The sequence below is a fragment of the Rhinolophus sinicus genome, chromosome 14 (assembly GCF_057876585.1).
Source record: "Rhinolophus sinicus isolate RSI-liver-muscle chromosome 14, RSI-T2T, whole genome shotgun sequence".
Taxonomy (NCBI): domain Eukaryota; kingdom Metazoa; phylum Chordata; class Mammalia; order Chiroptera; family Rhinolophidae; genus Rhinolophus; species Rhinolophus sinicus.
Window position 1 is genome coordinate 177,705,795 of NC_142514.1, and position 144,179 is coordinate 177,849,973.

The 144,179-nt window shown below is 42.5% G+C and overlaps 1 protein-coding gene, 1 long non-coding RNA gene and 1 pseudogene across 14 annotated transcripts; 1 reads left to right on the plus strand and 2 right to left on the minus strand.

Annotated features, from left to right (window-relative positions):
- The first annotated feature begins 5,623 nt into the window (after window positions 1–5,623).
- Window positions 5,624–50,122, plus strand: CTNND1 (catenin delta 1). 13 transcript variants are annotated; one of them, XM_019715390.3, is made up of 21 exons: window positions 5,624–5,855; window positions 7,664–7,724; window positions 26,049–26,162; window positions 27,363–27,652; window positions 29,657–29,728; window positions 30,438–30,590; window positions 32,087–32,622; window positions 36,201–36,664; window positions 37,769–37,952; window positions 38,770–38,887; window positions 39,363–39,516; window positions 39,927–39,944; window positions 40,383–40,451; window positions 41,246–41,373; window positions 41,468–41,618; window positions 42,743–42,935; window positions 43,283–43,397; window positions 43,780–43,867; window positions 46,221–46,283; window positions 47,100–47,203; window positions 47,619–47,962. In XM_019715390.3, exons 4-21 carry the CDS (start codon window positions 27,458–27,460, stop codon window positions 47,874–47,876), a joined length of 3,063 nt encoding a protein of 1,020 aa, XP_019570949.2. In that variant the 5' UTR covers window positions 5,624–5,855; window positions 7,664–7,724; window positions 26,049–26,162; window positions 27,363–27,457; the 3' UTR covers window positions 47,877–47,962. The 13 variants fall into 13 exon arrangements, with proteins under 13 accessions (XP_019570949.2, XP_074192519.2, XP_088645726.1 ...); XM_074336418.2 differs by lacking the exon at window positions 26,049–26,162; XM_088789600.1 differs by lacking the exon at window positions 7,664–7,724.
- LOC141572270 (uncharacterized) lies at window positions 27,890–35,025 on the minus strand. The gene is made up of 3 exons (XR_012497594.2): window positions 33,806–35,025; window positions 29,425–29,573; window positions 27,890–28,282 (listed from the first exon to the last, which is right to left on the minus strand). It is a non-coding gene; the product is annotated as an uncharacterized LOC141572270 (long non-coding RNA).
- Window positions 50,123–108,705: 58,583 nt separating the features above from the next.
- On the minus strand, window positions 108,706–109,571 carry LOC109436653 (large ribosomal subunit protein eL43 pseudogene; annotated as a pseudogene).
- Window positions 109,572–144,179: the final 34,608 nt, after the last annotated feature.

The window sequence follows — 144,179 nt, forward strand, 5'->3', positions numbered from 1 at the left end:
AAGCCACTGGTGACAAAGTGTGATGAAACTGAGCAGCCCCCCGCTGAGGTCAACTGGAGACTGAAAAGGAAGACGCCTAAAAGGGAACCCGGAAAGGGACAAGATGTGGAGGGGTGAGTAGTACAGTGCTCTCAAATATGTCTATTGATATCTAATACTTTTTCAAAAGGGTTTGAGGTAGTTGACTGAAATATGGGGGGGGGGGGGGGAGAAGTGTCGAGCATTTCCAAGTCAGGTAATATTTCCCCTGGTTTGAGGCCTCTGTTTTTAAGATGGAAAAATAAACAAGAATAAAAGACATTTTTGGTTGTAGTTGTCATAGTTTGAAGAGGAAACAGTTCGTGAAAGGACGTAAAACTTACTAGAAAGATTTTTGATACTGTTTGGGTCACACAAAAGCAAGCAAGCAAAAAAAAAAAAAAAAGACAGAAGGCAGAACAGTGTTTGTTTATGGCATCTGTTACTGTGGAATCAGGATGTGATTAAGTAAGTGGAGTACCAGTACAGTTATAGGTAATTCTGTGGAGTTCTAACAAAAATATAAATATTCTATCCTCTCATGAATATGTTGTTATAAGGATTAGATTAATTTTCAAGAAGTAGAGAGGACTCACTTCTTGTTTTCTTTTTTAATCCAATATCATTTTAGTTAAATCTTGTGTTAGTAGAATTTCAAAGGGAATGGTAAGTGGCCATTCTACCTAAGGCTTCAAAAACAATGACAAACTTTGGATGGTAATGTGTAGCCACCAGAGGGTAGAATGGAGTAAAAATATTTTGTTTTCCTCTGTATGGACAGCCAGTGTTTTTTTTTTTTTTGAGTTGATTTTTTAAAAAATTTCTTCTCACTCCATAACTATAACCAGTCACTCCTGATTTCCTTGTCTCCCCAGTCCCTGGAAACCACAGATCTGCTTTCTGTCTCTATGATTTGCTTGTTCTGGATATTTCATATAAGTGGAATCGTACAATATATTTTAAAAAATTTTCTTCTCCTAGGTGTTTATTGTTTTAGTCTATTTTGGAAGTAGATTCATCACAGCTCAGCACTCTGCCCTATATAATAATCTTAATATTTCTTTTTTAAACACAATTTTATTTTCCAGCTCTTCCTTAATCTTTCACCATTTAATGGTTTCTTGTTTCTCTTTGTTTGTAAGTGCTGATGACTGTGGATAGGGAAGTTAAACTTTGAGAGTGGTAAAACTAACAACTGAATGTAATATTCAATGCATAATAAACAAAACAAAACAAAAAAGGAAGGAAAAAAACCCAAACCAAAAGCAATGCTGTATCTCTAAACATATCCTCTATCCATTGACCTCTCTCCATTTTCACTGCTGCTACTGTAGTGAACTCCATGTCACTGTCACTTGACCTTCAAACTAATTTCCTTGCTTTCACTTTGTTCCCTCTTTAATCCATTTGTCACATTAGTAGCCAGATCTTTTCAAAATACGAGTTAGATCATGTCATTCTGCTGTTTAAAGCTCTCACAGGCTTTTCTCTACCTAATAAAAACTCCTTTCTCTAACCTATAGAACCCTTCATATTCTGATTCCTGTCTATCCCTCTCTCATTTCCAACAGCTCTGCTGGATTCAGTGTGTTTCAGCCCCACACCTGAGAGCTCTGACATTAGTAGTTACCATTGCTCACATCTTCTCATTGTTGCCCACTTCTTATCATTGAGATTTCAACTTAAATGTCACCTCTCCAGAGAGTTTGTTCCTATGTCCAATCTAGAACAAACCATGAGTCATTTTCATCAGTCGGTTTTAAATCTCTGTGTAGTCTTCCATCTGAAATCTTATTTATTAAACTTCTCTCTTCCCCTGCTAGAAAGTAACTTTTTGAGAGCAAGAAACTTGTCTGTCTCATAATTCTTGACATTTACTGGAAGAGTACCTGGCTCACAGTAGGTGCTCAAAATAACCCAAGTGGAACCAGTCTTTTTATTTTCTATTAACTGAGTGTAAACAGTTTTCCCCTAATGAATATTAATCCTTGTGATGCTTTATTTGGAGATAGCTGTTTCAGATAAATTTAATTTTTAACAACTTTTTACCACTGAGTGTTCTTTTTTTATTTGTATATGATTTTATTTTTAATGTTATGTACAAATTCATTAATGTTAAATGATTCATCCATGATCACATAACTAGTAAGCCAAGAGACTTCATTCACTCATTCATCTGTTGTTAAATATGAGAGATAAGGCTGAGCTGGGTGCACTTAAAATGCAGGAAGGCTTGGATGTACAGACATCAGGAGATGGCTTTGAACGACTCAGTCTGATCTTTCTGGGCAACAGTCGCTCATCCACAGAGGGGTACAAGTTGGTGGGGGAAAGCCCTGTAGGACCAAGGACAGGGTCACTCTTATTCTCTTTAGGTCCCTGACTGTGGCTTGACGGTGAAGAGCTTTTTTCTTGTGGAGGTGGGCAGGCTCTGGCCTTCCTCTTGAGCACAAGAGTGTCAGACAAGTTCTCTGCGTTCTGTCGGTTGCACCTGTCCTGGGACGCCTCCTCCCCCGGCGACTTCAACCTCACTGCCCCAAGAGGACAGGGAGTCTGGGTAACAGGCAGTGGAGTTCGAGGGTGGCGGCTGGATGCCACCACCCTGGCAGAGATGGGTGCAGCACTTGGAGGTTGTAAGCACTCCCGGTTCAATCTTCTGCCCTGAGGGGCCTTCACCAACTTCCCACCCTCTAGCTGAAGGGATTCTAGCTCAGATACTCGGAGCTGACGGGCAGCAGAAAGCACATCCTGGGCTTCTTCTCGAGATACTTCCATCTCTGAGGTATACAAGAAATCTACCAGCTCTGGGGATACACTATTATTAGAAAGACACTGTTCATGCCTTCATGGAGCTTATCTTCTGATGGAGGAGACAGGAACACACACACACACACACACACACACACACACACGGAAGGCAACATACTTGCAAGTTGTTAGTGGTGATGTGAGGGAAAGAAGACCAATCCATTTCTAGAAAATCATAGAATTTTTAGAATATGGCCCTGATCTAGGAACCAATCAATCAATGCACATTTCTTGTACTGATTGTTTTCCTTCTGCAATCATCTTTGGCTTTTGAATTTGCTATGGAGGAGCAGGAATAGATGGAAAGTAGAGGTAGAAGATGTGATAAGGTAATAGGGGAAGAGTCGTAGATAATGAAAGGCTGTTCATTTCTCTGTTGAATGTGTTCATTTCCCATTCTAGTTTATTTAAAGCCCATCAAACAAATGCTGTGATGCCTGTTTGGTCTTCTAGCACTTCTGAGAGAAGTCCTTTTTGGCCACTTTAGACCAATGGAGTCTGTGGGACTATAGACCAAATATGAGGGGGTGGACAATCACTAGATGAGCCTGATTAGAAAATCACATTCATGCTGAGGAGGAGTGGAATTGGAATTCCAGTTTGGATAATAAGGAAAGGTCAGATTATGGTTAATAAGTGTTACTTTAGTATACTGAATGAATAAATGTGGCTCCTCGAAAGCAGATGAGGAACTTGGCCTTTATCCTGATCACAGTGTAAAATGAAGGAAAGAGCATGGACTTTGGAGTCAGATTGCTGAGGGCTTTACTTCTTAGCCAGATTGCAGGCAAGTTTCTTAACCTTGCTGAGTGAGCCTTGATTTCCTCATCTGGAAAATGGTGGGCATAGTATTCTATGGGGGTGTTTTAGAAGTTACAGCTAATGAGTGCCAAGTGCCTCTCACGTGATAGATGCTCCATCATTGGTTGCTATTATTGGGCAATGAGGAGCCAATGAAACTTTTTTGGGCAGGTTAGATACTGATAATAATAACAGCTCATTCTTGTCCTGTGCCATACATTGTTTAAAGAACTTTATGTGTATTTTAATTCTCACAACAGTCCTGTGAGAGAGAGTTATTATCTCCATTTTATAGTTAAGGAAACTGAGGCACATAGAGATTATATAATTTGTCCAAGGTCACATAGCAAGTGTAGAGAGGAGGAAGGTTTGAAGCCAGGTAGTCTGCCTGCAGAACCTATACTCTTTTTTTTTTTTTTTTTTAAAGGTTTTATTGGGGAAGGGGAACAGGACTTTAAGGGGAACAGGACTTTTTATTGGGGAATAGTGTGTACTTCCAGGACTTTTTTTTTTTTCCAAGTCAAGTTGTTGTCCTTTCAATCCTAGTTGTGGAGGGCGCAGCTCAGTTCCAGGTCCAGTTGCCATTGCTAGTTGCAGGGGGCGCTGCCCACCATCCCTTGTGGGAGTCAAACCGTCAACTTTGTGGTTGAGAGGACACGCTCCAACCAACTGAGCCATCTCAGCTCAAGGTGCCGTGTTCAATCTTAGTTGCAGGGGGTGCTGCCCACCATCCCTTGTGGGACTCGAGGAGTTGAACCAGCAACCTTGTGGTTGAGGGCCCACTGGCCCATGTGGGAATCGAACCGGCAGCCTTCGGAGTTAGGAGCATGGAGCTCTAACCACCTCAGCCACCTGGCCGGCCCAGAACCTATACTCTTAACCACTATTCTAGATTATGAAAACTTTATGAAGATTCATTTATCAGCAGTCTACAGGATAGATTTTAGATTTTTCAGTAAGATAGGAAAAGGAAAATTTCAATTTATTACCATCTTTGTTTAGTAACTACTGAATGACCATAAAATACTAGTCTTTGTTAAGTCTGTAAAAAAAAAAAATCCAGTCTCTGATCTTCATGACCTAACAGTATAGAACATACTAAGATAACTCTTTACTCAGAAGAATACCTGTATAATCCTTAATTTAGGTCAAGTGTAAAAAGAGAATGTATAAACTAGATTATCTTAAACTTGAAGTTCACAAAGAAGGCGAATATTCTTGATGTGAGACTTGCTTTTCCTTACACATGCTGTTATCTCCTCTAAATGTATTGCTTGTTTATTGGATTCCATTTATTCTGCCCCTCAAACCGATATTATTTTAATTTGGGGGCAAAGGGGAAGACAGTGATTGTCCTTAACTGCGCAGTGGATTCAGCTTCCTTCTAGTTGAAAGTATAGACGCTAAGAACTGTTAACAAGTGCAGACCTTTATTTTTTCTAATTAGCTCTAATGCAATTAAACCAAAACAATGAAATTGAGAGTTTACCTCAGGTATACCCTACCATCCCAATCAACACGTAATAATCCTATTTTTTAGGATTTTTCTCTCCCTCCCTTCCTGTCTCCCTTTGGGAGAATGCTTTGGGGTAGAAAGCCACAAACCAAATAGCAGCAGGCATATAAAATCAGCTCTTTTCTCTTTCCCCACCCGGAAAGGAAGGGAGAGGGAGCCAGAACACCACCATCAAAGAGAACTGATTCTTAGGCAGGCCATTCTAAAAATCCCTTGTTCTTTTGCCCCCCACCCCCCCACCCCCCCAGCAGAGCTCTGCAGTAATTCTTCAGAGATTGTATGGTCTCTACTTTAAATATAAATATATATATAAAACTTCCCCCTGTCTGTCTCCTCCTCTCTCTCCTTCCCCCCCATTTCCTATAATAAAGTTTCCTATTGGATAAAATCAGCTCCCTGATTTATGCCTGGCTCCTATTGGAAGTTCTCAGGGGCTGACATCACTTAGGAAAGCGAGGGGGTAGGGCTGCTAGATCAGTTTGTCACCACCCAGGCTCCCTATCCTTTGGCTGGGTGCAACTTCCATTTTAGGTGTTGGAGCTGAGAGAAAAAAAAAAAAGAGGGAGAGAGAGAAAGAAGACCAGGAAAGATCCTGAAAGGAGGAAGAGGTCGTGAAAAATCAACTACCTTGCTGGATTTGTCTTTCTCAGCACATTGACGAAGCCTTGGGTTTCTTTCTTAAAGGACTGGTTTTTAGAAGTTCACATCTGAGGTGTGTGCCTTTTTAAAAAATGTGTCCAGACGGGTAAAGGAGGATAAGCCAAGTCGAATTTTTGTCTTACGGTAACCTGAGGAAATTTAAAGACGAGAGTCTGCTATGTTAATGGGTGACTTTTAAGCAATTATTAATTTATTTTCTACTTACTTTGGGGAATTGTATTATATTAAAAAAAGGTAAAATATTCAAGACCCAGAAACAAACTTCTAGGTCTCTCTAATAGAGGGCGATGAATAGATTCAGAAGGGTGAGAGCAATTCTGTGAATTTACAATTTGGTGTGTTCTTTGATTTTATATATTTTTCTGGATTAAGCTAACAAACTTCTGTTTTCAGAGCCTAAACCAAAGGTTGGTTTTTTTTGGCATGTTGCGTGTGGGTTGGGAAAGGAATTTGTCCGGGTCGGAAGCTAGTTATACATATGGCTCTTCATATGTTTCAAAACTTTTTTTTTCTTCTTTTATCATTAGATTTGTAGTGAAAAGTTGCAGGGAGTTTTGTAGCTTAAATGGTGGTGTTTTCCCCCCCTAGAGTTTGAACGGCCCAGATCGGTTTCAGCCCTGCTGTCCTGGGTGGATCCCTCTTTTACTTTTCCAGGTGTGGTGGGTGGGAGCCTCACCCTCCTGCTAGACGTTGCCTCCCTGCTTTGCCTTATAAGAGAAAACAGATGGATCCATGTTAAATGAATTGTTATCTCCTTTTCTTCTAAAAACTACCTTTGATGGCACGATGTGTTGTTGTATGTTCAATCTGCAAGTACGATAGTGTTTGGTTTATGTGCTTAAAGGCATAAGGAAATTCTAATCCTGCTTTTTATTTAGTTCACCAAAGTGGCAATACACCTGAAAATATTTTCAGCTTTGTGCTCTCTTAAAGGGCCATGGATTAAATAAGGTTAGGCTGAGAGAAAACACTTATATAAACTTTAGTGTTCAGAATGCATTTGAGAAAGCACAAGGGGAGTTCTTATTTTAAATCAAACAGTTCTTTCTTGGAGGTGAGTTTTTTGTTTGCTATAAAATAAAAAATCTGTTAAGAGCTGAAGGCCCATGACTGCTTCATATTTTATATTTAATCTTAAGATTTGTTTTTGCAAATGCATTCTTGCAAAAATACTGATTCTAGATAATTACATAGCCAACTCATCAGTAGCTGAAAACTGGGTGTTCTCTTCCTTCTCCCTTTGAAAATGCGAATCAGTCTGAAAATTATAGCTGGATTAGATACTGCCCTAATTGTAACAAGATGGGCCTTAATATGTAAACTGCTCATTAGCTTTAAACTGGTATGTACCTATAATCTCAGATTTTGTGCCCCTTCTAAACCCAGTTTTTAGACGAGAACACTTCCTTGAATTTCTTTTCTAGAACTGAGATTATTTCTTGAAAGATGATTTCATACTTGTAAGTTTGTGGCTTCACAGGAAACTAAACTAATGTAATCTATGCGAGGGCTACAGTAAGATTTTAATACCTGGATCTCATAATTATAGCAAGTGCAGTTAAAAAGGAAGAAAAAAAGCCAACGTGTACAGTCTGTTGGGCTATAGTTCTTATTTAAGATTTTCCAGTTTTTCTTTCAAATGTCTCTCTGCCTTGACTCCAGCCTAGAGAGGTTTCTTGGTGGATCTTTGAAGGGTTGGTCATGTTGCTGCCAGAGTGTCGGTTTCCTACTCAACCTTTAGGGGGAGGGATGAGGGAATCTGAAGAAGGAGTACAAAGGCAGTTTGAAAATAGGTTCTGGATGACTGAGTGGTTGGTGCTTTGGGTCCAGCTTTAAATATTGGGCTTTGTGTCGCCGCAGGGAGCATCCCAGCTAACTATCAGCCAGGACTGTTCCCCGAACTGAGGCGTTGTTTTGACTGGTATGTACCATAGAGCCTTTTGCATGATAAGATGGAAGATTGTCTTTTACCTCACCTCTACTAGTTCTTTCAGGAAATAGAGTAAGGCATGCATCCTTTTATTTTTTTGTTTTGCTCCTCCTTTTGGTTTTGGGGTAAAAAATGACTAGTAAGTATGAGTTGTGCAGATTTTTCTTTCCTTGTTTGACTCCTGTATACTGTTGGTTCCTTTGTTATATGACTAAGGTATGTACCGTCTGTGTTCCAGGTGGGGGTCTCTTGTGGGTGGTTAGAGTTCTAGTGCCTTTCTTAGGGTTCCCGTTACAGAGAGTCAGAAGGGCTGGAACATGTTTTTTCAGGTAGTATAAAAATTGGTACTATTGGAAATCTTAGAAAAAACACACCAAAAAGCTCCAAGTAATTGCAATTCACTTAGGTTTCTGAGGTAGCTGCTCCCTAGGGATGGCTGCAAATAAATTAAGCATAGATCACTATTCATTTGGAACAACAAAATGATTAGCTCTGTGTAATTTATTGCTTTCTATTTTGATACCTGATGGCCCCCAGTACTAACTGCCAGGACCTCCCCCCCTTGTTTTTTTACTGCTTAGCATTTTTTATGCTTAGCATTTTGCATAAACCATTTATTCAATTTCCCACAACAACTGTTGTTTTTTGTGTTTTTTTTAAAAAGGAATTTGAGCCTTATAGAAGCTGAGGTTTGCTGAAAGTCTCATTACCCATAAGGGGCCAAGGCTAGGCTTAAACCCTGGTCTGACTAACTACAAAGTCCACGGACTTAACCACTAATACACCGCCATTCTCCAGAGAGAATAGAAAAAATATCCAGAACTGAAATGAGCCCTTGCTAGAGGCCAGGGTGCTTTATCTTGCAGAGGGTCAGTCCTCACTTAGATTTCCAACCCCCTCATGTTGGAATAACCTATGTGAAAAATCCATTTTCCATAAAGCCATGGGGAGCTGGATATGCTAGAATGGATCTTATTTCAATCTTTAGAACAGAGATCTTTCCATATGCACAGCATTGCTGTCCTGATTTCTTAAACTTACTTGAAATGACTCAAACTTAATTTGATTATCAGTGAAATTTCTTCCAGAGAATTTTCAGGCATAATATTGCCAACTTGCAGGGTAGAGGGTTGTAGCAGGTAGATCAAATAATGTTTATCATACTGTATTAAAATAGTCTAGTTTTGTCTTTCCTTCTAGACTATGAGCTGCTTGAGTATAGGCACTAGCTTATCTCTGTGTTCTCTTAGCACCTATGGTAGTGTGTGGTGTATACCGAGGTGTTCAGTAAACCTTGTTAAATAAAAGGCACTTGATGGGAATGAGTGAGGCACCTTTGTGGGAAACGCTGAAGGGAAGTTGAGATAGGAAGCACTACCACATAGATGAATACAACTGCAATGTCATTTTGCAACTTTACTGTAGTCTGTAGTTTCAAACTTTCACACATCTCCCACCTTTCATTTTTAAGTAAAGTTTCTTGAAATAATGAAGATTTAAATTAAAAAAATTTTTTTTAATCCTGTTTCCTTTCTGGGCAAGCAGTCCAAAGAATAGTATAAAAAAGTAAGGGTCCTTGTCAGTTCATTTCATTACATCGGCAGCTGTTAAAAGCACTGAAACCTTAGTTTAGCCATTTCTAGGGGAGAGGGACTGGTTACCCGGAACATATTAGGGCAGCGGCAGGCAAGTACTGCTTTCAGCCATGTTGGAAGTGATTGATTTTTATACTTGTTAATACAAACATAAAAAGCTTGGGATGATAATTTGAACATCAGTGTTTCAACAAAAGTGTGTCTGGATTATCACTGTATTTTTTGCCACTGCTACTGCCATGAAACTTCAGGAGATTTTGTTCACAAAGTGTATTGGGAAGTTTATGAGTTTAAGAACCCAAATTAATTTTCATGGGTAATTCAGAATAATAGTAACAAGAAACTTGCCTAAAGGAATGTATCGTAGGTAATCAGTATGTTATTTCATGTTCTCTTTCCTCTTAAAAGGGGCTAAATGCCATGAGAAGCTGAAATAGGGATTGCGCTGCCTAAATGCAGCTGCCTCCAAGGTTTCCTATGGAGAGCATTGACAGGGAGCCTGGCAGGGAGATTGTAAGGAGAGAAAAACAACTGTTCTGGTTAGAACAAGGGGGAAAGAAGGGTATGGATTGATTTGTATTTAATGATATTGTATAATGTATCTTTAGAAGTAATTTGTCCCTCTAATTCTGCTTGGAATTGCTGATTATTAAATATTAAGCATTCAGAACATGGCCCACACTTACAATTCTGGTTCAGGGACAGTGTTCCCCAATTTTAGGGCCACTTTCTCTCCAGTGGGTCCTTCAGTCTGACTGGAATGGTGTGGGCAATTTAGATCAGGCGTGTAGTGGAGACCTTATCAGGATCCAGAGTTTTGTTTTTTTGAAGCCGCCTTTGCTCACCAGCAGGTCATTTGGTCATCACTTTCACAAAACATGTCCCATTATATAATGATAAATGCAACTCTTTACTGTTTTATTTTGAAAAAATTTCAGACTTTCAGGAAAGTTGTAATAGCACAATAACCCCTGTGTACCCTTCATTCACGTAGGTACCAGTCGTTAGCATTTTGCCATAAATGCTTTCTTACTCTATATTTTTTGATCAATATGCTGACCAAGTGGACTTTCCAGTCTGAGAGTTCCACAAACATGGAGAGGCAAGGCAGTGGAGCACAGTGGTTAAGAGCATGGGTGCTGCAGCCAGACTGCCTGGGTTCACGTCTCGCTCTGCCACTCACTAGCTGTGTGACCTTGGGCAAATTGTTTCATTGTTCTATGCTTTGGTCTCCTTGTCTGTAAAACGAGGACAATAATATTAACCACCTCAGGATTATTGTGATGATTAAGTGATTTAATATACGTAAAATTCATATGACAGTAACCAGCTCATAAGTGTTTGCTGTAAGAATGAATGCTTTAAATGAATTCAAACATCATTTGCCTGTTGGACTAAATGCCCTTTAAGGTCTCTTAACACCTGAAACTCGAATGGTAGATATCGACACTTCTATTACAGAATAAATGGGCTTCCGGGATGGATAAGCTAACTTTATTTTTTAATGGGAAAAAAGTGTCTTTGGTAATACAGGCAAGTTTGGGGAGTTGTGTGGGCATGGTTGTCCAAAATAAGGGTGCTTTGGGAATGGACAACTTTGAATAAAGTATGAGTGTGAGTGTGGGAAAATAAACAGGTGCAAAGCTTGACTGTCTTGCAGTAATTTCTTCGGAGACTTGGATACTGTAGGGAGAAAAAGAGCAATACAAGTTTCTCCCACCTTTTTGTATTTAAGAGACAGACAGTACTCCAGCATCCCAGGGTAAACTTTAATTTTGGCAGAGAATGGATTGAAAACGCATTGTTTCGGTTTATTATTCTTGACTTTGAACTAGGTTTTTTTTACCTTGGAGTCACACTTGTCCAAGATTTTTAGGATAATATTCCATTTTGAGTGATTGTACAGGAAGCAATTACATAGAAATGAAGGCAGGCTTTTACTATCTATCCCTTTTCTTGAAATAAATCTCCCTCTTTTATGTCCAGGAAACATCATTCTCTATTTCAATCCTTATTTATGGACATTTGCAAAACTGAGACATGTAGAAATTGTGAGTTTCATGTAGAAAATGCTTCCTGTGAGAAATATGCTTCCAAGAAAGAGGTCTGCTCTTATATATGGGAAAGCCAAACTGTGGCCTGTGGGAAATATGTGTTAGATGGAAACTTCTAGGTTTCTTCCAGCCTAGTTTTCCTTCGTTTTAAATAACCCGTGAAACTAATGTTCTGAACAGTATTTAAACTAATTTCTATTGGCACTCCATAACTTCCCTTTCATAACTCCCCCACCAACTCATTTTTTTTAACTCACATTTCCCTCTACTGATTTTCCTATGCTTTCTCCTTTTCAGTTGCTTTCCTGTTCTCTGGTGTTTCCCTTTGCCTCTCCCATCTTTTTTCACCCTTCGGTTGGTGGTCTTTATGGTGTCACTTTGCCTCACTAACACTTAATATGGAATAAGCTTGATTCCTATTATAAAATAAACCATACTCGTGTGCTAAAGATTAGGATTAACTGTTCTGATCCAAGAAAATTGATCTCTTAATAATTTGGATTAGTTTATCTTTTTTGATTTTCAGATCTCATCCACATTTACTAATTAATGACTCATTTTGGTTCATTTGACAGAGCAAGAGAAATTTACTTTTCCCAGAGTAAACATCAGTTTTGTGTGTGCTTCCCAAGTTCTGTATTGGAATGCAGTAGCGTATTGAGAGTTCTCTTTGTGAAGTGAAAAGGTGTTTGTTATAGGGAGCTTATATTTTAAGAAACCAAAATATATTCTGATGGTTGTGGATATAAGACATTGTTATAGAAACTAGGTCAACTTTTCAATACCTTTATCAAAGCACCTACAGTTCATTGCAAGTGAAATAAATCTCATTGAAATAAAGTAGCTGGTGTATATTCAGCACACTTTTAAAATAGAGTAGTCTATTTTAAAGGAGACGTTGGTGCCAATCTGATTGCTTTCCACTGTTTCTTTGTTGGAATGGGAGTTCGGTAGCCTCTCTGCTGTTCTGCTCTCCATTGACTACTTTGTTAAACCAGGGCAGAGTTGGCTATTTGAATGTCTACCCTCCTGAAGGTCAGCCAAATCTCAGGTCAGGCTGCAGGAGACCCCAACTGATGGGCCTAAGATGGCAATTAGGAAAAAAGTATAGAAGGAAAAATCAAACAAAGTTGATTTATTTTTGTAAAATTTAACTTTTTTGTTTTCATTGAAAAAGTAAAACATCTTCATTCATTGAAAAGAAATTTGAGTCTGCTGTATGCCACGCATTGGAGTAAACAGTATACCAAATAGACCTCACAGAGCTTACATTCTAGTTGAAAGAGACAGATAATAAATAAGTAAATACATAGTATGTCAGAATGTGGTAACACTATTGAGAGAAAAATAAAGCACAGTATGTAGAGTGGTGATTAAGAGGTGCGAGGGTGGCAGTGAGGTTTTTTTTTTAACAGAAGGGTCAGGGAAGGCCTCACTTATGTATAAGGTATGTTTGAGAGAGACCTAAAAGAAGTTAGGGTGGAGTCATGTAGCTTGAGTAAAAAGTGCAAAGGCCCCTGGGCCTGGTTGTTACTAGTGAGCAAGGCTGGGAGTGGAGGGGCCGTGAGAAGTAGACCTGTTCCGGGAGGACCAACGGGTGGCTACTGGGAGAATGGGGAGGGTGGTACAGGGCCTCATCTTGGACTAGACAGCACAGAGAAAAGTTGTCTCCTCCCTTCCCACCCCAGAGACAAGAGCTGTTACCTTTTTGTATGTTCTTTGTAAGGGGTTGAGGCGACACCTGACCTAGCCTCCCTCTTTCTCCCTTTGCAGAAGTTCATGTGAGTATAGTCAGAAGATTTGCAGAGGAGCAGATTTTGCATAGGTCAATGACCCTTGCTTTGGAGAATGATAACAGAACGACAAGTTTACTTAGAATAAACTTTTATGTAATTGGGAAATGAGATAAAAAAAACTTCTTCCCTAGAGAAATGTATTTCTCCACCTTCTTATCTACTAAATCAGTTTTCTGTGAACAGAAGTGACAACCTAGATCTGGTACAGTTCCCTTTTGAGTACAGTTACTGGTTTAGTTGATGTGCTTTTGGCCAAATATTACGCCTGCCCCACTTATTTGCTGCTTTGCCCTTTACTCATTCAACCAAAAATCTCTTGCTTCCCCAAAGCCCTAATCATTGGGATCTCGTGGCTTTCAGAAACCGCTTTATAGGGCACCATACCCCTATTTCTGCCTTGCACAGTGGGGGAGATGAGCATCCCTGATGACTACCTGTAGGTCTGTGTTCCCTCTCCATGTGTATGTTTGAGCAGGAAGGGTTATTAAAGCATCCTGATCGATTTCGGGAGGATTGAGGAAGAAGCACCAACTATTCAGTGATTGACGTTCTGTGGCAATCCCATATGGGAAAGTAAAAGGATTTTTGATTACGAGTACTTGTGTCTTGAAGCAGCCATTCTTACTTTCCCTCTCGAGTTACGAGTTATGGTTCAGGAGTGGCCGGTTTGCTCAACTGGTTAGAGCGCTCTGCTCTTAACAACAGGATCGCCAGTTCGATCCCCACATGGGCCACTGTGAGCTGTGCCCTCCAAAGCTAGATTGGGGCAACTGCTTGACTTGGAGCTGACGGGCCCTGGAAAAGCACACTTAAATAAAAAAAAAAAAAAAAAGGGTTCTGGTTTAGCTAGTCTGTCCCTTAGTGAGGGAGTCTCTCTATCGCCATCTTTCTTAGTTTAGCCCTGGAATTCGACGTGGTGACCCTCTGTTCTTCCCTTTAATTATACCTGTGTAGTTGTCATCCTGTTACTTAATATCGTCTGTGGAAGATGACCTCAATCACGAAACTTTTTTTTCCCCTTCCATCCCCTTTTCCTTTGGTCAAGTAACTTTATCATCTTGCATAGGAAATACTCGAGACAATCACAGAGTCCCCCAAAGTTTGAAGTTGTTTTAAATAACTGCTTGACATATATTCAACATTTATAGATGTTTGTAGTTGTCTTGAAAGTGTGTCTTTCAATGCCATTCTTCATTCTTTTTTCCTAAGTCTTTAGTGACACATGCTTTCTTGTGGAAATATTCCTCTTTATGATTCTTCTAAAAACATTTTGCTACTCACTTGCTCTTATTCAGACCAGTTAAAGTGACTTGCTTGGATAAGTGTCAGAGGTAACACTTGAATCCAGAGTTTCTGGTTCTTTCTATTATATTATCAACTGGGCTAGAATTATCTAGGATTTTGAATGCTAGATTTAGGACTTTGGACTTCTTTGGGGATGGAATATGGAACCAGTCTTTGAAAATGTGGCACAGCTCTTTAGTCCTTGGAGGAAAGTTAAACTGAAAGAAGTGAGGACGTTCTTTTTAGGTTCTGAGTCTAGAATACAGGGTTTAGGATTGTTTCTTTCCATCTATCCTTATATTTAAATCTATGTTTTCAAAAAGCTTCTAATTCAAAGTGAATGATGATCTGAGCTGTCTGGTGCACGAACAGTAACGCAATCCCCAATAATGTGTTTTATAATCAGTGCCCTTTTTGCAAGAGGAATATGGTGGTAAGCGGGTTGTCAGGGAGAGGCCAACACAGGTTCCCAACAGCCGACTATCAGAGTCACTATGAGGATGTTCTAAAATATGAATTCCCAGGCATTCTCTCCAGAAATTGAGGTAGCGGGTGGTGGGGAGGTAGATTTGGGAGACTGTATTTTAAAAAAAAAATCTTCCCAGGTGATTCTAATCCTTCAGGTTTGAGGACCCAAATCCCAAACATTTGAGTTAAGCTACATAGCTATATAATTGCTCAGGTGGGTGGTCATTTAATTAGTATGAGAAGCAGAGAAAAATAGTTCATGGCAGTAGACATGGTGAGCAGGTGGTTAATTTCAAATTTTCTACCACTGTATCCTGTATTGTTTGGGAATTACAGACATCCACCTGATTTCGGGGCTATGCCAGCTCTTTAGCATGGTATGGAGGACTTGCCTCTTAGGGGGAAGGGAAACTTTTAGATCGTATCTCCATTTCCCCTCCGCATTTTGAAATTGTGGAACAAATTCAGGAGAGGATGTTAGCATTGAAACTTAACTGGACAATTTGTTTAAAACTCAACGGGAAGGGCCAATGTTACTTCCTGTCTGAAAAGGAAGTGCTGGCTTCCTTCCCTTCCTCCTTGGCTAACTCTGGTCAACTTAAAATGTGAGTGGGGGAAGGCTGACCATGTTAATACTTTTAACTGGCCACCCATACCTTGAGAAATTGGGTTACCATCAGTGTTCAAGCGCAGAAGCATAACGTTCCTTCCCTTCTTTCCTTGAAACATGAAGAAGGGTGTCATGTGGACTCCTGTCTTCTTGCTGGTATGTGGGAGCCCTGTAGGTATGGCGGTTGCAGTCCAAGAAGCCTTCCAATCTCCCAGATCTTATTTTGCATTCAACCTTATACCTCCCCTCTATTTTCTGACATTTGAAAATAGTTCAAGGAGTTGTAGCGAAGAAACTGAAATCCATTTGACACTGAGAGTTAGGTTGTGGAAAGGAGAACATAATTGGGCAAAGGAGAGTGGATGACAAAGGTTTCTTATTTTTAAATTGAGCCAAGAAAGCATTCCTTGTAAATGGGGCCAGTTGGCAATCTTCCTGCTATTTTAGTCCAGGCTTCTCCTTCCTACTGGCCCGTCAATTGTATTAAGTGTTTGATGTGAGTTTGAACTGTGGTCTCTGGAGTTGGGGGGAGGGATAGTGGTGGAAACAGCTGGTGCCTTCATCAAGCTATCTCAATTATGCTGCTTTTCAGAGTATGGGGGGTGGCTGGTGGCAGAGGAATTGGATGTGTTAGCAGAGTCCCAGCAAACTCTCATGTAGTGGGGATTGGATTCTCTGGCACTTTTAATACTATGCAGGATGTTGGCTAGTTGGAATGTAGCTAAACCTTTCCCAATCACATTCTTTTCTCTGCTTCCCCCCCCAGCCCACCCCCACCCCAGTGCTTTCAGCTTTCGGCCTGATTTGGTGAGAAAGGGCTATGTGGAAAGTTAGCAAAACAGATTCATGCTTTTTCAACCATTGAGTATTCAGCTTAAGTCTTTGGGCCCCTCCCTTGACTTTCTCCTTACCCATTCGTTATTCCTTGGGTTAAGTTTTCTAAATATGTCTGCAAACAGCTAGAGATACAGTTAGAACCAGAACCTCTGGTGAAGTCATACTGAATTGTAATCGGTCAGCTATGCTGTTCTCCTTTCCTCCTTTGCTGACTGTATTTCTGAGTCAGCACTCCATTTCTGTCTCACCTGCTCCATTTGAGGCGCAGAACCTGTCAAGCATTGTTTTGTAGCAGCAGCAGCAGCACTGATACAGGTGTGTCCAGTTCTCTGTCTTCTGGGGTGTGTTTTTCACCCCTCTCTCATAAAAGTATCTCAGAAAGCTCTCCTACTAGACTCTACTATTTTTATCTGCTTTTCTGTGTCCACCTCATCCTATATGGTGCTTAATTGACTGATTTATTTGGCCGAGGCTGTGAATGAGGGAGAATCTGATAACAATACTAACAGTTGTAACTCATTTTTCAGTTCTTGAGAGAAAAAGGGAGTTATAGTCTGATTGAATGCGAGGTAACAGATCTCAAACTGTTGATTTCGTGTGCTTCAGTGATAGCTTGCAGGGGCTAGGCCCTGCTATTGAAGCTCTGTTCTAAAACAGAGTTGCCGAACGATCTTTCTCTGTCCAGCCCTAGACTGGCTAACTATTGCATATATTCCTGCCCCACCTCCTTCCACCTGGTTCCGTGAGATACAGACATGGACTAATTTCTTCTAAGTGGTGCTGTTTTAGACTTAGTTCCTTTTGCATCAGGTACTGTCTAAATCAGAGTTAACCCAGAGTACTTCTAATAGATCCAAGGAGGGAAGGAGTCTAGGAGAGAGAAAGGAAGGAGAAAAGATGACAAAGGGTAGCATACATATTGCTAGGTGGGTGTTCCTCTGATTAGAGAATTCGGTGCTGAGTTGTGCTCTGCTTTGTGCGAGTGGAATTGAGCCCTTTGGACCCAGGGTGTTACTTCTTTGGATTTCAAGGGTATCTGGCTAACTGTCTGCATCTTTGTTTCTGAGGTTTAGGGCTAACGTCCAGTGGGCTTGTACAAGATAATAGAAAAATGTATCAGTGATCCCATTCTTGGAAGCAGCTGAGGACCCTTATTTTGAAGGGGGGCTTTTTTGACGAGGTTCCAAGTCTACAGCCCCTCGTCCACTCCGGGGATAGTGTTGAGCAGAAAAAGCCGAGTGAGGTTGCTGTCTTGAGCTCTTTGTTGCCAGGGCTACTGTGCAATTCCTAGTGGTCCTCCTCTCCTTCCCTGGGGAGCAGGGAACTTTGCTCCCAGCACCTGCTGCCGCCTGTGTCCTGCCTCTTCGTAGGGTGGAGCCTGCTGCCTTTGTTTGTTCTCTGCGGGGCCTCTTAGGAATCAACTTTATGCTTGTGGGGAAAAGTGTTGGAAAGACTTTGAAAAGAGTGGAAATGGGTGATGGAGAAGGTGACAGAGGATATGTCCTAAAGTAGTCCTCCAGGTGGGAATATTCCAGTGACCGAATCCAGGCGGGAGATCAGATTGCCGTGATGAAGCTTTCTTTGGGACGTATTACATGTGGCTGAGCTGAGTGTAATAGCAGCAGTAGCTTTAAAATCCTCTGTGCAGTGCCTCCAAAGTGAAGAAATTTGCCAAGTAGGAATCTTAAAATTCCCCTCACCCACTCTGAATCCTTAGATCCACACACAGTATCTTTCTGCTGATTCTTAAAGGCCTGAGCTTTGTCCTGTGTAGTGTTGGCTTGGGGCAGGGAGGAGGGTTGTTTTCCCGAACATGATAAGGAACTGAGCAGGGCAAAGTGGGAGCTCTGGCTGGTGATTGGTAGACAGGATGCCCTGGAATGCGGTTGGCCTGCAGCCCAGAATCCAGCACTTTGTATTTGTTTGTTTCTGGGAGACTGTGGTCTGGTGCTACTGTGACAGGAAGTGAGAAAGCTGGGAGTGGGGGAACGGAGAGGGGCGATGTCTTTGTGGTTCTCCTGTGAAATCTCTTTGTCCCTGGAGAGCAGCTCTGCTGCGGGGCTCTGCTGAGAAGAGAGCAGCCTTTGTGTGTCTAATGGGTCTCTGAGCATCTAGCTACTCCGAGGGATTAGGGAGTGTGAATTCTGACCGTGGCCTTTTGCATCTCAGCACTTGAGTTATATAAATGTCCGTGGTCTCTTAGCATTGGGGATCTCACGGAGTTTTGTGTGTGCTACTATTATTTATAGATCTCTTGGATTTAATTAAGAAAGGAATTCTAGAAGGAGAGAGATGTTTATACAATGTTTTTTTAATTGTATATATTGCAGATATTTTGTTGGGTCTGAAAGTGACAGAAACAGGCAATGCTGGGGCTTACCTTTCAGGTCTCATCGTTCTAATTGGCACCCCATTACATCCAGAGCTGAAGAAACCTATGCATTCTTTGATTTCAGTATTGAGAGGTACTGACAAGTCTCTGTTTGCACATAACTAGGGAATGGTTGGTAGTTTTCTGGGATTCTTCCCCCCTCTGTCTAGACTGAAATAGCACCATAGCACTTCTCTCTTCCCCTCTTCCTTCCCTTTTTCCCTGTTTTGTCTTTTCCTTGCCCTCCATTCCAGCTGTGAAACAGGCATCTCTTCTCTCACTTTGTGGATTGGATGGCTGAGTCCTCAAACTTCTTGCCAAGCTGGCTCGTCCCTGAGCACCCACACACAAACGGCCTTTGATTGCCGGAGGACAGCTGCCCTAGAGGCAGACTGCTAACATACCACTAGAACAATTCCTCCCCTCTGTTCTGGTGCTGGCGAGCACGACCTTTCCTGCTTCTAGTTCCTTCTGTTTCCAACCCCAGCTCTGATTTCTGCATTTGTTTTAATGAGATGTCACATTAAATGTAAGAGCAGGGATATTAGTGATTAGATTTTTCTTTCTTGAGGTGAGGGTGATGAGAGAATGTGGCATGTGGGCAGATTTCTAGAATGGGCCTTCCAGTGGAAAGGTAGACGATTGTGTACAAAGTAGTACAACTTTGGTCCCTCGCAGATTTCCTCCTGAATTCTTGTTCCTTGTAACGTGGGAAATCTGAGGGAGACTGCAAGCTATTCCCCAGAACTAAGGTCCTGTTCTTTAAAGTGAAGGTAAGACCAAAGGTCTAGTAGCCTTCACCCACCCACCTCCCTTCCCCCTTCCCCAAAAGTTTACTTGTGGTTAACTTCTCAATTGGAGTTAGAAGGATTTTAACCACAAGAAGCGGAGAAAGATCATACTCCTTTCATGCCATCAAGGAAAAAGAACATGGACTTGGAGTAGAACAGATGTGTTTCCTACGCTTACCAGCTAAGATGGCCTCAGGCAGGACACTGAATACTTCTGATATGTAGTTTAAAAGGGGGCCAACATTACCTCAGGTCGCCGAGATTAGGTGTGATAATTTGTAGGGGGAGATTAATAATTAGCAACTCACAACTTTTCTTCCCCTGTAAGGTCAGATTTTCTTCTCTCTTAGGGAGAAACATTACCTTCAGCTCTCTGTCCTGTAGCTGAGATAGGACATTGACAATTCCTTTGGTTTCCGCATAGATTGACACCTTCTCTCTGTTGCTTGTCTCAGAAGGGAGCTGTACTCTAAATCTGATAGAAGGGGGTGGGGTGCCTTGTTGCTCTTTTCAGGGCTTTGAAGAAGCAGGACTGTGTAAATATGACTCAATTACATGCTTTCAGCTTTTCCGAGTCATCTTCAAATGATGGGCAAAGAAATGGTGGGAATGCCATAGATGGAAAGTAAGGAGGGTTGGTGAAAAACTGCCTCCTTAAAAAAGGAATGTGAGTTCAGTTGGGTGATCTCTAGTAAACCCTAAGGTCAAGCTTTTTTTCCATGCGTTTTTTTTTTCTCGCCTAGGGTAGGGAAGGGTAGAAGATGGCCCAGTTAATGTTAGGATTTCTCTTTTCTGTCACAAGAATTAAACAGTACCTTTTCATTTCGGTTAGACTTTTTCTCATTTCCCGTTGTGTACCTACCTGACTTCCCTCTCTTTTTCTACCTCCTCTTGTAGGAAGGAGCAAGGGAATTGGCCTCTCCCCTTCCTCCAGTCTGATACCGCCCTGTTTTTTGCCCCTCCCTCTTATCTTTGTTTCCTTATCGGCCTCTCCCTAAAGCTCTGCTTTCTCCTTATAAGGCTAGGTGAGGTGCCTTTGGCAGGGTTGCTACAGGGATCCAGGTAAGTCACTTAGTGTGTCTCAGACTCTCAGGACAGAGAGAAAATTCTGTGTTATCTGTCCCAGTAGAGGGCCTTGGAGAAGCACGTGGGTGATGGGGGAGGAGGAGGAGGCGGCCTGGCCTGAGAGATCAGAGGACTTGTTAGACCAGTCCTGCGTGTGTGTCATACATGCTCCAGAGAGAAGCAGGTTTTGTTTCTTTCCATACCCGTTCAGTCCTGGGCCCCCTCACTCGCGGGGAGCCACACCCTTCCTTTGCTTCAAAGCCAGTCCAGCATTTAGCCATTTTTAGTATGTTATGGTTTGGGGGTTTTCAGAATACTTAGTAGGGGAAAAGAGATCAAGAAGAATGTTCCATCTGGTTTCTGAATTTAGGGCTAAGATGGCGGAAGTGATTTTCTTTTTCTTATGAAGTCGAAACTTTAAATCCTGACAGGTAACTTTGATTTAGGATTATAAGATGAAGTAAGTTTAGGGTGTCTTGTTGACCTATAGAGGTTGCCAGCTCAACTTCCATGTAACAAGTATTTTCTTAAACTTTGATATACTTTCCTCCTTTTCTCTGAAACTCCCATCAGAATGTATCGCTCTTTCCTAAGAGGAGGGTGATGTGCCAGATTCCCTTAACTCATCAGCGAGGTTCATGATGGACACAGTGAGATCCATTCCTTCCTCGTGGAAGTGAGATTTCTTCAGTCAGACTCTGGGTGCTGTGAAGTGGAGACGTGGGCCTAGTGTAAAGCAGATCCACAGGGAAGTACAGAAACTGCTAACCACCGAAACAAGGCCGTAAGTCTGAGAAGTGCTCAGTTGAGATTGTGAAGTGAGTGAGCAGAGTCCTCTTTGGTCCTAAAGCAAATCATGCCCAGTTTCTTAGCGTTAGTGCAGCAGGAGTGAGTCTTCCTGTTGAAGGGAGAAGGCCTGAATTGCTCTGACTGAGCTTCGGATGGTGGAACATCAAGTGGTGGGTGGGGTTTGGACTCTGGTACTCGCACTCTTTGTGATAAGAAGCCATGGAAAAACTGTTAACAAAATATATTCTTTTGATTTAAAAGTAAAATGGCAATTTGCTCTGTGGTTGAACACGAATAATTGCTTTGAATTTTGAGGCAAATGTCAGTTAAGGCAAATAGATACCTTTTAGGTATCTAGAGGACCCACCTTTCTTGGCTTGAATGTTATGTAATACAGTTCTATAGCATTACAGGTGCTATATTTTATTGGTTGGTAATCTTTAGTACGAAGGTGCTCAGTGTGCTTTAAAAAAAGCCATTTAAAAATCCCTAGGATGACACAGAAGAAGAGACTTGCTTATTGCATTTAGGGGAAGGGCATAGCTTTGTAACATTGATTTTGGTTTCATAATGAATAGATAGGAAAAAAGGAGGAAAGCTGATTTTTAGGCTGGCTACAGAAGATAAAATTTCTATCCTAAGAACCCAAAGACTATTTTGTGGGGTTTAGAGTTCTCAGGACAAATAATTTTTCCTCTTTCCACAGAGGCTTGCTGCCTAATTCTGGTTATGTCTTTGGATACACACATCTGAATTGCATGGAGGTAGGAGAGAGGTTCAGAGTCACTCAGCCTAAAGTTTCACGTATATTCGCCCATTAAAGCTGAACTCTGAAAAGTAACAGAAGTTGAAGCTTCCAGGGATTATAATTTCTCCAAGATCACAGCTAGTTTCTGGCAGTCAGGACTTGAACCCCGGGTCTTTTGACCCCTAGTCTGCACTTTTATTTTGTTTTTCCCATTGAGACTAAAGAATTCCTGTAGTTTACAGGGCTGCTGTATGTAAATTGGAGAGGGGAGCATGTGGAGACATGTGGTTTCTTGAAAAGCCCTACCAACAACGCCAAGACTCCAGTCCCTTGTGTTGCTATTTCTAGTAGTACTCATATTAGTGACAATATTAATAGCTTTCTGTGTGTCAAGATATTTTTCTAAGCACTTTATGTGGATTGTCTCATTCAATCCTCGCAACCATCCTATGTATTTTATTTCTCCCATTTTACAAAAAAAGGAACCTGAAGTTTAGACAGATTGTGGTACTTTGCCCAAAGTCATATAGCTAAGAAGCGATGGAGTTGGGATTTGAACCCATCAGTCTGATTCCAAAGTCTGTATTCTTAACTGTTAAGAATTGTAATTCCAAATTACATTTCTACAGTCAGTTTACACAATTTACAGTAGAACAATCATTCCAGGGACTGCTGTTGGCAAGAATTTTTTTTTTTTTTTTTTTTTGCCCTGCTGTCTGGTTTGCATTGTCCAGCTGTTTGTCCCTTCTTGGTGTTTGAATCAATTTAACTTCTTTTGGTTTGGAATATTTACAAAAGAGACTGCATCTGTACTGTTGTCATTGCTTGGATAGGGAGCTTCCTGTAGACTGAGCGGTCTGTCTATCAGACCTATGGCTCATTAAGAGTAAAACCAGTTGTTCTCAGAAAACCTAGCCTTAAGGTAATAGCTTAAGGTCCTTAAGGTCCTTAAGGTCCACTTTATGTGCTCCCACCCCCCATTCCACCCTTTCACTTTGGGAATTCCTTGGTCCTTTTTTAGTAAGAGCAAGTGTAATTCATTTAAAAATATTAAGTGGCAAACCTGGAAAGGTGTTGTGTTGGCCTGGACTCATAAGACCTTCCTGACTCTAACTGCCAAAGTCAGTTAATGGTTTGCAGATTGTGGTCTATAGCGTGTGTGTATGTGTACACGTACATGCATATACATAGAGATGTAAGTATGCGCATGTATATACACACACATATATACAGTGGGTGCCAAAATATGTATACACATTTTAAGAAAGGAAAACTATTAAGATTGTTATACTCAATATATACTAATAACAAAAGATTAAGCAAGTCACGTTTGACATCTGCGGTTACAAGAGGTGCTGAGAGTGGTTCCCATCGGCGTCCACTTCTGATTACAGAGAACTTCTGCTTGCACAACGCTGACCAAAGTGTCCACTTGTATACATTTTTTGGCAACCCCGGTATATTTATGATGTGTGTGCATGGAGAAGAAGCTTTCCCTAAGTCTCTTAAGTTATGAGGCAGTTTACTGTAGTTTGCCTAACTGCTTCATTCTCTTCCCCCACATATGCTTTTTCCTCCTATTTATGTCCATTTTCCCACATATATCTTATATGTAGACATATGGATAATCCTTTAACTTAAAGATAAGTGGAAACATTTTCTTTCCCTTTTTCGTGTGATATTTGGGGAAGAAAGCTCTCAAGGGTTGTAGGGGAGAGGGGCTGGACCACACATCTTACACTGCACTTGTATTTTTTGGACTTGACAGCATGTAATAGAAAGAGAACACCGACTTTGGAATGGCACAGATCTGAGATTAAATTAAAAATTTGCTATTAACTGAGACCTTGGGTAATTTCTTCACCTAGGGCCTGTTTTCAGGTTTGCAATTAAACTTCCTTCCTTAGGGTTGTTGTAACGAGTGCTAGGATAATAAATGTTCTTTTCACCTTTGCTTTCTCCTTGGTAATAAACTGCAAAGGCCTCAAATAAGGAATCAAGAACTTACTATGGAAGATGTGTAATGCTGTGATGACTGCCAGGCACTAGAGAAGCACCTGTGTCCCAGAAACACTGGTCTAGGTGGGACCTCTTAGTAAATAGAGTTGGAGTAGGGAAACCAGCTCATCTGCTTTGTAGGACCCAGTTATGCTCTTGATCCGGTTAATTTCATCTACTACACAAAATAGTTTTGGGCTGAGGCGTTACCATTAAGTAATGTAATTGGAGGAGAGAAACTAACTCTTGAAACAACTTAATACCTCACATTTGTATAACGTACATTATCTCACCTGATCCTTACAGCAGCTGTGAGTTAGATGGGGCTGGTGGTATTGGCGTCTTCCGGATGAGAACATGGCAGGTACTTACTGCTGTTGTTGGCTAGTGCAGAGCCAGGACTGGGCCTGTCTTCTGAGTGTAGCCTGTTCTTCACAGCCTCTGCTTCTGTCTTCTTTCAGACAGAAAATCTCCCGGTGCTTTTAAGGCCTAGGCATCTGCTCTCTTTCTATGTAACTGTGGTGTCCTCCAAATTAGAGCCAGGTGGTCAGCTTTAAAGCCATGAAGATATAGAAGACACTGCTTCCTGACCTCAAGCCCTGGATAATTTCCCTGCTACCCTTCCTAAACCCTTATTGAATTAAAGTTGTGAGGGCAAAAAGTGGCCGCTGATGGATGGGTGACAGTTTCTCTGTGCAGCGGGGAGTGTTGTCACTGTATGCCCCGTAGTAGTGGTAGTTTGAGCTTTTATTAGCAAAGAAAATTACAGGGCGGAGGCTGCCAGAGTGGTAACTGCAGTCCAGGCCCTGTTGAAACCCAGAACTGGAAGAATCCCTCCTGAACTCCGAGTCCTCTTGTGTGGAAGGTTCAGAGGTCACTGTACAGAGCGGAAGAGGGCAAGTGCTTAAAATGAAGAAATGGAGATGAAAAGGGAGCAGCATTTTTTTTTTATAAGGGTACTTGTTAAAGACCTTTGAATTGCCTCTTGGAATGTAGGGTGGGAATATGAGAAAGTCACAGTGGGCTTTGGACTGAAAGGAAGAATGGGAGTTGATAAGTGATTGTGGGAGCCCAGAGCTGGGGGTAGGAGGAATTTAGAGAAGTGCTACCGTATTCTTGGATTTAGGGACTGGATCCACTGGAAGGAGTCTTAGTAATGGAGACTTAATTAAAGAGTTTATTGGGCACCTGTTTATCAGTCCCTCTGGGTCCTCTTTGCTTGCTGAATGCTGCGTATGCAGGTAGACCTCGTGTAATGGCACTGCACAGATGTTGCGTTTTTTTCACAAATTGAAGGCAAGACCCTCGGCCAGCATAACGATTACTACTTGCTTTATTGCAGTGATCTGGAATGAACCGCAATATCTCCGAGGTATGCCTGTATCTGAGGCAAACAGGCCCAGGTGTCTGCTTGGTGGGGCTATGGGAGCGTGGGAAAGGGAACTGAAGCAAAAGGCTCAGCCTAGGCTAGTCACCACATGTCTTACCCACTACACTGTTGCGCTGGTTTCTCAATGCTGCTGTGGGCATGCTGGGACTGGGCCGGGAGGTTTCTGCCTCAGGGGTGGGGAGGAGGGGGAGGGCATTCCAACAGCATCCCCCCCCCCCAATTTGGTTGCTGGGAACAGGGAGTAAGTCACTTTTTATCCATATTATAACCTCATGGTTCTGTATATAAGTGCAAGTAGAGGAGCCTCTGATATGACGGTAGGTCCAGGTATCTGAAAAGAGAAGAAAGTCCAAACGGCATTTATCACATTAAGCAATTCCAAGTCATATTTTAAATTACTCCCTTCCATTCCCAGATTGTCTTTCTCCCGATACCTGCCATTGCTCTTCTTATTTTTTAATGTATTGGGTATATTTTATTTTCCTCTCATTTCCATTTTTCCTCCAAATATTTCTGCAGCTCTCTCCTTCCTGCTTCCTCCTTGCTGTGGTGGCTGGGATGCTTCTCCCATGATTTTTTGAATCTAGACTGAGCTGTTCTCTGTTAAACCAATCAGTTACGACCTCTTAACAGGTGTGTATGGAAATATGTTTATTAAGAATGAGAACATTTAACTGTCTTTTTTCTTGACGGGTTGCTGAAAGGGTGGGGAATAGGGGAGAGGATTGATTCTAAAACCTGCCTTTCAGCACGGTATGCTTTGGACTGGCCATCACGTCTGCCATAGCCAAGTTGTAAGAGAGAAACCCCGTTAAGTCCAACAATGCCTTTCCATTTACTAGCCAACTTGCAGTTTACATAATAGGGTATGGTGAACTCTTCATTTCTATTTAACTCACTTATTGTATAAATAGTACACATAAGCCCTCTAGATATTTTGATATTTACCCTGTGTTAGAATAAGTAAAGAGGTAAAAATATAGTCTGCTTAGAGCTTTTGCAGGATAACAGAGGTGTAGGAAGTGCCAGCCATTGATTGTCTAGAGGTTAGAATATGAACTACTACAGTTTCATAGTTTGAGCCTAATGTTCTTTTCCTACTTCACAAAGAGCTGAAGGTCACTAAAAATGGTGCCTTTTTACACATAGAATTTTTTGTGGTTCTTTCTCTTTCTTGTCTCCATTAGCCAAGGCACATATTTCGCCCTCAATATTGCAGTATGGTTTTTGAAAAGCAGGAAGGCCCCTTCATGAATGGATTCAATGTGAGGGCCTTACGTTTTGTTTCCAGCCTTTGATGATGGGACCTTTTTTACTGCTTCCATTTCTTGTTGGCATTTTAATTTAGCATATTCATCGAGTATAATTTGCCACTACTGCAGCAATTTCAGTGTTCAGATTTGGGAGAGATTAAGTCAGATCTGTACTGCCCCCTTTTCTCTAGAAGGGGCTTGTCCCCTGCAGGACAGTGAGTACTTGTTTGTATTGCGGAGTTACAACTTTCATTGAGTTGACGCCATCAAAATTTTCCAGGAGAAAAATAGTATAATTTTAATCTCATGTCTTGACTACAGCCCTTAGCCACAGGCTCCCTCTCCTACCAACATTGTAGAGACTTGGATCTAATTGCACTTTCCTTCATGTTAAAGAGGGTAGTGGGCAAAGGATGCTGCCTGAGCAGATATTGGTGATGGGCTCCCAGGCTTGGTGGTGGCGCGCTTTCTGCACTGCAGTAAAACTGTGAGAGGGCATCTTTGGCTCTGGGATTAATCATTCATCTGTCTCCTCTGACCTGTGACCTTTTCTCTCCTCTCTCTTACCTTCTCCCGGTAGTGTGAAGTGAGGGAGGCCTTCTCCCTCCTTCCTCCTCCCTCTGTGGTCCACCTTCCTTTTTACCCTGCCCTGCGGCGGCTCCGCCCCTTACCTTCATGGACGACTCAGAGGTGGAGTCGACCGCCAGCATCTTGGCCTCTGTGAAGGAACAAGAGGCCCAGTTTGAGAAGCTGACCCGGGCGCTGGAGGAGGAACGGCGCCACGTCTCGGCGCAACTGGAACGCGTCCGGGTCTCACCACAAGATGCCAACCCACTCATGGCCAACGGCACCCTCACCCGCCGGCATCAGGTAACCCCTCTATCCATCAGACCTGCAGGTAGGACTGTGTCATGGTCATAGAGAGGCTATGATCCTTCTTGGGAAACTACTTTCCTCACGGTGATGGGCTTGTCCAGAGCCCATGCTTTATGACGAACCTTTACAAGGGTAATAAATACTGATTAAGAGGTAGGGAATGTTGCTGCTGTGTTGAGTTGGGCGGACTCACCTCTAGAAGCATCCACTGGACTTCCTGTGTTGCTGGAGTGGGATTTCGGGGTTGGGATGCAGTTCTGGTAAATGGTAGGTCATATAGTTTGGAGCTGTACTCAGATTCCTTCTGTTTTCTCTGATTTTTTCCCCCCCTTGCCATCAGAAATTCAGGAAAGTAAATGCCTGCTTAGTGGTTGGGGGAGTTGGGCACCTTGTACTCTCAAGTCCAGTTGTCTCCCTCAGGGAACAGTCTGTACGCAGAAGGTGTGGCAGTGACCGGCAGTGTGTATTGCTGCTCCATATTGTCCCTGTGCGCTGTGCAAGTCGTGTTGGAGGAAGGGGTCGTTGTTGAGTCTGTTGGTTAGCGCTGGAGAGGGAGCGTCGCGCTGCTGTTTAACCCGAATAAGCACCGGAGCCAGTGGTCTCGGTCGGCTCGCTCTGATGTGACTGGGGAGAGGTGGTGTTAGAATGAGAAGTGTCTTGTATTTCCTGTGGTTTCTCAGTCTGACTTCGCTCTGAGGTCATCTGTCTGAGGTGTGTGTGTGTGTGTGTGTGTGTGTGTGTGTGTGTGTGTGTGTGTGGTAGGCATTGCATCTTACGAGAGCTCTGGTGGGAACTAAGAACAGTGCTCATGCTTCAATAGCCCTTTCTACTGATAACATTTTAATGATTTTGTAAAACAGAGAAGGTCCCTTATGCTGAGGAACTTGCTGAGTGAGAGGACAGTTTCAACTGGGGGATGATCAGGAGTTTGGAGGCAGTGTGTTTGCAACGTTCCTAGGACTTGTATAGGAAGCAGAATAGAGGGTTAGGGACGAGAGGGACATACTGAAAAGGGGAGAGCAGAGCTGCTCAGGCTTGGAGGTGGTGGGGAATTCCAGGACTTAGTACATGCTTTCCCTCTGTCTTTCTCTTTTTATATTTAACTTCTGCTCAGCAATGAAACCACACCCTTCCTTCTTCCTGAAAGTAATGTTTAACTTCCTTTCTCTGCAGCCTTACACTATCTATGTGATGGGGGTGTGGTGGGGGACAGTCTCCCAAGGTGGCTGGAGCTCACTGTATTCCATTTGAAGAGGAGCAGTCAGATGTATTGTTATGTAGTATAATGTCAGTAGTATTTCCTGCTGTTTAAAACAACTTAAGGGTGACGTTTTTAAAATATGTTCTATGGCTCTAATAATTGGTGATGAAGATGTTGAGACATCTGTTTGCTTGAGGGGAGTTGGGGTACTTGTTTTCTTCCTACTTGAAAAGGGAGACTCATATCTGTTGTTTCTTTTGAAAGCTGCCTGGTATGGGAGTTTCCAATGGTAGTAGAGCATGACGATGTGTGGAATAATAACAAAGGCTTTTGGAAACCCCCCCAACCTAGCTGTTCGAACTTTCCTTATATTCTTATAGCTTTCCAAAAAGACTGTTGGGGAACTTATCTGAGTCTCTGCTCTTTACTCAGCCAGTAGTTTTTGAGTGTCCATTATGTGTCAGGCACTGTTCAAGGCACTAGGGGTACATCATTGGACAAAACATCACTGCCCCCCCCCAAAAAAAAAAAAAAAAAAGAAACCATCTGCCCTCATGGAGCTTACATTCTTATGTTCCAGAGACCCAGTCTGCCAGAGTTCCAGGTCTGATTCCAATTTTGCGGGAAGTCCTAAGACGAAGGAATGATGTGGTTCTTTTATAAGTACTGGCAGGAGGGCTCCAGGCCACAGTCATCTCCTTGAAAGCCCTTTTCCTGTTTGGAAAAAAGATCATTTGTGTTTGATAGAGCAAAGGAAGGCCACAGAATGAATTGTCTTCTTGTGGGCTGTATTTCAGAACGGCCGGTTTGTGGGCGATGCTGACCTTGAGCGACAGAAATTTCCAGATCTGAAACTCAACGGACCCCAGGTAATTCTTTTGGCTCACGGTCTGGGTTGCTTCCTTCCTATCTTCTTGCTCCCCTGGCCTAATAGAGCATATTGGTGTCTTGTAAAGTGCCTGGCACATTATAAGCACTGGTTAATTAGTTTCTTTTATTTAGGAAAATAAAAGAGTGGAACTTCAAAGTATATATGTAGTTTTATTGGAATGAATTTTAATGATCATTGAGCCAGTGTTTGAGTTTGATCCCAAATTATTGTGTCCCTTTTCTAGAATGGATGTACTTTGCAGAAAAGCCTCCCTAAATCCTGACGGGTCTTGAGCCTTAGGCATTACCCGAAGAATAACATAGAACTAGTGAGAAGATGGCTCTTATTGGGATTTCCTGGTTCATCTTAAAAGTTCTTATTGGGTGAACTCTTCTGAAGAATCGCTCAGATGCAGCTGTAGCTGCAGCTGACACAGTTCGTGTTCACCGATGACCAGAACGAGGAAGGTCAACCTGCTGTCTGTCACGTGGGGGCTGATGTGGGTATAGCTAGCTCAGGTCATACTGGTTAGAACTGGGAAATTATTCTATCTTCTGCCTTTTTGTACAAGTTCAAAAGATGGGGACAGCCACCCCTGTAAAACGCCTGGGGCCCATAGAAGATGCGTGAGATAATGCTTCTCATTGGGATGGATTGTGGATACATAGGGCTGAATAGTAACTCTTTCCTTTTTCTCTTTTCTCTAGGATCACAGTCACCTTCTCTATAGCACCATCCCCAGGATGCAGGAGCCAGGGCAGATTGTGGAGACCTACACGGAGGAAGACCCTGAGGGAGCCATGTCTGTTGTCTCTGTGGAGACCTCGGATGATGGAACCACTCGGCGCACGGAGACCACAGTAAGCTAAGATTTATCTAAGGTCTGGGACGAGGGAGGATGTCTTCTTATGGACTCTGTTAGGGGAGGGCTTAAGCACTTACTTAATGAGGATGAAGGGCCTCTGACCCGTAGTGAAAGCGTAAAGTCAGTCATCTTTGTCCAGGCAGAAAGGATAGAAAAAATATGGGAAAATTTAATGGAATGGGGAGGAGAGAAGGTACATCAAGGTGTACAGTAGCTTCCCTTGTAGGCATACAAGGTTGGACAATTAAGCTTGCAAACTCATCCTAGAAAAAGTGCTACATACCTCATTGCTGGCTATCACTACGGTCACCTTCAAAGTACTCCCCTTGGGAAGCTATGCACCGACACCAGTGCCTAGTCCACCCTCCAAAGCAATTTTGGAACTCTTTTTCTGGAATGGCCATCAGAGCTGTCGTCATATTACCCTTGATGTCCTGAATGTCATCAAAATGTCTTCCTTTCAATATTTCCTTTATCTTCGGGTAAAGAAAGAAGTCATTGGGGGCCAGATCAGGTGAGTAGGGAGGGTGTTCCAGTACAGTTATTTGTTTACTGGCTAAAAACTCCCTCACAGACAGTGCTGTGTGAGCTGGTGCATTGTCATGATGCAAGAGCCATGAATTGTTGGCGAAAAGCTCAGGTCATGTAACTTTTTTTTTTTTTTTTTTAATTGGGGAAAGGGAACAGGACTTTACAGGGGAACAGTGTGTACTTTCAGGACTTTTTTCCAAGTCAAGCTGTTGTCCTTTCAATTTTAGTTGTGGAGGGTGCCGTTCAGCTTCAAGTTGTTTTCCTTTCAGTCTTAGGTGTGGAGGGCGCAGCTCAGCTCCAGGTCCAGTTGCCGTTTTCTAGTTGCAGGGGTCGCAGCCCACCATCCCTTGTGGGAATCAAACCGGCAACCTTGTGGTTGAGAGGACACGCTCCAACCAACTGAGCCATCCGGGAGCTCAGTGGCAGCTCAGCTCAAGGTGCCGTGTTCAGTCTTAGTTGCAGGGGGCGCTGCCCACCATCCCTTGCGGGACTCGAGGGATTGAACTGGTAACCTTGTGGTTGAGAGCCCACTGGCCCATGTGGGAATCGAACCGACAGCCTTTGGAGTTAGGAGCATGGAGCTCTAACCTAGCCCGAGCTACCGGGCCGGCCCGGTCATGTAACTTTTTCACACAGGCTTTTCAGCACTTCTGATTAGTACACATGGTTAACTGTCCAGTTGATATAAATTCATAACGAATAATCCCTCTGATACCAAAAAGAGTTAGCAACATCCTTGCAACAAGTTCATGAACTTAATTGTCAGACCTTGTAGTTACTGCTAGGGCGATTTTCCTGCTTGGGGACTTCTTATAAGATGGAGAGAAGGGTAGATGGTAGTTGTAAGGCATTTCTAAGTAAAGTGAGCTGGAGGTAGGAGTTTGTTTCTTTTCTTAGAAGAGGCCAGAATTTAAGCTTATATTATTCATTTCATTAATTTTTCTTTTTTCTTACTTGAAGGTCAAGAAAGTAGTGAAGACTGTGACAACACGGACGGTACAGCCAGTCCCTATGGGACCAGATGGGCTGCCTGTGGATGCCACATCAGTTTCTAACAACTACATTCAGACTCTGGGTCGTGACTTCCGTAAAAATGGCAATGGGGGCCCTGGTCCCTATGTGGGGCAAGCAGGCACTGCTACCCTTCCCAGGAACTTCCACTACCCTCCTGATGGATACAGCCGCCACTATGAAGATGGTTATCCAAGTAGCAGTGACAACTATGGCAGCCTGTCCCGGGTGACCCGCATTGAGGAGCGGTATCGGCCAAGCATGGAAGGTTACCGGGCACCGAGTAGACAGGATGTCTATGGGCCCCAGCCCCAGGTTCGGGTAGGTGGGAGCAGCGTGGATCTACATCGTTTTCATCCAGAGCCTTATGGTCTAGAGGACGACCAGCGGAGCATGGGCTACGAAGACCTGGATTATGGCATGATGTCCGAATATGGCACTGCCCGCCGGACCGGGACACCCTCTGACCCTCGCAGACGCCTCAGGTAGGCAAGAAAAGGGGAAGGAAAAGGGCCTTTCCAACATAGGGAAAAGGGTTAGGTCTTTGCTCTTCTAAGTGCTTTTTAGGATCAGAGACACTTATGGCCCCCTCTCCTTTGTCTTTCCTTGTGGAAGCCCACCTTGTTCTTCCCTTTTCTGATTTTACTAAATAGCGACCTGTCTTTTTAATCTCTTTTTTCATTATAAAAGTTATACATCTAATTACAGAAAACGACTTGCGATGGTTATTGGTCTCTGTCCTGAAATGTGTCCTTTGCTTCTAATGCCAAGAGTTCAGTTATTTCTGCCTAAGATCTGACCCCTTCCTGGTACCCAGGGCAGTGAAATACTCGTTCCTGTGGATTTCTTCAGCTTCTGGTTTGGTATTAAGAACAGAGTTAAGAGTTTTAGGCTTTCGGGGCTGGAATACACATGTAAGAACATTCCCTGTGGTGGTTTTAATTTCAAGATAAAAACAAACCTTGATCTCACAAAAGCCCTGACCCTTTGCACTTAGGTTCTTTCATTTGATTATAAAGTGAAATGAGTGTGGCATCCTTAGAGGGTGGTACATTGTTGACGCTGAGAGATCACTAAGCAGCCGTCTATTCTGACTTTCCTCCTCATCCTGGGGGATTCTTTGGTGATGTGAAAAAGGGAGTGATTGGTGTTTTGATTGGTAGATGGTTTGCCTTGAGAGCTGCTTGTGAGTGGAGGTTGGCAAACCTTTTCTGTAAAAGACCAACTAGAACTATGTTAGCCTTTGCAGGTCATAGATCCTTTTTGTTGTATGTTGTTATTTTGTGTTATTTTTACAATCTTGTAAAAATATAAAAACCGTTCTTAGTTCTGGAGCTGTGCAAAAATAGGTTTTGCCCATGGGCTGCCAACCCTGCTTTACAATAAATCAGAGACAGGGTTTTCCAATCAAAGAGAAGTAATAAGAAATAAGGGAGAAGATTTACGGATGTCCTGATGGTAAGGCTAGCCCACCAGCTGTTGCTGAATTTCTGTTTGAGGTCATGACCTTCTAAAGCAAATGCACTGGTACTGACTTTCCTTGATTAGGTAGCTTTGGCTAGTAGTAAACTGGTCTGGGCCTCGAGGTACAGGCCCCATTGTCTAAGCCTGAGTCACTCACCTTTCAGGTAACTTGCAGACAGCTAATCCAACTCCCATGTGACTCACCTTTTATTCTTGGGGTGGGGGTCGGGTGGAGTGGAGGGTAGAGCACCAGGCCTCAGCTGGTACAATTGGCGCAGTGGTAGATAGCAGCTATCGCCTAAGGAATCTGCCCAGGGTGTTGGCTTCTTCTGCTTATTGAAGTCTGCTTTTTCTGACTTCCTCATTAGTAGTGATTGGACCTAGGTGGGTGTGGGCGGCCAGCTCATTCTCTGCTGTCCCTAGATGTGGCACTTGACGTGGAGAGGGTTTTGGGCCTGGTTCTTGGAAACCTGCTTGACTAGCAAAAACATTTGCAGCTTCCTGTTCCTGGCCTAGGAGAGTAATACAAGGTCAAATGAAAACAGTAAGGCAGAATGATGAGTGGAGAAGGCATTGAACCAGAAGACCTTAGTTCTAGTTGTGCCTTTGCCACCAGCTCTGTAGCCTGGAGCAAGGCCTTTAATCTTTCTGGTCTCTGCTTTGTTAATTTGTAAAACAAAGGAAAGAATGTCATGATCCACTGCTTTCAAAAAAAGGAAATATTTCTTGAGTGACTAAAATCTTGGTGATTGTAATTGCTTATGTTAAAATAATAAAAGTAAAACATGTTCACTCCCAGAGTAGAAAAATGCAGAAAAGCATACCATCCATTGATAAAGAACTACTGTTAACACTTGGGTGCGTTTCTTTTGAGATCCTTTTCCTATTCATGTAAACAAACCGTGACTTTATCCCCTACGAAAATGGAATCTTACTTACCTTCTATTTTTTTTTTTTTTTTTTTAAGATTTTTATTGGGGAAGGGGAACAGGACTTTATTGGGGAACAGTGTGTACTTCCAGGCCTTTTTTCCAAGTCAAGCTGTTGTCCTTTCAGTCTTAGTTGTGGAGGGTGCAGCTCAGCTCCAGGTCCAGTTGCCGTTGCTAGTTGCAGGGGGCGCAGCCTACCATCCCTTGCGGGAGTCAAACCTCCAACCAACTGAGCCATCCGGGAGCTCAGTGGCAGCTCAGCTCAAGGTGCTGTGTTCAATCTTAGTTGCAGGGGGCGCAGCCCACCATCCCTTGCGGGACTCCAGGAATTGAACTGGTAACCTTGTGCTCGAGAGCCCACTGGCCCATGTGGGAATTGAACCGGCAGCCTTCGGAGTTAGGAGCACGGAGCTCCAACTGCCTGAGCCACCGGGCCGGCCCACTTACCTATTATTTAGTAACCTACTCAAAATTTAGCTGTGTAACCTGTTCATTTTATTTCAGTGATATTAAAAACTAGTGATTTTTCATAAATGCTTTGTCCATCTGAATCACTGTTGAGGGGTTGATGTTGACCGCTGTGAGGCAGGCCAGGCCCTCTGCTTAGGCTAACCTTGAGGGTTTGGTGACAGTGGGAGTGGTTTTGTGGAACAAACAGCAGGCTTATTTGGAGAGTTCCACACAATAGATTCTCCTCTCTCCTGTGGGAGCCACAGAGTGAGATGAGCTTACAGATAATGGGTCTCTTCCTTCCTGGTGGTTATGAATAAATAATAGTGTGACAGACTCACCCTCTAGTGGTTGTGGGTAGTACTGAAATAGGGATAATTACCTCTTTACCTTCCATTGCTTTGTTTCTCTGTTCCTTTTCTTAGTGACTGGATATCCCAAATGTGAGTGTTCAGTAGTCTCTATTTTGACAGAACTGAAGGTATTGTCCTTAGAAATTGGAGGCTAGAAATCATGTCTCCACTACATTTGTTGAGGAGCAGAGATGACCTTGGGATGAAATGAAAACGTTCGCATTTATACCTCATCAATACTTAAGCCAGGTGCTCGTATGACGTAGCAAGAAGTCCTGTGCTGTGTTTGCTCCATCACCTCTTATTTCATAATTTCCAAAATATGGTAAAGAGGGGCTTAAATATGAAGTGTGTGTAAGGGTCTTATCCCACCAGCTGTTTCCTGTGTGTAAATGCCGCATTTCCTGTTTAGCTAAGGGTTTGTAAGAACTGTTCTCAGACATTGCTGACTTCTGTGGTGTTCAGCCAGTTGCTTTGGTTAACTCTGCTATCAGAAGGTTTATTTCAATCTGTATCCAGAAAAGTTAACAGCTGTCAGGTAGGTATCATTCCCTACTAAGCAGGATTTGGTTCCTTTTTTGTGATCAACGGCTGTGAATGCTTGTTACTGTCCTCCACGCTAGTAAATTTCACAGGGAAAAACAACAAACAAAACGTGTAGTTTACAGGTGCTTTAAAAATGATTACCTTACCCCATTAAGAAAAACCAATCAGTGTATCAGTTATGCAAAGGACAGGTAAGATTGAGTATACGAGAACTGGGGTTACTCCTACCTTAAAGATGAGGGGGTGATTTGAGCTTTCCATGAAACCAGACTTGACAGCCTGATGTGTTCCCCTTTCCTTTTGGTTCTCCTAACACTGCAGGAGCTATGAAGACATGATTGGTGAGGAGGTGCCATCGGACCAGTACTACTGGGCTCCTTTGGCCCAGCACGAACGGGGGAGTTTAGCAAGCCTGGATAGCCTGCGCAAAGGAGGGCCCCCGCCTCCCAATTGGAGACAACCCGAGCTGCCGGAGGTCATCGCCATGCTAGGCTTCCGCTTGGATGCCGTCAAGTCCAATGCAGCTGCCTACCTGCAACATCTGTGCTATCGCAATGACAAGGTGAAGACTGACGTCCGGAAGCTCAAGGGCATACCAGTACTGGTGGGATTGTTAGACCACCCCAAAAAGGAAGTACACCTTGGAGCCTGTGGAGCGCTCAAGAATATCTCTTTTGGACGGGACCAGGATAACAAGATCGCCATAAAAAACTGTGATGGTGTTCCGGCCCTTGTGCGATTGCTCCGAAAGGCTCGGGATATGGACCTCACGGAAGTCATTACTGGTGAGTCCTAGGCCTGCGGGAAGCTGGTAGGTCAGGGTCGCTGTGAACCTCTAGAGATGCTGAGACCTACAAGGATTTCCAGTCCTTTCACTTTTGATTAAAGGTTATGAACTGGTGGCCTTGGGGTCAGAGCCATTTCATAGCGTGTTTGGATCACACAAGGTTTTCAAAATTTTGATGAATTGGTTGCTAATGTTTAAAATTCCAACGATTTCACTTATAATTCCTAGATTCTTGGCTTCTATTAAAAATGTGCAAGAACTGGTAACAATGGATCTGTTTTGCTACCTGACAGTAGTTGGTTTGAGCTGATTGAGATATGTGTTCTCCAGTTTGTAGCAATCCCAACACATTCCGTTATCTCTGACTACTGCCATATAGAAAGTTGTCACCCAAACATTGAAGCTGAGTGTCAATTGCCATTTATCCATATTCTTGCAATATCTTTAAATTATCGGCTGTCCTGACTCACCTGCCTGGCATGTGTAGACATTTGAACTTGTGGTCCTTGCTTCAGAAAAATGGTTTTTCACATTGTGGGTTGTGATCCATTAGTATGTATTGAACACAATTTTGTGGGTCACAATCAGTATTCAAATAGAAAAGAAAGGAAGAAAAATACATACATACATACATGCAGTAATAATGATTGGTTCTCAGTTGGGGCAGTCTTGTACCCTGGAAACATTTTTGGCTGTCACAACTTGGGGTGGGGAAGTGCTGCTGGCATCTAATGAGTAAAGGCCAGAGATGCTGCTAAACATCTAACAATGGGCAACACAGCTCCCCACAACAAAGAATTATCTGGCCCAAAAAGTCAGTAGTGCAGACGTTGAGAAGCTGGTGTAGATAGCTCAGAGAGCATTTCTTATGATAAGTGTTGTTTTATGAAACTGTTTCATGATGTGTATGTTTGTATTGAGCCATAATGTAAAATATATTTCTTACCATGGGTCACAGACAAAAGCTTGAATATCATTCATTACAAGGTATTTGGTCATTGGGGAAGACGGAGAAGTGTTGAAATCGGGCCTTCTCTTTGGCATTCTTCAAACATACTAGCTTGGGTGCTGGAGGGCTATCTGACGGAGTTGTCTCTGCCAGGAACCCTGTGGAATCTCTCATCCCATGACTCAATCAAAATGGAGATAGTGGACCATGCACTGCACGCCTTGACAGATGAAGTGATCATTCCGCATTCCGGGTGGGAGCGGGAACCTCATGAAGATTGCAAGCCACGCCACATTGAGTGGGAGTCGGTGCTCACCAACACAGCGGGCTGCCTCAGGTAGCGTGAGGGCTTTGAGAGGATGGAGGTTGAAAGTTTGAGGACTAACTTAAATCTCTTTAAAAAAATTCTTTAGCCTGTCAGTCGGCCTCCGTTCCTGTCTATATTGCTTACTGTGACTCCAGTCTGTCTTTCTGCCGTTGTCATTTCTTCCTCGTGGTCCACACATGCCCGCTATGTTGGTGTGCCTGCTGTTCCCCAGATAGCCTCCCTGCTTCCGGGCCTCTTTGACTTGGTTCATTTAATTTGGTAAACATTTGTTCAATAACTACCACGTGCAAGGCCCTTCTCTCGTCCTGGGCTGTGTCCCTGCCCTCAGTTACCTGTATTGCCGGTCAGTGCAACAACAAGAGTACAGAGTGCGCGAAGGGTAGGGGGTGGGAGAGGAAGGTCTGTTCTTTCTGTCTGTAATGTTCTTCTCTCCTAAACTCAGGCGCCTTTGTTTCATGAAGATTTTCCTGATTTCTTTTATATCCTGTAATAATTGCTGCAGTATATTCTTTCTCTCTTTGGGTTATACTCCTATGTGCTGTGCCTCATTCTTCATTTGTACTTCTATACAAGAAGCATCTATTCCGTCGTAAATTATTGTGGTTGGTATACTTTATTTATACCCTCCCAATTCCTGTCCTGGTTATAAATGTCCTGAAAGCAGGGACTGTCTTACTCAACATGCAGTTGCAGTGCCTTCCTTATAATGGGTATTCACTATTTGTTATAGCGAGTAAAAAAGGTGGTGAGGCTTGTAGATGTTGAGGGAGCTTAAGGGAGGATTTCTGGATTCGAGTCATCTTGATGCCGCTCCCTTTCCCCTTAGGAATGTCAGCTCAGAGAGGAGTGAAGCTCGCCGGAAACTTCGGGAATGTGATGGTTTAGTGGATGCCCTCATTTTCATTGTTCAGGCTGAGATTGGGCAGAAGGATTCAGACAGCAAGGTAAGTTAATGGCTGAGTGAATTCCGTTCATAACAATCGTGAGGTACCTGGAGTGCAGACTTAAGGCCGCAGGCTTCTAAATAACATTAGATACCTATACCAGCCCCTACTCCCTAAAGTGGGTATTCACCTTAGAGGAAAACTGTTTTCTTTAGAATTTCCTTTGCTGATATACGTTAAAGCTCTTTAGCTGGACTTCCAAGATTGTACATTTTTCTAAGTAGGAAAAAGTGAAAAATTTAGGAAAAAGGCCCTAAGTTTAGTGTCAGACACCAAACGGAGGCAGAAACCCTTTCTTAGCCTGGCTACAGGGATTTTGAGAAGTTTGGGCCTCAGAGGCCTTGGGAGAGATGATGGGTTGGACTATGCTTTTGAGGATCGATATTTTAGTGTCTGAATCATGGAAACCTATGCTTGCTGGGACACCACTGTGGGCATCCCCTTCTCCATTGAGCCTTTTCTTTTATGTTCCAAGCTTGTGGAGAACTGTGTTTGCCTCCTTCGGAACCTGTCATATCAAGTTCACCGGGAGATTCCGCAGGCAGAGCGTTACCAAGAGACGCCTCCCAATGTTGCCAACAGCACTGGGCCACATGCTGCAAGTTGCTTTGGGGCCAAGAAGGGCAAAGGTGAGTCTTAGTTCCTTGTCCCTTGCTCTTCAATGTAGGACCAGGAAAGGAACACTCAGGTGTAGAATACCTGCCAAGCAGTACAGGTGTCTGCCTAGTCGAGGATGTCTTTTTGCTCTTCTGCTGCTTTCCCTGTGTTGTGTGCTTCATTCGAGGTGGTGGGGCTGGTGGTGGTGGTGGTGGTGGTGGTGGTGGTGGTGGTGGTGGTGGTGTCATCAGTGACGGGGACAGTAAAGGACGAGAACTCAACTAATCTGGGGCTTTGCCCCCATTCCTCCTTTGTGTTTCCTGTGTTTTTCTTTTCCTCTCTGCTTTCCTGCTTATCTGCCCATGATCCCATTGACATCTCTCTCCTGCATTTTTCTTCCTTAATTTCTCTCTGCTTTCCACCTTGGGTGACGCACTGGAAGATGAGTGGTTCTCCAGAGGTGAGTGGAATCTTTTAAGGCGCTTAAATCTATTTCTAATTTGCATGTTTTGGTTTTAGCTTCCCTAATGTTGCCTTGCTTAACCCTTCCCTGTGGATGCATGTAAGAAAATTCAGTTGAGGAAGACCACTGAAACAAGTTTAGCTTTTTCTGAGCTAATGGATCATGGCATGCTATTTCTGGGCAGCCCTGCCAGTTATCTGAACTCAGGACAATCTCAACAACAGTGGTTAGCCTTATCTTACCAATCTGCTGCCTGTCTTCTGTCATCATTTCAGCGCAGCCCCCTGGGGGCTACTGGGGGCCCACATGTTCCCCCCACCTACCCATTTGATGCATCCCTGATCAAAAGATTTTGACTGAAGAATAAAAAATGTACCAGGGTGGACTCTCCTTTCTTAAACTTTTACCCCTCCCCACCTTTTTTAATTTCTACAGGGAAAAAACCCACAGAAGATCCAGCAAACGACACAGTGGATTTCCCGAAAAGAACTAGTCCCGCTCGAGGTAAGTTGTCTTTTTCTTTTCAGTCTCCAAATGTGTCATAAACACAGTCCACAGAGAAGTAGTTGGTAGTTTAACAGTATACTGTGCAATATGTTCACTGTTCTCTCCAATTTATGGGTTTGAAGTGATGGTGAAAATATTGGGAAACTATAATATTATAGCAACAACTTACAAAAGACTGCTTGTTACAGCAGCTCTTCACAGTGCTTGAGGGTAGGATACGGTTCTGATGGTAGTCTAGACTAGCAGCTTAGGCCCCTAAGTAGCCACTACCGTTCTTGGGACTTAAACTTTCACCTACCAGTTATAAGAAGCCTCTTTATCACAGTTTGGTTCTTTATATTTATCAATAAAGTGAGTCCAAAATTCTCAGCTCTCCATGGATATAGAAGTTATAGATATTGTTAAATCTATGATAGGCCATTTTACTTGGTCACAGAAAAGGTGGGCAGAATGACTCAGTTAAGTTAGAAATAATTAGTTTGAGAAGAGAAATTTTTAACCCTGAGTGGTATCAATGAGCAAATGAACCCCCTGAGTGCCTAGCTCTGAGTGCCCAGCAAGGCCAAGTAAACTGTGGGAGAGAGGAGCTGCATATGATGAGTTCATATCCCTTCTGTTCTTACCATGGATTAATTCTTCTTAAAGCATGGAATCAAGCCTCTGAGTTTGCTACTGGGTGGGTGGGAGAGTTTCGGGAGCCTCAACCCATCAATCCAGAGGACTTCCTGGACGTCCACCACCCACAGCCTGGTCTGTAGGTACTGCTGAGCAGCCTCTGCTTTCTCGTGCAGGCTACGAGCTTTTATTTCAGCCAGAGGTGGTTCGGATATACATCTCGCTCCTCAAGGAGAGCAAGACTCCTGCCATTCTAGAAGCCTCAGCTGGAGCTATCCAGAACTTGTGTGCTGGGCGCTGGACGGTGAGTACCTTTCAGAAGATGGATTTGGAGGTGGGAGACTTGGCTCACTGTTGCGCCATTTGTAATCCGTTTCACCTCCATGTGCTACTTCCAGTACGGCCGATACATCCGCTCTGCTCTGCGCCAGGAGAAGGCTCTTTCTGCCATCGCTGACCTCCTGACCAACGAACACGAGAGGGTGGTGAAAGCTGCGTCCGGGGCGCTGAGAAACCTGGCTGTGGATGCTCGCAACAAAGAACTCATTGGTAAGGAGATGGATGTTCATTCCCTCAGCATCTAGTACAGCGTCTTTAATCCAGCAGGTGCTAAATTATTTATTTATTGAAGTGATTGAGAGGAAGAATCCTAGCCCTCTACAGTTTGTGAATTCAAGGGTTGGAGAGGGTTATATAGTTGACCTTGAACAACAAGGGGGTTAGGAGCTCTGACCCCCCACACAGTCAAATCCACATATAACTTTTGACTCCCCCAAAATTTAACTAGTAGTAGCCTATTTTAGACCGGAAGCCTTAGTGATAACATAAAGAGTTGATTAACACATATTCTGTATATGTATTATATATTTTCACAATAAAGTAAGCTAGAGCAAAGAAAATGTTATTAAGAAAATCATAAGGAAGAGAAAATACAGTATTTATTGAAAAAGATCCATGTATAAGTGGATCCACACAGTTCAATTCATGCTATTCAAGGGGCAACTGTAGTTTAATGGTTCTTGGAAAGACAAGTGGTGATGACTCTTCAAAAATAGAAGAATAATAGCTATTGTTTTTTAAGCACTTACTTTGTTAGTAGGTCTTGTTAAGCACTTCTGTATGTTCTCATTTAATCGGCACCACTTTACAAAGGTCCATTTTTTTATAGGGTAAGGAAACTCAAGGCCAGGTAAGTTAAGTAATTTGCTCAGAGTTACTAGGTTGGTGCAAAAGTAACTGTGGTGTTTGCAATTATTTTTAACCTTTTAAACTGCAATTACTTTTGCACCAACCTAATAATATAGGTTCTATGTGGCAGAGCCCAATTTTTAAAATTTATAATGACTGTACTTTTGAACTATTATAATATTAAATATACTGTTTTCATTAAACTGTCCGAAAGGACTGTGTAGCATATTTGATATAAAGTATTCACATTGTTTCAGTGTGACTGAAAAAGGAAAGAATAAAAAAAGGAAAAGGAAGGACAATAAATTCATGGCTATTCCAGGTCCTTTGCTCTTTGATATGATAACCCTGTAGGAGAATGAAGTGGATTCATGGGGACAGTCCCTATACTTTATGTGATCGAGGCAGGTAAGGATAGTGTTAGGCGCCGCGTGGCCTGACTCAGCTTGTTCTCCCGGCACGTCCCTTCTGTCTTCCTGCTGCAGGTAAACATGCTATCCCTAACTTGGTAAAGAATCTGCCAGGAGGGCAGCAGAGCTCCTCTCAGAATTTCTCTGAGGACACTGTGGTCTCTATTTTGAACACCATCAACGAGGTTATTGCTGAGAACTTGGAGGCTGCCAAAAAGCTTCGAGAGACACAGGGTATCGAGAAGCTGGTGTTGATCAACAAATCAGGGTGAGCTTAACACTTAAAATTACAACTGGAAGAATTTAAGTCTGAGAGGGGAGTTGCTAGGAAGGAGCGTTTCCTGTTTGTTTCTAAGGTTATTTTCCCTTCATTACGTGTACAGTTTGAAGAGGTATTGACCTATTTTCTGTCTTAATGTTGATCCATAAATTGATAATAGACTTTTCCATCAAACATTTTTGTGTGTCACTGTTGGATAGAATACCGGACTTGGTGACCACTTGATCTTGCCCATTTTGGCATTATATTAGTTACATTATATTAGAGAGAACAGCTTCTCAGCTTCTTCCCTGGTCGTACATCCAAATTCCATATGGTGTTACTTTCCTCAAAAGGAACCGTTCAGAAAAAGAAGTTCGAGCAGCAGCACTTGTATTACAGACAATCTGGGGATATAAGGAACTGCGGAAGCCACTGGAAAAAGAAGGATGGAAGAAATCAGACTTTCAGGTAGGATAATTCTTGGGACCAAGACTTGAACTATTTTTTTCCTTGATCTCAGGTAATGCTTCTGTCTTTGGATTCCTCTATTCTCATCACATTAAGTCTACTTTTGACTCAAGTCTCAGATAGTAAAGAAATCATTTGGTTTACCCCACCCCAAAATGAATGGTGCCCACAGTTCATTTGCTGCCAAAATAGCTGTTGTCTTCCTCTGTGTCACTGCCACTGTTAATGCTGGTGGCAGTTAAGGATGATGGCCTTTTGGACTTTCCCAAAATCTGCCATAGCCCTTTGATAGGAGTCATATTTGGGAATAGGGACCTAAAGGTCTGTACCCGCTAAGGAATAAGGCATGGGTGACATTGCTGTATTTTATGTTTGTTTCCAGGTGAATCTAAACAATGCTTCTCGAAGCCAGAGCAGTCATTCATATGATGATAGCACTCTCCCTCTCATTGACCGGAACCAGAAATCAGGTACCGTATCCAGTGGGCATAGCCCTCTGCTTTTATTCCACCTCTGCTATTCTTTAGTGAGCTTACTATCCAAGCAATAGAATATATATTGATTTCTGAGTGAGCTAGTCTTTGGTAGAGGGTAGTAATGGTTCACTCAGGATTGAAGCAGGTAGGCCTGAGCTTTAGAAAATAAAACAAAACAGGCAGTTAGCCCAGGTATCCCCTTGTCTTTGCTTGTGGACTTAAAATGACTGGAAAATGAACCCTAGTCTATTTTCTCTATTTGAAATGCAATTGACATGTAACATTGTATAAATTTAAGGTGTACAACATGATTTGATATATGTATATATTGCAAAATGATTATTTTTTTCTTTTAAATTTCAATGTAATACATGTTTACTGTTGAAAAATTAGAAAATACTGACAATCAGAAAAATAACAATAACAAATCACTTATTTCTATTACCAGAGATACCCACTGCTATTTTGGGTTATATCTTTTAAACACTTTGGTCATGTGAGCAAATACGTTTTCCCCCAAAAGGTGAATCATGTATTTTGTTTTGAAAAAGTTTGCTTTTTCACTTAGGTATATATTGTAATCCTATTTTCTTAATGATAATTAGCCTTTGGCTCCGTCAGGGTTCTTGAAATGCGGTCTTAAAATGTCAAGTCTGTTGACATTTGTGCTGATGGTGCAAAAGCCGTGGTGATGGGGGCTGAGCATGAATCAGGGCAGTGACACCAAACCAAACTAGTCACTGTAGTTTTCATTGCCATGTACTCACAGCTTAAAAAAGAACTGGTTTCACTTAACAGTGCACTTGGTGGAGCTGTGAAAATTATTAATTTTGCTGTTTCTACCCTGGAGTACACATCTTTTTAATATCCTATGCTGATGAAATAGGAAGTACTCAGAAAGTACTCGCTGCATATAAAATTATGATGGCTATCTTGTGGAAAAGCACTTGTGTTACTAGTTGACTAGCCACTCTTTGTGGAACACCATTTTTACTTGAAAAAAATGACTGACAGACAAACTATGGTTATTCAAACTTAGGTATTTGCAGACATTTTCTCAAAAATGAATGCAGGGAGCTTGTCACTTTGAGGAAAAATAACTGACAGTACTTGCTGCCTGAATTTTCTAGTGAAAATTATAATTTTGGAAAACTTGTATCTGCCTTAGTAACGTCCCAATACTTCAAAGACTTTTTAATGAAATCAGTGGTGATACTAATGAATGTGATTTTTCTGACATGGTAAAATGAACATTTTAGAAGATCTGCATAACTATGAACCAGTATTTTCCAAGTGACCAAAGCATGATGTTTCAAAGTCATGCCTGGGTAATGGATCCATTCAAAGTCCAAGACAGAACAATGGATTTTAATTTAACAGAATATGAGGATATCCTTTGTTTGGATTCAGACTTTACACTGCTGCTAACCTTAAAGAAACTCTGTGGAGTACTGTGTTTTCCTGAAAATATGACCTAGCCGGACCATCAGCTCTAATGCATCTTTTGGAGCAAAAATTAATATAAGACCCAGTATTGTATTGTATTATATTATATTATATTATGCCCGGTATTCTATTAATTTTTGCTCCAAAAGACGCATTAGAGCTGATGGTCCGGCTAGGTCTTATTTTTGGGGAAACATGGTATTAGTTAGTAGTGTCGTATCAAAGGATATCCACAATTACCTGAAAGACTATTAAGATTCTCCTCCCCTTTCCAACTTCTTATTTGTGTTTTCTTTATATACTGCAACCAAAATAACATCACAACAGACTGAGTGCAGAAGCTAGATATGAGAATCTAGCTATCTTATATTAAGCCAAACTTTAAAGAGATGTGCAAAAATGTAAAACAATCCTTTTTATAAAAATTTAAACGTGTTATTATTTTAAGATAATTTTTATGAGCGTTTATTTGAGCCAGCGGACGACATGCCGGGGACAAGATCTCAAATGCTCCTTAAAAGTGTTATTTACGTTAACATGGAATAAGTTGATTGTTACTTTTAAGTGAAATAAATAAATATTTAAAATTTCTCAGTGCAGTAGATATTAATCCATACAGCCCACGCCAATGAAAGTTCTTTGGCTCCTCATAATTTTTAATACTGTAAAGGGGCCCTGAAAATTGAAAATTGCTGGCTTAGAGTGAATGGTTAGGAGTCTTTTGGAAAGGAATGTCTTTACGTGCCGTGAGGGCTTTGTCTAGTGCCTGGCACACTGTGTGGGCACTCAGGAAAAATTTAATGGGAGGGAGGGTGGACAGATTAGAGAGCAGTTTTTATGACGAGTATAGGTTTTTTGAAGAGTTAATTTTTGACATGGATAACTTTCTTTCTTCATATAGATAAGAAACCTGATCGGGAAGAAATCCAGATGAGCAATATGGGATCAAACACAAAATCATTAGGTAGGTGATTAATTCCTGTCTAAGGATATGGAGTCGTACTTCATTGGGGTGAGAACTGTCTGGCTCTGCAGTTTTTTTCTAGTACCCTCATCCATTTGCCATCCACCATTTATAGTGGATGTAGTATCCACCATTTGCCATCCCGGAAGAGCACTGGCTGAACATTTCCAATTGGAAGGATGTGAGGAAATTTAGTAAAACTTGATCCATGTACTTTCTTCTGCATTCCCACATGCTCAGAGGTGTTTTAAAAAGTCTTCGTATGCCTTCCTCATTACTACAGTGTCATGTTTGTGTCCCTAAACTGTCACTCAACAGCCTTCATAGTCTGACCTCAGGCGCCCTTTATCTTACCTCCGTGTGCTCTGGTTCAGCCCACCTGGTCTGATTTTCTCTCTCTCCACTCTGCACTTTCTTGATTTTGCTCATGTAATACCTCCTACTGGAATATCCTCCCTATTTGCTTTTCTAAATTCTCCTCCTCCATAAAGGCTTAACTGAAGTCCTGTCTCCTTTGTTAGATCTTTCCTAACTATTGCTGCATACCTCACGGTCTCTTCTCTTCACTCTAATATCCTTACAGACAGAGCTCTTCATTCAGCTTTTTATGTATGTCATACTCTGTGTATTTCATATACGTTGGCTTCCCAATTAGATTCATGTTCTTTTTAAGTCAAGGGTGACCAGAACTTAATGTCTTCTGGAGCATTTGGCAAAGTTCAGTTCCTAACAGAGGTACCTAATTCGCATTTCTCTGCTCAGTATATGTTACACACTAGAGGGGAATATCACGTTTCCGTGTACTTTTTTCATTAGATAACAACTATTCCACACTGAATGAGAGAGGGGACCACAGTAGAACACTGGATCGATCCGGGGATCTAGGCGAAATGGAGCCATTGAAGGGAACACCCCTGATGGTAAATTCTTTTTATATACTGCTGTCCTCCTATGGCTGATTCTGTCGTGAAGCCTGCATGTTTTGTGAGATAGCGAAAAAGGACCTGGTGAAAGACAGCATCCTTTTCTGTAGGGGCTTTCGGGAAAAGTAGTTTTGACTCCTGTTGGGATTTCTTGGGCCATTATTCTGCAATGGTTGAGATGGGGAAGAAGACTATAAACGTGTTACTGACATAACTAACGCTAACTGGTCTGTTCTTATGCATCACTCCTCTTCCTGTTCCTGCCTGTGTTTTCTCAACTGTCTTTCCCTTTTCTTACTAGTATCTCGTTTTGTTTGAGTTTACAGATTTGGGGATTCCCCCTAGATCTGGCACATACTCACGAGGTTCCTATTTCCTTACTCTCATACTAACAAATTGCATGTGTTCACAGCAGGACGAGGGGCAGGAATCTCTGGAGGAAGAGATGGATGTGTTGGTTTTGGATGAGGAGGGGGACCAAGTGTCTTACCCCCCCATGGTATGTCCCCCAGTTACTCCCACGACTATCACGGAGGAAGGCGGTCCCTGTGTGCAGCAGTCTGCCAATCATGCCCATCTGATCAGACCAGAGACACTGGTCTCAGCACGTGGTGCTTGGGGCTCCTCTGTGATTCTTAGCTCTCAGGGCTGGGTCATGCTGCTGGTCTGATGCTCCGTGGTGTGCTCTGCTCTTCCTCCAGATTTGTTTGGCTGTCTTGTGGTCCTCCTTGTTCCCAACCCTATTAACATCTCTTTCTCTTTTTTCCCTACAGCAGAAGATTTAGCACCACTATCTCCACTACATCTGAGCTTATAATATATGTACTTTTATTTTTTGGTGGTGAAATGGACTGACGATTTTTCCCTTTCTTCGCTGGACTATTGTGCCAACTGCCAGGCTGCTTCCTGCCCTTATAGCCCTAAGTGGCTGCCTTCTTTCCATCGACTCCTAACTTCTTCCAGTGAAGTTTAATTGTCCCTTCTCCCCAGATCCTCTCCAATTGCTCCCAAGAACCCTGACTCAGTTATATACATACCTTGAGAAACTGCTGCAGATTAGCTCTTTTTGCCAGCGCTCCCTGGAACTCCTGGCCTTGTGTGGAGGGAAGGGGAGTGGGGATCTTCACTGGAAGCTGTGGGAAGAATTGGAAGTTACACGCTGTACGTGCATTGTACAGCAAGCTGATAAACTGATGATTCTTAATCAAGATTTTTTTTTTCTTGGTGGGGAAGGGACTTTTTGGTTTTTTTGGAGAATGGGAAGTGTGAGCTGTTCCCTTATTCCTGATGACTGTTTTTGAAGCAAAGAAGGCTGGTGACATTGGCACATACCACCTGGCAAGGCCCCTTGAGTGAGTGAAGGTCTCCCAGAACTGAGATTAAGAAACCTTGCTCTCCTCGTCTCCAGGGCAGGGACCGTCAAGGACTTACAGACTCCGTCTCCTCCCCAAGCTTCATACCAGCCCTGGGCTGCCGCTGCCGCTGCCCTACACTGAGGCTGTCCTTACCCTCCGCTCCCGTCCTGTGATAATGTCTGCTGACTTGGCCAGGCCATTGGCAAGAGGCTGTAGAAAGAGGAGAATGTGTCAAGGAAGACTTGGGTGAGAAGGAGCAGAAAGCTGTCTTCTGGGAAGGAGAACCTCTTGGAGGAGCTAGTAGGAATGTACATGAATCAGTTAGTCTGAAACTGGCAGGAAGCTTCAAAGCTGGCTTCCCCCGCCCTTATTTCTCCTTTGCACCCCCTTATAGCCCTGTCCTCCCCTGCCTACTCCCTGGATTGGTTGGCTGACTAAAGGACTTGATGTACATACTTCTGCCCCCTTTACCCTGAAAGGTGGGGAGCGCCCCTGGCTTTGCCTCTTCTTTGTGCCTTTGGCCTGGGGTGCATCTTCTCCTTCCCTTCCACGTGCCTTTCTTTGCCTCTGCAGTCTCATTTCTCATGATTTTGCAAATTGTATTTTGTTGATTCTTACTATTAGCCCTAAATAGCTGAAAGAAGAGGAGAAGTGACCTAGAGAACCTCAGGTTCTCCACTGGCAATTGGTGTAGCCTCTAATTTCAGCCATAGCAAGCTTTTGCTCAACAGTATATGGTTGGGATTTTGCAAAAATCCTGTTCTGATAAATCTCAAAATGAGCTTGATGGGAGGAGTGCGTGGTATGACTCTTATTTCTTAGTTGCCCAGAATATACCATCATCTCTGAAGGGGTTGTAGGGAAATCATTTCCACCCCCCGCCCACCCCATCCCCAAATACCTCCTCCTTTCAGTTTAGTGTATATTAGCTGGTTGGGCTAGAGCGATCAGCAGCTGTGCTGGTTGGTTTTTTTTTTTTTAATCCACTTCCTTATTTGTCTTTTACTCCTCCCCTTAATCTAAAGGCTCAGTTCAGTGCAAACTGGAAATCTTTATTCTTCTCTCCCTCTTCCCTTATATATGGAGGCTATGGGGTAGGAGCAAAGTGCACAACTCACCGCCCCTTTCCCTATGCATTAAAATCCCTCAGTTACCCTCCCCCCCCTTCCCATTTCTTCCCACTCCTTTTCTGGCAGAAAGGAGCCTTTCCCTCTCTGTGACCTTCAGAACATACTGCACAGGGGAAACTGCCCCCATCCGGACCTGGCTCCACTCTTGGTTTCTCTTGTTCTCTTCTGCTCTTTTCTTGGTGCTCTTTTTCTTGGTGGGGTGTGGGTAATAGAACAGCCATGGGCTTTTGGGGACCTTAACTGTTTTTTTTTTTTCTTTTTTTGTTCATAAAAACACTAAACATTCAATTCCAGAAAACCAAAAATGGCACCTTCCACTGAACACTTGTCAGGGGCGTGTCTTCTCCATACCTTTTCTGTTTTTCTTTCTTTCTTGTTAATGCTTTTAAAAACAAATGAGTTTTTTATATAAATAAAGTTTTTAAAGTGTGTATGTGGGGGGTCTGTGTCATTTCTTCACTTTAAGCTCTATCTCTTCCCTTCTTTTCATCTTAATGTATCGGTGGCTGTTTTCTCTCCGTAGCACCCAGAAGGGGGTTGTACCAGGATGGATTTATTTTGAGCTCAGTTCCAACTTTGTCAAGCAACACTCTTTTTAATTATATATGAAACGTTTTCCTCTGAAGATTCTTACAAATTAAATCTGGCTAAGTAAAGCCCGGGAAGCATATTGCTAACTTAGAGATAGGAAACTAAAAGTATAAAGAATTAATGACTTCCTTAGTCACCGGGATTCTGCAGCATTTGACGAAACTAATGTTGAATAAAGTCCATTGCAATACAAAGCCCTCTTGAACGTAAAGCCCTCTTTTTTTTTTTTTTGAGGATTTTATTAGGGAAGGGGAACAGGACTTTATAGAGGAACAGTGTACTTCCAGATTGTCCTTTCAATCTTAGTTGTGGAGGGCGCCGTTCAGCTCCAGGTCCAGTTGCCGTTGTTAGTTGCAGGGGGCACAGCCCACCGTCCCTTGCAGGAGTCGAACTGGCAACCTTGTGGTTGAGAGCCCACTGGCCCATGTGGGAATCGAACCAGCATCGATTTAGGAGCACAGAGCTCCAACCACCTGAGCCACTGGGCCAGCCCCGTAAAGCCCTCTTGAACGTAATGTTTATGGGTAAAAGATTAGAAGCTACCAACTCCAACTGCCCTAATAAATACGGAAATATAGAATTAAAAGTCTCATGTATAGAAGTATTGAAAATTGGGCCATAATGCCTCTTCTCAGGCTATTTGCAACCCTTTAGTAAGACAAGGGACAGGCCTGTGGCTTCCTTTGTGTCCTACCAAATATGTGGGTGGCAAATACTTGTTGGATTAGCAGGGATTGCCTTTACTGCAGAGGTCAAGGATTAAGACCTATGGAAAGAAGCTTATTTTTCTGGGGCCCATATTTCCTGTTCTATAATTAAAAGACTCGAGAATTTATGTAAAACATAAAATGTTTCTGTGTGCCCAATTTTTAGATTAAAAAAATATAGCTGCTTCTGATGATGGTCATGTCTCAATTTTGTTGAATAGGTCTTGTGTTTGAAAACTATTCGGCTAGTGAGACCAGGGTATTTAAGCATTGTAGCTGATACCGTTTAAAGTTTGGTTTGTGTCTGACAGTTTCAGACTAGAAGAATGAAGCACAGCCAAAAAGATGTTTGCTTTCCAAAGAGGTTTGGTAGCCCTACTTGAGATGGTTTTTATCTGTAGAAAAACCTGCTTGCTAGTGAATAGAATAGGCTTTATTTATATTCTTTATTATCCACTGGCATTGAGCTGTATACAAACCCTACTCTTCTCCCCTCTTCCTGGATTGGTTCATTTGTTTCATCTCATTCAATAAATATTTACTGAGTGTCTTCTATACGCTAGGCATTGTTCTGGATTAGAGAATTTAGATCAGAGAATGAAACAGATGGACCCTTTCTCACATATATTGCAGTCCATGAGAATCCTATGTAGATCTGTGATCTAAAAACATTTCTCCTCTTTGCCCTTAAAATAAGGTGTTAAACAGAATGATCTGTAAAGCCCCTATATCTCTTAAGTTTCTTGACACTGATTAGTAATGTTTCTGAAGCCTCTTGGTATCTCTTACACCAATTCTAGGAATGAATCCTATGGATTTTGTCAAGATTTGTCAATGTACCCCCTGATCCTTTAGAGCCTGAGTTGTTTTTCTGTAAGTGGCTATAGATTATGCTCAACCACTCTTCTGCCTCGGTGAGGCTTTTTTTGTGAACACGTTTGTGAAATAACTAGCTGTAATGAGTTTGGCCGTGATGTACTTTCTGACAGAGCTCAAAGCTATGACCTCACTTGGCTACTTCTTTCTTGCTGAACTAATTGCAGTTTGTTACAAACTGGAAACATCGCATCCAGGAAGAACAAGGACCAATCTTTCTAGATTGTCATTTCTCATTTTGTCCGTATCTGAAGTATAGGATAGTAAAGGTTCATTTTGATATTGACATAGATAATTATAGATCAACTAAATCTAGCTTTATAGAGCTGAGAAATACACAAGAATTATGTGGGAACCTTGTTAAAAATGCAGATTCCCATGTTCCATTTCCAAAAATTGATTCACTAGATGGGACTCAGGATTCTGAAATCTTGATAAATCACCTAGGTTATTTTAATGTCTGGTCAGTTGCAATTTAAAACTGATCTGGTGATTAGCGTAAGATTCCGGTCTCAAACTGCAACCCAGGATGACTGGCTCCAACTCCACTGGTGGTAATACTGGTTTCATGGTGACTGGTGACAACCACAGTAAGGGAGGGTGCATAGAGGAAACTGAAAGGGATGGATCGCTTACTTCAGAATGTGAGATAATAGGGATAGGCTGATGGGTAGCATATGGGCTGGAGACACTTCTTACCTTGCAAATTGTCCTGTAGGTAATGCCCAGGTTGCTGAGAGAAGTTAGCCCCTGATGCTGGACCCCCCAGGGCATATAGAATCCCCTGGAGTTGCTGACTTGGACTAAAGTCCCTTCTGGCTACAAAGGGTATTTCAGCTCGAGAGCTAGTGGCCCCACTGGCCAAGGATGTGTGTCTGGAAACTTAAATCACTCCTGAGAGACAAACTACCTCAAGAAAGAAAGTACAGAAATGTAAGAAAAGACATTGAAGGAACTAACTTTTTCATATAACCTGTAACCTCTTTTTTTTTTTTCTTTTAAGATTTTAATTGGGGAAGGGGAACAGAACTTTATTGCGGAACAGTGTGCACTTCCAGGATTTTTTTTTCCAAGTCAAGTTCTCCTTTCAATTGTAGGTGTGGAGGGTGCAGCTCAGCTCCAGGTCCAGTTGCCGTTAGTTGCAGGGGGCGCAGCCCACCATCCCTTGCAGGACTCGAGGAATTGAACTGGCAACCTTGTGGTTGAGAGCCCAGTGGTCCATGTGGGAATCGAACCAGCAGCCTTTGGCATTAGGAGCACGGAGCTCCAACTGCCTGAGCCACCTGGCTGGCCCCTAACTTGTAACCTCCTGACTTTTTTGTTCTCTGTGTCACTTAAAGTATTAATTAGTTCTTCAGTTGATCCACCCAGAATTGGTGGGTCAGACATGGATGGAGAGAAAGCTGGAGGAAAGCATCAGTGAAAATAATTATTTTAGTTTGTCTATATTGTTATATTGTCTGTGTAAGAACGTCCAAACCTGTAGGGAATTTGCATAAAAATTTCTGTGCGCTAAACAGGGTTCACCTGGAAGCAAGATCTCAATAGACTGGTCAAAATGCTTACTAGAATGACTGCAGTTTCTTTTATGTATTTGGAAGTAAGGAGGAAACCTAAGGAAGATTATATGAAGGTAGGAGAAAGCAGGGTGGGGGATTGGATTACAGGATAGTTAACAAGATACATGCTCCCTTGAGGGTGGTTATGGGGTCTGAAAAAGGATTACTCTGGCATTTCAAAGGTGAGTTAACTTAGATGCACAAGAACAATGGACAGGCCTGGCTTAAGGCAAGGATAAAATTTTTGCTAAAGAAGTTATATGCCTGCGGCGTGACTACCCCCCATAACCTGCCCAGTTAGGAATTTATGATCAGGATATTGTGGACAAAAACCCCATTTTTTGTCCACGGTATCCTGACTTATGTTTTTCTCCTTTTATGTTGTATGAAATGACCAGGGCCAGCTATCAACAAACGGATTGAGTCAAGAGCTTTACACCTGTTAGTATAATTGTAGAAGCCATAAGCATTATTGTAAGCGTGTGGCAATTCGCTTCTTTGGTTTCTTTTTAGCTGAGGAAAAATGCTACATTTCTCTCCATATACATACATTTCTATCACTGTTGAAAAGGACAGGTTCTTCCACTTTATCGAGGATAAGGAGGGATTACTATCTTGCTGCCTTTCCCCAGACATCTCTAGTATTAAAAGTCAAATAGTCTGAATGTCGTAAGACATTTGTGTCTGAAGAAAAGGAAAATACGGGCTATGGGTGGTGATACTGTGTCAGGCACTTACTGTGCCATTGTCCGCACCTCGGTCCTTTTTTTCTTCACCTTTAAGGCAAAGGTTAGCCTTCGTCTTCTGCAAACCTTGGACTCGGGGCCTGTTTACAACCAACTCTTGTCAGAGTCAAGGGTAGGGGTGTATAGTGTGTGTAGGTGGAACAGATGCTGGCTTCTGTTTCTGGCATTGTGGGTGGGTCAGACACTCTGAAGTCCTTTCAGCAGAAACAAGATCCTGGGTAAAATGTGTTTATAAAAAAATACTTATAAACACATTGCTGAATAAGCACAAAAGTACGAAATCCACGGATCTTCAAAATGAAGTGAAAACAAATCCTAGGAAGTAAGCAACTGCTAAAGCTAGCTTTTACTCAGAGCTTTTGCCAAACTCAGCAGACTTCAACCATCACCTTTAGGGACTACATGGGGTATGGGAAACAGGAAATGAATCTAGCAGGTAACTCCAGGTCCAGCTAGTTCACCTCAGTGTTAAGGTGAACAAGGAATTAACTGGAGAAGGGGTCAACAAGGAACATGCTGTCTCAACCTTGGTGCTAGATGGAAGGAAAAAGTATCTTCCCTGAGAGCTCAACCAGAAGACAGGCCCTCTGTGGGTTTTCAGTCCAAATTTATGCTACCTCTGTGATCCAAAATACCTTAACTGGCGAATTTAAAGTGGTACTTGTTCATGCCTCCAGGTGATTTCCTGAATGAAGCAAATGCAATCCCTCTAAGGCCTCAAAACAATTCCCACAGATAAACTCCAAAGGCATATGAGCAGCCCTGCTCAAAAATTGTAAGATGCACAAAGAAATAAGGCATCACGAGTCAAAAGGGACCAAATACAGAAGTTGATCCTTAAATACTTCCGATGTTGGCATTACCACACAAACTAATGAAATAACGTTTAGATTAATGAACTAAAAAAATGATAGAGAACCCAGCAGATTTTGGGGGTAAATTTTTTTTTTTTTAAATAGTGTTTGAAATTGTTCTCATTTTTTTTTTTTTTTTTTAAATTGTATATTGGGGAAGAGTATGTTTCTCCAGGGCCCATCAGCTCCAAGTTTTCCTTCAATCTAGTTTTGGAGGGCACAACTCAGCTCCAAGTACAGTCACCATTTCCAGTCTTTAGTTGCAAGGGGCGCAGCCCACCAACCCCTGCAGGAATTGAACCGCAACCTTGTTGAGAGCTCGCGGTCTAACCAACTGAGCCATCCGGCTGCCCTTGTGGGGAAAAGTCTTGAATTATAAATCAAAAATACAAATTTGGATTAAATAGATTGGAGAAATTGAAAGCGTACTAGGGAATTGGAAGATAGTTCTCAAGAGATTATCCAGAATACAGTCCATAGAAGAAAAAGGAGAAAGAGAAGAAAGAATGGAAGATAGTGAAGAGTTGGGATGTGGACAACAGAGCACAAATGAGATTTTTTAAAGATTGAAGTTTATTGGGGTGACAATTGTTGGTAAAGGTACATAGGTTTCAGGTGTACAATTCTATATTACATCATCTATATATCACGTGTGTTCACCATCCAGAGTCCGTTCTCTTTCCATCACCATATTTTTGAAATGAGATCTTATTGTACATTATCTGGAGCTCCAGGAGGAGATGACAGAAGAGGCAACATCCACAGAAGTAATGGCTGATAAATTTACAGAGCTGGTGAAAGGCAACAAACCTCAGATTTAGGAATCCCAATGAATTTTTAGCAAGATAAAAAACAGCTCCTATCTAGAGACATCAGGTGAAAATCAGAAAACCTAAGATCTTGTGCAGCTGGAGAGAATATACAAAATACCTATGGGAAACAGTCCAGGTGGGTAACTTCTCAGCATAAGGAAAAGCCAGAGAACAGTGGAATTCCTAACCTTCATCCTATTAAGAACAAAAGAACTGTCATGGAAATTGACTCTTAGTGAAACTTTTAAGGAAGACCTAACATTTTCAGACAAGCAGTTTCCCACTCAGACAAGGTAATTTCTACCGGATATCCTTGAGGCGGAGGAAAATGATCTCAAGTGGAGTCAGATACAAGAAGGAACACTGAACAAAGGTATTGATAAATAATGTTGATAACAGTAAGCATTGATTGTAAAAGCAGTGAGTAATTTGTGGGAGGGAAATTACAATATTGGAAAACAGTACCATGTAAGTTGTGATTAGAACACTGATTTTCATGTTCTTACCTTTGGGAGGAAAGTAAAGATACTGATTAACGATATTTTTTGTGAGACTAAATACATTTAGCTAGAATGACCACTGAAGAATAGACAAGATTCAAAAGGGAAGAAGGCAAGAGGCAGGTGAAGGGAGTTAGAACTGGTGTTCCCTCTGACAGAACAAGCTGAGCTCTGCAGGGCACCAGTTGTAGGAGGTGAAAGAACCTACCTCTGTGTCAGTACTGGGGCGTAGAATGTGGCAAATGAAGCAGATGTGTGCAGAAGGAGCAGCGAGTGAAGTGTACGAAGGGGCAAAGAGAGCAGGTCCGAGGCAATTTCTATTAAAGCAAAGTTAAAATGTAAGTAAATGTTATTTGCTGGCTGGTATGTGAGTTGGTCAGCCTGACTTAGAGATAAGTCAGGACAAAATATTTTCGTATCTTGCTGACTAAATTGCCGCCTGCTTGAGTACAGTCTTACTGGTCTGAGTGGCCTCACCACATCCTAATAGGGCTTGTCCCTGAGTAGGGCTGCGCTAAGGCTGGAGGCTGCCCTTTGACATGAGGGAGATGTACCCTTTTTTTTTTAGGGACTGGAGGCTTTAGAGCAGAGGGAGCCAAGGGGGAACCTTGGGCTGCGCAAGCTCCAACCTGGGTCATGGGTCATCTGTGCCCTAAGAGGGGCTTTCTCCCGGATGTTGATTGAAATCTTGGATTGTTGGTGATATATTGCTGTGGCACACATTACGGCAGACGTTTCTTTGAAGTGTATGCACCTGTGATGACGCCAGGCGTAGCTTTCGGAAGGGACCAGGACGGGCTATCGAATGTCTTATGCAAATGCCTGTTGCTTTAATCCATTAATTCTTTTCTCCTTTTCTCTCTGTGGGGGTTACGACCTCTGAAATGTAGCTCATAGGTTCTGGAGATGACTCAGAATGGTAATATATATGAAGGAACTTAGCACCGAGCTCTGGCTCTGGAACCCGAGTGCCTGAGTTCAAGTCCTTATTCTGCTACTGAGCTGTGAGCACCTGGGCAGATTTTTTACGCTTTTGGTTCTTTTCATCATAGTTAACACGGGAATAATAATACCTATACTTCGGGTCATGAAGAGTAAATGAGACAATGAATGCAGTTGCACTTAGAATAGTGTCTGGCCTATCGGGAGAGTATTGTATCAATCACCAGGTACTTCTCTATATATGTAGATATAATTCATATTTATGTTTAGTTCTATGATTACTCTGCTCAGTTATTGTATCCAACTATTTCAGGGATGATTTCAAGGGCAACTCCAAATAACAAAAGCACATGGTGTACGTGTCTGGCCCTTAGGAAAAGGCGTGTTAATTATCGGGTGGGTATTTAGTTAGGCCTCTTTGGCCCAGGCCCTGTTCTAAGTGCTCAAATGTTAGGACCTTTAGGAAAGAATATTGGACAGCTTCGACTCTACTGTGTGCTAGGTCCCGGTGGGCACATCCCTTAAGGCTGGTGGTGCCTGTGACAATGCATAGACTTCTCTGAACCGGAATGGGCTATCCTTGCAGAATACCAAGATTTTCCTCTGTATGTCTGAACCCTGGAGAGGTACAGAAGTGCTCTCCGTGCAGAACCCATGAGAGGCATGAGGGATTTAAGTGAATGAAAGAATGAAGAAAAAGCTACATACATTTGCTCAGTGCCCTGCAACGTGCTAGGCCCTGTACTGGGCGTGGAACCACTGGAGTGAGCACAGGGCCTTGTCCTCCAGGAACTTGTGGTGAACGCCCCTGAGGGCAGAGGTTTTAAGCAGTGAAGTGACCAGATCACGAGCTGTGGAGAATAGTATAGAAGGGAAAGGATAAGATGACTTGTTAGAGGAAGCAACAAGATTCTACGCAAGAGATGATGGTGGCCTAGACTAGGTCTTAATGTAGAGATAAACGTTTATCAATTTCAGGTCTGTTTAGCAATGATGGTTATAACTAAAATTTAGTGCTTAGTATGGGTACCACATAGGTGCTTTGACTATGTTGACATTTAATCTCCACAGCAACCCGATAAGGAGGAGAATGACATGAGTATATATAATAGCAAATGTCTTGGGGCCAAGCTTTGTGTGAAAGGATTCACATGTATTGTTCCTTTTAAATATTTACTGCAACTCTGATTATCCCCATCTGACAGATGAAGAAATCAACTCTAAGAGCAACTAAGTGACTTGCCTTAGGTTATACTCAGTGGCCAAGGTCCGATTTCTACTAGATTTGTTTGATTCTCAAGCCCCTGTTTTTAATTTCCAAGAATGCTTCTTGATACTTAAATGGCAGAATTGACAGAACAGGATGAGGGCATGGGAAAGAGTTAAGAGTTAAGGATGGTTTCCTGGTGTGTGGTTGGTGTCAGTCACTGATTGAGGTAGGAAATAGTAGAAGGAATGGTTGGAGAGGAAAAGTTTAGTTACAAGTAGAGTTTGAGCTAACAGGGAGACATTGAGGGGAAGTATCCAGTACGTGGGGCTGGAGCTCAGGAGAGAGGCCTGAATTCTAAATAGAAATCTGGCAGTCAACCTACAGGTGACATTTCAAGCTATGGGAGTAGCTGAGCTGGCCCAGGGAGTGTTAGTGTGAGGACAGCGAAGGAAACGGTTTAGAGTTAAACCCTGGTGTTATATCAATATTAAGAGGGGAAAGGAGATCCTGAAAAAGGACTAAAAGAAGGGTAAAGCGTTTGTTTCCTGAAGTGGTGATGTCACTAAGGGAACGAAACTATGGAGAAATACCTAATCTAAGAGCACTTTTTTTTTTAAAAGAAGCCCGCATGTCTTCCCAATGCAAAGAGAAGTAACTAGCAGCAAACAGAGTAAGGTTTGCTTTTATCTGTTTTATCTTAAGCTGATATGTTAATTTCTCTTCTGATCTTCCTGTAGTATTTGTTTGGATCTTGATCTGGGGTCTGGAACCCTAGAGGGCATGGATTCAATCTTCTTTTAACTCTTCTTCCCTCAACCACTTTATCAATTGGAAAAAATGGGCGATAGCTCAGATTCTTCCCACAATTGGGTTTGTGCCATGGACCTCTCTCTACTCATTCTCCCTACTCCTCTTTTTCTTGCCTCTCGATCCCGCTCTTTCTTTGTTTTCCTTTTTATTTCTCTGCCACTACATCTCTGCCACTACATCTCTGCCACTCCAGACAGAGTTGCCACTCCAGTGGTGACAGTTGCTGCCACTCCAGACTTGCAGTATCTGGCAGCCTGTCAAGAATCACCAATCTCTGGTTTCCCATCTCCCTGCTCAGAAGTTTGTTCCTCTAAGGAAGGTGCATGTAGCTGATAGGGCGGAGCCGTCTTCCCCTCTGTGACTGATAGAAGGGAGCCACTGCGTGCCCGGTTGCTCCGTCATTGAGTCCTCCATGCAGCGCAGAGATGGGGATCCCGGACGATTGGCGGGACTGACCCGAGAACACATCCCTTTTATTCTTTGCATTTATGTCCTTCCCCTGTGGCTTCCCCTGATTCCAACAGACCTATTGCCACATCTGCTCGTACTCTCAGGGGTGACATGGGACCAGTGCAGGCTGGGGACTTTGTCCTTACAGAGTAGTTCACCTATGAGACAGGACAAAGCACCAAGTCCGGAGCATAGTAGGTGCTGAGTACTAAGTACATGGTGACATCCAGTGATAGATAACAAATGAGTGCCCTCCGCTGGCAGAACCCATCCTCGCCAGGCGTCTCCAGCTCTGGCAAGAGGGTGTGCACGGTCAGCACAGCGCACCTGAGCCCCAACCTGCCACATACATCGTTTTGGTTTTTTTTAATCTTTTTTCGCAAAATTTAAAGTAACAGGAGATTATAGAATTAAAGTTCCTCACTCCTTTTATGTACTCAGGGAAAACTACTGTTTAATGATTTGTAGGATGTCCTTCCAGATACCTTTCTGTATGTGCTTATATAGCGTAGAATTCTTTTTTTTTTTTTTTTTTTTTTAGTTTCAGGTGTACAAAACAATGCAATAGTTAGACATTTCACCCCTCACTAAGTGGTAACCCCCCACCCTCAATTGATTGCTCTGCTGGCATCGTATTAGAATTATTTCTAATGGAATTAATCTGTGCTCTGCAACTTGTTTTTCCCCCATAAAAATATGTCATGGACATATAGTACATACAGGTCTACCTTAATTTCCTTGTGGTTTCTTGGTTTATTACTGTAAGTCTGCCCTAATTTTATTTATTACCCTGCGTATTCTTGCTTCTGGGCCACCTTTTTGTGGCCAGCATGGAACCCAATATCCCACTTGCTCAGGAAGCTTTGGTTCTGGTGGAATCTCTAGCCAGTGACCACGATCCAGTGGTTAGGATGAGCATACATCCCCTCTGCCCTCCCCTCTGGCTGGCTCAGCCTGTCCACCTCCTCAGCCCACCGGCCCAGAGGATTCGTCAGTAAGCTTCCTACTGCCCTGTGCCCCTGGGCTGAGGTACCATGCATCACACCTTTCCGTTCCCTCAGAACACAGTGGAGGACTTGGGCTTTTTCCTCAGACTTCATTTGGAGATTGCTTCATTTGGGGATTGCTCTGCCTGCTGTCCCCAGACGTGATGTGACTGCAGAGACAGGACGTGCGACGCAGTGGGCTTTGAGTCCTAGCCAGTCACTTGAAGACTGCAACCTGCTCTGACTGGTTACTGATGGAATTCCAAGGAGACCCCAGCTCAACCTGACCTCACCATGTCTCCTTTTCTGTCCTTTTGAGAAGTCAGGTCCCAAGCTCTGTCTTGGTCTGGTTAACATCTGGCTGCACACTTAGTAACTCCGGTCTGACTCCATCATTACTTCTTGTAGAGCATCTTGAATTCTGATAATTCTTATTCTACTGATGGTTACCTCATTGCCAGTTGTTTTGTAACTTGGCTTCTACATAATGCCACTTAAGTGATAAGGCTTTTTTAAAGTGAAATTCTCACTCCATTAGTATTTCATTCATCCTGCCAATATCTGTTCAATAACTACATTATGCAAATACTAGGGCCAGAGGCCATTCCTGTCTTTGAGAACCTCCAGTCCCAGGAGGCATTAAATTTATGAATTAATAAGATAAGCATTAGTATAATATCTTTCTAGCATTACAAGAGGGGTGAACTCTGCTGGGAGGGAGAGCAAGGCTTCACTAAGAAGTGATATTTAGGTTGGTTTGAAAGGATAAATAACTAGGATTCCACCAATTGGAGGAGATGTGAAGTCATGCAGGTCAGATGGAATAATGTGCAAAAGTACAAAGATGTAGAAATAACATGGCTCACTGGGTATCCTAGTAGGTGAGGGAAAGTTATTAAACATTTCATCTAATAAATGAAGGAGTGATTGAAATAGAATGTCACCATTTTGTAATCTTCAACAAATGGATCTTAAGGCATTGCGCATCAACAGCTACTAACACCACAAAAAAAAGAAAAAAAGAAAGCCTGAGACTGATCAAGGCTGTGGATCCAGCTGTTATTTTACAGTAATACAGAAGCTGGGGGCAATGTTCAACTACACCATGGGGATGCAATTAGCAAAACGAGGGGGTGTGGGCTGCAAAACAAATGATCCAATTTCTTTGATACAAATTAATTGCAAGAAAAGATGGAAGGAGACCTTTAGATTAAAAGTAAGACATTAACCAACCTCGATGCATGGGTCTTATTTGCATCCTGATATAAAGAAGGCATTTTATGAGACAAATGTCAATTTGAATACTGGATACTTGATATTACTAAGGGATTATTATTTTTTTTAGATGTGACAGTGGTATTGTGGGTTATAATGAGTTCCTTATCAATTTGAGCAACGTGACTAAATTTTAATGAATAAAATGTTATGAAGAAATGTGCTTCTAAGTGGCCTAGGGGAAGAGTGAATGGGGGTATAAATGAAACAAGGTTGGCTGTGAGCTGATGATCATTGAAGCGGGTTGCGGGTATGTGGAGGTTCATGATAGTATTCTATTTGATTTTTATGTATATTGGGAATTCTCCATAATAAAAAGTTTAAGAAAATGCTGAATTTGGGAGCTAATTGCTCCAGGAAGCTGAAGCACAGCAGGAAATGGAGCTCGGAAGGGGGGTTGGCAATGGCAGTAGTGGTGCTTGGGTTATGAAGTTCTTTTTCTGCCATCCGCAGGCAAATGGTTTTTTCTGTATTATGGAGACCGAGGGTGCTGTGGTGGCGCCTCTGGGGCTGCCACAAAGATGGGAGAGTGGGGCTGAACGGAGGGGACACCGGGGTATCTACACATTTTGGCAAAAACAACTTTGCTTCTAACTTTTATTAAATTGGACTTCTGGATAATATTTCACTTAGAAATAGGATCCTGATGCTTTAAAAGTTTTCTGTAACCACTGGGGGAATAATTGAATATTTTAAAGACTATCACTTGGTCTGTCCTGCAGAAGATTGGAAGTAGGGAAATGAGCGAAGAGGCTATTGTGATAGCACACATGAATGAGAAATTGGTTTTGAGATGAATTGAGCTAAAAGAGATTTGGTCCAGGAGGTAAACCTATAATGATAATGTTTGTAGTAGTTGTTTGCCAGGCCAGGATTCTAAGAAGGACTACAAATAGGTGTGGAAACACTTGCCGAAGGGTCTAACTCAATTGCCAAAAAATTCATAAGTGTAACTCCCAGGGAGCATCTGAAATGCTCATGGTTCTCTGTGTCCTAGTAGCTCCCAGGGATCAGGGTCAGGGTTGCACAGAAACCCTCTGTTTATGAAAAGATTCTGCTAATTCAGCTTAGTACATGTACATATAATGTGTGGTATTCACATCGTACTCTATGCAAATGGCATCCCGTTGGGCTGTGCAGGGTCAAACCTACCCATCTACATATGAGTGGTGGCCTGAACTGTTTTACCTAAATCTAGGCTGTCTGGGTGGAAGACAGCTTCAAAGAGCCACTTCTAGACTAACCTCCCCTTTTGACAGGTGAGCGACTTGAGGATCAGAGCAGGTGGACACTTGCCAAAAGGTCTTGAAATACAAGTGACAGAAGCAGCAGGACGGTGGTCTCCAGGTTCCCTATTTATTACTCTCTTCACTGCATAAGGCAGCGTCTTCCCAAGTGGCTGGAGACTTACCCATATAAGACTAACGTCAAGATTCATAAGATTGTGCCCTTGACCTTTTTCTTCCAGTAACTGTAGATAAAGATTTAGGGGGGAAAAAAAGCCCAAAAATAGACACCCAGAGGGCAATACTAAAGTTATGCCTTCATTTACTCATTCATTTCCATTTATCACATTAAGCAGGTAAACGTTTCGAGCTGGTTTAGTGGTGAACACTGACATGATGAGAAGTTCTTGCAAGAGATTTTAATGCCAAGAAGCCTACAAACATACAGAGGTTTTGTTAGTTTGTTTTACATTTTTAACAGCTTTATTGATGTGTAATTGACATACAAATAACTGCAGGTGTTTAATATACACAATTTGATGAGTTTGGACATGAACACACACCCATCATACTATCACAATAATCAAGATAACAAACGTATCCATCACCTTCAAAAAAAAAGCAAGAGAGTGTGGAAATATGCTCACTTCTCTAACCACAAGTCAGTCTCTCTGAGCACTGACTAGACTAGAATATGGGCTGGAACACAGCTCCCCCTCGTGTCCATCTCCCTGGGCAGAGCACCTGGACAGCGGTTGTCCTTTCTTGCGGCCATTCCAGCATCTCTCGGTCTTCCTCTCCTCCTTGACTGACAGTGTAGGGAGGCAGGGAATGACACCAGCTACTTGGGCTCACGGTGACCACGTCTGTCATCGCCGCCTCGTCTCAACTTCTGCTACTCAGATATGTCCCACCCCATCTACTTGACAGTGCTCTAGTGTCTCATAGTAATTCGAACTCCAGAATGTAAGACCCAACATTTAACTATTGTGTATTCCCTTATCTCCACAACCTGAGAGTCTGCCCCTCTAGGAAAATCCACTAACCTTCCCTTCCCTGGAGGGAAAGTCACTCCCCCCTGGAGTTAGGGTTTCCCTGATGTCTAAGCTTGTAAGCCACACCCCATGCATCAAGTTGCCTGTGGCTAATAAAAATAAGCTATTAACGTTCCGGATTTGTAGGTGAAAATGGTTTAGGCACATCCTCACTGGTCTCCACCCCACTGGCTTTCACTCTGTTCCATCCTGGTTATGCCAGGTTTCTGATGGTTTGGCTTTGTGGTTTGAAAAAAACCCTTGCCCTTGCCCCACTGACTTGATGCTTGAATGCAGCCTCCTAAATTCCTTCTGTGCTCATCAAGATAACTAATAGCCTTGAATTATGGAACTCCTTGAGAATCTGATGATAGTTTGGACCTTCTCCAGAAAATGGGCATGAGCACACACACACACACACACACACATACACACTCAATTTTGCCTACAATTTCTGAGTCTAGATTTTTAAAGCTGTGCTTAATGCATCTGGAAGACTTTTTTGGTGGTAAGAATTTCTGGTGGTAGAGCCTAGGAATCGGCAATTTAAACAATCTCCCTGGTAATTCTTAAGCACACTAAAATTTGAGAAATTCTGCTCCAAAAACTCAACTTATCTTCACAGTCTATCTCATCTTCCCCTCCCAGACACTTAACTATGGCTACAGGGGTCCAAACTCTAGTCCTGGTCCTTAGCGGAAGAAAACAACTCCTTTCCTCTAGGGCTGAAGTGAAGCCCTTTCTTGGAGAAGCTGAGAGTCTGACAATGGGGTTAGGTCACTTTCATTTCCAGGCATAGTTCTGAACTTAGAGAGTCAAGTCATGTCCCAGAGAGCCAGATTTCCCTCCTTCCTTCATCCGTCTTTTATCAATTCTTTCTGTACTCACCTTCACCCAATCCATAGTGGAAACTCCCCTGTTCTGGAGATGTGGGTTGCCACCCAGTGTGAGATGTCCTGTGCTTCTGCAGGTTTGCCTCATCTCGGGCATGCTCTTCCTGTGGCTAGTCAGTGATTCTGAGGTAGAAGGCCTTGTAAGGGGGGCAGAGGGGTACAGTACACAGGTTTGCAGTTAAGCCTCCCTACATGCGAGCAGGTGCAGTTACATCCTGAGTTCAAAACTGATGACAGAGTAGAGAAGGTCATTGGGTAATTTCCTTTTCATTGATCCTTTTTACTGGTTATGAAAATTGTTTAAATGTAATGATTGAGAACAATTTAGGAAGTACAGAAAGGTTTTGTTTTGTTTTTTTGAAAGCTGAAGATAAGTCAATTATAATCCTGGGTCCTGCCATCCAGAGGCAACCACAGTTAACATTTTGGCATCCTTCCATCTAGTGTTTTTCTTGTTTTCTATAAAACATAATAGAGCTTATCAATATAAGCAACACAGTTACTTGCTTCCCTTCTCTAACATTTTATAACACTTCCCAGTTAATTCTTCAAACCTACAATTTTTTTCATGGCTGCATGATATTTAATCAAACGGATATACCATTATTTATTTAACTTTTGCTGGATACTTAGGTATAATACTTATGTATAGTTTATAAATATGCTGTAATAAACATCTTTGTCCTAAATCTTTGTCATCTGGATCATTTCCTTAGAAGAGGAATTGCTGGGTCAAAAGTTGAGACCATATTTAAGGCTCTTTATATACAGTACAGAACTATTTTCCAGAAAGGTTAGCTCAATGGAGTGTCTTACGACACTTAGAAGTTGTACTACATAACAAAAACACTTCAAAGGGTTTGCTCACAAGCAAGATATTACAATGGAGGGTGGGTAAATAGGCTTGACAGGAGAGGATAAATGGAAACAACCCCTTTTCTTGCTTCAGGAGGTGGAGGCTGTTTTGTTAATACTGGAAGCACAGCTTTTCAGCCTTGCACCACATCCTTTCAGAGATTTCAGGCTTGAGTAAAAATTATGAGACTTTTGGACTATGAACCCCAACCCAGTTTGCTAGTGGATTCTAAACTGTCAGGAAACTTGCCTTTTTAGTTCTTATTCTTTCTCCTGTGGCTACTGTTATTTCCTCTCTGACCCCTCTGCTAGGACTGCTGCTGTCTTTTTCTCATGCATTTCCTGCCTTGGGGTTGTAATAAAGGTTTCCTCCTTTGGTAGCAGAAGTCCTTGTTGGCCAATCTGGGTCCTCAGCTCTAGCGACCACCTCTCCAACCCCCACCTTCCCATGCCTGCTCAACAGTGGCTTTATTCTTTCAACTTACAGAATCCGCCATTTGAAAACTTGGAACCTGTTCCCCAGAGACTGAGCTAAGGAAGTGTCTCACGTAAACAGAACTCTGGTGTTTTGTCTTATCCTAGATTTGCTGAAGTACATTTGCACATTCGGTTCCCCCACTTTTGCCCACTACACCCCAATTAGTAAATGAATACAGCTCTGAAGTTTCCTACAGTTAAGCTATTAGAGAAATTGGTAGATTATATTTATATTATCCTCTGCAAGGTTAGAAACAGTTGGGTACTTGTAGGACAGAGATAATATGCTGGAAGAGGTAAACTGAGAAGAGCAGAGGATACTATTCCATCCAGCATCTTCCTTTTAAAGCAAGGGTGTCATTCAGAGAGAAAAACACCACTGTTTCAGCCCCAGCTTGGAGCTCTGGCTCTAGGATTTTGCCCAGGGGAAGAGGCAGACTCTAAAATGGAGAACTCTGAAGTTCTTTCTTAAGGAATAGAATATTTGAAACAGAGTGTAGGAAAGTTCAAGTCTAAGGGTGCTTTAGAAAACAATGCAGTTTTTGTTAGAAAGCAATAAAGAAGAGGCTGGTAACTTCATGAATGATACAAGATAAACCATGGGCCAGCTAGTTTACTAGAGAGAGCCCGGGAAAAAGACAACTAAGAGAGCCCTCCTGGGGACAGAACAAACTTCAAAAATTACTCCTGCAAAGGAGTACAAATTTGATTGGATTAGACTATGGAGTAATTTATGTCCTGGGACATTGTCACAAACATAGTACCATATGCTGGCAGTTTGTGGAGACTAAGAGGTGGGAGTAATCAAGGAAAGAGTAGACAAGAGCCCTGCTAACTCCCACTCTCATCCCAGGAAGACGGTGTACGTGCCTGATACTGCCTGCTTTGAGGAGCGACAGCAGAGCTTTCCTACTGTGGAGGAAATAGACTTCACTAAAATAGTCCAGTCGGTCAATAAACAAACAATCATAAGCCCTGGAGGCAGAGGGAGGGGACTGGTATCCAGAGTTGCTTGCTAACATATTTTATCTGAAGTGTCCAATTTCAACAAAAATTATGTGACATTCAAAGAAATAGGAAAGTGTGACCCCTGCACAGGAAGAAAAAAAGCAGGCAACAGAAACTGCCTGTGAAAGGGACAAATGTGAAATTTAAGAAAGACTTCAAAGTAATATATATATATATATATATATATATATATATATATGTATGCATATATATATACACACACATACATACATACACATACACACATATCTATATCTATCTATCTATCTATCTATCTGAAGAACTAAAGGAAAAATGCCTAAAGAAGATACACAATGACAATGTCTTATGTGTCAATAAAGAGATAGAAATTATAAAAATAATCAAGTGGAATTTATGAAGTTAAAAAGTACAATAACTGAAATGAAAAACTTACTAAAAGGCACAATAGTAGACAGGAAATGGAGAAAGAATTGGTGAAAGAATCGGTGATCTTGGAGATTGATCAATATTGATCTTCATCAAAACTAAAAACTTTTGCACATGAAAGGACATTAACAAAAGAATGAAAAGACAACTGATCGAATAGGAGAAATATTTACAAATCATATATGTTAAATGACTCGTATCTAGAATATATAAAGAACACTTACAACTCAATAATAAAAATAAAAAAAGCCCAATTAATAATGGGCACTCAATTGGAATATACGTTTTCTCCAAAGATGTACAAATGGTGGATAAGTATATGAAAAGATGCTTGACATTTTTAGTCATCAGAAAAATGCAAATCAAAACCACAATGAGATGCTATTTCACACCCACTAGGATATTTATGATAATATAAAACATAATGAAAAATGGAGAGAGTGTGCAGAAATTGGAAACCTCATATACTACTGGTGAGAATGTAAAACGATATAGCCACTTTGGAAAACAATCTAGCAATTCCTCATAAGGTTAACTATAGAGTTTCTGTATGATTCAGCAATTCCACTCTTAGAGAATTGAAAATACAATTTCATACAAAGCGTGTACATGAATATTCATAGCAGCATCATTCATCATAGCTAACAGGTGGAAACAATCCAAATTTCTATCAACTGACAAATGAATATACAAGAGGTGATATATCCATACCATGGAATATTATTCAGCCATAAAAGGGAACAAAGTACTGATGAACCTTGAAAACATTATGCTAAGTGAAAGAACAGACTACATATTTTATGAGTCTATTTATATGAAATGTCCAGCCAAATTTATTGAGACAGAAGGTAGATTAGTGATTGCCAAGGGCTGAAGGTTGTAGAGGAATTGGACGATGCTGGCTACATGGTACAGGGTTTCTTTTGCGGGTGATGAAAATGTTCTAAAACTAATTGTGATGGTTGCAAAATTCTGTGATTATACTAAAAATCATTGAATTGTATACTTCAAATGGGTGATGTGAAATAACAGAAAAATTTATATATTGATCTCTGCTCCTGGTTCCTGGCACAGGAACCTAACATGCTTATAAGTGATAAGAGCACTAGGAGTATCTTTGGTTCTAATATTTGGTCTTTGACCCTGGTTCCTGACAGACCTCCTAAATCCTTTGGAATTTCCTGGATGATAGCAGTGCCTTTTGTTCTAATGAGGTGGCTCTTGGTGGGCTCCTAGATGAGGGCTGGTCACCAGAAAGATAAGCCGTGATTAGAAGCTTGGAATTTTCATGTCCACTGCCCGTTCTCCAGAGAGGGGAGAGAAGCTGGAAGTGAAGTTAATATTTGATCATGCCTGTGTCATAAAACCTCCATAAAAATCTCAGTAGTGTGGGGTTCAGGGAGCTTCTGGGTTGATGAACAACTCTACATCCTGGGAGGGTGGCGTGCCCCAACTCCATGGGGACAGAAGCTCCTGCACTTGGGACCCTGCCACACCTCTCCCTGTGTGTCTCTTCATTTGGTGGTCATCTGCATGTGTTATCATATCCTTTAATTTTACCACAGACTGGTAAATGTAGGTGTCTCCTTGAGTTCTGTGAGCTCTTCCAGTAAATAATCGAATCCAAGGGGGTGGCATGTCATGGGAACCTCCGATTTGTAACCAAGTCAGACAGAAGTTGTGGGTAACCTGGGGACCTACTACTTGTGATTGTCATCTGAAGTGGGGGACAGTCTCATGGGACTGAGCCCTTACCTGTGGGGGCTGAGTTAACTTTAGTTAGTGTGAGAATTGAATTGAATTGTAGGATACGCAGCTGGTGTTGCAGAGAATTGCTTTGTGTAGCAAAAAAACCAAAACCAAAATCCAAACCCCACACATCTGGTGTCAGAAGGTTTGTGAGTGTAGTAGTGTGGTGTGAGAGTAAAGGAGAAACACACAGGAACAGAAGTGTGTGTTTTTCTCATTCTTAAGTGAACTGTAGGGTATGTGAATTATATTTCAATAAAGCTGTTACAAATATAATTGTTACAATTATTAACTTGTATACTTAGAGATGTGAAGGTAGGTGAGAGTGAACAAAAAATAAATGAATTAAAATCTAGGTAGTCATTCACTGTTTACAACTGCTTCTTCCATCTATTACCCATCCACACCTCTAAACTTCCTTCCCGTACCAAATTCGACTTTTCTATTTCAGTAGACAAATAACTCTTTTAAATTACCTCCTGGTACGGCTGTCTGGCAGCGAGTAGTGTTGCACTCTAAACATGATAGTGTTTGTGTAGTTGCTTGAACATTTTTCTGCATATTTGCCCTTATATGTAAAGCATAGAAGAAAAAGGAAAAGTAAAGTGCTGATGTTAATGATTTTACAGTAGAGACAAAGGACGATATCATTTGGTATGCCAAAAACAGTAAATTTGATGCTTATTGAATTTAAGTGAGTCTGACAACTGTGTTCAATTATAAAGGAAAACAACAAAATTTAAAACACATGTACAAAATGCTGTAAATATGCTGCCGAAGCTTGTGGCTGAAAGGTCAGGTGTCGTGTTGGAGCTAATGTGTGGGTTTCTACAATTAGATGTAGCAGAATCTTATTTTGATACGCTGATTTCTTTTTTTTTTTCTTCTGGTAATTTTTGTTTTTTACCCAGTGACCCTTCCCTTCTTGGCAGCCCTGCCTTGGGTAAGGTTGTTGCAGCATAGTGTAAATACCAAAAAAAAAAAAAAAAAAAAAAAAGTCAACCCTTAGCCTTTGAGCTTTAAAATATGTTTTCGAAACTCAAAGGAGAGATAAAATTTTTGTGATTAAAAGCTTTTAAACTTCAAACACTAGAACCGTCAATAACCCAGGGCATAAACTCATGCCTTAACCACAGGCATACGTATAAGAATATGTGGTCAGTCAGAACCAGTTTTCCCAGTGTCTTTCTTTTTCCCCCCCCTTCTTCCGCCTCCCACCCCCACTCCGGTTCAAACCGTTGTTTCTCAGTCTAGTTGTGTAGGACACAGCTCCCTGGCCCATGCTGGTGTTATGAGCCTTGCGCTCCCCCCAGGCTGAGGCAGTCGGTCACTGGTTGTCTGTCGGCCACTCACAGCAGCTCACGGCAGCTCTCGCTGGCTGCCGGCCGCTCACGATGGCTCCAGCCACTCATGCTGGCTGCTGGCTATGCAGTCACGACTATGATTTCATGGTCTGGCAGTTGGAGGCCCGATGGGACTAGGATGGCACAGCAAATGGCTGCATGGACAGACCATGGCAGAGGACCAGGCAATATTCAGATCTATCTCATCCTTTTGGTACTTCCTAAGCCCTGAGCAAGGGAAGGTAGGTGTTCGGGAGAGGAGGGAGTTAAATTGACTGAGATTGTCCTGAATTGACATTAATGTCTTTGCCATGTGGCAGATGAGCTCAAAAGAGAATTTGCCAAGAAAAAAGAAGTCACGCTTCTTGTGCAGAAGAGTTTGAAGCCTTAGATAAGCACCTATTCTAAATGGGTTGGGAGTCGACATGAGCTGACCCTTCACAGAGGAAAGTTCACAGTCCATCAAGCTGGTGATAGTGACGTAGCTTTTTACAGGCTCCATTATCAACGGCAGAAAGATGACTGGTGTTTAAATTTTCTTTACACATTTTTTAAGAGCATTGAAAAGACATTTTCACAGTTACACAATCTCCTGCTCTATCATTTACATAATTACTATTAGCAGATCTTTATTGCCAACATTAAAATGAAATCTTCTCTTTACCAAATACCATTTCAAGTAAACTGAATGAATGAGTGTCTTTGAGTTGCAGAGTTACACCAGAAAATTAAATTTAATTGTCATTATTTAAAGTTCAATATATTTTTAATAATTTAAATATTGATGTGTATAGAACATAACATTCAGATAGAAATCAAATTAAGCATTTACATTATATGAGACTTTATAATTCTTTTTAGTTCTCTTAATTGAATCCCTTCCCTCCCTCCTTTCCTTCCAAACAAATAAAACATGTAAGTGTAAAGTTCAAATTTCAGGCATTCCACTTTCCAAATCATCCAGGAAAACACTTCCAGGAAAAGCAGGGATGCATTAGCGGGAAAATAGCTCTTCTAACCACCCCTCATTCCAGAATATCTAAATACAAATGATCAAGCAACTGAAGCTTCCAGTAGTTTCTGTGTTTTTATCATGGTCCTTGGCCCATCCAATTGAGTATGAATTAGAAATTGGAGTCAGTTCATTGACTGCCTTGGGCTAAAGGCATGGTATAGTGGGAATAACACTGGATTTTGAGTCTAAATATCTGGTTTTGGTTTCAGTTCTTTGTCTCTTTGTGGTCTTCATCTTCGTCTTTACATATATATATATATATATATATATATATATATATATATATATATATATATATAAATATGTTAAAACTTTATTAAAATTATATATTTAAAATTCTAATTGCAAAATATACATGCAAAATTGTATAAAACCTATACCACTTAAAGAATATCGCTAACAATAACCCCACTCATGTACGTACCATCTATGTTAGAAATAGAATGTTACCAGTATCTTTCACATGTTTACGAATCACCCGGGGAGCATGCTCAGATGCAGACTCTGGTTCAGTTTGTTTGGGGAAGAGCCTGAGGGTCTGCATTTCTCACCAGCTCCCAGAGGACACAGATGTTGGTGGTCCGCGGATCACACATCAAGTCGCAAGGTCCAAGAAGGCTCCTGGGTGCTCCCCCTGAAATTTCACCCCTTTTACCCCCACAAGAGGTAAGCAATATCCCAAATTTTGAGTCAGTCACTCTTTGCTTTATTTTAAATAGTTTTACCATCTGTGAATGCTAAACATTGTAATTGTTTAGTTTTGCCAGTTTTAAGATTTTGTACAAATATAATAATAATAATACTGTGTGCATCCTTCTGTTACCTCCTTTTTTACTCACATTCATGTGGATGTGTAGACCTGTATGTAGTTCACTTACTCTTGCTGCTGTTTAGTTTCTCTCATGTGACTGTGCCCTGTTTTATTCACCCTCTTTTATTGTTGACAGACATTTGTGTTGCTTCCATTTTTTTTTTGCTGTGACAAGCACTGCTGCTATAAGCATTTCTGGTACGTGTTTTATAATGCAAATGTGCAAGGATTTCTCTAGCTTATCCGCCTACCCTTAGAACTACTGGATGTACATGGTCAGGTTTTTAATTAGATGCCAAATTCTCAAAAGTGGTAAGTGCAATGTACACACAACCATTACAAACATTTGCATTGTCTGACTTTTGATTTTTTTCTATTTTGGAAGGTCTAAACATGTATCTTGGGATTTTAATTTTCATTTCCCTAATTGCCAATGAGGTTTTTCAAATGTTTATTTGAAAAACCAAGTCGTTCATGCCTTATTACGTAGGTGTGAGGACTGGATGAGTTGCTGAACTTGGATCTTTTTCAGCAAAAGGAAGATAGCAACATTCACCTCACAAGATACTCTCCTTCAAAGGGAAGGACCTGACACTGTCAACACAACATCTACTTGGCTTACTTCTAGATCTCACGTTGACCAGTATTGCTATTGGGGGCAGGTCCCTGGGGGGATGCGTTTCCAAATGATTCAGTGATCAATGGACAGACAATGGGATTACTAAGAGAGACAACCTGGGAGAAAGGAGAGGGCTGTATCAGATAGTAAAAAATACTCCCAAGTCCCCCCAAAATTCATTGTTCTAATTAACAGAACTCTAATGGCTTTAATAAACAAATCCCAAATTTCAGTGGCTTAACAAAATAGAGTTGATTTCTTGTTTTCTTCCCAGTTAGGAGGCAGCTTTTTCCCATCGATTTAGGAAACCAGGCTCCTCTCAAATGGTTCTACTGTGTCCTACGGCCGTGGAGTCCCCTGCTTCCACCAAAGGAAATAGAGAGTTAAGTGGCCCTAAAAAGCTTCTTAAAAGTCTCTGCCTTGAAAAGAAATCTCTCCACTGATTACATTCCTTTGGTGAGACCTGGTCACATGGCCACAGCTGTATGCAAGGGGGCCTTAGAAAGGTAGTCCTGGTTTTGGCTGCCATGTGCCAGCAGCAGTAGGACATACCAGCCCTCTCACCATTGTTAAGACACAGGCACATGGCATTGCCATCCTGTCATCCCCTCCCCACTCAGGCAACACAACCCCTAATGCGCATTGTAACGCTCCTGTCCTCACAATAGTGGAAAAGGGTCAGGCAAGAAAATATGCAATTTTCTCACTTCTTGGCTTTTGCCGTGCTTTTCCCTCTGCTAGGAACAGCTCAGACTAAACTGAGCTCTGGGGGGAGAATGGCATACCTTATTCACTCTTGAATTTCAAGTTGGATAGAGGCATGTGGTTCAGCGCTTTTCAAACTTTAATGTGTATGCAAATCACCTGGGGATCTTGTGAAAATGAAGGTACTGATTCAGTAGGTCTGGGGTGGGACCCCAGGTTCTACAGTTCTCAAAAAGTTCAGGTGACGACAATGCCGCTGGTCCAAGGAAAACCAGCATGTAGGTGCCCATTCATTCATTTATTGAACGGATGTTTATTGAGTCCCTACAAGGGGCTAGGCACTGCTCTAGACATTGAGGATGCACCAGTGAATGGGACAGAATAATCATTTGCCACTCCTCAGACTGAGTCTGCAAATATTTATTCGACATTTATATTGTTGAAGTGGATAGCAACTAATGCTCTATTAATTAAAATTGTTGAGTCACACACGTGTTTAATGTTTGTACTTTTTGCTGACTTCCATGTTTTTAAAATGTTTTCCTTTTTGTGATTTTTAAATTCTTTCTTCAGTAGTGTTATGTGTTTGTGTGTGTACCAACTCAGAGTGCTACGCTGCAGGATTTAAACTTAGACAAGATCACTCTGAGTAGATACTATGTTGCCCATTATTGAGTTTTAAAATGCAAAGTGACTGTGACCTCCAACCTCAGGCAACCATCAGCTAGCTGGTTTCAGAGTCAGTTTTATTGCTTGTAGTGGCACCATGCAACTTAAGTGTGTGATTCGGAAAATGCTTGACAGAGACAGTTCAGCACATGCAAGGAATGTTTTAAAATGTCCACCCAAAGAAGTGGTCCACCTCAATTAGAAGCATGAATTAGCCAGCACCTTATTTCTGATTTATTGTAGTAATGTTTTAGAAACACTTACAGATGTTGGTCTCACCAACTGCCCAACTGGCCAGTGACAGAGACAAAGCACACGTTTCTTTTCAAAAGTGGGGGAAGGGCAATTGTGAAAGGGAAGATGATAAAGGGGTACAGAACCCCCATTACAGATGCATTTTCAAGGACATTGATTTTGCTTAGTATAGACACTGAGGTTCTAGAAATTGCTTCTTTTAAAATTGTTTTTCCTACAACCCCCTTGAAATGTCTTTACTTACTCTCAGAGGTACACAACCCCCGTTTGAAGACTGTGGCCTTAAAAGAACTAGTCAGTTTCAGGACATCAGGACACTGCCTTTCCTTCCTACAGACTTGAGCTTGTGATTATGTAACTGTAGAATTCACTGGAACACCCCATGCCCTCCAATGGCCAACCTTCTGTTTATTGTAAAGGTCAGAATATGCAACCCTGAAAGTCAGGGTCCTGTATTGTGACAGAATCCTACCACATGTTTCGGTCTTGAAGTCTAAACTAGCGAAGTCAGCTTCCTGCCCTCTCCTCCAGTTTCTCCATCCAGGTGCCCCAGGTATCTTTTATGTTTACTCTTCCTTTTCTAAGGTTCTTAGGGTTTTAGTTCTTGTCCATGAGTCTCTGATCTACAATGAATCTTAATGTTTTCTTTTTTCTCTGATAGGATGACAGCTCAATTCCCTAGATGACACACCCCACTGTCAACATTGTATTTAGGCGACTCCTGGCTCCTGCTCTCCAGTAAATGAGGCTTCTTGTCCTCCTCCCCAGCTCTTCTTCTCTCACCATCTTCCCCAGATTGCACTCCCGCCTCATTCTCGACTACTCCCATCTCCCAGTTGATCATTTGATTCCTTCAGAAGCTCACCTCTCAATAATTCTCAGTTGTGGTGACTTTGACCAATAGCCTTACAGATAAACTCCAAGGCTCTCAGTTTGCAAAGTACCTCCAGATTTCCTCCATAAATCTGTGAAGCCGTCTCTCAGCCTTTCTAGTCAGCCTTCTCTTACTCAACTGAATTCTCCTTTTGTGGCAGTTGTATTTTACTCACACTGGTGGATTTAGTTGTTTAAAAGGACGTTGTCAATGTTTCTGTCTTTCTTAGCAGTCTTCCCACTAGATCGTTTTGCTTCCCTTTCACATTATAACTTCTGAAAGCAGAGGCTGTTCTAAGTTTTGTATCAAGTGAACAGCAAATATTTGAACAACTAGTGTTAATCCAAAAGTATTTGAGCAATTGTGGTTGTTCGAAAGTATTTAAACAATTACAGTTGTTCAAAGTATTTACATAACTACTTTCAAAATAGCGTAAGACATGGCTTTGGCTATTTAGGGTGTTAAAATTTTGTTGAGAGACAAACTTGCTCTGAAGAAACAAGAGTGAAGTTGGGTGGTGCCCTCCCTGCAGTAGGAACCCCCTGGAGTCACCTGGGAAGGCTTCAGAGACGGGAGGCACAGGGCTGAGACTTGAGAGCTGAGGAAGGTGGGGCTCAGTGGAGGAAATGGGGAAGTGCAATGGCCTGAAGTAGGAATTAATCTGTCAACATTTGCTTGGCAAAAGGTACATTGGAAAAAAGTCAGGAAACCTGGTAGTTACTCAACCTCTTTGAGCCTCATTTTTCTCAGTTTCTATGAGGGCTGAAAGACAATGTGCGTCAAGGTATTTAGCACACTTCTGGAAAGAAGGTAGGCACTTGATACAGTTCCCCCTTATTGCAGGGGATATGTTCCAACACTCCCGGTGGATTGTACTGAACCTATATGTTTTTTCCTATACATACATAGAGAAGGTGGAACAATTAAGTTCGTGAACTTGTTGCGACGATGTTGCTGATCTTTTTTTGATATCAGAGGGATTATTCATCATGAATTTGTATTAACTGGACAAACAGCTAACCAAGTTTACTATTTGGAAGTGCTGAAAAAGATGACCTGAATGTTTCACCAACAATTCATGGCTCTTGCATCACACAGCACTGTCTGTGAGGGAGTTTTTAGCCAGTAAACAAATAACTGTACTGGAACACCCTCCCTACTCACCTGATCTGGCCCCCAATGACTTCTTTCTTTACCCGAAGATAAAGGAAATATTGAAAGGAAGATATTTCGATGACATTCAAGACATCGAGGTTAATATGATGACAGCTCTGATGGCCATTCCAGAAAAAAAGTTCCAAAATTGCTTTGAAGGGTGGACTAGGCACTAGTGTCAGTGCATAGCTTCCCAAGGGGAGTACTTTGAAGGTGACCGTAGTGATATTCAGCAATAAAGTATGTAGCACTTTTTCTAGGATGAGTTCATGAACTTAATTGTCTGACCTTATACCTATGATCAAGTTTAACTGATAAATTAGGCAATTTCATGGATAGAAGATTTGTTCTTAATATAGATCTTAGCAACCTCAGCATATGATTTTTTACTCTTTCCTTAGTAAGTTGAGAACTGTCACCTTTTCACTTAAAGGAAGAACTTTACGGCTTCTGTTTGGCATATCCCAAGTGCCAGCATCATAATCTTATGCTTTGGGGACTTTGTGAAATAAAATAAGGGTTACTTGAACAGAAGCACTGTGATTCCACGCTAGTTGATCTGATAACCTACTAAGTGACTCATAGGCTGGGGTGGGGGTGTGTACAATGCAGAGACGTTGGACAAAGAGATGATTCACGTATCATCTGGGATGGAGAGGGATGACATGAGATTTCATCACACTATTCAGAACAGAACTCAATTTAAAACTTATGAATTGTTCATTTCTGAAATTTTCCATTTAATATTTTTGGGCCATGGCTGCCTGTGGGTAATTAAAAGCAAGAAAAGAGAAACCACAGATAAGGGGGGACTACTACATCCATTATCTTTCATCCCACCACTAGCTAGGTTATGAACATGTGGCTGGGGAGCTGGAAGAGACCGCTCAGGATCCCTGAAGGCAGTGGAATCTCAGGAAATGCTTGAAGGCTGACAGAGTAGGGGATGAGGTGGGTGTGGGTGTTTTTTTTTTTTTTTTTTTTTTTTTAACATTTTATTTATTTAAGTGTGGTTTTCCAGGAACCGTCAAATCCCAGTCAAGTAGTTGTTTCAATCTAGTTGTGGAGGGCACAGCTCACAGTGGCCCATGTGGGGATCAAACCAGCAACCATGTTATTAAGAGCTCCATGCCCTAAAAAACCTTTAAAAAAGGGGGGGAAAAAAAAAAAAGAATGGAAGAGCCCTAACTCAAAATTAAAGAAAAAACAACTTAAAAAAAAAAAGAGCACTGCGCTCTAACCAACTGAGCTAACCCGCCTCCTGTGGGTGTGGATTTTGGGGAAGAGAAAGGAGGAGAGAACAGGCAAGCTCAGACTCAGCTCTGATGGAACTCAGCAGACTTGCTAGTGGGCAGTACTGCCAACCCTAGCAGGCGCTGCTCCCCATCCTGATACACCTGCAGTGGGGACTCAAGACCCTCTCGGCCAGCCACGTGGGGTGACTCACTTTCACTGCAGCCTGTGTCTTTCAGGTTCTCTTCCCTAGAGCTCTTTCTGGGGTGCCCACACATCCAGACCCAGTGACAAGACACACTGCTCAGGCAAACAGAATGTGTCACTTAGGACCAAAGCTCTGGCCACATCCCAGTCCGGTCAGAATTAATAAAGCTCCACTCCTTCCTGATCCCCTGTGGCTTTGGAGGCTCAGAGTTCCTTAAACACCCCCACCCCCATATCCTCTCCTGGGTCCTGGAAGGTTGAGCCTCAGGGAAGAAGAGACCATCCCCTGTAGAGGTTGGTCCCTTGCTCTGGTCTTGAGGCTGAGGGAGATGAGTGTCTCCTCGAGATGCTGAGCTTATAGTTCCATTCTTGCCAGCAGAAAGGCACGACAGGGACAGGTAGAGCCTTCCTTCTTATCTCCTTCCTGGATTCTGAAGTTTGGAGGAAGAAAAGTCTTCCCCTTGGTAGCTTGCCTTGGGGGACACAGTTTAGCCAGCGATTCCTAAATGACCCTGGGGGGCTTCTCTGCTGGACATTGAGGGACTGTCCTGGGTCCTAATACTGGTCAAATAAATTGGTGACAATGAGCTCCACAGAGTGTGAGTCTAGGAACTGTGGATTACATAATAGTGCTGCGTCACTGTAAACTATCTTACTTTTGATACCTGTATTGGCTACATAAGAGAATCACCTACTCTTAGGAACTACTCACTGAAGTGTTTGGTGATAAATGGCTTGGGAAAAAATTTCATATATATATATGACTATTCTATATGTATACTACATATATATATGAAAATGGAAATATAAATAATTGGTGATTTTTAGATAAAGGGTATATAGACTTTCTGTATTATTCTTGCAACTTTAGAAATTATATTAAAATACATTCTAAGTATAAAATGTATCAAAATTAAAAGGTAAAAAAAATAATCTGGGTTGGAAGAGTGGTGAGGGTAGACATAAAGCAACAATTGGCTATAAATTGATAATTGTTGAAGCTGGATGATAGGTACATGGAATTTAATTTATCAGACTGTCTGCTTTGTGTATTTTTGAACCTTTTAATGATAATTTTAAAAACCATTGAAATATCACAGAAAAATCAAAACTTTTTTGTAATTCCTGACACTTAGTTTGAAATTTAAAATTCATCAGTGCAGTGATACACACTACAGTTTTTCAGTGTTTATCTTACAGGAAACAAAGTTGATAGTCAAAGAAAGGAAGTTACTAGGAGATCAAGCTGTTGGTGGCGTTGGTTTCTTCTGAGGTCTCTCTTCTTGGTTTATAGATGGCTGTCTTCTCCCTGTGTCTTCACGTGGTCTTTCCTCATGTGCCTGTATCCTAATCTCCTCTTCTTATAAGGACACCAGTCATATTGGATTAGGGCCCACCCTAATGACCTCATTTAACTTAATTACCTCTTTAAAGATCCTCTTTCCAAATATGGTCACATTCTGAGGTCCTGGAGACTAGAATTTCAACATATGTGTTTTGAGGGGGACATAAGTGATCTCATAACACAGGAACTCAAACAGATACATGGACACCAATGTTTCTAGCAGTCTTATTCACAATAACCAAAAGGCAGAAACAACTCAAATGTTCACCAACAGATGAACAGATAAACAAAATGTGGAATATACATACAGTGGAATATTACTCTGCCAGAAAAAGGAATGGAATTCTGATACGTGGCACAACATGAGTAAACCTTGAAAACTTCATGCTAAGTGAAATGAGCTAGACTAAAACGGACACCCATTGTGTGATCCCACTTGTATGAGGTACCTAGAACAGGAAATTCATAGACATGGGAAGTAGCACTGAGGTTACCATGGGCTTGGGGGGAGGAGAGAATGGGACCTATTGTTTAATGAGTACAGTTTCTCTTTGGGAAGATGAAAAAGTTCTGGAACTGGACAGTGGTGATAATTGTACCACATTCTGAATGTACTTAATGCCACTGAATTGCACACTTAAAAATGGTTAAAATGGTAAATTTTATGTTATGTACATTTTACCATAAAAGAGCAATGGTATCTGACTGCCAGGCTTGCTGTGAGAGTTAAATAACGTATTGTTTGTGAACGCACCTCCTAGGGCACAGAGCAGATACTCAGCAAGTTGTAACTGCTGCTTGTTCTTCCGCTTCTTCTCCCTCACTTCCTTCATCTTCTTCATCTTCCTCTGATTTGTGTTAATTTTCAAGTTCAGGGTCTGTGTGAACTAAATTGTGTGCCTCCCCAAATCATATGTTGAAGTCCTAACCCCCAATTTGACTATATTTTTGGAGATAGTGACTTTAGGGTGGTAATTAAAGTTAAATGAAGTCATAAAGTGAGGCCCTAATCTAATAGGACTGATGTCCTTATAAGAAGAGGAAGAAACACCACAGTGTTCTCTCTCTCTTTTTCCTCTTACAACCACACACACACACACACACACACACACACACACACACACACCCACCCATGTGAGAACACAGTGAGAAGGTGACTGTCTATAAGTCAGGAAAAGAGCCCTCACCAGACAGCAACCCTGCTGGCACCTTGGTCTGAGACATCCAGCCTCCAGAACTGTTGAGAAAATAAATTTCCATTCTTTAAGCCGCTCGGTCTGTGCTATTTTGTTAATGGCAGCGCTGGTAGACTAATACAGAGTCTGAAGCCATGGTTGCATGGCCTACTTTCCACTAGCCACATAGGCACGACTGTGCAACCTCCTCTCGTTTCTAATCCCACCAAGTGGTTGCCTTTCTCAGCTGGGACGTTTTCACCCTGCCATTACTGGGTGAGTATTTAGAAAGTTCAAATTTATCTTAGTGTGAGCCTGAGGAAAACATGATTAGAAGGGAAATCTGCTATGAAAACAAATTACCTTGTGTTTTTGAGGCAGACATGAATTATGTTTGGAACGTCTGTGTAACTGCTCTCTCCCCATGGATGCTGAAAACCGGTGCTGACTGTAAGTGACACAAATACAAATATAGAAATTAAGGTGCATACATGGATTGTATCGATTGTTCCAATAGCCTAAGCCCAAAGGAACACATTTACATGGAAGTGAGAGTAGGTGAGAGAGGAAAAAGTAGACAGAGCCTGGCTTTTGCAATGAAATGATTAAGACAATCTGGCTTCATCACTTTTACAAATTGTTTGACCTAACTTGAGTTTTTCCTTTTGCAAAATGGAGGTAAAGTACTTACCCCAAAGTATGATTATAAAGATTCACATGAGACAATGTTTGCAAAGCATGGATAAACTTTAATTTCCTTCTTTCTCTATTTTGGAATAGAATTAATCAAGCAGATGCTTTCTTAGAGACCCACAGAACATAAAATAGTGGGGAGGAATGACCAGTATTTCCCATCGGGGTAAAGGTAGCAGGAAGAGAACATGAGAAGGATGGCAAACTTACTGGAAGGTGAGAACAATATAGAACTTAGTTCTTGGTAAGAGTTTAAAACCAAAATCTGCTGAGTAAATGGAATTATGAGATGAATATATTACAACTTTCCAGCTACAAGTAATAGAAAACTCAGTCAAGGTGACTTAAGTGATAAGGATATTTGTTCTTTATTTAACAATGAATTTGTTGATAGACTTCTTTTAATCAGTGAACAAATATCTTGCCCAGAAGCCAGGTAGCTGATTTCTCCTGAAAGCTCACATGGTCATCTCTGACCACAAGTGATTGGGAAAGACAGCATCCGGCTTGTTGAGCCTCTGTAGTTTTAGGCAGGCACAGGGCAAGGAGTAGGAAATGGTTGTTGGGTCTGCAACACTGGACTTAGCTTGGAAGGGGAGACAGGGATGACTGCTTAATCCACTGATGTTAGTCAAAAAAAGCCATTTGGTGTCAATATTTATACTGCTTTCTCTATGGAGGAAAAATGGAAACTTTCTCTTATCCCATCTTGAATATCTTCTCTCTTCATTACATGTTCAAATTCTACTTACATATAAATACCTATTGTTAGTTCATGCATGCATGTAGGCACTCACTCTTTTATTAATTTACTTAATAGCTATCAATTGAGTACCTGCCATGTACAAGGAACTGGGCACGGTTCCTTTGTCTTAGTAAGTCCTTTGTCTTAGACATTTAAAGGAAGCAGGGAGCTAAATACAGAGGACTCTAGGAACTCACCAAATTAACATGTGCAGTTTCCTGACCTTAAAGATTCATCAGAGACAAAACTTGCAATTTTGCTGAGCTATGAATTCAAAACACCTGCCCTATCCCATGGTGTTAGGAGTGAGTCACTTTCCTAGTGAGTGAATTTAGCTGAGCCCCCAGCATTTGCATCTCAGTATGCCTTTTTTGAATATATGCATTTTATAAGGAAATTATATGCTACAGTGACATTTCCAAGACTGAGGATTGGATAAGTTTGCAGAAATATCCTTCAGTAATATAAAAAGTCTAGCCCAGGGCTGTGTTCTCTAAAAGTCAGTCATGATGTTTGCTAAATTTACATGCTACATGTAGTGTTTACTTAATATTTGAAAAAGCCAGCTCACTTAAAAATGAACTAAATCTAGCTCTATGTTAAGAAGAAACATCTGTAAAATTCATGGATTTAATGTAACAGTTGTATTTTTAGTGAACATTAGAAGAAAAGTATAACATTAAAAATCAATTCGTTAACTTGCGTCTCACCTAAAATCCTGCGGTCCACTAACACGGCCTTGTTAAATCCTGGTTCTGACATTTGTTAATAGTGTAGTCTAGGATAAATTACAGAATGCTTATGACTCCCAGGTTCCTCGTCTGTAAAATGGGGTTGAAAATCCCTACCTCACAAGCAACGTCGAGAGCGCCAAATGAGATGCAGCACATAAAGGATGGAGATTAGCCCAGCGCATAGTGAGCTTCCAGTTCATGATAGCTTCTATCGACTATGGATTGCAATCTAGATTTGCTAATTGCCGAATATAGCTTTGTCTTCCTGGAAACAAAGACAAAAAGAGTAATTTGATTCCATCTTAGTAGAATAGATTTTCCTTGGGGTGCTGAATTCAGGCATTGCCAGGAAGTGACAGCAATGCGTTAAGCAATCCATTGAAGGTTGATAAATCGCTGTGACTGGTAAAGGGCGATTGGAATGGAGAGAAAAAGGTGAATCTGAGGTAGAATTGGAACAAGATATCACAGACTGAGTGGCCCATGGAAAGAGCAAGCCTGGAGGAAGTGCTGTCCAGTCACAAGGGTGCTGAAATGGCTGAGGGCCTCAGATAGCACGTTGCAAGTAATTTTGTCGGAACGTGTTTCTGCTTCCTAAGAGTCGTATTTCACGTACGCCCCCTGCTCTCCACCTTCCTCACAATTTGTCACCTCCACCTTCCACCTACATCTACCTTTCTCACTCATCCCACCCCATTTTTCCTTTTAGCCGACTGATTGCTCACCTTCCTACAAATAACGCTCGCTGCTGCCAGCATATGCTTCATTCCTAGGATAGTGCTGAGTGTGGGAAGTAGCTGGAATGAGCCTCTGAGAGCTGATGACTACAAAACGTGTTCTCCCTCAGTCATAAGTAGCCCCCAGTGTTAATGTGGCTGGTCTACAGCCTCAAGGACTGAAGATGCTGAGGACGACAGCTTTCAGAAACACAGTTAAAGCCGCCTCTTATTCTGTGCTAATCTATTCAGCTCTACCTCCCATGTGTCTCGTCACAGACTGCCTCTATGTGCCATCCAGTCAGAGCTTTGCATGTGATGCCCTGTTCTAATTCCTGTTTTGATTGTCAAGCTTATGATGGCCTTCTTTCTTCCCCAATCAAAATTTAGTCTTTCCCATGTTTAAATGTCTAATTTAGACTTCCCCTCCTCCAGACCACCATAAGGAAAGCAACATTCCTCTCTTCTGAAATCTTACAGCATTTTCATCGCCACTTAGTCCTTGGGTATAAACTACTGTATCTTAAGCTCATTTTAAAAATTACTAAACATGTGGTAGTTTCACCTCTCCAGCCAAACTATCAGCATCTTGGAGGGCAGGGACCAAGGTTTTTGCCTACTCTGTGTTCCGTATAGTTCCAGACATACAGCAAGATATACATTGGTGCTCAATAAATATTTATGGGTTGAATAATAGAAGGAAATGACTTTGGGGGAAATGAAAGAAACAGAACAGTGAACTGAAAAATGATTAATAGCAACTCGGAAAGTGCACAGGAACAGAGGACCTGAATGGTGCTCCCTCCCTGCCATTAGGCCCCAAAGGATGATTGGGGATCAGACATGGAGGAATTGGTTGAGCAGGGGCAGAGCAGGCTACCACAGGACTTGCAAATACAGACTCAGGTATGTCAGAAATGTAGTCACAGAGTTGGAAGGGACAGCAGGGGACACTCCAAAAGACATTGGCTGATGCATGATTCACTTTCTCAACATCCTAACCAAGTGGTCATCAAAACTCTACTCAGACCCGCTATACTAGGGATTTTACTAGCTATAGAGACAATAACTTCGATGAAATGGAATCAGTTTGGCTCAATTCAACAATTCAAAAAATCTGAGACTCTAATATACACCTATTCTTGTGGTATGTGTTTCCGCTGGGGACCAATAGATGACCTGCGGCTGTGCATTTCTGTGGATGCTCGGGAGTTGGAGGGAGTTTCCTGCAACCTTTGGCCAGGTTCATCTCTCGTTTTCTACCTTCTCCTATCCTCCCTTTATGGTTAATTCTTCCCACAGCTTTTTTTAAAATCCTCTCCTTTTTATATATATATATATATATATATATATATTTACCATGATTTAGATTTTTTAGGAGCATTTAAATCCTGAGGTAGTTCCCTTGGAAATTCAGAGGGCAAAGGAGAGTATTACTCTCTGTACTAAGAACATGTAAAAGATGGAAGAAACCTTCAAGATTACGTATCCAACTCTGTCGTGTAAAAAGAGATACTAAGGGTCAGAGTGGAGAAATGTTTCCCCCCTGATCACCTGATCAAATAGTGAGCATGAGTGAGCTTAGCAGCCAATATCTTCACACGGTAGGTCCCAGAAGAATATTCCCAGTGACCAGCACCCCAGTATGTAAAATAAAAAGACTGCAATAATTTGAACTGGTTGTCACGTTTACATATTTCCATACACCCACATCAGCTCTCTGCAGTCTCTTCTCAGTTGTTTCTCAAGTGAGAATGTATCACTGTGTCCCTTGTTGTCATTTTTAGCTTTGCATTTCTCTGTTCCTCATACCCACTCAGAGACTTTGTCCCAGATCCCCTGCAGCATGCAAAGGGAACAAGCATTCACAGAACAGTAAAATTAAACTTCAGACAACTGTGTTTCTCTGACCATCTGGTCCCTGCTAGAACAGCCACTTCTCGAGGCAGAAGCTCTTGACCTCAATCTTCCATCCAGTGCCCAGTAAAGGGGGTGCTCAGAGTAGGTAAGGTCCAGGCTGGAGAGGCTGATGGTGATAGGCAGAGCCACCCAGAGATAGTTGGGACACATAGTCTGACAAGCATTTTAAAGCAAAACTGTATATTTCTGGACAGCGAGGACTGTCTTATTCATCACACTATATCCAGCCCTTAGTTTAGTACGAGGTACACAATAGACCATACATATTTGCTGAACGCATGAAAGAATGAAGTTATATGAAAAGTGTTACACCCTTAAGGGTATAAAAGCCAAATATCAGTTGGTTACCTACTGAATGAATCACCTCTAGAGAAAATGATACCATTTCCTGCTTCGGGAAACTTTGCAGCCATTCTCCCGTTTGATCCCTACCGTAGGTTTCTCAAGTAGGTGTCCACTGGGGAAGTGCCATATGACATCCTAAGTGCTAGACAAGGGTAATGTGTTATTTTGGGCATAATTAATGGATTTATCAGTTTTTGGAACAACTATTCCCAGCCCTAGATTAGGTTCCTGGGAGGGGGAGTTATAAAATTTATCCTCTAGAATTTATTAGAGAAGACTGACACCTAAATAAATTCTTAATAAAGATGTGATTGCAGCACTAAGGGATCCAAGTTGAGTCAGCTCCAACTAAAAAGGGGGATTAGCATATAATTACTGAGTATCTCATGGCCTTGGTGGTGGTTCTGAGACATGCTCACAAATTCTCTGATGGTTCTTTCATGAAGCGGAGCTTAATTCCCTCCGCTGGAGTGTGGGCTGGCCTCAGTGACTCACTTCTAACAAATGGAATGTGGAAGAAGTCACGATGTGTGACTTCTGAGACTTGGTCACTGCATTAGTTTCCTAGAGCTGCTGCAACAAACATTTCTATTGGATGATAAACAATAGAAATGCATTGTCTCACAGTTCTGGAGGCAGAAGTCAGAGATGAAGGTGTTGGCAGGGTTGTTTCTTTTGGAGGCTGTGAGAAAGAATCTGTTCCGCGCCCCTTGCCCAGCGTCTGGTGGTTTGGGGCAGTCTTTTGGCGTTCACCCCATCTCTGCCTTCATTGTCACTCAGTGTTTTCCCTGTATGCATATCTGTCTTTTCGTCCAAAGTTCCCCTTTGTCTAAGGACACTGTCCCATTGGATTAAGGCCCACTCTAATGACCTCATTTTGACGTGATTACCTCTGTAAAGACCTTATCCCCAATAAGGTCACGCTCTGAGGTACTGAGGGTTAGGATTTCAACATGTAAGTTTTGGGGAGAACACAATCAACCCTTAGCCATCATGAAGGGCCTTGTGGCTTCCTCCCTGCTCTTTCTCTTGGATCCCCCTCTCTAAGGGAATGTTGTGAGAACATTCAGCAGACCCTGTGGCATGGTCCACGTGGCAGGGAACTGGGGCCTCCTGCTACCAACCAGGTGAATGAGCCACAGTGGAAGCAGTTCCTCCAGCCCCAGGTGAGCCTTAAGATGACGGCAGCTCTTGCTGACATCTCCCTGGCCCCAGCTTTATCGAGGTATAATTGACAGTTAAAAATTGTATATGTTTAAGGTGTACAACTTGATGATTTGATATACACTGTGAAATAATCACCACAATCAAGCTAATTAACACACAAGCTAATCATCACCTCGCATAGTTACTATCTATATGTCTTCTTTGTGTGTGTGGTGAGAACACTTAAGATTTACCCTCTTAGCAAATTTCAAGTATAAAATACAGTGTTGTTAACTAGTCAGTGTTGTGTGTTAGATCTGTGGTTCTTTCTTTTTTTAAGAGATTTTATTGGAGAAGGGGAACAGGACTTTTACTGGGGAACAGATTGTACTTCCAGGACTTTTTCCAAGTCAAGTTGTTGTCCTTTCAATCTTAGTAGTGGAGGGCACAGCTCAGCTCCAGGTCCAGTTGCTGTTGTTAGTTGCAGGGGGCGGAGCCCACCATCCCTTGCGGGAGTTGAGGAATTGAACTGGCAACCTTGTGGTTGATAGCCCACTGGCCCATATGGGAATCAAACCAGCAGCCTTTGGCGTTAGGAGCACAGAGCTCCAAACACCTGAGCCACCGGGCTGGCCCCAGATCTGTGGTTCTTATTTGTCTGGCAGAACTGAGACTTTGTGCCCTTTGACTGACATCTCCCATTTTCCCCTCCCTCCCAGCCTCTAACAACCACCATCCAACTCCCTGTTTCTATGAGTCTAACTCTTTCAGATTCCACATATAAGTGAGATCATGCAGTATTTGTCTTTCTGTGTTTGGCTTATTTCACTTAGCAAAATGTCCTCCAGATTTATCTATATTGTTACAAATGGCAGGATTCCTTTCTTTTTAAAAGCTGAATAATATTCTGTTTTATATATATATATCTCCCATTTTTTAAATCCATTCATCTGTTGACAACATTTAGGTTGCTTCCAAATCTTGGCTATTGTGAGTAAGGCTGCAATGAACACGGTAGTGCAGCTATCTTGTTGAGATCCTGATTTCATTTCCTTTGGATAGATACCAAGCAGTGGGATTACTGGATCAGAAGGTAGTTCTATTTTTAATTTTTTGAGGAACCTCCTTGCTGCTTTCCATAATGACTGTACCAGTTTACATTCCCACCAACAGTGTACAGGGTTCTGGCTGACGTCTTGACTGGGCCTCATGGGAGGATCCGAGCAGAGCCACTTGGCTCAGCTGCTCTGGAATTCCTGACCTGCAGAAATTGTGAGATAATGAATGTTTGTTGTTTTAAGTTGCTAACCTTTGGGGTAATTTTTTTGCAGCAATTGATAACTAAAACAGACCCACAGGAAAGGAGAAGGCAGGAACCAGTAGGTAGGAAAGTAGATGGAACTCTCTGTCTTTGGCCAGTCTGCCTATGGCTTTCTCCAAAACTTCATCTAAATAGGGAACTGTGGCTACCCCATGGCTTCTGAGTTTACATGTTACTGTTTCAACGACACTGAAATCCTGGTTCCAAATTTCTGAGTGAGAGAATGTGGGGTCCAACTTGGATCAGCCGTGGCAGGGGATAGGTGTAGGGACAAACCCAAGTGTTGTGGGGCTTGACAATGATATCAGTTTGGGGGAAGCTCATTAAGAAAAAGAACACAAGATTACCTACAAAAAATGATGACTTGGAATGAATGAGAAAATAAATCACAACAAGTTAGAAATGTTCTAAAGCTGACCAATACCAAACATTGCTAAATTAAAAAAAGAAAATGCATGCTCTTCGTTAACTCTCATGGTTGGAAGAGGCTTCCATAGGCTGTCTCTGGCTCTGCACATTTCAACCCCACATGCATCTGAGTGCTGTTGGCTGCATGAGTGCTGTGACCTGAATTCTGTCTCTGCACCTTCATGACTGAGGCTGGGTGAGTCGGTGTAGCGGGTGAGAGCAGTGCTCCTATAAGCCATTCTCCACTTGGATGACTATCAACAACTTATCTAAATGCACAACTATTTCCAAATCATATAAATATATGCAGTAGACTCAAGCACAGTGCATTCCTACCTCAGCTACCCCTCCACTGGACCTCACATTGCCTGCAGCCATTCTGAAGCTGCAGGAGGAAGTGTGAAGAAGGGAAAATCGAGGTGGAAAGATGTAGTGGTTTAACCAATTGTGGCTAAAATATCGTCTTTTTAAAATTTTACAAAAACAATTTTACAGGGCCACAGCTAAGGCCTTCCCAGGGTCTTAAAATGGTCAGGGCTAGTAAGGACCCTGAAGCCTTAATGTGTTACCTTCCTGGAAAATTTGCCTGTGGTCAGGGTCTTGTAGAACAAAATAGTTGCTGGAGACTGAACCTGGAAGAAGAAGTGGTTTTTCCATGACGAAAAGAAAAAAAAAATGCTATGGTGATAGATAATTGCAATGTCCTGTGAGAAGAGATTTGAGTGGACTGAACATAAACATGGAAGAGCGGGATTGACGCAAGTTTCCAGGGCAGAAGTTATGGAACGCTTGCTGTAGGAAATGACAGCTTGTGTGAATTATATAGGCTGAGCGGGAGTGATGTGGGGGGAAGAATATTCCAGGCAGGTAGGTAGCATGTGTAAACGGAGGAGGTGTGAGAGACCATGGCGGACTCGGACTCGGGGGCACAGCAAATATCTTAGTGACCTTGGAGTGAAGGGTGTGAGGAGGGGCTTCCCTGGAAACAGCCCAGGAAACCGACCCAGGTGTGATCATAGGCTTTTAACTCTACCCTGAAGGAAATGGGGACTCAGTGAAGGGTTTGGAGAAGGGAACTTAAATGATCAGATTTGCGTTAGTACATCAGCCTGTACTTTCAGTCAGTATGGGTGACATAGCCGTGTTAAAAGAAAATTGTCCACAGACAATTTCATGATCCAGTAGGCTTTTATTCAGCGATTCATGAATGGGGCAGCGTCCATTCTAGCAGATGGAACGGAGCTCCAAAGAGCTGTGCAAGTGAGGTTTTTATAGACAACAGTAAGCAGGTACAAGAGCGTTATACTGGACCTCTGTTGAGTGGTGAAAAAGCAGGGTTACTTTCCTTATATGAAATAAAGCGAATCCTTGGCCTGGGTCAGGTAACTTGTGCTCAGCAGGCAAGCACTGATTGGTTGACCCAGACTTTCCTTCTCTGGGAGAGCTGAGCATAGAAACTTGGTTAAGTTTTGCTTTGCTGACTTGGGACTTCGCATGAGCTACTCTTTCTTGGGCCTAACGTGGTTACTTTAACAGCAGAAACTGGAACTCCCTTCCAACTCCAGTGGAGAAATGCAGAAACAAAAATTAATAGCAAAATAAGTTGTAATCACCATGCTGGACACCTGAAACTAATATCAGATTGTATGTCAACTGTAATTGAAAAATAAAAAAAATAATTTGAAAGCTATAATTGAGCTCAAATCTAAAGAAAAAAAATCCCTAAGAGCCAGAACTGAAAAGGCTCCTAAAAGCCAGAAGAGTGGAACTTGAATAGTAGCCCCAAGGGGAAAGTGATGGATCAGGACTTTCTAGCTGGGACCTGGGCCTTTCATGGACACACAGGGAGGGGAGTCTGGAACGACACCTGCTGGTGGTGACGTAGGAGTCACACATCTGCCCATCCACCCAGGCCTCTGTGGATGAAAGGTTAGGACGTTGGAATACTGTTCAGATAAGGAGTCCTCATTCCTTCCTGAGCTTCAAACATGGAGACATCTCAGAGGCCCCCTTCCCTCCAGGGCATGGGCTGTGTTTGCCCCCGATAACAAATTCATATGCGTTTTATTGAGATCCTGCTATCTGCCAGGTCTCATATACTAGAGACCAGGTTTTTTTTTTTTTTTTCTTTTCTTTTTTCTTTTTTCCCAAAGCTGCCCTATGATTATCTGGGGATATATCCAGTGAGAAAAAAATTTGGAAAATCTTGGAATTTCTTCCGTTTCACTGGTCCCAGTCTCAGGATTTTTCTCTCTTTTCCCATACAAGCTCCTTGCAGGGTCTTTGTGTGAGGCAGGAGGAGCTGATTTAAGGGTGCACATCCTGGCAGAACAAGGAAAGGGGAGGACGATCCCACCCATAACGAGAGGCTATAAATCTCCACCAGGGGCCCAGATCCTAGGTCTGCTGCCTTAACTAGGAATTTGTCCACAAGGCGTGGGAATTTATCAATTGAAGAGAGTCACTGAACTCAGCTGTGCTTGGCATCTGTCCACCGGAAAGCAGAACTGGGTGAAAGGTTAGTGAACTGATAATGGCACACAAGGCAGTATCCACAGGGCTGCCTGATCTACAGTCTCCTGTTAGGCAAGCAGTGAGCAAACAGTTCTAGGGCAGGGAGCAGGGTGAGTAAGGCTGCGGGGAGGTACCTGATTCCTGGGAGGAGGTCTAAGTATAGGGTGGGGTTAGGCTAATTTACACCCTGAGAATTTATAGCTTTCTTCCTGGCGAGGGGTGTGGAGTGGAATGGTTGAGGTCTTAGTGTCTGCAAGACAAGCTGCAGGCTGCTGCTGCGTTTATCTGCCCAAGAGGGGGGCATAGTTTTGGATGGGGCCGAGGCTTCTTGAAATGTGTATCTTGTTCTCTGAGTTATAAATATCTTCTTGGAGGACAGATTGCCTCACTGTGCAGCTGAGGTCTTGGACTCTGGAGGCTCCTTGGCTCTGGGAGAAGGGCAGGGTGAACTTCACTCGATAAGAAAACCTTAGTCCTGCCCTGTCCAATATGGTAGCCACCGGCCATGTGTGGCTACTGAGCTCTTGAGTGTGGCTGGAGCACACTGAGACATGTTGTGCGGGGAAGATAAACTTCGGATATCAAAGACTTAGTATGAAAAAAGGAATGTAAAATATTTCATGACTAGTGTTGACGTAAGAAACGTTGAAACCTGTCGAGAATTTTAACAAGTTTATTTGAGCCAAACTGACAACAATTGCTGGAAAGCAAAATCTCACGAGATTAAGAAAATGCTGTGGAGAATGGCAGTTTTGCAGCTTATTTTATACTTTAGAATCAATTGCATGAAATCCACTGGTGGTAGATTAAGGGGGTAGGAGAAAGCAAAGTCGGGAAATCTCTGGGATTGGATAAAAAATAAAACAGAGACCATACTTCTTTTACACTGGTAAGCACATGATAATTACCATTTACAGCACAGAGAGATGGTATGAGTGTGGGGTGGGGGAGGAACAAGATAACAGTGAGGGATTCTGTAGTCTCTGGTGGGTGGGTTGTGCCCTGAGAGGTCTGGAAAAGGGAATTACTTTCACATTCCAGTGGCATGTTGTCTTAGATGCAAAAGGATGACAGACAGGCTCACTTAAAGATTGACCTTTGTCAAGGAAGCTACAGGCCCAGATGTGACTACCCACATGACTCATGTTTAGTTAGGAATTTTTTATGTTCAATCATCTCATGTGGTTGATTTCTGTCTCTTGAGTTTGTAGGGCCTGTCATGTTGGCCTCCCCTGAGCTTGTCAGATATAACATGTGGCTCCTTTTCCGTCCACACTAGTTTGTAAATATTGACTGCATGTTGAAGTGACTATATTTTTGATATATAGGCTAAATAAAATATAATATTGAAATGAATTTCACCTGTTTCTTTTGATTAAAAAAATGAAATTGCTGGAACATGGAAACTACATATGTGTCCTGTACTTGTGGCTTGCATTGTTTCTGTTGGGCAGTGCTGTCTCAGTCCTTCAGTCCTTTTGGTTACCACAGGACGGGGACTCCAGGGTCCCTTCCTGGCTCTTCCTTCCCTCCCTAAACTCTGGGAACTGGATTTCTTCTTCACGATCATTGCTTGCTCCTTCTCACCCACTGCCCTGAAAGCAACAACAGTCAAGCCCTGATGTGATTAGGGCCTGAGGGATAATCTTCAGGAATTGCTAGGTAGGAAGAAGCACTGTGGGAGAGGAGAGGAGGAAGGCGGAGACCCACGCCTGCTCTGTATAAGGAAGGGGTGGAGAGCCAGCAAGCTCTCCATGCCTGTGGTCTCCACCAGGTTGATTCCTCCCTACCCGCAGGTCACTTGGCCAAGTCTGCAGACACCTTTTGTTGTCACAACTGGGTGTGAACACATGCTACTTGGCATCTTCGGGGGAGGCCAGCGATGCTGCTGAACTTTCTACAATGCCCAGGACAGCCCCCTCCCCCCACCAAAGTATTACCCAGCCCCAAATGTTAATAGTGTCGAGGTGGAGAGAGTCTGGCCTGGGCCTAGGAAAAGCCCTGGATATCCTTGAACAGGGCTCAGGAGGGAGGCTGCACTGCCCTCTTCTGTTCCTGGCTTTCTTGATCATCAGTGACTCAGCGTCCTTCCCCTAGCACCTGCCTGAACTCGTCCCAATGAAAGGAGAAGAAATGCTCCTTCCTTGGTGTGACTCACAGGCTGCAGGCCCCAGGTGGAGACCTCTCCTTGATGGGGGTGAGCCCTTTGGGAGAGAGGTCTAGAAGCTGGTAAGGTTTTCCCAGAGGAAAGAAAAACTGTAAACTTGCCTCCGGATTTCTTACAGATGCTCAAGCCTTCAGGATCTGCAGCTGGGGCACAGTGCCATTGCTGTTTGGACAGGTCCACCTGGTAACTTTCCAAGCAGATTTCATTGAGTCCTAACTCAAAACCCCAGCTCTGGAAGGCACGTTCCCTGCCTTCAGGGCGTTTACAGTCTAGCTGGAAACGCCATCTTACACACTTTGAAACCATTATGAACGGCTGGTGGGGTTGCCCACAGCTGTGGGAAGGGCCTGCTTTCTGGGCCCAGAACTGTGGGAAGGGCCTGCTTTCTGGGTCCCCGTGGGCTGATGCTGCCATTTCCCAATTGTGTGACCTTCTCTAAGAAATGATGGCAGCAATAACATCTAGGGTGAAATGAGACTGAACTGCTCCCTGCTCCCATTCCCCACACACAGTTGGATAGAGCCCTGCCCACGGAGGACTGCTGCGTGTTTCCAGATGGCTGTCTCAGTGGGGAAATGGCTCACGAGTGCAGCTTGCTGATTCGAGGTGAGGAAAGGAGCCGTGAACTTGGTGGCTGGATTGGGCTTTAGCTAGAGGCATCTCTCCCTATTCTTTGGAAAAAGATTCCTGCCCATTATTCAGCTCCACGTGTCTGTCTGACAAGAGCTATGATTTGCTGAGCATCTATTATGTGCCAGACACTACGAAGCACTTCACTGTATTATCTCATGTAAGTCAAGCAACAACAGTGGTTGAACATTCTCTCTGTATCCTGCACAGGGCCAGAGGCAGAGTGACTGGGAACTAAGATTTAAAAAAAGACAGACTGCTCCAGGCACTTATCTAACGGGAGAAAAACAAAACTGACCTGTAGTGCTGTGTGTGAGTGCTGGTATGGAGGTAATACATGTGATCAGCCCTGGTTTGGTCTCTTGGCCTGCTGACAGGGTCCACTGCACTGGGTGACTCTCCTGACTCACTGAGGCAGCTGATGCCACAACCTGACCTGAGCCAAACAGTATGTGCGCCCAGGAGACCACCTCTAACCGACCCAGACCTTCTGTAAGGAAAACCCAGGTGCTAGCAGCCAGTCAGTAACACGCAGGGACTTTGCATTTCTAACATGGGAATGGACAGTTCATGGTCTCTTGGCTTTAGAAAACGACCTCATTTCTACTCCCACATCTTCAGATTGGAAGTTTTCCTAGACTGGGCTGGGTTGGGCTTCCTGCTTGAAAGTAAAAAAAAAACAACAACCATAAACTGTTTTCACTCAATGTTTGGTTTCTGATAGTTTAAACATTTTTTTCTTTAGTAAAGGCAAACCAGAGCACAGAGGAAGGAATGAAGAATCCTATCTGCAGGAATTGGAAAAGTTTCCCAGAAGAGGTTACATTTAGGCTAGGGCTAGAAATGATAGCGAAGAGATTTTTCGGGCTGACACAAGGATGAAGGAAGCACATTCCAGGCTCTGGGGAACATGTGAGCAAAGGAAGAGCTATGAGCAAATAAATATAGGACCTATTCAGGCCAGGCCCAGCCATTAGCTGTGGCCACAGGGTAGGTACGTAGTGGGAACTGCAGGTGGGGGTTGTTCCCTGGATAGTGAGTTTGGGACAGGCTGGTAAGGTACTCCTAAGGAGTTGAGAATTTTCGCTGTGGACCAAGGGTTGCAAACTCAAATGCCTGCAGGGCCCACTCAAATACTTTGACTCCGTGAGGTCAAGGAGGATTTTACCTAGGAAGCGTTTTCCATAGGAGAGAAGAGTGGAACAGTGCCCCAGGGTGGAAGCCTAAGGAAATTAATTTCAAATTTACTGCACATAGTTTCTGAACTCCGATTTTTCTCCCTGTTCATCTAGGTGCTGGGGCTGATGATCAGATCTGAAGAGTTTGAGGGTGGCTTATGAGGAAGGGAGGATAACGGAGTCTCAGCCCTTACTGGTAATATGTCCACCCCTCCGTCCACTTACCAGTGGTTGAGCAGAGACCCTCCCTCTATGAGCCTTGTTTTTGGAGACTTCCCAGGGGTGTTTCTCTACTCTTTTCATTGATTGCTTCTGACCAGCTTTCTCAATGAGAACTTCTCAGACAGTAGTGAACAAAGCTTAGAGATTCTTAATTACTAGGAAGGCTCCTGTCTTCAGATTCACCTGGCTTTTTTCATCCTGACCCCTCAGTGCAGAAATGTGCCAGTGGGAATCTGTGACTGGTTCTCCCAAGAACAGACCTGGAACTGCAGGTTTGTCTCTAAGGAATGCTGGAGAGATCTTGGTGAGGGTTGTTGGGGGGCCCCTGGGGAGTAGAGATTCTCCACAAAATATCGGGACAGACCCTCTCCATTTACAGTGCCCAGCCCCTGTGGGCCTCTTTTTTTTTCACATTATTGAGACTCAAATGGCTCTCAAGGCCAAGATGTACATAGGGACATGTGTCAATATAATCTGCAAGCGTCACAGGAAATGACTGAAAGTGCTAATGTATCAACATTGAAAGCCTAGATGTGGCTTCCCCAATTGTTATTTCCTTTGATCAAAATATCCCTGGGAAACATGCTTGATGGTATATATATATATATATATATATATATATATATATATATATATAGAGAGAGAGAGAGAGAGAGAGAGAGAGAGAATAATAGGATTATACCATAATTGCTTTATTTACTTAACAATATTGAAAATACCTCTCTCTACCTTAAAACAACGTAATTTTTCTCACTTACAAAACAGCTTTATTATTGTCTTTGTAAAAATAACACAGGCTGGTTGTGACAAATTTAAGCAACAGAAAAGAACCAAGAAGAAAGTAAAATGTCATCTGAAATCCCACCACCACAGAAATGGGAATTGGTGAGTGTTCGTGTTATAGATTTCTCAGTGCCCTCATAAACAGAATCACATTATACAAGCTATTCTGTCATTTGCTTTCTCACTCAGTGAGATGCCACAGACGTTTTCCCATATCAATCAATAAAATAGCCTACCTAATCATATTTAATGGCTGCATATTTTTTTGTTGCGTATGTGTGCCATTATTTACTTAACTGGGTCCCCTTGGTTGACAATCATGTATTTCCAACTTTTCACTGTTATAAACAACTGTCTGATAAACACCCCCACGTATGAGGCCTGGAGGGCCAATTCCAATGAGAATGGGGTGTAGAGAAACTGCTTTTCTTAGGCCAGAAAAGAAGAAATTCCTTTGGGGAGCCTGGCACCTTGGGTTCCACAGTCCCAGGGGAAGTCACCACTGCAAAGCAAAGCACAGGGCCTTGTTAGGCAAATGACTTGTTTGGGTAAAAGAAATTCTTTCCCTAGACTATTGATCTGGGAGAGAGTCTCAGCAGATTGAGAGAATGGGTTGCTCATGGGTCCTGCAGGTAAAAGGGTGTTTATTCACCTGGGAGAGACCCGCTGACTCTCACCTGTGGAAAGGAAAGAGGGCTGAGTCTTCTGACCTTCCGCACTGCGTTCCAACCAGCACAAGTTGGATGCGTCTTCCTCGCAGATGCCCCCTTCCTTGTGTCAATTCTCCACAATGTACGTGCAATAGCCTCCTCCCTTCTGAGCATAGAAACCAGATCATCTACACAGGATTAGTAGAAAGCGAGGCCCTGGTGGGAAATATGCAAGTAGCTCTTTGGGTGTTTTAGAAGCAGTAGAAATGTAAACTCGTTGCACACTTTTCTGTCAGGGGTTTTATGCACTAGAGCAGAGCATGGGCTTTGGAGTCGCTGGACCTGGGTTATGAACTGGATCTGATCTTAGACAAGTTAGTGTCTTGGAGTCTCAGTTTCCTCATACTTTGAAATACACATAACCTACTCACAGAATTGTTATGAGGGTTAATTGAAATAGGGAGTGGAACGTGCCTATCACATAGTGTATGTTCAATAAATATTAGTTGTAAATTATCACTATTGGGAAAACTCCTTCAGGGAGCAGAAGTGTTTGGTTAAATTCTGAGCCTATTCTTTTTATCATCTGTTGCCTAAAAGCCTAAAATCCAAAGAGGAAGAGGTGAATATATATATATATATATATCTCCACATATATATATGTGTGTGTATATATATATATGCTTTAACCCCCAGTTAAGTATCCAGCACTGTTTTGAGCTCAGTGGGGGATGGAAGGAAGTACGAGGTTTGGTTCCTCCCTCAGGGAATGGAGGAACTCCACTGCCAACTAAACTGGGAACTCCCAGTTGAGGCGAGGCACACAGCCAAGTAACAATGGCCGACAGAGTCTGGAGGAATGCAGCTCTGTCCCAGTGACAAACGTGCCTGTGTCTGTATGCTGTTTCTGGGAGTGGCGAGCTCATGAAGAAACAGGGACTGGTGAGGAAACAGGTGTTGGAAAAGCGTTTATGTACTTCATCGCGGCCTCTGAAGTGCTGTCTTTGGCCATTGCCTCTTATGTGGTGCAATAGAGATGCGGACGGAAGGTCAATGTCAGGAACCAGGGGTCTTCAAAGGAAGCTTCCAACAAATTTTGTGCATCAGGTGTGTGGAGGGATCTGGAAACACCCCTTTACTCTGAGTCTGGCTCCTCGTGAGCCAGTTTTGATATCCAGTGGCCTCAAGGACAGGGAATCCAAGAGTACCACCTGTTAGTCTACATTTATAGGTCTGACCTTGACTTCATTCATGCTGTTTCTTCTCTTGTTTTATTTTCTAAGGAGGGCGCAGCTCACAGTGGCCCATGCAGGGATTGAACCAGCAGCCTTGGTGTTATCAGCACCACGCTCTAAACAACTGAGTGGACTGGCCGCCCTGCTTCCCTTATTTTGAACTGGGTTTTGGGATCTTATCCTTCTTCTCCTGGTATTTGGCCCTTGGCTCAGCCTTGGATTAGAGTCACCACTCGGCTCTCCAGGATGTCATATGTTGTTCTGCTACAGGACCCAGGGTTTGGCCCATCACCTTGGAACTGAGAGGGCTTGGCTGAGCATATGTGGACACGATGGTGGCACTGAAGAGGAGCTGATGCAGAGAGGAAAGGCATGGATACAGAAAGCTTTGCTTTGGGCTTTCAGGGAGTGCCTCCTCCAGAAGGTGACCAGGAAGACAGGGATGGTAGACAGGGTAAGCAGCACAAGGGAAGAGGATGCCCTCAGCCGTGGCAATGTCAGCACAGGCAAGGTGGAGCTTGGGCAGAAGGACAGAGGTCACAGAAGTAGTGATTAATGATGCTGGGGCCGCTGAGGGGTAAAATGATGTCATTCGACCTGCCCAGCAGCCAGTGCCCTCTTCATGCCCGACATGGGTGATACTGGGGAAAGTGGGGAAACTGGTATCAAATGAGCATCTACTATCAACCCTGCTGCATGCAAGGCTTCTTACCATATAAATAGTTAGGGGCATGTGATTGCTCAGTGACTGCTGGACCCAGGGAGAAAGTGATGAGGGGGTGCTTGCAAAAGGAGGGCCTTAGAAAAGCCATCTACCTCCTGTATTTCCCCAGGCCCAGGAGTCTTTCCAGATGGAGAATGGTGACTCGTAGGTGGTGGATCCTACCACCCTGTTGTCGTGCAGTTTGTGGCTTTATTAAACTTTCCCCACTGAGTAGAAATAATAAAGGAGATAAATAGAATAACACAGGCTAAAGGACTTATTCAGTGGAAAGATGACTAATAACCGCTAGTATGTACTGAACTCTAATGAAAAATTTGGCGTTGTTCTTCTAAGCACTTTATAGATATTGAATCTCCTTTCATCCTCACCAACCACCTTATGAGGTAATTAATATTAACATAGTCATTTTTCAGATAAAGAGGCCAAGGTCATACAGCTTTGTGCGACACAGCCGGAATCCAGTCCCAAGGCTGGCTATTTCCAAATTCCGTGCTCTGAACCTCAAGGATGCAGTGTCTCCCTCAGGAAAAATAGCAGTGAGACTGGACAAGATTGCATGGGCATCGCAACCACGCTTGATGGAGCCACCATAGAGGACCCCACAAGGTTTGGGGACTAAATTCAAAATAATGCAATGATGATCCATTAGGGGTTAGTTCGGTTATCTTGGTATATTAGAAACCTACTGGAAATGTAGGATCTCAAAACTACAATTTGTTATTTCTCACAAATCTGTGGGTTAGGAGTTTGGGCAGGCTGGGGATAAATTGTTCTCTGTTCCACGTGATGTAGACGGAAGTCACTCACTCAGCTGCCTGCTGCTGGCAGCTGGGCTGTCCGGTGCTGAGTGTTTTCCATGTATCCTCGCCACATGGCTGGCTGGGCTTCCTCACAACATGGTGGTCTCAGGGTGGGCTTCCAGGGTGGGGGAAGTGGAAGCCAGCAGTCCTCGTTATGGCTAGGCCTGGACCTGGCACAGCGTCATATCTGCTGTAGGCTGTTGGTCAAAGCAAATCCCAAGTGGCGTTGCCAGGTAAAATACATGGTGCCCAGTTAAATTTGAATTTTCGATAAATAATGCAATATTGTGACATACTGATGCTCAAAGATTACTCATTGTTTATCTGAAATTCAATTCTAACCTGCCATATCTGTCAATCCTAGTCACAGGACCAGTCCAGATTCATGGGGAGGGGAAACAGACCCTCTCTCCCCATTCACAGCCCTCCTTGATGGGAGGAATGGCATGTGTATTGAGAGAAGGAAGGAATTAATGGTGGCTATCCTTGGAGACTCTGTCTTAGGGGTCCATGAGATACTTCCTAAATGGTGGAGACCATAAAGCACGCTGGTTAAGCCTGGGCACTCCAGAGTCTGGGTTTTAATCCTGCTTCTGCCACTTGCTAATTATGTAACTTCAGGTAAGTTACTTCACCCTTTGGTTACTCAGTGTCCTTATCTTAAAAATGGGGCCATTAGGAGTTTGTGCCTCATGGGAATGGTTGGGAGGATTTTATGGGAAGATAAAAATCACGTGCTTGACCTATAGTAGGTTTTGAATAAATGGCAGCTATCTTTACGGCAGGATTTCAAGTGAAGGTCTGGGTAACATTCCAGTCCTACTTAGTCAGAGAGTGAAGGGGCAAGAGCCTCCAACTCCCACCCTTCGCGTCCCTCAGAGGATTGCACTGAAGGTGGCACCATTTCTGAAACGGCCCTGCATTGGCAGAGGGGCTGGTTGTGCCTCGGTACTTTCCTCAGGTTTGCCCTGGAGACAAGCCACACCACACCACACAGGTGACATGCGCACGGTAGAAAATCCCCCCAAATAACAATATTAGCACAGCTGTATCACATTCCTAAGGTTTTAGTCAGGCTGGGAGCCTGTCATCTGAGAGTCATGTAGCACAGAGGACGGGCCCCTAGGAAGACACAAAGGAAAGCTGCAGAGTTTACATGAAGCAAATATTGGGCTGAAGAAGTTAAGGCTGAGATAGTGGGGCTTTTAGGAATAATGCTAGCAAGATCCTTCTAACCAGCGCTTCTTGTAAAATGGAGGTATCTTCCGGCTCCTTCAAGTGTAGGGATGACTTGAGCAGGGGGAGAGACTGAGAAAGCAGCTCGACTGCATCCCTGGAATGGATTATTTTGCCTTTTCCACACTGTGAACAGCTGTGAGCCCCACAGTGGATGGGCGACCAGTGAGCTGGACCCACTGGTCTCTGGCAGACTGGGAGCCTTTAGCTATATGTGGATTTACCCAGAGTGTGACAGTTACACTGAGGGAAAACTCTGGTTGATGGAAAGCGGTGCCAGGAGCTGGGAGACAGCTCCCCAAGGTGGTCCACTGTGGGACGTTGGTGCTGGGGCTGCCGGGGCTGCCAGGACAGTGACCCATATTTGGGTGGAGCGTTTGAGCACAGCTGTTGAGAAGGAGAGTCAGATGAGAACCGTGAGAAAGCTTGAAGAAATCTCATCCTGCTGTAGATCCTCAGGCCTTTCTCGGGTCTTCCTTCTTGCTTTGGTCCTCCTAGGGCACAATCTGAGAGCTCACCAGCCTTCTCACATCACTTGTTTACTGGTACTTTGTAAATTGAGCTATGGAGTCATTTTTATAAAGAATTGCAGTTTTGAGCACAGGTGAGTAGAACAAGGACACTGCACTGTTCAGACGCTGAGGCCATGCTTCAGATGTATTGTTCCTCGGGCAGCACTTCACAGGTTTGTGTGCATAGAGTTTTCTGGGTGATAATGACTCTGGAGGGCTGGCCTTGAAACCTCAGTGTTTCAGAATGATGACAAACATCATACTTTATAAGCATTGTCCAGTGGAAGAATGGGCTCTGAGATTGACCGGTGTCCCGTCCATTGAGCAAATCCATCTTTACAAAGCTCACTCCACACATTCTGGTGAGCCAGGCTCGCTTTCCATCTTACTCGGCTTCTTAGGGCTGGTGGCCAGTGTCTGTGAGGTCCTGGAGGGGGTTGGGATGAAACGGATGAAACTGCGTCTATGACACTCTTGGTGTAGAGGTGGGGAAACAGTGTCCAGTACCCTGACCTGTGGAGAAGGGAGGATGGCCACTCTCTGGCAGGATCCAAGAATGTTCTGGAGGGGACCTGCCCATCTGTCCTTCTTTGTGATACTACTTGCCTCCGACCAGCTCTAGCTGGGGATGTCCTTAGATTGTCTTGGATTCTTTCTCTACAGGAAGGCCTCTGTCTCACCTACATTTGATATCTTCCATCCTGCCCCCACTAGTCCCTGGAAGTGATGCCTGGAAGGATAGTACACTTGGTGAGTGGTAGCTGTCAACTGCTGGAAAGCCTGAGTTTTCCACGAAAGATCCCAATGCCAGGCCTGATTCTCCACTTCATTGCAGTGTCTCTCCTCCCAGGGCTTCTAGGGTTAGTTGGAATGAGTTTGAGACCCTTGAGAACAAGATTAATGTCCAGGAGATTCAAAGCACTTTACCCCCTTTTCCATTTGTAAACAGAAGATTTCGGGATCATCTCTGTTCCACATAGGACAGACCTGATGCCCAGCAAGGCTAACTGAGTTTTCCTCAGGTGATAGAGACAGTGTCGTTGAATCATTCATTCAACATTGACTGTTTGCCAGCACGGGGTCTGCTGTAGCCCAGTGCTGTGGCTGCCTGGCCAGGACAGACTAGTCCTTCTTTTGGCACCTGTGACTGGATCTGAACCGTTACTTTACCTTTGGCTTCACTTCCATCCAATAGAAAGTTCCAGATCTTCAGGTACCGGGTGGTCTCAGGTGGTCTTAAGACATAGTGTAAATAAAAAATTAATTCCAATGCTCTTGAGAGAGATGACATCTGACCTAATTTCCCACTAACATTTCAATGACCCCTGTTCTGTTCAGTGCCAGGTGGTTTCAACGGAAGGGAGAAGGGAGGAGATGGCAGTGTGTGGGATGCCAAAGGAGCTGGGTACCTTGTCTCCCTGGGCAAACTTTGCCATGTTTCCATCTGCTCCTATACTCACTTGGTGAGTGGTAGCCATCTGCTCCTATACTCACCCCTCTGCTTGGTCTTCCCTCCATTCCTCTTAGGTCACTCACCAATCAATTTCTGGGAAGCCTGCTGACTTCTTAGTTTGTGACTCAGTTTTCCAGGGCTGTGGGGTGATGGATGCTCAGGAATTGGTGAGATTAGGAGGCAGAGTGAGAGTTTACTAGGGTGATGAAGGAGGGGCTGGCACTTCCTTCTCTGTTCCCTGCTCCTTTGTGTCTCCTTGGCCCCAAGGGAAATTATTATTCAAAGGAAAGGAAAGAATGTAACTTATTTTCATGAAAAGATTTCAGTCCCTAAAATTCTGAGTCTGGGATGGACCTGCTATAGTCATAGTGTGTGTGATGTTTAATATTATGTGTTAAGTCGACTGGACTATGGGGTGCCTGAATAGCCAGTAAAAAATTATTTCTGGGTGTGTCTATGAGAGGTTTCCTGAAGATATTAGCTTTTGAATCAGTAGACTGAAAAAGAAGATTATCCTCTCAATGCTGGTGGGCACCATCCAATCTGCTGAGGGCTTGAACAGAACAAAATGGCGGAGGAAGGTCAAGTTTGCTTCTTTTGCTTGAGCTGGGACATCCATCTCTTCCTGCCCTCGGACATCAGTGCTCCTGGTTCCTGGGCCTTTGGATTTTCACCATTAGCCCCCCCCCCCCCCCCCCCCGCCAGTTTTCAGGCCTTTGGATTCAGGCTGAATTACACCACTGGCTTTTCTGGTTCTCTTGTTTGCAGATGGTATATTATGGGACTTGTCAGCCTCCATAATTGTGTGAGCCAATTCCTGTAATAAATCTCCTCTTATACCTACATATCTATACCTTATGTATACGTCTATTATATCTATATCATCTATATCTATCTATCATCTATCTATCATCTCTTACTGATTCTGTTTCTTGGGAGAGTACTAACTAATACAGTATGTTAAGAAAAACTACCCCAAATCTGTACATAAAGCCAGGAGATGATTCTAGTATCATCATGAAGCATTGATCAACAGGTCTAAGGAAGTGTTGCTGCACTCTGACATCCGTGAAGCTACAGGTGAACACGAGAGTTTCCTTAGGTAGAGATGCAATTGCTTCTTTGTGTTCATGGGCCTCATGCACAGCCGTGCTGGTTCAACCCAACTCACCTAAACCTCCCCCTTTCCCTCCCCACCAGGCCCTACAGTGGTCAGGTTTTGTATTTCCCTCTTCCCCATTTACACCATCCACGTTCTTAGTGCCATGCTTATGTATCCCTCTCCCCAGGTGATTCATAAACTGAAGTAATTCTGTGGATTTAGGAACTCAGAGCTAGAGGTGACCAAGTGAAACAAAAGCCATTTACACCCCACCCCTATTTCCTCAGATTTCCCAGATAGGTCGGCAGCGGTGTGAAGATTCTACCTCATCTGGAATGGGGTTCAAGCCAATTTTATTTGAATCTCAAAAGATATTGAACCTCAGCTGACATCTGGGTTTCACAATAAATCCCACCTCTTTTTTCCCCCTCTTGAATTAGTAAGATTGATTTCTGTTACAATAAAAAAGGGTTTTGTCTAAAGACATAAAGGTAATTTGATTTTGATTGAAAAAAGTTATATGGTCTTTCAGCTTCTTATTTTAAATTGGCCATTTATGTAGAAATGATAGTTCTTTATTACTGTAGAGCACGTTCTAGTCCCCGGCTAATTATCGTGGAGGTTTCTGTACTGGGGGCTCCTTTCTCGCCCACAGAATCAAGTGATTATTGTCTCCTTCCCGTACTCAAACCCCACATGGATCATTTCTCTAATATCATGTATTCAGAAGGGCAATATTCCCTATAGGGCCGTGTAAGGAAGGTTGCTCTGGTTGAAATATGTCATTTTTACTGTTTGGCATTCAATACTCCTTTCTATATTTGGAAATTCTCAAGACAGGAGGCAGATAGGATCAGACTCCCACTTCTGAAGTGAAAGAAGGTCCCATTTCTACCCCTCAGGACCCTGAAAGATAGGCCTGTGGATGTAGGGTATCCGTGGATGTAAGCCCTCCATGGTGTGTGCAGTATATTGAGGGCTGTAGAATATCTGTGTTACCAAGACAGACTTGAACGACAGGGAGTGATGAAAAGGTTTAGGGTCAGTTAGAGATGATATGTGATTGGAGGCTTCAGAGGGTGGTGTGGTGGCTGGTGTGGGGGGCTTTGTCCAGCAGCTGAGCCATGGTGCGTGCCCAGGGGCAGCAGGGCTAGCCATAGCAATGCAGAATGCCCAAGGGTGATGCTGCCCTGTGATGGCAGCCTGCACGAACCATTCTTGTGGCAGGCTCTCAGCAGTGCTTGGCCTCTCTTGGTTTGTGTCCCACCTGGGTTCTCTAGGCTTCTCCTCTATTTGATGAGCTACCAGACACCTTTCTAACAAATTCCTTCTCTGCTTAGGTTAAGGACCCTAACTTGTACCGCAGCCTCGATTCCTTATTCTGTAGGCTGTAGACCAGGGGATTCAGCACGGGGATGACAATGCTGTAGAACACAGACAGGACCTTGTTATAGGTGGAAGCACTTTCAGGGTTGGATTGGCCGTGGACATGGAACACAGACCCACAGAAGAGGGACAGGGCAGTGAGGGGGGAGGCACAAGTGGAGAAGGCCTTGTGCTGGGCCTCCAAGGACCTCAGCCTACTGATTGTGACCAGGATGCAGGCGTAAGATGACTGACAGTGGGGACAGTGGGAACAGTGACCAAGACAGAAAAGAAGAGCAGGATGATATTGGCCACAGTGGTCTGAGCAAGCACAGGGGGCATGTCACAGAAGTAGTGATCGGTGATGCTGGACCACGGTAGGGCAGGACGAAGGCGTTCCCTGTCTGCAGAATGGAAATGAACGTCCCATAGCATACAAGTGCTTGGACATAGTGGGATGGGATCGGAGAGGATGGCAGATGGCTATAAATCGGTCACAGGCTATGATCACTGGGAGCAGATATGCCCCTGTGCCACGGAGGGTCACGAGGGCCATCTGGACCACACAGCCCACAAAGGCGATGGACTGGTCAGCGGTGAGAAAGCTGATCAGCAGCCTGAGGGTGAACAGGGAGGAAGTGCAGACGTCAAGGACGGAGAGCACGCTCAGGAGGAAGTGCATGGGGGTGTGGAGGGTGGAGCTGGCGGGGATCAGGTCTGTCACACCCAGGGGGCGCATCAGTCACCAGAGAGCAGCAGGAAGATGGCAAAGAGGAATTGTTTTTGGTCTGCCCGGTCTGTGAGGCCCAGCGGGATGAACCTCGTCCCTGGTGTGATTCTGCCCCAATGCCAAGCCACTGGTGTGTTTTCCACACGGCAATGAGGGAGAAACAAAATGTTTCTTCCGGAGAAACAAAAATGTTAACATTTTTTATTCTCATCAGAGATAGCCTTTAACCTTTTCTACAACTGAAAAACGGATGCATCAGACCGCCCTAAATCCCACATCAATCCCATCCTGTCACACTCATGCTTACATGCTCAGGGTTCCCTGTCCCTCTTAGGATAATGTCTAAATTCTTTAGCCTTCCAAATGTCCTCTGTGAAACACCTCCATGCTACCCTGCTCTCAGTTTACCCTCTAGAAATTCTGAACAACTTCTACAAACACATCACGTTATTGCAAATGTCCATGCCTTTCCATGTTTTACACATTCTTCTTGGATGGTCCTTTGGTCTCTCCAAAACCAGCTTAGAGGTCTGTTCCCTTTTCCTCTTCCCTAAATTTCACAGATACTCCTTTAGTTGAAGTAATGGCACTATAATTTCACATTAAAAAAATGCCCGTCCATCTTTCCTATTGGATTTTCTTACTGCTAGTAGGAGGAGAGTTACTTAACATCTCAATAATTTGCGCCCTAATATCTATCACTGTGCCTGATGTCAATGAATGAATATAGATTAATTTTCAATTAGATGGGAAAGTCTTCCTCACTGAGATAATATTGCAACTTGATCCTTTCAGTTGTTCTGTCCCAAACCTTCTAGCCATTTTTTAATTTATTATTTTTTTTAAATTTATTTTCTAATTACAGTTGACATACAATATTATATTAGTTTCAGGTGTACAACATAGTGATTAGACAGTCATGTAACTTCTGAAATGATCCTCTTCTAGCCCTTTTTGACCCTTTTTTTCTCTCATTCCTCATCGAACCCCTCAGCAAATCATGTTGGCTCTACCTTCAAAATAGACACTGACTTCCCGCCCTTTCTTTGTGAGACACCGTAACATCTTGCTTGGGTTGTTGCAATTGCTCCTGATTGGCATCCCACGTTCCTAGTACGAGGAATAACCATAGTGATTGTTAACACATGAGAGCAAGCGAGAACCCTCACAAAGGCCCCGAAAGCCCCACTCTGCTGCTCTGTCACTCTCTTTACTTCTCTGTTCTCTCTCCCTTTCTCACCCTTGCTTACTCTGTTCTACCTACATGTGCGTCCTTGGTCCTCTTAGGACATAGCAGGTATGGCTGAGGCTCTCTGCACTAACTGGCCCCTCCCCTTGGAATACTCTTGTTTCAGTTAGCTCTATGTCCCCTTCCCTCATCTCTTTTAAGTTTTGGCTCAAATGTCATCTGTTTGGGAAGCCCTCCCAAAGGATCTTATTTAAAATGAAACCCCTCCCCTGCCCCAGCGTTCACTACCCCTCTTCTCTGTTTAATTTTCTTCCTCATAGGACTTACTCTTTTCTAACATGCTATACACAAGACTGATGCATTTCGTTTATGATCTCTATGCGGACGTTAGGATGCAAGGACCATGAAGCCAGGCATTTGTGTCAATTTTGTCCATTGCTCTATCTCCAGTGACTGACACATGGTAGGCTCTCAATAAACAGATGTTGAATGGGTGAATAAAACCTGTAAAGAAGATACAGAGTGTCTTCAAGGCAAATCAGGCTGCAAAGAGGATAGTTAGATGGTGGTGAGCTCACAATTTCACATGTCCAAAGGTGATAAAAATTGGAGAATAATTAGGATAAAAATTCGGTAAGAGATGAGGCACTGGATTGTGAAACCCAATACGGGCTGCAAGCCAGGGCCTGTAGTGCCTTGTTGTCATAGCAGCGGAGCCTGACTGTGGAGGGGTTCCCCTGGTTATCACGCTAGGTGAGCTGAACGCTCCAGGGACGAGGACCCATGTCCCCATCTTCCTGTCCAGAAGTTTTGGCCCAAACCCCTGAATCCACACCCTCCTCTCGAATCTCTGAAAATCATAAATTTGTAACTCCAGTTGCTCTGGAGGCTTTAGGGTGATTCTTCTCATGTGGATGTACACTTTGCCCCTTATACTGGTAATTTGTGTAAGATGTGTTTATAAGACGATACTTTTTATGGCTACGGAAAAATTGGAAGGATTTTAATTACCAAGTCTTTTTTGAAAAGATAAAATCAAGGCAATGCAAACTAGATCGTCTAATTAATAAAATGAACGAACCAAAGTAATTTTGTTACATAAATGAACCCATTTATTATAGGTTAACAATGTTTCAAATTGTGGAGCTTCTGTGGGTCTTTCAATTCCTTTAGTCTTCTGATGGCAGTCTTTACTGTGATGGCAGAAGTAGCGTTGCAGGGCCAGACACCACCAGTTACTGTTCTCATGCGGGAACCACAATTTGACTGTTCATCTTGGTTTTGACACAGAAGGAGCAAGTGTATTTGGTGTGAGGGCTGATTTCAATTTTCTTCACCATTTTTCTGAGGGAGGTGCCATAACCGGTTCTGTATTTCCCAACAATTCCGACCTCCTTGGTGCATTTAGCCAAGTCAGAACCAAGATGGCAAGTTTTCATAACAATACTGTTTAATATGAACTTGAATACATATTTGAATATATACATATTGAATATGTATACTATTTAAGGTGTGTGAAACAATTAAAAGTATCTGCTTAATTTGACTTGAAATATGGAGGAAGAGTAACTGAATCGAATGAACTAAATTTATTTGACTAAAATAATTTGACTCTGCTAAAATGCAGAAGAACATTTGATTTATTAAATATATACATTTTGATTTAGTACTTTTTAGGAATTGTTTAAATGCTTATGAAGGCATTTGAAGGGTTGGGAAATCATGTACATTAAATTTGTGATTGTAGTTTAAAAAGTTTAAGAGCATTTAAACATTATTTGTGGGAAACGAGTAAACTCGTCATATCGCCTCTAGTTGTAACCGGCAAAAATTTTGCAAAGTAAATAAATAGAGACTTCTTTTTAAACTAAAACACTGAAAGTTTCATAGAAAAATATCAAATAGATCGAAAGATATGAATATTTTACGGAAAGTCTAATTTTGGCGAGAAAATGTCAAAAAAGCCCCGCGTTACGACTCGATTTGGCGGGAAAATGCCCGCTTACAAAGTGTTAATTATCAAATTTATAAATAGTGTTTAAATGTCTAAGAGAATGTGCTTCTGTAAATTTTTTTTTTGGTGACTTTACTTTCAATTATTTAAGGGAATTTGATTGTAAACAATGCTTAAATTATTTGGGGGGATTTAATCTGTTAAATTTTGGGGCTAAGGGATCATTAAGCAAAGATTAAATGTGATTTTTTTTAAGTTTTAACAACATTACTGATGTACAATTAAATTTATTATATTTGGAAATTGCATTTAATGGCCTAAGAAAAATTAAGTTCTAAATTCACAATGTAAAATATTATAATCAATTAACAAATGGATTTAGATAATCCTTTCCATGCACAAAAGATCTGGACATTAAAAAATGTCACTTGTAACACAGCACTTTGTGGGAACTCAAACACTTGTGGATTTGAATGTGCTGAGAGGAGAAACAAGAAGGAGCCACAGGATTGAGACCTTAATTCTCTGAGGAGTGGGGTTCGGGAGCACAGAGTGGTGCAGGGAACTCTCCCGGGAGCTGCCAGACCTGCGAATGGTCCCAGTTCTTCCACGCTTTGTAGTGTGACACGGGGCAAGTCACTGGAGAAAGCTGAGTCCTACGTATTCATCTGCGAAGTCCAGAGGACAACACGTGGCTGGGCTTTTGGGATTTACGGGAGGACTTAGATGGTAAAAATGGAGACACTTTGAAAAGAATGAAGTGCTTGATAATCCTGGCTGGTTTTGGAGTGAGGAAGACATATTATGATGGAGGAAACAAATATTTGTGGTGCAGGGGCTGACCCTACAGAGCAGGGTTCACTTTAGTGGGGCTCTGGTACCTGCCCAGTCTGCCCTTTGGGTGTGTCGTCCTTGGAGGTGCCCAGATGGTCCCTGGCCCACGTCCGAAGCTGGCCACTGTAGTATGAGAGAGCCACCTCACTAGAGAAAATTTCCCCTGGTTTTGAGTACTCTTCTAATCAGTTTCTGAATCCTAGACTAGAGATTGCTCTAGCCTGAGTCACAGAATGCCTGTCACCCCTGCACAACTACTTAAAATCTTGTGACTTCCCAACATCCCCCAAGCCATTCCAGACCTAACGCTTGGATATTTACAACCCAGAGACCAAATAGGTTTTAACATTCCCCCAGGCCAGTATACTTGCTGATTGTAATCATTGAAGCCTAATGTTCTTTCCAACCCGTTCTGGGCCCAGCTCCTGGACAATTGACGCCACCTAAGTGACTGGTTGAATGGCCACAGGCTCTACAGAGCTGACGGATTTATTAATTAACATCTATTTTTCCTCATTTAGGGGCCTTGGGGATACAGAGGATACCCCAGCAAGATTGCCAGTCGCAACCAAAGAAGCCAACATGGTCTTCCAGGCGGATCTCAGGACCCCTACCTCTCATCTAAGATCAGATAGGGCGAGAGTTCTGTGAATCCCCCACTAGGTAGTGACAGCTCTACGCCCCTGCCCAGCAGGAAGCAGATACAGAAAAACAGACCTCCTGTCCCCCAACTTCCCATAGAGATGTTATGGGGATCACGTCTCTCAAGGAAAAACAAGGCAGGCAGTTAGATATAGGCATCAGGTCTCTGCATTACCGCCCAAAAGACCTCCCTTCTCTGTCCAAAACTTCCCCATTTCATCGTAATTATCTACCCCTATGAGGAACAAATGGGTACCAAATACCTAACTAGATTAAACCGGCTATTCACACCTGTGCAGTAAAGGCCACAACGACATTCATTTCACCTGGGCTTCATTATACCATCATTATAATATCATACATATGCCTGGAAGTTTATTATAACAGACTGAATTCTGGGAAGGAACATGCACAGTCTAAAAAGATGAGGTAATAGCCTCTTGTCAATCACAGGTGTCAATCAAGTGGTCCCACACCCGGAAAGGAACAGTCCATTCTAGAGAAAAAAGGATACAAACTCCAAGACCTTGCCAGTCAGGCCCCTTTTTGAGCCTTTTGAGCCTCTTCTTTTGTTTGGAGCCTGCTCCAAACCCTTTGGAGTATACTTTTTCTCCTAATAATGCCGCCTTGAGCCTTGAGCCCCTTGGCGCTTTGAGCCTCCTGAGCCTTGCCTTTGCTCAGGGCCCATTCCAAATCCTTTGGAGTGCACTTTTTCTTCTAATAAACTGCTTTCACCACTTTATTTCTGTGTCTCGATCAATTATTTGTTCAAGACGCCAAGAACCTGGAAACCATGCTGAGAAGAGCCCTCTCTCTGGTAACAACTAGGCCTGCCAGCCCTGGGGCCTCCTGGGAGGGGACCTGCTGCAGGCCAAGTTCAGTCACAGTCTGTGATCTGCCTGGGGCCACCTGGCATGAGTCACAAAACCATCCAGAGATAGCTGCCACCTGCACTGTGCTTGGAGATGCCTTGAGAGGCCAAACCCTGACCCAAGGCCAGCTGTTGTTAGTGCTGGGCTTAGGGCTGCTCAGCCAGACGTAAGGGACATGCTGAAGCCAGGAGCTGCTGGTTTGAGTTTTATACACTTTTGAGAGATTTTAGGAAAGTCTCCAGCATGAGCCAAGGCAGGCCATTTATATGGAAAAGCCACTGGAAGCAGCTTGGGTGTGCCTGAAAGTTGGGTAGGGGGTGGTCTCAGGGAATCAGTAGGGCGGCAAAGATGAAAGGTGATAGCCAATTTGATGGATACTCAGACGTTGGGTCCACCTGTGTGCAGACGCAGGGAGGGCGAGGGCTCAACAAAGAAATAATGGTTTCCACCAGCTCCTCCATCTGGGAGAAAGCTGCCCTTCTAGCCCTCTCTCTGAAGCCAGATAATTCAGTTACTCCCTGGATGTCCCTGGCGCCTTTTGAGCTGCTGCCTCAGCATTGGAGCTTGGAGTGAGTGAGTCTGCCAGTGAGTACATCTGTGTGCGGGCCCTTTAAGAGGAGCACCTGGGAGTGCAGTTGCCCTCATCTCACTCAGCCACAATCTCTGTTGGTTTTCACAGCCAGAAGTTATGGGGACTTCTCTCCTCGGCACTGAAACCCTGGGTTGGGGAGTGGCTGGGACCTCCTGATTTTTAATGGTCACGTGAGTGTGGGACCAGCCCGTTCAGTGTCTCTGCCCCTCCTGTCAGTCTCGAGGTGGCTTCTTCTGTACGTCCATAGTTGTAGGGCTTCGGTTCAGCTAGACTTCAGGCGATTCTCAATAATGGTTGTGCTGTGGTTTAGTTGTAATTGATGTGGTCCTGAGAGGAGGTGAGCACAGTGTTTACCTACTCTGCCATCTTGACCAGAAATCACAATGGGACTTTTTATTTATAATTGGGTGTAATTTGGCAACATTTTTCTTAAGGATTTTTGCATCTATTATCATGAGAGAGATTGACCTATAATTTACTTTTCTTATATGTTCTTCTGACATTATGGATTTGGGTTATGCTGGCCTTAAAAAAGGGTGGGGAACTGATTCCTTTTACTCTTGCCTCAATGTTTGGAAATTGCACTTGTAAAGACTTCTGAACCAGGAGTTTGCTTTGTGGGATTTTTTTTTTTTTTTTTTATATATGGATTCAATTTCTTGATGAATTATAGGACTATATAGGTACTTTTCTTGTGTCAGTTTTGGTAAATTTGGTAGATATTGGAGCTACTGAAGTAAAGCCCACATGGGCTTCATTCCTACCTGTACAGGTGGAAGGAAACCTAAAAGTAGGTGAGGAATCCCAGGTGTGATTAATGGACCCAGGTCAGTGTTTTGATGGTGTGTGGCAGGAAGTTATAATGAGTGTGAGAGAGGGCAAGGGCATATGACTGTGTATTTAAAATGAAATTAAGATTTACCTCTAGATGCATTTAAAATTATTCCAGTAGCTGTGTGTCTCTGATAAGGTTAAGAAATAATAACACTAAGCATTCAGCTTATTGTGCATTTTTTGAGCCTCAGTGGGACTGGGAAATTGGCACCAACAACCTGGTATTTCTAACAATGTTTTAAAAATTTTCTTGTTTTTCCATGGTGACATAAGCTCATATCAGTTTGGCCATATAGAAAAACAGATATTCTTTTGAATGTCTTTAGGTGTAGGTCTCTATTAAGGTAACTTGTTGAGTGAGCAAGTAAAGCCCCACTGGAGATATAGGTGAAAGGCTGCATGGCATTGGATAGAGGAAATTTGTGATTGAAGGTCTGAGTCTAAACATTCTGAATACAGGGCAAAGGAAATCATCTTATAATTCTTGGATTACATACAACTGATTGAAAAAGCTATGGAGGTAAGGATGAAGAATTCAACTCTTTGGGAATTGGTGTATAATCTGAGGAGATTGGCTCATTAATCAGTTTTGGTAATTTCTAGGGAGGGACAGAAGAAATGGTAATGGGACAAGGGACTTGAGGGTATATGAAAAAAGTGATGGTAATGATTGATCACAGAATCTAAGCTGAGTAAGGAGGAAGTGAAGAGGTTGAGAGACTTGAATCCCAGGTTCCTGCTCAAATGTCATCTTATTAGCGAGAACTTTTCTGATCTGACTTGAATAGCAATACCCAACTCCTTATTCTCCCTCCCTCTTATTTTTTATAGCACTCATTACCATCTGCAATAGAATATGCTTAGTTATTTTTTCTGGTCTGCCTTCTCCACAAGAATGGAAGATCCATGAGGACAGGAATTGTCTGTTTTGTTCACTGATGTGTTCCCAGGGCCTAGAGGGCACTGGAGCAGAATAGATGCTCAATAAATGTGAGGCATGAATAAATATATAGATCAAACAAACAAAAAAAGCAAGTCACATAACCAAATGTCCAATATAATCCTGTGTGTGTATACCCTGTTTCCCTGAAAATAAGACCTAGCCGGACAATCAGCTCTAATGCATCTTTTGGAGCAAAAATTAACATAAGACCCGGTATTATATTAATATTAACATTAACATTAACATTAACATTAACATTAATATTAATATTAATATTAATATTATATTATAAAGACCTGATCTTATATTATAGTAAAATAAGACCGGGTCTTATATCAATTTTTGCTCCAAAAGATGCATTAGATCTGATTGTCCAGCTAGGTCTTATTTTTGGGGAAACATGATATATGTGTGTGCATGAACAATATACCTAAAGGCCTGTAAGGATACATGCTGAGATGTTAACAATGGTTATCTCAAGGTAGGGAGATAGTGGTGGGCTTTCACTGTATGCCAAAGTCTGGTCTTAATCCAGATGGATTTCTGAAATGGAGGCTAGTAAATCCAAATAGAAACGAAGATTCTAGGATGCAGGATCCAAGGGAAAAAATAACCTGTACATGTATTTTGCACATTTCCTGAAGGTTTGAATCAGTAGTTGAGATGATATAACATATCACATTATGCACAGGAAAAGCTATAGATGAGCGATGTCAATTCTGCAAGAAAAGACAAAGACCTAGAGATAATAAAAACAGGAATTTCTGAGTTGGATGACTTCAGGATTTTAAACTGTAAATTTGGGTGTGTAGAACTTTTCTGTTTTCTGATTGAAGGGGAAATTAATCAATAAAGCGTATCTGCCTGGGAAAGGAGCTGTAGTGAAATGGTTAATGGAAAAATACAAGATCCAGGGATTACAGACACCGGTTGTTCTAGACAAACAATTAGATTGTTCAACTGGGAGAATGGGGCATATTGTACAAAGTTTGGAGAAATTTTAAATGGGCATGTAGGTCCCCACTAGTCCTGGTATTCAAGTTTGGTTGTTTACACAAAGGATTCATTTACGCTTGAATGGATTGCTGTCTTCCTTTGGTATCTGTTAGCCAACTGGGATTAATTTGTTTCTAAAACAGTACAAGGTTTTTTGGTTTCACCTAGGAGAGTGAATGGGTCTCTGTCTTTCAAGGTTGCACATTTTTCGGCATTTCGGTCCAGGCAGAGATAAGAACTCCAGGGCCGCAGAATACAATAGGCTATTCTTGGACCTCAGATGTGACTGGGCACCAGAGTAGCCTCTGTTCTTGACCCTACATCCACCTTGAAGCGGGAAGTTTGTTATCATTTTCCAGAAAGCAAGTTTAATGCAACAAAAGATTAATGAATAATGACAATTTTACTGAAAATATTTTGGGGAGACTGAAAGTTCTGCGAGTCCCAGGGGGATAGTTTTGATCTATGACAAAACCTAATAAAAATTCCCATTAGTCATAAAGGAGAAAGGTTTCACATTCCTGTCATCCCTTTTCTTTGTATTCTTAAGCAAAACAATCGAACCCCTTTTAAAATCTCCAGTCTCTCATTCTCCCATTTACCCCTCTCTGTCTGCAAGGAAGGACCCCCTGTAGAATCCTCTCGCCTTAGAAAGGAGATAGAGTGTGGAGGCCAGCTTGGGGATTTGTTGGGTCCCACCTGATAGCTTTATAGTTTGAAAGGAAAAGAGAAAGGGTGGAATTTCCAGTTTGAACCCTTTGCTGCTTTCTTCTTCCTCTGAGTCACTAATGGTCCCCAAGCCCCCAAAGGGGCATCCTTGGGTAAATTCCCTGTATCTTTTCACTTTGCTTTTCAGGTGTAGACCCTGGGCCTTGTCTTTGACCATAATAAACCATAACAAAGCACCCCCATCCTCCCCCGACACTGTTGCATTTCATGGCAGTCTTTTCCCCCAGGCAGACTCACATACACAATTACTAAATATTATAGAAGAGCTACACATATACAATTACTAAATATTATAGTTCATATCTTTAAAATATCTTCATGGACTGTTCATAGATTGACTGCTATTTTTCTTTACCATTGGACTCTGGTTATTGTTGCCATTGACTGTCTTTATCTCTCTTTACTCTGATGAAAATTTTGCCACTGAATTTTTTCAATTCATTCATTCGTTTATTCATTCATTCATTCATTCATTCATTCAGAGTTTCTTGAGTACTCACTATGAGCCAGGCAGTGTTCTAGACACTGGCGATTGAGTGATAAACAAGATCCAGAAGATTCTTGTTCTCATGGCTCTTACATTATGATGGGGGAGACAAACATAAATGACAAACAAGAAAGTCTCACACGGTGATAAATTCTTTGAAGAAAATCAACAAAGAATGACCACTAGGGGCTCCTGGCATTGAGTGAATAGGGATGGCTTTCATAATGAGGTGATATTTGTTGATTTAACCATTTAAGCTCACGAAATAAATTTATAATTTAGCTTTCACCCCTTCCTCTCAGAGTCTAAACTTTTGGGTCGGTGTTCTAATGTGGACTGTATAGCTCCCATTTCTGACCAGGGATCCACAAACTTTTCCTGTAAAGGGCCAGAGAATGAATACTTTTTGCTTTGTAGGCCATACAGTCTCTGTTGCAACTACAGAGCTCTGTGCTGAGTGTAGCACAAAAGCAGCGCCAGTAATCTGTAAATGGATGGAAGTGGCTGTGTTCTGATACAACCTTATTTACAGAAACAGGTGTCAGGCCTCCGTTGGCCGGCAGACTGCAGTTTGCTGACCTCTGACCTCATCTGCATTGCGCCTTTATTTACTTCAAAGTGGCAGCAGCTGCCTTTTTTTTCAAGGGGAGAACCCTCTCCCTGTTAAATAGTCCTTTACCTTAATTTTTCTTCACGAAAAATACCACACAAATTAAGATAGACTAATTCAGAAAATTTATACAATAGACAAGAAAAAGTAGAAAAAAGTGAGAGCCTTACCTTTACCTTTAAACACACTCTGAGAAGAACCATTGTTAATGTGTATCTTTTCAAATTTTTCTATATTTGTGTATACACATAATGAGTAAATACATAGACATCCAAATAAAGGTATTTTTTCTCCATTTTTTTTGCTTTCTTTCCCTTCTCTTTCCTTTCCTACCTCCCTTTTTTTCCCTTCCCCTCTCCCCTGTTTTTCTAACATGGGTGGGATCATTCTGAAATGCTGTTCCGCACCTTGCTTCTTTCACCCTCCGTCACGTCATGGAATGCCTCTTTGGACGTGAGAGACACGCATTCCACAATTGGCGTCCTATTGTTGCCAACTGACACTACGTGAGTGTCGAGTTATTTTTGGTGAATGGTGCCAGGAGCAGGTGGTGGTGGTGGGGAGGGGCAGGGGGTGCATTGTACATCTCCCACACAACCTCGCACCGCTGGAGGGTTGGTATGAGAGCAAGTCTCAGACCAAATGCCAGCAGCTGTACAGTCCTTTCTTGGCGAGCAGGCAGGAACAGCTGGTCTGGAGTTTGGAAGGGGACTCTGTCTCAGTCGACAGGGATACTGGCCAGCACAGGTTTGAAAGGCTTGCTCCAAACCCAGTACTTCTTATGGTAGGATCGGCAAAATCCTTCCTCCACCCAGTGGAGAGAAGTGGGCCCAAGGGACCTCAGAATTCAAGCCTCCCCCCCCCCCCCCCCCCCCCGCCCCCGGCAATCCCAACTGTTGGAATTGCCTTGATTTTTAAAAATACTTTATTCATAGGGAGGCCATGAGCCTTGCTACACGACTCTAAGTGAATCACAGATACCCTATTTCTTATTTAGACAAATTGAAAAAATACTGTAACAAATACACATATATCTTTCACTCAGATTCACAATAACGGTTTCTTACATTTGCTTTGCCTATTTTTCTTTCTGTCTAAAAAAAAGAATACATACATGCACACATACATATATAAATTATAAACACATGCATATATATATTTAAAATTTTTATTTTTAATTGTGGTTCCAAAATAAATTACATATTACATAGCCAAAATAAATCACAACTCTAATTTCTCGAATTAAACTATTTCTAATATCCCTTATGCCAACTAGCTAGCCCTAAGGGGCTGAATACAATTAATTTTTCTCAACTAAGTTTCTGTCTTTAGTTCAGCTGCTCAGAAATGTCAAAGTTGAGGCCCATGTAATTCTTTTTGCTTTTCTTCGCATTGAACGATGTATGCACCCCAAGGATATTTGTTTTATTACTGCTTTATCTCTGAAGCTTGGAAGAGTGCCTGGCACGTAGCAAATGCTCATTAACGGAACGTTTATTGAGGGGCTTGTTGTGGTTCCAGCTATCACTTAAGAGCTACCGGCAGTGGAAAAGAGGACAAAATGCCAAAGAAGGGATAATCTCTATGTCCAGAAAAGAAAACATTCCTGGGAGATCTGTAGCCAGTCCACTAGCTATGAAACCCATAACTCCATCCACTGAGCCACACTGGCCACAAGTCATAAGAGCGGCTGAGGCACAACGTTTTCAGCTTGGCACATTACTGCCTCACACACACAAACGTTTATGTATGGGTACTCAGTAACAATAAACAAGTTTGTGCTGGACGTTGGACTTGTCAATGGAAGACCCTGCGTCTGGAAGTTGTGAGAGACTGCTGGACAGGCAGATAGATAGCAGATGGTCAGGCCACAGGAAAAGAAACCAGAGCAACTGCTTCTCAGAGAACTGATCAGAATCAGCAGAGAAACAGCGTAATAGTGAATACGTGACTGCTTTCTGTGTGCGTGACCCAGATGTCTTATTTGCGCCCAACCTAAGCAGCCTGATGGGTCCATGCTGTTCCTAAAACACAAAAATAGACTTGGAGGTTCCACAATTGGCCTGAGCTGAGCTCTGCTACCGGTCAATACTGAACTGACAAGATAATGAATTGTTTAGGTCAGATCATCTTCTTTCCTTGTGAACTTTGTAGCTTTTGCCTTTATACATCCTGCTCTTGCCTTGGGTTGGTGAGACTGTCTTCGCAGGGTACCTCACATAATATCCAGGACTGGCTACGTCCTGATTTGTGAGGCCCAGGAAAAGTGAAAATGTGGGGCCCTTGTTTTAAAATGATGAAGAATTTCAGGATGGTTACTATGGAACTTGAAGCCAAGCACGGAGCCCTCTGAGCATGGGGTTCTGTGCGATTGCACAGGTCACACGCCCATGAAACCAGCTTAGTATATTCCTATATATGATGACACGCTCCAGGTTTAGGCTAATTGCCTCTGAGTTATTTTTGACAGTTAATCTGAAGATCCCATCCCACAGGGTTGGATCCCTTTGTGTTGAATCAGGTTTTCCCACTTTGCCTGGCAGTGAACTCAGACTAACACTCACGATGAATCAGAAATTGTTATTTTTATTTTATTGGAAGCAATTAGGACTGGCTGCCACAAATGTATTGTTTGGGTTAAACATGGAGAATTGAAAATGTGATTTTACATGTGTTTCCTTCTGGGACTCCACTAAAATATCAGCAAAAGAAAGAAAGGTATGAACGGATAAGGACGGAGAGTGCATTAGAGGAGAGCAGGACCACTGAGATATGAAGAAAGCTAATTCTTAAGCCCCTACAAAGGGACAGGGAGAAGCTAACGAGACATTGCGTCTCACTGTGGAAGTCCCTAAAATCTCAGGAACTGGGGACACAAGGTATCTCTAGGTGCAGGTATAGGCTGGGGCTGAAAAAAGGGAGGTAATTGAAAGTCCAAATGAAGAGCAGTTGAACGCCGGATTCCTTACCTTGCCCCAGGAAAAGATTGGGGGCAACTTTTCTCCCTGGAGAAGTTGATCCACAGAGCTTTTGGATTGGGGAATACAAGGTACAGTTGAATGCAGTAGTCAGGTAACAGATTGAAAATGGGGGTTAATGAAAATCTGCAAAAGGGTTCCCTAGCCTGCTTACCCCCACCTGGCTCCCAGAATGCTACCCTTATCTCCCACCCCCAAAGGCCAGTGCCCCTCTAAACTGCTCTTTGCTGAAGTCTATGAGCCAAGAAGCCCTGCCCAATCTTGCCAAGCTGGGCCTCACTCTTAAACAGGAGTGGACAGCCAAGGCTTTTTGGGAAAAGACACTAGAATGAAAGACAAGATCAAAGTCAACAAATAGGAAAGGAATTTGGAGGAAACAGAATACAAAGATTAGATGTCAACTTCAAAACACGATAATTAATGTTGTATGAGAGATGAGAAAGGATGTGTGAAATAGCCACTCCCCACCACTTTCTGTTTCTGGTCCTTGTTTAAATATTTATTTATTTTTTTTTTCAGCACCATCACTTCCTGATATTATATTGAATATCTATTAGTTGTTTGATCTTTGTTACTTCCAGTTGAATGTAAGGTCTATGAGAGCAGGGGCTCTGTCTTGCTCATTTATCTGTCACCAGTACTCATGACTAGCGCCAGGTAGGTGCTCAACAAATATTATTGACTGAACGGATGAAAACTGTACTCATAAACAAGAACAGGGTAGTATAAAAAAGAAGCAGTAAAGATCAGAAAAGACATTGGAATATTAATAGTGTGATAAGAAAATTTAAAAATTCAATGGGAGATTTGAAAAATAAAGTTGAGAAAATATCCTCCAAATATAAAACAAAATCATGAAAAATAATAAAGAAAACAGGAGAAAAACAGAAGATCAGGCAAAGAGTTTTAACATCTAATTCAAATTCCAGACAGAAAGAACAGGCATATTGGAGGGGAGGCAATTATCACAGAAATGATAAAGAAAAGTTCCCAGAACTAAAAAATATGAGTTTCCAGAATTCAGAAGTACGCTGAGTGTCTGGGAAAATAAATGACAATAGACTTGTCTTAGAGCTCATAATCATGAAGTTTCAGACTGCAAGGGTTATAAGGAACTCCTGTAAGTCTTCTAGAAAGAAAAAAGAGAACATAAACAAACGATGAGTATCAGACTTCTCAACACTGGAAACCAGAAGACAGTGGGGTAACCACATTCAAAAGACTGAGAGAAGGTGACCACCAACCTTGAACGCTCTACTTAGACAAACTATTAAACTATGGTAGTAAAATAAAGAATTGCTCAGATATGCCTGGTCATAAAAATATACCTACCTCTCATTCATCCGGTCTTAGGAAGCTACAGAAAAAGTGGCCAAATTAGGAAATAAACCAAGAAAGAGGAATCTAGAATCCAGCCATCAGAGAATCCAAAGAGGAGACAGCGGAAAGGAATTCCCATCTTGGGGCTGGTTCTGGGGTGACAGCTATGTATCAGATTCAGAGGGCAACCAGTCCAGACAGGAGCAGGAGCGTGCAGGGCCCCAGGAGATGTGTCTGTGAGAAATACATTGAATAAATGGGTTACCTGATGTATTTGTTTGGAGATGGGTTTTCAGTTCTGTTTGGAAACAATTTGGGGATAGTTTGAGTATGCGCCAATTATAGGTACATAAAAAACTAAGCAAGTGGATAACTAAGGCAATTATTAATTTGGGAGCAACAAACAGTCATACAAGAAAGGGTATGAGATATAACATACCAAGTGACTCAGCTATGAATTCCATTTTTGTAGTCAATCATGTGAGCATTAAATATCAGTTTAACAAGAAATCTTGATATAACTTTATTGAGAGAATGGTATCGAAGGGATAAAGGGATATGGCGGTGGTGTTTGGGTTAAAAGAACTAAATCCTTGTTTTCCATCTTATGAAGTCAAAAATGAACATCTTGGAATGAAAAACAGATGAAAAAAACTAAGCATGTGATCCAGCAATATGACATTAGTCACGAGAAGAAACATCTGAGGGATTTGAAAGCGATTGCTTTGGGGTGTGGAGACTGGGCCTAGGGAGGAGCAGGACAGGGAAGCCCTTTCTTGTTCCGAGCCTCGTGGTGCTGTTTGACACTTGAAACTGCATAATGCAGTTCTTTGATAATAAAAATACATGAAATAAAAAGCAGGATGCTAATGCCGTGATGGTCTTCTGTACCACCTCATCTGCAATTGATTGGACTTGTGGTGTGGTGTTAACAGTGAGGGCTGCCTCACTGGGGCTTAGTCACGTGGAAGGTGGTATCTGCTTTGAAGCCATCACGAGCTTATCATGTTCTTTCCCTCTCCGTGGGAACAGAACATGTGGGAACCAAGGCATGGAAACGGTCATGGAGTCTCTCATTCACACACAAACATGCAAATGGCACACAAACATTTGGTTATTTTTTATAGCTGAAAACAAACATACAAACAAACAAATAAACTGAAACCTTCTTTTGACCCCGCAATAGCTGGAGAGCTATTGTCCTATTTTTCTGCCTCAGTTTACAGCCACATTTCTCTAAATAGTTGTCCACACTCTTATCTTTAAATCTTCTCCCATTCTCCCTTGAAGCCGTTCCAATGAGCTTTCACTCCCACTACAAAAAACTGCTCTTTTCAGGATATTTAGTGGCCTCCATGTTACTAAATCCAGTGGTGAATTCAGTTTTTATCCTAACATGTTGGCAGCGTTTGACGATATTGGATTCTTGGCACCCACACATCACGCTCTCCTGGTTTTCTTCCCACTGTTGGCTGCTCCTTCTCTGTCTCTTCTGTGGGTTCCTCCTCATCTCCCAGCCTCATAATGCGGAAGTGCCTAGGACATAGTTTTCAGATGGCTTCTCTTCCTAACCTATGCTCTCTCCCCAGGCGTGCCCCGGCAGTCTCCTTGCTCTAACTGCGATCTGTAAACTGAAGACTTCCAGATTTTGTATCTCCAGCCCAGAGCTGTCCTCTGAACTTCAGACTTACTGAGCCATTCCCTTCTCAATCTCTCTACTTGAATATGTCTAAAAGGGCATTTTTATCAGGTCCAAAACCGAAACTGTGGTCCCCCCTTGTTCAGTCCCCAGCAAGCCTGCTGTTCCCAAGGCTTTTAACACATGAGTTAGGGGCCTCTCCATCCTCCTAGTGGAGCAGGTCAAACCCCGATATTGTCCTCGTCTTTTCTCTTTCCCTTGAACCTCACTCACATTCTGTCAGCCCCAAATTCCTGTTGTTTGTACTTTTCAAATGTATGCAGCACCTGACCACTTATCCTCTCTAGTGCTACTTCTGTGGTCCAAGCCACAGTGATTGTCTGCCTGGATTACTGCCATCACCTCCTAACTAGTCTTTCTGCTTCCTCCTTTGCCCCTCTGCAGCCTATTTTTAGAAATTCAATGGCCAGAGCAATCCTTTTAAGACTCAGTTCAGACCATGCCACTTCTCTGCTCATGCCTCTTCGCTGACTTCCCAGATGACTCTCTTTTTAGAAAAGCCCGTTTTTCCCCCTTACATTTTTAACAGATTTTCTTTATAAAATTTTGAAGTTAGGTGCTTAAATTCATAAGGTGCCTTATCTTCTTGGTGGAGTGTGTCTTTTTACTCAACATAAAATACTATTGTAAAATTGGATGTCTTTTTTGGCTTCAAGTTCTATCTTATTAAATTAAATTAATATTACCACACACGCTTCCCTTTTAAACAGCTTTTTTCCTTTCGTTACCGTATATTAGTCAGGGCAGCTTCAGCTATGCTGCAATAAGATATAGATCCCAAATACGCAACGTAGTTTTATTTCTCACTCGTATTAGGTGTCCAGAGCTGGTTGGCAAGAGGGACTCAGGCTAGCTGATGTTTCTGGTTCTATGGCAGGGGAGGAGAGAAGCTGATGGGTCACACCGGGGCTTTCACTGCTCCAGCCTTTTCCTCATGTTTTATTGGCCAGAACCAGTCTTATATGTGTCTAGGAAGGAGAAAAATAAATGGGATTTGGTGAACAAAAAGCATGGGTCACTTTTTAGGGCACATGTGTCTGAGGGTCAAAGGGAGTATAGGTACCATCATGGCATTGCAACTGTATTTTGGTTATGACACATACTTTGTTATTTTTTTAAAAAAAGTCCTATGTAATTTCTAAAGTCAGCTCTCTTCTTGTCTCCTGCTTCTGAGTTAGGGTGTGTGGAGGTCTCCATCTTTGCCCTGAAGCAACTCTACTGTAGAACTCAGCAACTTTTTACCTTTACCATTAGACTTGAGACCTAATTGTCCTCATTTTAGAGATTGGGAAATGTAGACCAGAGAGGTTATGTGCCTTATCTAAGGTCACACAGCAAGTAAGGGGCTGAACCAGGATGCCAGTGTGAGTTTCCTGACTCCTGGCTTGGTTTCAGAACTTATCCTGCATCGTTGGGGGATAGACAGATGGTTAGAGATGAAGGCTCATCTTCTCGTCTAGCCCCATAGCTCTTTGCTGCCCCCTCCTGACTGCCTCAGTTATGATCGAGTGAGAAGTTGCCGCTGCAATGAACTCTTTATGTTCTGGCAGATTCTAAGGTTACAACCCGTGTGCTCTTTTCTTGATATTTCACACCCCTGTCCCGTCTGATTCCCAGGTGCTGGATATGTGGTAGGGACTGGTAAATATTCTTATTGATTAATAAGAGCAGTGACACTGATGGAGATACCTAATGAATCTCCACTATATGCTGATCACTGTACATTCATAATCCCATGGACTGCTCATAACAACTCCATAGCAAGGGCTATTAAGTCTCTATTACAAATATAAAAACTGAAGCGCAGAGAGGGTGCCGTAATTTGCACAGGTTATCCATTTATCAGCATTTATTCTACACACTGTTAAAGAACATTTATTATTTGCCAGACACTGTGCTAGGTGTTGGGATAATATTAATTAAGGTCTCTACATTTAACCAGTTAGTCAGAAATGTATCTGGCATTTGAACCCAGATTATTCTGATTTTAATTATTTTTTATTTTTAATAAAACTAAACCATAATGCCTAGGTTTTTTCAAGAGTGATTCTAATGGCTACTTTCTTCATGAAGTTTTTCCTGAGTCTTCCTTTCTCCTTCCCATATCAGACATAGAAGCACAATTAAAGTCGTGGTTTCTGGAAGTCTCCAGGGTTATAAAAGCACAGTTGGTCCTGGGTACTCAGGTCTGGATAGCCTCTTCTAGGGATGGCAAATGTGTGTTATTTGTGAGTCACTGTCTCCGCTTGAGCTCCATAGCGACGTTGCTAATCAATTGCAACATCCTTCCCGAGACTCAGCCTGGGAATCCTTCTCTCTGATTCCCTGCCAGTCTATCTTGAGTTCCTGTAAGAATGTTTAGAAACCCAAGGCTCTGCTCTAACACTTAATGTAATGTGTGCTTATGGATGGGACAGGCTTGTTGCATCTTGGTGGGGAAAGCCTGGGGTGAGCATGAATGTCAGACGAGGGGAATTAAAGCATCACATCCCTTTGGCCACTGTGGTTGACTTGATCCCTTTGGAGTCAGTGAGATACCGTCTTACATAGACTGGGGAACAGGTGTGCTCTCTTTTTGACTGGACTTACACATGTGAGGACATAAGTCTGGCAGTTGCCCTGCCACCAAATGGAGAGGGCTTGTTGAGCGTGAATAGAGGTGGATGGAACAGAGGGATGGAAAAAGTTGACCTGAGAGACTTGTTTACAGACTCCTCAGTTATATAAGCCCACAAACTAGAATTCTTGATTAAGTGAGCTTGAATCAATTTTTCTGTTATGTGCAAGCTTGATAGACAAGTTCTCACTTTATACGTAAAGAATCTGAGGACCAGTGAGGGCAAAGTGATGTCCAGATGGCACAGGTATGGTAAGTGGCATTTGTCATCTCATCCACTCCCCTCAAAGAACCTTGGAAGGGAAAACCTGCTATATGCTTAGCGCGTGGGAAGCACACAGCCCTGTAATCTATGCAGTTTTCTTTTTAAAGACTTTATTGGGGAAGGGGAACAGGACTTTATTGGGGAACAGTGTGTACTTCCAGGATTTTTTCCAAGTCAAGTTGTTGTCCTTTCAATAGTAGTTGTGGAGGGCACAGTTTAGCTCCAGGTCCAGTTGCCATTGCTAGTTGCAGGGGGCGCAGCCCACCATCCCTTGCGGGAGTCTGTGGTTGAGAGCCCGCGCTCCGACCAACTGAGCCATCCGGGAGCTCAGTGGCAGCTCAGCTCAAGGTGCCGTGTTAAATCTTAGTTGCAGGGGGCTGAGCCCATCATCCCTTGTGGGAATCGAGGAGTCCGAACCGGCAACCTTTTGGTTGAGAGCCCACTGGCCCATGTGGTAATCGAACCGGCAGCCTTTGGAGTTAGGAGCATGGAGCTCCAACCGCCTGAGCCACCTGGCCGGCCCCTGCAGTTTGTTTTTTGAATCCCTTCATAATTGGTTTTAAGGGCTGTTCCTGGTTGTCATATTTTCCTTTCCTAGTACTTCTAGGAATAACTGATATTCAGGTCAACATTCTTACCATACAATTGAATTAATATGTTTATTTGACAGAGAATATTATAACACACACGTAAACAGACAGATACACACACACCATTTGATCAGTGATGCTTTACTCAAGTGGTAACTGCTGTGGGGTGGGTTCCCCACGATCCAGTCCTCACCATTTCCTTGATGTAAAGGGACGTCCCTGAATGCTCCTACTCAAATCCTCCCCGTGGCCAACGTCGGACACACATGTATTTGGTCTGATTCTCTCCTTTGTGCACTCGAGATACATTGACTCTTGGAGGCTGAGAGACTATCCCCCCTACTGACCTCCTACTCCTCTGTACTCATGATATAAATTCATTCTCACAAGCGCTTTTGTTGGCATCTGCTACAGCACACCCTTTCTGGGCAGCTTTAATCTTTTCATTCATTCTGCAATTACTAAATGCTCTCTGTGTCCTAGGCAGAAAGCTATGAAAACATAAATGTCAGCCCTCACAGAATGTACGAATACATTCCAGAGGGTCTAGGAACGTGTTGTCTTCCTGGTAGCTTCTCTGGGTTTACAAAGTCTGGATTTAGGTTAACAATTCCTTGTTTATTGTGCATAGGGCAAAGGTTACTGAAAAGAGGAAAACTTCATTTCATTGGTGATAGTCATAATTTTTCTGTTTTTAATCCTTTCCCCCTGCTGGCTGGAGAGTCACTTCCTGTTTCCTTTTGTTTCTCTCTTCCTGTTGATTCTCTGAAGACCTCTGTACCCATTGGGTCTTCTGGTCCCTTTGTAATGTGTTCTAATACCAGGTGCATCCGAATAGACTTAAGACATGCTAGACAGTGTACTAAGTGCCCTACACAAACCACTCATTTAATCCTCCCCACAGCTCTGTGGATTCTACAATTGTGTATTATAGGAATAAGTTTTTCTAAAGTGAGTGGACTTCAAATCTTTATTTTAATTCCATTCAATTCTATCTAATTGAATTCTGAATATTCAGAATATATTCAGTTAATATTTAGTCTTGACTGCCACTTGTATGCCTGGTGTTTCAGTAATGTGCAACAGATGGAGACAAAATTAAATCTGGCAAAGGTGTCATTCAGTACCACAGCTGATGTGGTCTGGCCACTTCGGGCATCAGAATTTTGACCACATTTGACATTTACATAATCCAACTATCTAACTGTAAGAATACTTGCTGACAGCCAGATCAAGATGGAGTTCATGCTTCAAGACTCCCCTCTGCTCCACAAACATAGCAGTAGTACATAAAACAAAAAAGAGAAAACAGAAGAGAGCATAGTCAGGCTTAAATACAGAACAAGCATTTTTGAAGATCCAAGCTGGCACAGAAACACAAACAGTGATCAGGGCTGAGGGGTGGATGGACTTGCTGGGATTTGGATGCAGAGGCTGTCAGTGGTGGGAAATGAATTCAAAAGAATTCCTTCTGTGATGGGGAAGCAGAGGCAGGTTCACTGACTGAAGTCCAGGGTGAGGGTGGTATTCATTTCTCATCTCTCACCCTCATGAGAAGAGGCTAGAAATAAAGCTGTTACCAAACACCGAAGGAGTAATGGCTCATATCCAGCTCCAGGCTGGGAGACAAGGATGAGACATCACCTTGTGACCAGGAGTTGACCAAGAGTTCCCCTTAATCCAGCCTGGATGTGCCACAGCCCAGTGGTTCTACAGGACAGTTAGTCTAACTGCCCTTACTAGACCTGGATCTGGATCGGGGACCCCCAATGTTGCTCAACAGGATAGTGGAATATGGACGTAAAGTAGAGGGGAGGAGAGAGAACTGAAACAAATAGACGAACCACCTCATATTCCAAATGAGACTGTAAATCAAATTTAAAAAGCTGATGAATAAAAACTGCTACTAACAAAAACAGTCAACAAACCAATAATCAGAATAGGTATTCACTTCAGATGAAACTGATTTTACAAAATGATCAAATAAAGCTTTAAAGTAACTATACCGATTATTTCATAGAAGTAAATGAAGTCAAAACTTCCACTAAAATAATAAAAATTATGGAAAAAAAAAAAAAAAACCAGCCTGAAGACAAGAATAGAGAGCTATGGAAAAAGACCAATTAAAATATGAGTATTTGAACATAAAAAACAGTCATTGAAATAAAAAAAGTGGGGCTTTGAGTTACAGTGACTGTTTTGCTAGATACACCTAATTTCACCACTTTTTACAGCACAGTAAAATTACAGTAAAGACATTAAAGAAATAAAGAGGGAAAAAAACCAACAAGGATGTGGAAAACAGGTGAAGAGACAATGGTAACTGTATTTTGGAATCTGGAAAAATGAATGAGTAATAACTGATTAGCAAACCTAAGACAGCCAGACATTGATGCCACTATAGTCTCAAAAACCTGAAGAAAAAAATAAATCCAGTTCACGCTGAGAACCCTCTAAGTCTCAGGAACTAGCAATTGTAGAAACCTCTGGACCTGGAGCAAAAGTAGGGGCTAAAACAAAAGAACTGGGTTTGAGAAGCAACTATTTATCTCTAGACCTTCTCTCCCACTTAGACAACTGCTAGACAACTTTCCCTCCTTCATCCCAGGAGTTTGAAGGTTTATCCCTGGAAATGATAAAACAGAGTGTACGAACAGGAGCACATCAGGCACAGTTAAGGATAGGGCTACCATATTAAAAGCAGGAGTATTAAGTGACCGTATGCATAAAGAATACTGAGTGCTGAGACGCTGAGGCCCTTTCCACCTGGCTCTCAGAATGCTGGTGGCCAATACTCTACTCTCCAGAAGAAGTTTGGAAGATTCTTCTATGAGGAATAGAATCAGTCTAAAAGGAAAGTCCTAAAGATATAGACATTGGGGGTTCTTCAAGAAATGACCTACTCAGATCACCATAGAGGAAAGCTCCTAAGTGACAAGTCACACCCATCTGCTCAGAACATCCAAAGTGCTTTAAAATCCCTTTTACTCTTAATCTTGAGGAGAAAAATCTAAGATGATCAGAAATATGAGGAAAGCATCATAGACAACATAATGAACAGACCAAAAAAAGCAACTTGAAGGAAGCACAGACTAGTTGGAGGGTGGGGAAGAAAACAAACAAGCAAAAAAAAAATTGCAAATATTAATATTGTTAGAGAGATAAGAAGATACTATATCTCTGAAATAAAATTTTAAAAATTCAGAATTTTTAAAAGAATATTTGGAAATTAAAAACATGATGGCAGAAATAGAAATCTCAATGAAAGTGCTGGAAGATGAAGTTATGGGATTTGCTTAGAAATTAGAACAAAAATATATATAGAGAAAAATGGAGAAAAAAAAAATTGGTAGACCAGTCCAGGAAATTTAACATATAAATAACATGAGTTCCAGAAGAAGAGAACAGAAAAACAAATGGATGGAAAAAAATTAATAAAATAATACAAGAAAATCTCCCAGATCAAAGGACATGCACTTGGATAGTAAAAGGGCTCACAAAACACCCAGTAGAATGAGTAAGGAGGGTAACTTCTCATTGTTTATTTTTGTGTAATCTTTAGATTGAACCATATGATTGTATTACTTATTAACAGTATATTAAAACAACACAATGAATGGAATGAACTCTGGATTAGAGAGTGGAACAAAAAGAATTACAAAATTGAAAAATAGAATATAGGAACTTACTCAGAATGCAGTACAGAAATCAGAGAGATAACTGTAAGAAGAGTTATATACCGAGGAATGACAGACTGATAGCAAACTTCTTATCAGTAATAATAGACATTGGAAGATAATGAAATAATTAAAGTGCTGAAGGAAAAAACTGCCAACCTAGAATTTTACAACTAGCTAAAATTTATTCAAGAGGGAGGGCTATATAAAAACATTTTTAGACATACAAATACTAAATACATTACTAACACAGATTCTTACTAAAGGCTATTAAAATTTGCTTCTGAAATAGAGAAATGAAAACAGAAGGAAGATATGGAACACAAGAAGCAGGCTTCGTCTAAATAGCTCTTCTTCCTACCTCCCCATAAACTAAATAAGTTGTTCTAATGGGTACAGAGATTGATAAAATGTGTTGAAAATTTTAATTAATGGTTAGAGTTTAAAAATTATAACACTTTTGTTTTATAAAATAATAACTAGGTGGGGGAGCACATTAAGGATTTATTGAAGTTGAAAGAAATTAAATAATTGTAGACTTTGTCAGAAAATTTATAATGAAGTATGTAGGTTAAAAAATTTAGAGTAGCCGTTAAAATAAGACTTATAGCTTCCAAATCAGAAGAGAATAAATATTATCAAAGAAAAGAAGACAGAAAAGAAGAAAAAGAAGCAAAGGATGGTAACAGAAAATACAAAATAAAATAATTGAGTCTAGACTACTAAATTATAAAAAAGTAAATCGGTTTGATTAATCTATTAAAAGACAAATAATTAGACAGATAAAAAGCAAAATGCAACTCTTTGCTTCCTACAAGATAGAATGAATACACAAACACACACACACACACACACACACACACACACACACACACACACGCTGAAATAAAATGTAAAAGATATGTAACATAAATACTATCAAAAAAGTGTAGCAAAATTAACACAAGACAAAATAGATCTTAAGGCAAAAAACATTATTAGGGGTAAAGAGATAAACCACAAAATAATACATGTAACCACATGCCAAGAAGATATAATGATTATGAAATGGCATGCTTCAAATACAATTTCATATATTATAACATTATAACAAATAAAGCAAACATTGACAAAAATAAGGAGTTAGTCAGAAAACCACAGTAGAGGGTTGGCACAACTCATAACTCAAACAGACAAAACTTAGGAAGGATATAGAAGCTTTGAATAATAAAATTATCTAGTGTCATTTAATATGTATCTAAAAACTTTGCACCCAACAGGTAAAAATAGAAGCTTTGTAAAATTTAACCATGAGGTGAAAAAGGAAATCTCAACTTTCAAAGAATTGATATCATACTGATCACAATACCTTACCATACAATTAAATTAAAAATAATTTAAATAATAAAAAATAGCTTAACACCCCATACTCTCTCCCTCTTCCCACTCACTGGGAAACTTAAGAATGCAACTCTGAATCGAAATGAAATAAATACTGTAATAACAAAATATTCATAACAAAAATAATAAATGTACTAAAATCAAAATTGTCTGATCTAGCTAGTGTCTAGAAAAAATATAGAGCTCAATTGCATTTTTATTAACAAGAAAAATGAAAATAAATGAGTTGTATTCAATTAAAAATTAGGTAAAAAAGAATAAAGTAACCTATGAAAGTAGAAGGAGAGAAATAATAAGTAGAAGAGCAGAAATTAATGAAATAGTAAATTAGAGAGGACACAAAACCAAAAGCTTGTTATTTGAAAAAACAAAAAAGTAAAAATAATGAAATAGGTAAATCTCTAGCAAGACTTACCAAGAAATAAAGGGAAGATATATAAATAAGTAATATTAAGAAAACAAGCTGGTTGACACCCATGAGGTTGTTAAATATTTTGAATATCTTCCTGGATACATGAAGAAATGGCATTATCAATTAATGGGGAAGGAGGTTAGCAGTATGGAAAAAAACCAGAGTTTAGATCTCTACTGCATAGCATACATGAAAATCAAGTTATATTAAAGGCCTAAGTGTAAGAGCAAAACCTAGACATTTTTAGAATACATTTCAGTCAAGTTACAAACCACAAACCTTACAGGGAAAGATGAGTGCATTTCACTACAGAAAACCTAAAGATGCTGCATAAACAAAGTTAAAACACTGGGAAAATATTGACTTTACGACGGGCAAAGTATGTGTGGTTAGAATATACACAGAATTTCTACAGATTATTAAAAAATAAACTATTCAATAGAAAAAGGGTGGAAAGAATGCATAAGAGAGGAAATCCACGTGGCCAATGTGCATTTGACCTGATGCCCAACCGTCAGATGGTCAAAAACGTAAGAGGCTGCATTACCTCGTGTTGGCTTTGGATGAGAATTATGATAACTCCCAGACACTGCTGGTGGGAGAACAGTTGGGGCAACCCCTTTAGAGAGCGATTTGGCGTTAGTTAGTGATACAGGAGATGCTCACTCAGGTATGGACCCCACATTCAGAATTTCTAATTCTGTAGGTTGGTGGACGGAGCTGAGGATCTGCACTCTAACACGTTCCAGGCGTTGCTGCCACCGCTGGTGGGGACCACCCTTTGAGAACCACTCCCCTAGACCGCTGTTCACAGGTGTGCACAATGAGATGTGCACAAGAATGAATGTTCATTGTTAGAAACAGCAAACAAATGAGAAACAATGTAAATGCCCACCAGCAAGAGAATGAATAAGAACATTGTGCTTTTTTATATAACAGAATATACACAGAAATTAAAATCAGTAAACTAGAGATGCAAGTATAACATAAAAATATATTAAAAACAATGTTTTATGAAAAAGCAAATTACAAAGTGATAGATGGAAAATGGAGAGACACACACTTCTTTTACATTGGTGGGTACAGGATAGTTAATAGCATTTTACAGCACGTAGAGATGGTATTTGGGGAACAAGATAACAATGAGAGATTTTGTAGTTTCCTGCTCTGGTGTGGTGGGTTGTGCCCCCTGTCGGGGTCTGGAAAAAAGGATTACTCTGACATTCCAAAAGGTTTGTTATCTTAGATAGAAAAAGACAACAGACAGGCTCACTTAAGGTAAAGATTGACCTTTGTCAAGGAAGCTGCAGGCCAAAGATGTGACTTCCCGCCATGGCCCACCTTAGTTAAGAATTTTTATGTTCACGCCATCCTATGTGGTTACTTTCAGTCTCCTGAGCTTGTCAGGTTTAACATGTGACCCCTTTTCTGTCCACACCATCTATATACATTTTCAAGACATGCAAAACAAAATAATATAATGGTTATGGATAACAAATGATATAAATCATGAATGAGCAGAATGATAAAGAATTTATGATACTAGTTAATTCTGAGGAGGGAGTGAGGGTAATGGGATGGAAAATGGATAAATGGACGGCCTCACCTGGATCTGCATTGTTTCTATCATCTATGTATCATCTATCTATCTATCTATCTATCTATCTATCTATCTATCTATCTATCTATCTATCATCTATCATCTATCGATCTAATCTTTACAAGAAAGGATGTTAAGTAAATTTTGCTGTCTTACTTCAGGTTGCTATAACAGAATACCATTGAATGGGTGGCTTATAAACAACAGAAGTTTATTTCTCACTGTTTTGGAGGCTGAATGTTTGAGATCAGTGTGCCAGTTTAGTGGGGTTCTGGTGAGGACTCTCTTCTGGGTTGTAGATTGCTGATTTCTGTTGTATCCTCATGTGGTGGAGAGAGGGCAAGAGAGCTCTCTGGAGTCCCTTTTCTAAGAACACGAATCCCATTCAGAAGGCATCCCTCCTCCTGAACTAATCACCTCCTAAGGCCCCCATCTCCTAACACCATCAGCTTGGCCATGAGGATTTTTTTAATTCCCCTTTTCCGCCTCCCACCCCCCACTCCACTTCAAGCCCTGTTTCTCAGTCTAGTTTTGTAGGACACAGCTCCCTGGCCCATGCTGGTATTATGAGCCTTGTGCTCCCCCCCGGGCTGAGGCAGTCGGTTGGGTCAGCTGCTCACAGCAGCCCACGGCAGCTCATGGCAGCTCATGCCAACTTCCAGTGGCTCATAGCAGCCCAGCTCCAGGGAGAGCCATTGTTTACAATCTAAGGTGTAGAAGGCGCAGCTCACTGGCCCATGTGGGAATCGAAGTGGCGACTGGGAATCGAACCGGCGACCTTGGTGTTTGGAGCACGGTGCTCCAACTGCTTGAGCCACCAGGCTGGCCCGCCCATGAGGGTTTAACACAGAAATTTTGGGGAGACATGAACATGCAGTCCACAACAACTGCCAAAGGTTAATGTTCGAGAAATCTGGGCAGTGGGTATAAAACTATCATTGTATTATGGTTCCTCTTGGGCGTCAATTTGAATTATTTCACGATAAAAATGCATTAAAAAGAGTACCTGCAAAAACACCAGGCCAGATGTTGTGTCTGGATGATTTAATGCTGAAAAACACCATTAGAAGAAGACTGAGCCTCTATTTGGAATGAGAACTATACACAATTCCATATACTACATCAAAGTGATAGACGAAGATTCTAAGTACAGAAGTGATTTCCAATCCCTTCTAAGAGGAATGGAGAAGGCCCTCAGCGTTTCACTCTAGTCTCTGTTTCTCTTCCTTTGTCAAAGTGTTGGTTCTGTGATCCTCCTCTGTGTGTCCTGGTTTTGGGGCTGGGATATTTGATTCCTTGGGCGAGAGGAAAAGAAAAGGAATATGATCATTCAAAGCCTCTTTTATTACCCTCCCTCATAGAGGAGAAATCCGCCTTCAAATTGCTTAATTTTGGACTTTCTGTGGTGTAAAACTGGGACAACAGATAGAGTGACAAAACTTAAGAAACCATCAAGAATGAATTGGTTTCCGTTGTAAAGGAAGAGTATTACAGGCCGAAGAGAAATCACATGTTCTGGGAAGTGAGAGGAGAGGACCTGGCTTTGAGAGCAGAGGTTTCCTGTTTGCCTGTTTCCTTGGCCCCCCAGGTGCCTCTTTCCTCCTGAAAGCTCTTGGCCTGCAGGCATGACGATCTATACTAGTTGCTTTTAATTAGCACAGAAGAGATTTCTCGGCTTTGTACTATTGGGGAGTAAGAGTCTGTCAGATTGGGTCAAATTGGGTCAGAGCTGAAAAGAGGTTTTTCCATTGAGGAGGATCGTAGATATGATACTGTTAAATATCCTCCCTGCCCAAAGATAATTGGTAAAATTATCTCACGTCCACTGTCAGTGAGTGAACGCTTCATCTTTGTTACCTAATTTATCTCTAACCAAATCCTTGTCAGATAGATTATTTCCCCAACTTTAAAGATGAGGAAACTGGCTCAGAGGGATTGACTTGCCGGAAGCAGCCCATCTATGACGAGGTTTATGTGGGTTCAAGTCCATGTCTAAGATGGTTTACACTGAGCTACACTGCGCCAGGCTCTGTGGTATCCAGTAACACACAAAGTCTGACAATTAAGTTAGCGAACTCATCCTAGAAAATAGTGCTACATACCTCATTGCTGAATATCAGTACGGTCACCTTCGAAGTACTCCCCTGGGGAAGCTATACACCAATGCCAGTGCCTAGTCCACCCTTCAAAGCAATTTTGGAACTGTTTCTGGAATGGCCACCAGAGCTGTTGTCGTATTACCCTTGATGTCCTGAATGTCATCAAAATGTCTTCCTTTCAATATTTCCTTTATTTTGGGGTAAAGAAAGAAGTCATTGGGGGCCAGATCAGGCGAGTAGGGAGGGTGTTCCTATACAGTTATTTGTTTACTGGCTAAAAACTCCCTCACAGACAGTGCCGTGTGAGCTGGTGCATTGTTGTGATGCAAGAACCATGAATTGTGGGAGAAAAGTTCAGGTCGCTTAACTTTTTCACGCAACGTTTTCAGCACTTCCAAATAGTAAACTTGGTTAACTGTTTGTCCAGTTGGTACAAACTCATAATGAATAATCCCTCTGATACGAAAAAAGGTTAGCAACATTATTGAAATGAGTTTGTAAACTTCAGACCTCATGTAACACATGGCCATCAAGGAACTTTATCGTTTAGATAGGAGGACAAGATATTTGCATCTGAAACATTTAGGCTGGACCCAAGTCATTTGGAATCAAGGGAAATATCCTGTGTATTTAAAACATGTTAGAGGACCAGTCATCTACAGGGCCTGGTTAGCTTTGGCTTGGCTGCCTCCTACAATGAAAGAGAGCAGGTACTCACCACGTCAATATACCTTTTGCTTTAAAGTGAAATGATGTCCTATTTCCTTTTTGGGGAAAAAGATTGCTCAGCCTGTAGGTAATCATCAAATGCTCTGGGGGAAGTTCTTTGGAATGAAGGCAACTGGGCATAGTTACATTTTGGATAAAAGTGATATTTAGTCGCAGCCTCTGTGAGCTCTTTAAGGATGGAGGCTGCACATTTCACACCTGTATTGCACCTCGCCTGGCCCAGAGTGACTACTCAGTAATGTCGGTTGTTACCATTGTAGATTTTCCCCACCTGGGTATCAAGGGCAGAGGGGTGGGTGGGGATATCTGACCCATCCTAACAGAGGAAGGCCTCATTGCATCCTTGGTAAATCTGGAACTCTGGAGAGTACATTTCACCCTATTCCAGAATAGTTTAGAGTAAGAGACTTTGGTAAAGCATCTAGCTGGCAGGGAGCCTCCTTTGGTTGGCCCCTCATCCTCCCCTGGCATTTGTCCAGCTGGTCTACAACCCTGGGACTCCCATGTAGCTTCTGCACATCCTCTGGGGGAGAGTTTCCCGTGATTTACTGTCTTATTTCTATTGTCATCTGAGAGCTTCAAGCCTCCATGGGGACCCGATCCCATGGGTCACACGTAGGGTGTTAGAGGCACATATGTGGGTATGAATCATTTTATAGCCAGTGACAACTCCTGTTTCTTCCCTCTCTAGTTCAGCAGATGGTGGGTCTTTGCCCTGTCCTTTTGGTTCAGAGATGCTGTATCCTCGAATTTGGGGTCCCTGCTCCACAATGAGATCCAGGTTCTGAGAATGTTGGGCCTTTTGAGAAGAGACAAAGCAGTAGCAGGGGCAGGTGAGTGGCTCTTCTAGCGACCCCTGACCACATAGATATGAACTATTTAGCTCTTAGCTCTAACAGGCACGTATCTAGAGTATGCAGAAGATGATGCATGGAAAAAACATCATCAACTAAAGAGACACCAAATCTAGAGAAAAGATTCTTGATTTCAGTATCACTCAATCCTTTCTTCACAGTTTTTCCAATTTATCTCTCTTTTTTTTTCTTTCAAAAGCTCTTTTACAGAGTCATTGTGGTTTTAAATGTCAACCCATTTTTGAAGTAAGGGAACGGGTTTGCCTAAGAATCTGATTTGCCTAAGCTCGCATAGAGTGGGATGCCAAAGGAGGTTTGGGGGTTTTAGTTCCTTTTCATCTCTGTCTGCCCCCTCAAGCCACCTCAGATAAACCTATTATCTAAAAAAAATCAATATGCTTGTTATGCAAGTATAACTGCAGGGTCGTCCCCAGGGGCCAGCTGACATTGCCCTCCCCTAGGCTTTCCCTTAATTGAAGTTCTGCAGTCATCACACAAACCATAAGCAATGGAGGCAGGATAATAAGAAGACCTTCCCAGAGTGTACCTTTGATGTTTCAAAGAGCCCGCATATCCACCATCTCACTGACTCACATAATATCCAGGGACGGGAAGAGCAGGCATTATTCCCATTTGGAGATTAGGAGCCAGAAGCTCAGGACGTTTGATTCCCACCTTGGTTCTTTCCTGCTGCGGTGGGCTCTCCAGCTTGCCTGGGGCCTGTGCTGCACATATGACTAGAGAGACGTCCATTTCTTTTCTTATGCTTCCATTTCCTATTTGTTCCCTTCGTGAGGAGACCATATGTGAGTAGCTTTGAGAAGCAGGTCATGCCTGCTCAGTATGGAAGCTGCTGGAATAATGAGAGAAGCACTCAGTTAATTGATCAGATTTGGTTTTAGCGATGACAGTACTGCTAGGAGGTGGTATGCTGGGCACTGGGGGCAGACTGGGCTGTATTCTGGTCTGGGTTCTGCTACTTATCAGCTGGTTGAAGTAAGGTGCATGGGAACCCCACATGCTAAGTCCCTTTCTCCCCTTTCATGGCTCCCTGGCAACGGGGGAAATGTAGGGCTTGGTGGAGTAGAGTTCGAAAACAGCTGATATAGTACAGTTTTTCAGGAAACTTAAAATTAAATTCAGTAGCTAAGAAAAAGAAATTGTATGTCAGAATCAGTTTGAGTTGTTTCCCACCCAAGACCAGTGAGATGGGCTGCTCCAGGAACACAGGCTCTGCCCTCCCCAGCACCGCCATCTGGGAGATGTTGGCAAGCGGGTCCCACAGACTTCCACACCCAGATTAGAGGGCTCTTTAGTAAGTATTGGTGGGTTTTCCTTTTCTTCCCGTTTCCTTGTCACATGTAGCTGGACGTGGAAAGGAAACAACACTCTGGGTCAGCGTGATGCTTGGAGCAGGTATTCATCTTTTTATGCCATCAACATATTCATTGCATACAAACTACATCTGAGTGACTCTTTTTGCCACTGGCAACACAGTGATGAGTAAACAGACAGAGGCACTGTCTTCAGGTAGCTTAGGTAGGTGTGTGTGTGTGTGTGTGTGTGTGTGTGTGTGTGTGTGTGTGTGATATTATGCATAAACAAATGAATATCTGACGAATGACAGTGAGACTGTGACAAAAACATCAAGCTGAGAAAGGGTCAGAGAGTGATGGGAAGTGATGGGAGTTGCATTTTCAGATGGGTGCTCAGAAAGGGCCTCTCTGTTGAGATGGCCTTATGCAGAGAATTGGAGGACATGTAGGAGGACGCCACACAGAAAGGCGAGCAAAGGCTCTGAACCTTCACTTAATGCCACCTCCTTCGACCTTTAGACCGGCCCTGCGGATGTACGTATATGCCCTCCATTTGAATATGGCAATGCTGAGACACGCATGATTAAGTGACTTTCCCAATATACAGCTAGTCCCCGATGGACCTCGGGTCACACTTAGCTCCTCTAATTCTAGAAACAGTGCTGTGAACTCAGGGCTGTCTGTGTACCTGAAAGTAAGATACAGTATTGCTGTCTCATTGCGCTGAGCAGGGAAGTGGCTGTGGGGAGCAAGAGCAAAGAGAGCAGGCCCCTGGGTTTCAGCAACTGGGCATCTCACAGCCCCTTCTCTCTGTCTCGTGCTACCCACCCACTTCGCTTGCTCATCTTGATTTGGTGGTTATTTTCTGAAATCATTGTCTGGATTTTAGCAAATTCATTTTCCAGTTCCTTTCACCTTTGGGGACAAGTCTCCCAGAGGCCAAGTGGAGAGAACTGAAATGGGGAGGAATCCAGCTTTCTCTAGCTTGTCACGTGGCTGCACGAGCACATAGCTGCAGGAACCAAGTGTTTTTTTTATTTTTCTTTATTTTTTTCACTTCTCAGATTCTGTTTATAAAAATGTTGCATAGGTGCTTACAATACATTTAGAAGTTTGTGACTCCCAGGAATTTCGATTGCATCCCTCCATATTCAGTATTTACAGTATATTTAAGATACTGGTCACGTTGAATAACATGCATTATAACCTGGCAGCTCTATTAGGCTTTCCAGTAAAGAAGTAAGATAGTAGTTGACCAAAAGCTGACAGCTTTTTCTGCCTATGAAAGAAGTTGGGTTCAACATTCCAGCTGAACCAATTGACCAATTGACCTTTCTTCCATATTCTTTTGTATACCAGCAGGAGAAGAACAATCACTACTCTTTACATCTGATATATGGTTGCAGGAACCAAGTTTTAATTTCCCTGCATGGGCGCTAAACTGTTTTACCATGTTTTTTAGGGGAAATCTTAGCCCAGGGAGCACCATCTTTTGAGGACACCAAAGTAGGCTAAGTTCCTGTGTGGCCTCTCTCCTTATTCAGTGATTGTCCCCTATGACCTGCTGCCATTGGCCGCTTGTTCCCTATGTGTTACTTGGTTGATAAGTTCTCTAAGCCTTGGAGAGAAAGCCGATGTGGTTAATCAGTGCCCTAGGGGGGCACTGAGGCACAGAGAAATTAACCTCACAGGTAGCCAGGGTTGCAGGTGTGCCATTTGCCGAGAGGAAATGACAGAGGGAGATGGCGGTGTGGTGTGGGAGGAAAGTGCAGGCTTTTGTGTCAGATATGCTGGTATTGGAATCCCATCTCTGCCACGTACTTGTTCTTTGACTGGATGCAAGTTACATACTGTTTCTGAGTGTCATTTTTTTCAATTGTGCGAAACCGAGGAATGACGGGTAGGTCACAGGATCATAGTATTGTTGTGAGGATTGAATGGGATAATCTTAACCCAGCAGAGTGTGGCCCATCTTCTTTTTCTTTTTTCTGGAAGGAGGCTCATCCACACATGATTTGAGCACTGAGGCAAGGCTCAGTTCTTCTTGAAACTCTTGCCCTTAAAATTATCCTCATTGAACTCATCTCTGCTGACTTAAAGAATTCCACCAGAAATTCATTCTGTTGGGTTAGGCATTGCCCCCTATCTAAGTTTATTCTTTGCATTTCAGTCGAGAGGTGGTGGAACTGGGATTTGGAGATACCAGGTCATCTATGTGTGAACGTGGTCTTAACCACTCTGCCCTCCTGTTTCTGGGGGACCTCACAGTCTCTTCTCATGGATTTATCTTTCATAACTCTCATACCCTGGCTTTCTGGGAATGCTTCATTCTCCTCCTGCTGAACTTGGCTTTGCCAGTCAAGGATTACCTTCTCTTTCACCCTGCACACTGTGATTTGATTGGAAAACTGTTTCTTTCTTTTTTTTAAAAAATAAATATTTTTTTCAACTTTTTAACTTTTTAAAAAAAAATTTAAGTGTGTTTTTCCAGGATCCATCAGCTCCAAGTCAAGTAGTTGTTTCAATCTAGTTGTGGGGGGGGGGGGGGGTGCAGCTCACAGTGGCCCAGGTGGGAATTGAACCAGCAACCTTGTTGTTAAGAGCATTGCGCTCTAACCAACTGAGGTAATCACCACCCCCAGGAAACTGTTTCTTGATCTCACCTGTCCTGTCTTCTTTCTGAGGCCAAATTAACTGTCCCCTTGCTCTGTTCTCCCAGATACATAGCTAACAAACTCATCACGGCCCTTAGTTGTTACTTGAATACTTCTCTGTCTGCCCCGAAAGATTATGGGCTCTTCAAGAACAAGGCTCATAACCGATAGGCCTGGGGCCTAGTACAGTGCTTGACACTCAGAGGCTCCTTGGTGAATGCTTTTATGAGGACGTGGCAGGCATGGAATTCTGGGTAAACCACATCAGTAAATTACAAATTAATAGGTTCAAAATGCTGTTGGCTTCAGAATTTGCTGAGGATTAGATAACTGTGGGATTCTATTTTTCTTTTAACGAATGAGAGTGAATTAATATATATTAGTAAACAAAGTAGTAGGACATTCATTCAATGATTTTATTCATTTGAACCTTTTGAATGTTTTTCTGAACATAACAAGTCAATCTTGAGTTAATTTCTTGAGTCTCTCAAAGAATGCAATTGGGTATCGAGCAGCTGACTCAGTGATCTCTAGGGCCATTTAGTCTAGTACTGGTCTTTTGGAATTCAAGGAAGGGCCCCCTTGTACTTTATTAACTAGAGATTAGGGTGGGGGTGCAATAAAGACACACTTGGCTTCTGGGCAGGGTGCAGTCGCTCATGTATTCAATCTATATCTTCCTGGGTATCAGTTGTCCACCTCCTCCCCCTGCAGAACAAGAGACAACAGATAACTGGGGACAGTGGGGCTGCTTAGTGGTGGCAAGATGGTATGTGTGCCCATCAGATGGAGCAACTATAACTTGACACAGTGAAACGCTGTTTTTGCTCATTTCACAGTCCAAGGTGGGTCGAGGATACAGATGGGGAAATTACAGCCTGTGGGCCAATTCTAGCTCCAACTTATGCGTGTATGGCCCATGAGCTAAGAATGAATTTCACAGTTTTAAAGGGTTTCAAAAAACCCCAAAACCCAAGAAGAATATGTGGCAGAGATTGTGTGCGGCACGCCAAGCCTAGATTGTTTACTGTCTGGCAGAATAAGTTTGATGACCCTGCTTGGAAGGCGGCAGTGTTTTCCTCGGGGATCCAGCTCCTTCGGTTATGTGGTTCCAACCATGCACTGAGGTTTCAGAATCTTTGGAAATTAGCCTGTGAATGGGGAAAGAGATAGTGGGAAAGGTACACCTGTTTCCTAAAAACCTTAGCCCACAAGTGAAATGCATCACTGCCTGGATGCGAAGGGGGTGGGCATGCATCCCCTGGCTGGGACGCTGTCTCCCAGTAGCAACTCTGAGGAAGGGGAAGCATGAATCTATGCGGCGTGTGTGTGAAATACCCTACTTCTCTACCCTTCCTTCAGCTGTTGAGTAATAAAAGCAGGTTCTTTCAATGTGACTTATTTGGACCCGATACAAACCCCCTCAAGTTCTGGCGTCCTCTCTCTAAGTTACAGATCAGGGAGCTGAAATACCTGCTCTGGACCAGGCCCCATCCTGGATGCTGGGGCCACCTGCTCTGTACCAGAATGCCCCTCAGCATCACCATGGGTCCTGGTACAGAGCAGGTGTCCTGTGTATATGTTGGCCTGAACCGTGTATACGTTTGGAGGAACGAAGGAAGGAAAAGTCTTCCTCGTGAAGACAGGACCATAACACCTGAGCTACAGCTGAAAGGACAGGTAAGATTTAGAAATAATAGCAACAATTCATGGATGAGGTCTCCAAGCTAGTAAATTGCCGAGTTGGGGGCTTGATCCCAGTTCTGTTTGATGCTGAATCTCATGCTCTGAATGACTATGAAAAAGAAGGGACACTTCAGAAAGCTTTACAGTGCAAACTTGCCTGTGCCTTTAACAGAGTCAAGTCAAGCAGTGAGTATCTCTGAGGAAGTGCACCTGAGCAGAGTGAGCACTCTTTCTAGGCAGCTGCGTTATAAGCCAAATAGCGAAGGGGGGGAAATGGATAGGAATTGTGGCCCGAAGTTTCCTGGGACCAAGAACCATGAAGCATCTGGGGCTGCAATGCCGTTTTTTTTGGCTGGGAAGCCAGTGTTTATAGACCACCCATTGTGGGGATGTTGGGGCAAGGCCTTAGGCAGGGTGAAGACACACGCAGGAACCTAACACCTTTGTCCTTGTTTATTTCTGATTTTGCATCTCTACATGCTTTCATTGCCAGGAAATCATGTAATGTTGAAGCCAGAGGGAACCTGCTTAATAATTTATTGGGAAAGAGCAAGGGTTTTAGATTCTGGAAAACCTGGATTCAAATTTCAGTCCAGGCATTTTGGACCATAGGCAAAACACTGTTTTCCTCCAAAAGGATCAGAGATATTAAATAATTTACCCAAGGCTATAGAACTAGTATGTAACTGTTTTAGGTATCTATTACTGCTTAACAAACCACTCCAAAACTTTGTGGCCTAAAATAACCACAATCATTTATTTAGCTCACAAATCTGCAGTCTGAGGAGGGCTCAGTGTCAGCTGGGCCAGCTCAACTGGGGGCAGCAACCTATTTCTCAGAAGGCACTTTCACCTGGCTGGCATGTTGGCGCTGGCCATCAGAGGAAATTCAGCCAGGGCTGAGGGCTTGGGACCCTTAGTCCCTCCACTGGGGTCATTCTGCAGGCTGCTTGGGCTTCCTCACATCATGGTGGCTGGGTTCCAAGAAGCAGGAAGAGGAAACAGTTTCTTATAGCCTGGGCCTGAAAACTGGCACAGCATCACTTCCATCTTATTCTATTGGCAAGCAGTCACAAAGCCCAGATTCAAGGGGAGTGGCCACAGACCTCACTTTTTAATGGGTAGAGTGTCAAAATTTTTAGGTTTTATTTTGAAACTGCCACAGTAATGGAGACATTATATTCTCTTGTTTAATCCCAAAATGAGATAGGAGTTTGTCTTTTGAGA

Excerpts from the sequence above, each read along its gene's own strand:
- CTNND1 (XM_019715390.3), top strand. The coding sequence starts at position 27,458 with ATGGACGACTCAGAGGTGGAGTCGACCGCCAGCATCTTGGCCTCTGTG. Across the intron at positions 40,452-41,245 it reads AAGAACTAGTCCCGCTCGAG|GCTACGAGCTTTTATTTCAG; the intron begins GTAAGTTGTCTT and ends TTTCTCGTGCAG. Across the intron at positions 42,936-43,282 it reads GTGTTGATCAACAAATCAGG|GAACCGTTCAGAAAAAGAAG; the intron begins GTGAGCTTAACA and ends TTTCCTCAAAAG.